Source organism: Synchiropus splendidus, chromosome 10 (genome assembly GCF_027744825.2).
Source record: "Synchiropus splendidus isolate RoL2022-P1 chromosome 10, RoL_Sspl_1.0, whole genome shotgun sequence".
Taxonomy (NCBI): Eukaryota; Metazoa; Chordata; class Actinopteri; order Syngnathiformes; family Callionymidae; genus Synchiropus; species Synchiropus splendidus.
In genome coordinates this window covers 1,343,973-1,482,574 of record NC_071343.1, presented here as the reverse complement: position 1 = coordinate 1,482,574, position 138,602 = coordinate 1,343,973, and the positions used below count along the sequence as shown (strand labels likewise).

General features: G+C 53.5%; 7 protein-coding genes across 13 annotated transcripts in view; 4 read left to right on the top strand and 3 right to left on the bottom strand.

The window, feature by feature from the left end:
- glra2 (glycine receptor, alpha 2) overlaps nt 1–1,946 on the top strand; it is an 11,596-nt gene extending 9,650 nt beyond the window's left edge. For all 4 annotated transcript variants that reach the window (XM_053877938.1, XM_053877939.1, XM_053877937.1 and 1 more), the window contains one exon: nt 215–1,946. In XM_053877938.1, coding sequence (XP_053733913.1) covers nt 215–490 — 276 coding nt within the window. In that variant the 3' untranslated portion in view covers nt 491–1,946. The remainder of the gene's footprint in view (nt 1–214) is intronic.
- A 3,367-nt stretch (nt 1,947–5,313) lies between these two features.
- fancb (FA complementation group B) lies at nt 5,314–13,082 on the bottom strand. Of its 2 annotated transcripts, none has more exons than XM_053877928.1 (8): nt 11,686–13,082; nt 11,428–11,583; nt 11,269–11,358; nt 10,398–10,526; nt 8,811–8,977; nt 7,617–8,005; nt 7,316–7,553; nt 5,314–7,204 (listed from the first exon to the last, which is right to left on the bottom strand). In XM_053877928.1, exons 1-8 carry the CDS (start codon nt 12,562–12,564, stop codon nt 6,814–6,816), a joined length of 2,439 nt encoding a protein of 812 aa, XP_053733903.1. In that variant the 5' UTR covers nt 12,565–13,082; the 3' UTR covers nt 5,314–6,813. The 2 variants fall into 2 exon arrangements, with proteins under 2 accessions (XP_053733903.1, XP_053733904.1); XM_053877929.1 differs by having other exon boundaries at nt 11,269–11,355; nt 11,686–13,081.
- On the top strand, nt 12,668–22,874 carry mospd2 (motile sperm domain containing 2). The gene is made up of 15 exons (XM_053877933.1): nt 12,668–12,973; nt 13,044–13,101; nt 13,294–13,449; nt 14,039–14,125; nt 14,488–14,642; nt 15,222–15,282; nt 15,362–15,400; nt 15,483–15,607; nt 16,632–16,805; nt 19,674–19,792; nt 21,244–21,337; nt 21,514–21,610; nt 21,681–21,798; nt 21,865–21,967; nt 22,289–22,874. Exons 1-15 carry the CDS (start codon nt 12,941–12,943, stop codon nt 22,421–22,423), a joined length of 1,554 nt encoding a protein of 517 aa, XP_053733908.1. The 5' UTR covers nt 12,668–12,940; the 3' UTR covers nt 22,424–22,874.
- LOC128766370 (ankyrin repeat and SOCS box protein 9-like) lies at nt 22,539–25,711 on the bottom strand. 2 transcript variants are annotated; one of them, XM_053877943.1, is made up of 7 exons: nt 25,540–25,711; nt 25,404–25,483; nt 25,234–25,341; nt 23,974–24,124; nt 23,779–23,913; nt 23,399–23,590; nt 22,539–23,328 (listed from the first exon to the last, which is right to left on the bottom strand). In XM_053877943.1, the coding sequence occupies exons 1-7, from the start codon at nt 25,697–25,699 to the stop codon at nt 23,204–23,206; spliced, it is 951 nt and encodes a 316-aa protein (XP_053733918.1). In that variant the 5' UTR covers nt 25,700–25,711; the 3' UTR covers nt 22,539–23,203. The 2 variants fall into 2 exon arrangements, with proteins under 2 accessions (XP_053733918.1, XP_053733917.1); XM_053877942.1 differs by having other exon boundaries at nt 23,779–24,124.
- Nucleotides 25,712–28,746: 3,035 nt separating this feature from the next.
- Nucleotides 28,747–32,792, top strand: gpr143 (G protein-coupled receptor 143). The gene is made up of 9 exons (XM_053877941.1): nt 28,747–29,002; nt 29,755–29,864; nt 29,931–30,025; nt 30,097–30,189; nt 30,706–30,815; nt 30,881–30,989; nt 31,051–31,168; nt 32,091–32,343; nt 32,625–32,792. The coding sequence occupies exons 1-9, from the start codon at nt 28,747–28,749 to the stop codon at nt 32,726–32,728; spliced, it is 1,248 nt and encodes a 415-aa protein (XP_053733916.1). The 3' UTR covers nt 32,729–32,792.
- On the bottom strand, nt 32,536–53,857 carry tbl1x (transducin beta like 1 X-linked). 2 transcript variants are annotated; one of them, XM_053877936.1, is made up of 15 exons: nt 53,647–53,857; nt 39,500–39,604; nt 38,780–38,925; nt 38,493–38,712; nt 36,997–37,129; nt 36,768–36,909; nt 36,638–36,701; nt 36,481–36,578; nt 36,352–36,412; nt 36,167–36,288; nt 35,394–35,468; nt 35,187–35,314; nt 34,517–34,682; nt 34,310–34,411; nt 32,536–34,233 (listed from the first exon to the last, which is right to left on the bottom strand). In XM_053877936.1, exons 2-15 carry the CDS (start codon nt 39,555–39,557, stop codon nt 34,207–34,209), a joined length of 1,542 nt encoding a protein of 513 aa, XP_053733911.1. In that variant the 5' UTR covers nt 39,558–39,604; nt 53,647–53,857; the 3' UTR covers nt 32,536–34,206. The 2 variants fall into 2 exon arrangements, with proteins under 2 accessions (XP_053733911.1, XP_053733909.1); XM_053877934.1 differs by lacking the exon at nt 53,647–53,857 and adding an exon at nt 53,402–53,640 and having other exon boundaries at nt 32,538–34,233.
- Nucleotides 53,858–65,121: 11,264 nt separating this feature from the next.
- On the top strand, nt 65,122–111,223 carry LOC128766113 (anosmin-1). Its single transcript, XM_053877505.1, has 14 exons — nt 65,122–65,344; nt 74,282–74,329; nt 90,351–90,413; nt 90,671–90,893; nt 97,335–97,519; nt 97,614–97,743; nt 100,239–100,444; nt 101,728–101,872; nt 102,853–102,999; nt 105,692–105,780; nt 107,158–107,329; nt 108,171–108,391; nt 108,981–109,122; nt 110,537–111,223. Exons 1-14 carry the CDS (start codon nt 65,150–65,152, stop codon nt 110,593–110,595), a joined length of 2,025 nt encoding a protein of 674 aa, XP_053733480.1. The 5' UTR covers nt 65,122–65,149; the 3' UTR covers nt 110,596–111,223.
- Nucleotides 111,224–138,602: the final 27,379 nt, after the last annotated feature.

The window sequence follows — 138,602 nt, the reverse complement described above, 5'->3', positions numbered from 1 at the left end:
GGAAGGTGACCACACTGGAGTCAATGAGAACTGGGACTCTGCAGAGTCAAGCTTCTGAATGAAGATCCTACAGCAGAGAAAGTCCATGAACAGCTTTTTAAAATCCCGCTGAAATAAATAAATGTTTCTGCTGTTCAATGTAGCAGTAAATATTTGCTGAGACCGTGTCTTTGTTCGATCTGTGGTGAGAACGCTGTGTTGCTTCTCCTCACAGGACGAGGACATCAGCGACGGCCGCTTCAACTTCGCGGGCTACAACCTGAGCCTGCCAGCGAAAGACGGTTCCGCCGTTAAAAACGCCACCCCGACCCCCAACGCTCCACTGTCGGCGGTGAAAGATGTCGACACCATGAAGAAGAAGTTCGTGGACCGAGCCAAGAGGATCGACACCATCTCCAGAGCGGCCTTTCCTCTGGCCTTCCTCATCTTCAACGTCTTCTACTGGGTCACCTACAAGATCATCCGACACGAGGACATCCACAAGAAGTGAAACGCAAGACTGCAGAAGAAACTCTTTCAGGGAAATCGTACAACCTTCAGGCACTGTTGTACTGCTGCAATGGTTCTAACTCAAGGCTTGGTAACGTTCTGAAGAAGACGGCCAAATGTGTTTTTAACTCTGCCTCGCTGTCGCTCAAACATTCCATGAATTTGTAACTTAAATGTAGCTGGTTAGCTTTGCAAAAAAGATTTCTTACTGAGGACTTTTATATCGTAGCGTTGTCATGACAATGTTTACACGACAGAGGGACAAACGTGTGTGTAACTCTGGGACTGGATGGCAGCTCAGGTCGGACCAGGTCAGAGTCTGGACTTCTTCTTCTGAAGCCTCAGGTTTGATTGTTTCGGGCGACACCAGATCTGCTGCCCTGAAAATGATCCTCATCCATCCATCTGTAGTGGATCATCTTGGGCTGAGACTCATGATCTCATCATCTTCAAAATAGCAGTTGCTCTGGGCCTGGTCTCTGATGGATGATTCGCCCGTGCTGGTCTGGAGAAAGGGAAGCTCTGGTCACACCTTCATCATGAGCCTCACTGTTGTCCTCCTGTTCCTCATCTCTAACCTCCCTGGCCCAACTCTGTCTCTCCTCTCCACAAACCATCTGTCGTGCCTGACTTTGTCTCCAAACCTGTCCCTCTGATGAAGACAGTTCTGATCTTGTGTTATCTTCCTCTCTGACTCTGACTCCTGAGTTATGATCAGTGACCACTGCTGCCCACTAAAGCTTCACAGTCGTCTCCACCCTGCTGCACTCTCTTCTTCACCTCCACCTCCTCAGTAGTCTCACCACCAATCACCATGTCATCAGCAAACATCATGGTCCATGGAGACTCCTCCCCGACCTCTGAGTCTGACCATCATGATCACAAACAAGTGCAAGTCAATGAGTCTTCCAAGAAGAAAATCTAATGATTCTTGAAGAGAGAGAGTAGCTCAGTCTCAGAAGACCTCATGGCTGCAGACCCTCGCTGATGATCATCGCTTGGTCCTACAACAGACTCAGACTCTGCTGCCTCGGAAGAAAGTTCAGTAAATAATTACGATGCCTCAATGTAGTCCCTAACCTCCAGACTGGATCCAGTCAGTGGAACCCAACAGTCCCCCTGGTGACGGCAGGACCTGACTAGAGCAGGTGCAACGTCCTGAAGGTCCCTGATGCCACCAAACAGCTGCATTTGCTCCATCATGATGAGACTTCATTTGATGAGATCTTTCACTCTTCGGACCAGGACTCTGGTTCCTGGTCCTGTCTTCATCGTCTCCTCTTCAGGACAGTCGGTCCTCACTTGAAACTGTGAACACGTCACTGTTCTCCAAACGAGAAAACGCTTTTGTAGAGTTAGAGGAAATATTTACTGTAGCAGGGACGACCACCTTATGAACTCTTCATGTGGACTTTCACTTTCTATGTTTGGACTGAGACGGATCTAAGTGTCTGTGTGTGGGCAGCAGCCTGCTCATCAATAAAGTGGCTGTTCACCACTCAGCCTGCCGCGTCTTTCTTCATCAGACAGCAGGAACAAAGAGAGCACCGGGATGGGGCGGAGGGTGCTCCGGTCTCCAGTGGCCCGGCTCCACAGCTGCAATCCAGCTGTGTGTTTCCACGCAAGTCCAAAACAAACGGACTCCAGCGCGTGTGAGCGATGACAGGAACAGAGAACTAGTCGAGGACCATCAGAGACACAACCAACGGCAGGTGCGAGGAGGACAGCGAAGAAGAAGACGAGTTCTGGTCCACACTCTCCTGATGCAGATCTACTCTAGAGAGTCCCACCGGGATCACTGAGTCAGAGAAACCCTGTGTCTGGGATCTTGTTCTTGAGTCCTCAAGACTGAGGAGCATCTGTCCAGCTGAGTAGCTGAGTGTGAGAGGCAGTATGGTCCACTGCTATCTGCCCCGTGAAGGTGGGCTTCAGCTGATTTATTGGAGCAACACCTGAGGAACGTAGGAGTGAAGAAGAAAGAGCGAGGTCCTGGCTGTGGCAGAGAAGGTAGGACATGTCACGGGGATCCTAGTTGTAGAGGGTGGCAGGGTGATGTTCCTGCCGCTGCTCCACCGTCCTGAGATGCTGATCCCGGCTGATGACCCTACAGCTACCCCACTGACACCATCAGAGGAGTGTCAGGATTTTGCAACTTGTTGAGAGAAAAATGCTTGGATGATGTTTCCAGTTGTAGCAAACAACTTGTTTCCCTCATGACGTGTTCCAAAGCTCCAAAAATGAGCAACTTTAAACGGCTAAATGTGAAGAGTCTGTAAGGCTTACTTGGGTCTGAGTTTGTTAGTGGGGCCAGTGGAACCCATGTCTTTCCAGTGAACAAAGTCCATCCACGTTAAAGGAGAGGGGAGAAGCAGTAGGGTCGTCTGAACACGCACATGAAGGTGACATGGCAACCGTGCCAGCTCATGTTCGCCCACGTCCCTGAACGGCTGCTACCAACACCCGAGCTGCGCTCACACCCAGCGCCGGTGGCTTCCTCAGACGCCATCTTTCATCACGTCCCTGCTGCAGTAGATGTTTTGAAATCCAATTTTCTGTGGGACGGCTTATGCCGGCAGAATTATGTGCAACTCATTAGACCAAAAAAACAACTTCCCATCAGTCATTAAGGTTTGGGGAGGCCGCTCGGTGAAAAGGTCTGAGAGAAACAAGAAGTCAGAGTTGTCATAGCAACAGAGGCTGAGCGACGATATGGAGCTCAGACCAGTGGCTCATTATTTTAGCCAGTTGAGGACACACGTCTTGTGACGGAACACGAGGTGAGGAAGAAAATGATAAAAAGCAACTCGGGGAGAAACGCCTCAACAGGAATGTTTGAAAACATCTGAATATGGATTATCATCACGAGAATCATTGTTCGACCGGGAGGTTTCTGGAGAGAGGGAAGTCAAAAATATAAAGGAGAAATATAGTCATGATGCTTTCAGAAGGAAATTAATTTATCTTGTTTTGATCAGATGAAAGAAAGGTTCTTCAGGAAGAAGGGATGTGCTCTATTTCACAAATAAATAAGGAAGAAATAATATAAATAAATGTGGAAATCTAAAGATAACTATTTTAAAATGGTAATTGATATTTCCACTTTGATGTTTTCTTAGTTTTCGCTCCTTCATTTCTGAATTACAGAGGTCTTTTCACGGTGTATTTTGAAAAGTTCCTGGGTTCACATCTTTGGAGGGTATTTTCAAATGAGCTCCATCTAATGTCAGCACTGTGATTGATGAAGTTTCTGCGCGCCACTTCACACCGCTGAGATCGATGCCGTCCGCACGGTTTACTTGACCCAGCGAGCAGAAGAAGAAGAAGCAGCAGCAGGAAGTTGACCTGGACGGTCGATAGCAGCGCGCTGGAGCAGACGGTTCAGGTCAGCGACCATCCTCGGGGTCATGACAAGCACACCCACGTAGGCATCTTCATTTCTGTGTCAGGAAAGTTTGTAGGGGAAGTCTGGCCCTCTTTACAGAGAGTGCTGCCCCCACGACCGTTCCATGGCTCAGCAGAAGAAAATGGACGGGTGGTGAAAGGCTTGAAAATGAGCTGCAAACTGGTCATTACTGGTCTTCTAAGGTGTCACCTGTAGGAGGCGTGGTTCTACAAGGACACGTGAGTTCCTCATTAAGAGGAAGCTGCGACAGATGTCTGGGACGGCATCTGTCTGCACAGCGTCCCACTCTGATGAAGAGTGCAGAACCACTGGCGCACCATTGCAGCATCATGGTCCCCACATTACTGAGGAGACAGTGTTGCTGACGCGAGGTCGCACAAACCGTCAGGTAAAATGGCATATTAGCATAATTCCTGGGCTTCCTGCCGCCGAGGAACAGACATGTAGCATGTCATGTTGGGTAAATCCTGCCGGGAGACCTTTAGGTTCACCTTTACGTTCCTCTATTTGAAGCAGCAGTAAAGGACAGTGAGAGGATCTAAATGTCAGTTACCATGGCGACCATGAAACCTTCCTGCTCTAAACACCATTTTAATTGAGATAGAGAAGAAAAGATGCTTCACTTGTCATGATTTAGTAAAAGTTGTCTTACGTGTTTTGAGGTTGGGTCGCTGAGGCACCACCGGAGCGCAGACGTCCGGACTCGACGGGTCAGGCCCTGGGCCTCCTCCCAGTCACCCCACATCAGAGAGGCCTTCAAGATGAAGGGCACGGCGCTACAGAACGAGGACCAGAACGCGACTCATTCTATGGTGCTGATGTCCTGCAGCATTAATCCACGTGGACGTGGTTCTTCAGCGTCCACAGAGGGCGACACTGAGGAGTCGCAGCAGACTTGTCTGGTCTCAGCCTAGTTTCAGATCTTGACAATCTGGGATTTGTTCCGCCACATTCAGACGGAGGAAGCTGTGGGTCACGGTTGTTGAGTGACGGAACCCTTTGTAGAAGAGTCCAGGACGCAGGACAGATCCCTGCAGGACCCCGGTGATGAGCACTGGTCTGACCTCCTGCTGCCAGGCCTCTCTGCACCACCACCTGGGTCAGGGTGCCCTCATGTGTAAGGAGGCCTGTCTTCCTGCTGTTCCACCTGAAGCAGAGACAAACAAGGAGCTAGCAAACCCCTTGTTAGCTTAGCGCACTGAGTCCACTGCAGCATGCTGGAGACAGGAAACTCATTTCTGTAGTGGGAGCCAAAAAGAAAAAGCATTAAAGGTGTGAAGGGAAGTTGGAAACAGCCGCGCTCCCTCAGGAGTCAAAATAAAAAACCCCTTCACACATCGCAGCAGCTTCCAAAGACCTTCTCCGTGGTGCCAAGTTGCTTTTCGGGGAGGGTTTGAAGCGCACTTGAAAGAGGAGCAGCGTCAGAGGAGGAAACCTCCAAACACTTTGAACTCGACAACATTCACGGCAAAACAAACCGAGCGTGAGGAGAGTATCCCGAAAAGCTTTCAGAGGAAGACGCCGGCCAGATGTGTGGCCCAGAGGACTCACCAGCGCATCTGTCAGAGACTGACCTGCACCAGACTGCGCCTCCTGTTGACGGTTCTGATGCCTGGAAACACAGCTGCAGGGAAGCAAGTCACTCTCAGTCATGAGGCTTATGATCAGAAGTGAGCATCATCAGTCAGGAGGTGGAGAAGGAGCTGAGCCAGAAGAAACAGCTCTCCACGGACTGGTGGGTTTCTCCTCTCACCTGGGTCACCAGCTCTGGAGTTTCTCTGTCTAGACTGTCCGAGAGAAAGAAGCTCAGACATCCAGGAGAGACTAGCAGGAGAACCTCAGCTCCTCCACACCCATACACCTTGAGAGCTGAAGTCTGGGGCGCTTCACTCCAGCAGCTGCCCCCTCGACTTACCACTAAATGCAACTTCATTAATGGATTTTTCAAGATGGGTCACACTATATTCTTACAAGTGAAGTGCCTATTCACGTGTGTCACCAGCATATGACCCAGTTATTTTTCATTATCAAGTACTGATCAACATCTAGGCCTGACTGTTTATTACCCTGGAATAGTCAGCAAAGAGCATAATTACTGATTAGTAACCCTAGAAAACCAAGCACTTTTATTTTTTGTGGTTGAGCTCCCCAGTCTAAAGCGACACCCGAAACTGTTACTCAGAACAGAGGAACAACTGGACAAAGGGAGAGACGTGTGCAAAAAGTATCATGAGGAAAACAGATCAAGAGATGTTTTTAAAAAATAAATAAAAAGCTTGAATAAATGTAGCACTTCAAAAAAGCTTCAACAGCATGAGTAGATACCAACATTAGCTCCTAAAAATAACAAAATAAAAGACCAAAAGTTAAGAGGGAACCAATGCAGTTTGTGACTTTGACACCCCACATGTATTTATCTATATTATTTGTGTCAAATATATCCAGAGCGCAACAAGCTCAACCCACCATCAGGAGGCAGTAATGTGGAGGATCTCTGTCCAGACTCACAGCGTTGGATAAATCAGAAAACTTTCAACATGCAACTTCACATTTGACACAACAGACTCGTGAAAGTCCGCTGCATGTTGTGTTGATGAAGCCAGGATTTCCGGCCTGTGCTCGTCTTTTAACGGGAGCTGGTCAGGTGACCGCAAGTGAGAATGAATGAACGGTTCGTAAATCCAAAACACCAACAGATCTGCCCCAAAACCGAATCACGTGTTCCTCATCAGCCTTTTTGGACTTGTGTTGCTCACACACAAGTTAGTGACCTTATCAAAGATGAAAGCCGAGACGCTGCGTAAGAAGCCATGTTTTTAATGAACGAAACACGGACGAGAAACGTGAACAGAAAGTTGACTTTGACTTATTTGTAGCTGCTGTTTTCATGACGGAAGTGCGAACAGATTTCGGAGCCATTTCTAATCCTGCGTCGCCACCAGAGCAGCTAAATCTGTCTCCAGCTGGGCAACGGTCAACCTCTGTGTGAGCGTGTGATACCTCTCCACATCCAACAGGGGGCTCAAGCAGGCCCGACTCCTCAGCGCCTCCTGCTGCCAGGCCTCTCTGCACCTCCGGAGCCCCTCCTCCGACCCAGGGTCAGGGTCCCCCTGGTCTGCAGGAGGCTTGTCTCCCTGCTGTTGAGGTTGCAGCAGAGACAGAAACTCCAGGACTGTCAGCAGCTCGTCCTGCAGCGCAGCGGGAAGTTTGGCAGCAGACTGCTGGACTCTTGATCTGTTGAGGAGCCGCACGGAGCAGGCGTCCGGAAGGAAGGGCAGGAAGGAGTGGAGGAACTGGAGCATCTGCAAGTGGCTGGAAGGAAACAAAGTTATGACAATTCACTTCACAGAGTAGAAGTTCTTGAGTTCAGCAGCATCACTGGACTCCTGCAGCGCAGGCTCGTTGTCATGGTGACGGGTTTACCTGCCGTGGACGGTGAGCTCCCCCGTGAAAGGAGTTGGTTGCTGCCACTGCAGCAGCACGGCAGCTGGAGCTTCTGAAGACTTGATCAGATACTCGGGGTTGACTTCTGATCTCCTACAAGCCAAGCGCTTCTCCATCCAGCCGTCCACATCCCCGAGACTGTGCCCGGGGGAGTCTACACGGAAGATCCAGTGGTCCAGGACGGACAGCAGACTCAGAAGATCCTCTAGAGCACCATCTGGGGTCAGATCACGTCAAACGTAAACATCCACGACCAGCATGGATTTGGGCTCACTCTAACCGGTTCTGTCGTCCGGGAGTCGCATGGTGGAACTTTGCCTGACGTCCAGAAGAATCAGGCCACATGGAAGGACGACTGGCGTCGGGTTGTTCGGGAGGGCGGCAGCCTTGGGTCCCTGGACGTAATGGAGCATGACGCGGCACTTGACGGAGTCAGAGGTGAGCAGAGGTGCGACGCTGGTGACAGCAGTCACAGCCACTCTGTCGCTGCGGAGATCCTCCACTGCGTCCGAGGCCTGCCGCTTGCTTCTCTTGGCCGGCGGCTGGCAGGCGGGGGCTGGTGGCGGGGGGGCGTCGGGGGGGAGCCTGAACACTTGGGTGTGGATGACAGCAGGTGCAAAACTGGCTTCTGTCGCCGTCACGACGGATAAAGTCACCGCAGCCAGCGGCCTGGAAGAAACACGCACCTCAGCTTCCGAGGGTCCAGCAGCAACTTCAGCATGGGAACATCACTCGCTCCACTCATAGGCTGCACCAAGTTAAACCCGGGTGACCGTCGACAGAAGGTCAGCGTAGGAATTTGATGTTAAGTTCAGTGATAAACAGGCTGAAGCGGACTCAGACGCGAATAAAGACACGTGGAGACGTGGCCACCTGGTCGCGGCAGGTAGGCAAATGTTAGTTCTGTTTTCTATGTTGGAGGTTGCGTTTGAAATCTGCCTCGGACGTGTAGTGAGATGTCAAGTCAGGGAGAGAGGAGGGATGAGAAGATGAGGGAGAGGTAGATCAGAAGTGTCAGAGGGGAAGATACTGAGGTTGTCACTGGGGGAAGATCAAAGTGAGGGAGGACAGATGGTTGGTGGAGATGAGAGACAGAGTTGGACCAAGGTGGTTGGAGGTGAACCAGAGAGTGCAGGCACTGGGGAGACGACGGCCTCCTGGTTTCAAGACTTGGGAGTCAGACCAAGAAGAGTCAGAGACTGAGGTTGCTACAGGGAGAAAGGAGCAGCTCAGAAATGAGTCCATCAGAGGGATGTGGAGAAGTTTGGAGACAAAGTGAGGGAGGAGAGATGGTTGGTGGAGAGGAGAGAGAGAGGATGTTGGAGATGAAGGACCACAGTGAGGTTCATGATGAAGGTGCGACTAGAGGGCGATGAGGTGGAGGGAAATCTTCTGTATGAGAGTGATGAGTGTGAGATGCAGCGCCTCCAACTCCAGCAGGCTCACACTCAAACAGCATCAGAAGAGAGCTCACGTGTCAGCAGAGAGTATCACTCCCACCACCAATCGGTCCTGGTGGACCCGATGCCAGAGCTTGTCAACGCGGGGTTTCGCCGCCTCCCCTGGCACGTCTTCCGTCACCTCCAGCGACGACTCATCCATCGACTCATCATCACTGTCCCACAGTGGAACCAGACCTTCCTGGACAGAAGATGGCTGACTGTGATCAGCTGTGACAAGCGTGTGTGTTTGTGTGTGTGTGTGTGTGAGACAGTGGTGACGGCGGCGGCTGCCTGGGAAAGTGAATGGCTGCACACCCAAAAAAGAAGTGGGTGAATGAGGAGAATAAAAACAGTGTTCAGTGACTGGCGTGAAGGTTGTGTAGGGATGGAGGAGAGCAGCCATGGCTCTTCAGGTCAGCGAGACGTGAAGCTGCTGAGTAACCCAGAGTTCTCAACAGAGCTTTCGGGGCCCCATGCTCCAGCTGTTTTGGGCAACACAATGTGTAGTCAGCAGTCTCTCCCTGCCTTTGAAGGTAGACCGTTAAGGTGGACTCCCAAACCTCTGTAGGAGACACCAACGCTGGGGAAAAACCCTGAGAAAGAGGGATGGGTGGTGGAATTCAGTGGACACCTTCTTCACAAGTGAGCTGACTTCTTCTTCTACAGGAAGGTGCCCAGATGAGTGGCTCGGGAATTCCAGTCAGTCCACCTTTGACTCAATCTCCAGAGGTTCTCTGGAGGGACGAGCAGAGGAGGGGAGAGAGAGAGAGAGACTATATTTCCTCCAGCTTGCTGTGCTTCTTCCCGTCCGACAGGAAGTCATCCATCAGCAGAGTGACTCTGTTTCTGTTGAAATTCTAATGAAGATGGATCCTGTTCCCCAGCAAAGCTTCTCACTCTTTTGCAACCAAGTCGACTCATAACTTTCTTCTTCAGTGGAGCTTGTTATAGGCTTCGATTTGAGCCTGGTTTGTTCAGATCCAAGTTCCCTCGCTGTGAACCTGCTGTCGTCCTATTTACGTTGACAACAAGCCTTTGTTCATAGCAACCATGCTCCCACAGAAGGCACAGCAAGCAGACGATGGCAGTCACACATGCCAGCGGGAACATGAGTGAGGTGTCAGGCAGCAGTCAGGAGGAGCACGCACCTCGCCAGACGAGCTCTTGTTACTCCTCTGTCAGGTCTGGTCCACAGTTTAAATGATCAGCTCCTCAGAGCTCAGACAGAACCGAGGTTGATTCCTCTCATCAGTGAGCAACACTAAACACAAGGCTCTTCATTTCCCCGGACGACAAGACGCTCATAAACATTAGAGAAATCCACAAAAGCACGACAGAGTTCAGAACCTTCATCTGAGTTAATTATAGCGACGGCACCCTGAATAAACGGCGAGGATCAGAAGGTTTGTGATGTTTTTCATCTCGTTTTCCGGAAGCCTGTAGCGGCATTTCAAACGCCGCCTGTCACAGCTTCACTGAGCTGCCATTTCAATGTGACAACTTATCAGCCTGAGTGACAATTGCCGGAGCAAATCTCACCAACTCGGGGTGAAGCGGCTGGATTTGTTTGGAACTGCGTTTCTTTGCTGAAGCCATTGAGGAGCAGGGAAGCTGAGTACCTGTTGGTGTGGCGTCAGAGTGGGCTCCCTCTGAGCGGCAGCATCCACCAGGGCTCGCACCGACTGCTGCAGCACACGCTCCTTCACTCTCACATCCCTCTGAAGCTCCTCCAGCCGGGTCACTCCGCTCTGAATGACAGGTCACATTCTGACGGTGAGATCTGGGACCAAGCCAGGGCCACTTCACTCACCTTCCACTGCTGTTTCGTCTTGTCTTTGGATCAGCTCATTTTGATTCCTCGACACTTCTCAACAGCAGGGAAGTGTATCATTTTTATTTCAGATTCAAATACTGGCATTCAATTTCTATATAAATATTTCTCCTCACAGAATTTCCTTCGTAATATTTCGTTTTTTTCTCAGACAGGCATGAATGATGCATTTTCTCTTCCTCATTTTCCACTCACTAAAGATCACCACCTGGAATCGCTCCGTATTTTACATTTACAACCATGAAGATTGTCAAACTCCAAATCATGTTTTTATCCGTCAGAGGCCTCACACATGAGGACAAGTCTGCCATTGATCCATATATCTGTGGTGCGGCCCTTAATCTCAACGCAGCACCGGTTGATAACATCACAACAAGCGGGGAAAAAAACTCACAACAGGGAAGTGCACAATTGTGTTTTTTAAACACATCATAGCAACTAAATGACAAGAACACGTGAAGGATGGATTTAGGGTCGCGCACCGTGGTCCTGAAAAGTGTTATATATATATATATATATATACATATATATATATATAAATCTAGGCCTTTTTAAGATAAAATAAGAAGACGGTGCATCTGAGCGTGGTTCGCCTGAGCCCTGCAAGGCTTCCCTCACACGTGTTTTCACAGCTTTCACTGGCTGTCGACACGACTGACCTGCAGTCTGGACTCCAGAGCTCGAAGTGTGAGACAATAGTTCTCAGCAGTCGGGAGAGGAGGCTTGCCTTCTTCCTGGTCCGGACCCTGCTGATGGAAGACGGCACCTTAGCAGGCGGGAAGGAGCGGACAGCAGGACACGAGTGCAGGTTCACTTACAGAGAAGGAAAGGCCACAGAGGTCAGTGATGAGGAAACTGTCCAGCGAGCTTCCCTCTGAACTGCCATCTTTAAAAAGCAGAAGCAGCTGCTCCGTTCCGCACCTGAGGAAGTCGTCGACGTGAACTGAGGCGACACCCGACCACTGGGCAGCCACCTGAGAAGGAAAACATTTCATCATCTCATGGAAAACTATCCTTGAGGAGGAGAATTTGAGAATTCATTCCACAATTATTATAGATGATGAAGAGCTCTGAACCTGGAAGGTTTCCTTCCACAGGGCGCAAACATTGCCATGATGGAATGACACCACGATGAGGAGGCCGTTTCTTCCCGTGTGCACCTCGGCGAGACCTTCCGGCTGCTCAAAGGGAAGCCTGCACGTGTCTTGGACCACGCCACTTTCCAAATAAACAAGCTGCTGGTTGGAAGTTGCTACGACGGCAGTGGAGCGCAGCACACCACCGTCACCACGGTCCGCTGACAGAACCAGGAGACACGTGGTGAGACTCAGGTACGGCTGAGGCAGGATCTGAGTTCCATCAAAGGTCTGTCCATCCTTCAGAAAAGAGCCGACCAAGGGAGCAGTGGGGAAGTCATCCGGCTGGTCCTGCTGGCCCAGTATAAATATTTGCCCTCTCTGGACGGGCAGTAGTCCGACGGTGATGTTCGATAGGGGCGCAGGTGCCTGGCACACCTCTCCTGCTTGAACATGAAACACACGTCCATCACGAGCCCAGACGACAGTCGGCCCCTGGAGCACACGCACGTTTCTGTCTATCTGATACGGCAGAGTGAAGCCCAAACTAGCTCGCAGGTGGTTTGACGTGTTTGCTAGGAGGAGACAGTAGCGGAAACCGTCTCCTTTCTTTCGCTTACTCTCCAACAAAACACAAGCCGAACTGCACCTGCTCGCCTCGTCGAACGCGCGCTGACACCTGAGGACCTCGCCGCCGGCTGCTTCTCTGACTCCCTCCGCGGCTGGAGACTCCACAAACGCCCTCGAGTCCGCGTCAAACCAAAACGTGCGACACGAAACCTGATGTTTTCTAGCCGCCCGCCGGCAGGTGACGCGAGCGACGCGCCCGTCTATAGCCACGAAGTGAGGCTGAAGCAGCTGGGAAGCCGTGGCGTCCATAACCCGGCGCGAACACGCTGTTTACACGGCCGCTTTTCAAAACTTCCGCTCTGAACCGCCTCAGCGCGCCGGCGTGACGTCAGCGCCGCGCTGCATTGTGGGAGTCGGACATGTCAACAAGCGATTTCAAGCTAAAGTGATTAGCTTCCAAACCTCGCCTGCCCGGCGTTGCCACTCTGAACAGCGCCTCTCACTCCCCCTGAGTCCGTCTCCTCATATTTCCTGTCGTTAGCACTCACAACCGAGAGGCGTGGTCAGGTCGTGAGCCAAAATGGCAGGACGTCAAGTCCGCACACTGCCGTGATTCATCGTAGCTGCGCGTAGCTCAACGAGGAACTGGCAGTTGGAGAAGAAGGAAACCCGGCGACGCTCGAGCATGGCTGAACTCGAGCTGCACAACGGAGAGCTGGTAATGTCAGGCTAGCGCGCGGGCGCCTCGCCGTGTCCTCCTCTTCTCATGTGTGCGACTTTCATGGCAGGACATGGGGAGGAAGATCGAGGAGACGAGGCGGAGGTTCCAGGCTGACTTTCTCCAAGGTAACAGCAGATCTGCTGCGGGGACTTTGGTGATATCGATCTAAAGCAAACTGATCTGATCAAAGCTGGCACTCGGCGCAAGGTTATTACCACAAATCGGAGCGGATTTCACGCGCTATAAACGAGATCGAAATGTAGCGCAGGAGCTCCTGGGGAGCAGTGGGAAGGAATCAAAGTGTCTTTGTTCCCCAGACTCGGCAGACAAGTACGACCCCAGGGACGTGGAGAGACTGGAGCAGGATGACAGTCTGGTGGAGGGCTACCTGACCTGGAGGCTCTATGTTGTCGACGACGCCCTGAAAATGATCGATGAGAGTTTTCAGTGGAGGAAGGAGTTTGCCGTTAACGGTGAGAGTTCATGCTGACGAGGTGAAAAAAGGAAAGTTTCATTTCACTCCGGGAAAGTGGGTCAGCGGTTTGAACCTGAGCGCCTGAGTGGGACACAGCCTCTGACACACTTTGTCAGATGTGGTGAGGAGTGGAACTGCTTTGCCGAGCTCTTTAAGCTGCAGAGGAATAGTTCCGTTCATTGTGCACACACCAGCTTGTAATGAATGGAGAACAGCCCCCACTGTGCCTGTCCTACAGTACGTCTGTGTGCATTTATTCAGTTGGTCTGGCAGTTGCGTTTGGGGTAAACGTCCCGATGATTGGTGGCCCTGGGCTCTCTGTCAGAAGTCAAACAGACTGGCTTGTTTGTTAGTTTTCAACTGAAACAGCCTCAGTGCCTTCACTGTAAATATTGCTGAAACAGTTCTGCTGACAGGAATATGAACTGGTCTGTGCAGATATTATGTCATGGCTGACGGGAAATGTTGTTATCTAGCGCGCCACTCTTTTAAAAGATACAACCCCCCTTGTTCTGCACTTAATCTAAACAAACCTAAACAAAGGAAAGTCTGTTCACTGTTTTTTTCTTCCTTCGTTCTGTTCCTAGATCTCTCCGAGAGCACCGTTCCTAAATGGATGTTTGAGACCGGCGCCGTCTACCTCCATGGCTATGACAAGGAAGGGAACAAGCTTTGTATGTACATGGTTGAACGACGCTTTGGCCTCCCAGAACAGCTTCCAGAGAAGAGTTTTATCAGTCCTCATCTTTAATCCGCCCTGATCAGAGATGGGCCAGTTCTGCTAACGTTTAGATTTAGACACCCGGAGAGGGCTGCTCTCCCACGCTCTCATTAATAGCCTCTCTTTGATGAGTCACCAGTGATCTCAGCACTTTCACGGCGTGTCCTTTCTGTAGCAGTCTTAAACGTGAGCTGAGAGTAATGTAATTTTTTGTGTGATTAGCTCGATTTCTTTTTCACTTTTGTCATGTTTCTGTCATGTTTTGTATAACACCACAGTTTACACGTGTCGCTCACTCTCGTTCGTTGTGTGTAGTCTGGTTCAAAGTGAAGCTGCATGTGAAGGACCCCAAGACCATCATGGACAAGAAGAAGTACGTGGCCTTCTGGCTGGAGCGCTACGCCAAGAAAGAGCCGGGGATGCCGCTGACCGTCGTGTTCGACATGGCCGAGTCTGGCATTGGCAATATCGTGAGTCTTTCATTGAACTGTTTGTTTTGTAAACCACTGAGGAGCCATCCACCTGCCTTGTGGCTCAGGGGTCGCGGTGGCCCTCCTGGGACTTGATTCTATTCCTCTACTTTAGAGATTACTGTCGCCGCCGAGTCCTATTGGTCCGTCCAAGTAGACAGTCTAATCCGCCCACTCGGCCTGTGTGGTGAGGCTGTCTACCTGCAGCGACCAGTCGGTTCAATTCGAACCATATAATTCCTGAAAACAGACAGCCGTGTGACACATATGTGCGAGAAATTGATGGCTACGCTCAAAGCAGGCTTATTGACCGGAGCAGGAAGTCGGCGTGATCTCATTATGGGCTGCTCGTGAGTCTCCTGCATGACAGTCAGGCTTCCAGGGAATTAGCCAGCAAAGATGAATCTCTAGCTCTGAAGGTGATGCTGTTCAGTTCACAAGCGTCTTGGTCACCAGTGAACTCAAATCATGTCCCGGTGAAGCATCTTCTAATGCCACTTGTGTTACCTGAAACTGTTGGTTTTCTGTGCAACTGAGTGTCAAACCTCCTTGCGACTAAATTTTCATTTCATATTGCAGGACATGGATTTTGTGAAGTACATTATCAATTGCTTCAAAGTCTACTATCCAAAGTTTCTTTGTAAGTAGCGTGTTAATATTCCGCTCGTGTCTGAGCTGATGACTGGTTTCTCACATGGACAGTTTCTCCTTTTGTCCAGCCAAAATGATCATCGTGGACATGCCCTGGATCATGAACGGTAACACAAAGCCTCCTCTGTTTGAACATTGTGCGCTAATCTCATTATGACCTTTCAATAAAACGCTCCCGTCCCACTTTAGCGGCGTGGAGAATCGTCAAGTCGTGGTTGGGTCCGGAGGCCATCAGCAAGCTCAAGTTCGCCTCCAGAGCTGAGATCCAGAACTTCATCGGCCTGGAGTACCTGCCGCCGCACATGGGTGGGACGGTGGGTCCTGACATGTTTTTTAACTTCTGAGACGACACGGAGGCTGTGGCTTGCTGGCACATGGGTGACCACTGTTTTCGGTCAGGAGTCTCGGTAGCGATCAGAGACTGGTTCCAGGGGAAAATATGGCTGTTTTTGAAGCACTTGTGCGACTGCGGCGCCCCCTAAACGCCCTCCTGCTGTGTGAAGTGACACACTCGCACGCAAAGATAGCACCTTTGCGGGAGGAGTGTGAAAAGCTCCACCAAAATGCTGCTGATCATGTCACAGAGGAAGCTGTGCGGAGGGTCACAAGACAGTTAGAATATTTGAGGCAAATGGGACGTGGTGAGATGAAACCTTGACGGTTCCTGATGCAACAGTGACTCAGTTGTACGTCACTCGAGAGTTGAAAAATGCAATCGTGTGCAGCATTGTACCTCGCCCCCGTCGGTTTCCTCTCTCCACCTGTCTGTCTGTGTTCAGCGCTCCTCTTTAGCAAACCGCTCGACACCAAATGTGAAGCTCACCGTGACATCCATGTACTTCCCCCTCCAGCCAGTCAAGACGGTTCATATTTATCTCCTGCATTTATTTTGGATGTGTGTCTTAAGAGGCTCTCGTCTGCTGGAGGTTTTCACCCTGAACTGTTTCAAACGTAATGTGGCTGTTGAGCTAAGATAATTTTTCTTTTAAGGCTCTATAATTACTCCATGTATAACACAATTTTGATACTAAATTGAGGTTTCCGTCCTATAATTGATGGTGTTTTTTTACCTGAGAACAAACTGCTTCCCCTCAAGAACAAGTGGCAGGTGCCTGCGACAGGGTGAGAGCTGTTGGTGACATGAATGTGTTCAGCCAGGCCAGGGAAGGGTCAAAGAGGAAGCTCCTCACAGACCCACGATGGAAGTCATGTGACCACAGTTCTCTGTTTATGTGTGTGAGAGGCGCCTGCTGTCAAAAGTCAACTAAAGTGGAACACAGTAGCAGCAGCTCCCTTGTCACATTGCTGCTGTGACAGAGTCTTCTCCCATGATCCCAGGACCCCTTCAAGTACAGCTACCCTCCGCTCCCGGATGACGACTTCCAGACGCCTCTCTGTGAGAACGGGCCCATCGTCAGCGAGGACGACACGGAGAGCAAAGAGGGCGAAATGGAGGGCAGAGACACCCTGGAGTCCAGCTACAGCTCGGAGACCGCCGTGAAGGCCAAAAAGGTACAGTCCGTCTCCCCCCGCCCACTAACACCGCTCCCCCCTTTCCTCCTCTGTTTGTGATCCAACAATCATTTGGCCAGTGTTGACTTCCGTCTGCTTGAGACGCAGAGATGGACCTCAGTGAAAAGATGGGCAGGTGAGAGGATGAGGTCGTGGGTGAGGGTGAGGCCTGCAGGTGATCTCAGACGTGGATACTGGGGGTCGTGAAGTCCTGTATCCTGTCCTGACTGTCAACACGGCACAGGGCTGCTGTGTTGTGTTGAACTCATAACAGCTCACACAAGTGTCCTTTTGTTTATGGAACAACCTCAATAGCGCTAATGGAAACCGCTGTCATTCAAGCCTTTATTCAAGCCTTTATTGACGCTCCAGATAACTGTGACTCCTGCATGGTTTGTTCAAACACCATGTGACAACGTCCAAGTGTCCGTGCTTCTGGTCCCACTGCACTCCTGCGGGAGGCTTCCCAATGACGCGTGCACATGACAACAGAGAACATGTGTCGCTGAGAGAGCGGAGGAGAGCGACGCCCATTGTTTACTGAGTGGGAAAATGAGTCTGAGAGCCACTGCATTTTCATCAGAAGCCAAGTTTCTCATTCACTTTCATTGTTGTTACAGTCAGAAACTCACTGAATATTGAAGGTTTGCTGGAGAAAAGGCACATTTCAGCCAGTGCAATGACAGTCACAGAGAGGTTAAGAAACTTGGTTTTGAGTAGTTGGGGACTGATGTACTTATGGTGATAGAAGCCGTGGCCAAAGTTGATGATCCAAGTGTCTTCGGCTTGAAGACATTAGTGAGGTATTCTGGTTTCGGTCCAGTCATCTCACTTCTTTCAGAAAAGCTCTAAACTCTCGGGTTTTTGGCCGTCAGAGATGAGAGTGAAACCCGCCTCAGGTTGCTGGTGTCTGCCGGGTGAGGCTGCTATTCATGGTCCACTCCCACTGGTCGCACGGCGGAGCTTACATCACCACCGGAGGCCACGTTCAAAGCTGTGCCCCCTCTCACCTTGGCTGTAATCTAGTTAGCGTCGCGTCCAGCGACACCCGCCCGGCGGCTTGCACCAGTGTTCAGAAGACTCTGTCTGTGAACCGGCACCGTGGCAGGTGTTTAGTGCGACAGCGCTCGTGTCATGGATCTGTGACGCGACAGAGCTGCGATCACGTTAGTCTCTGCCGACAGATCTACTCTCAGACCCGCGCTTCAGATCTAACTTGGCTAATCTGCCATGCTGATGTGTGTGAAGGATGAGCTCCAATGATGGGGATCTTCAGGGCTGTCTCCTAGACTCCTAGAGAAAGATGTCCATCCAGATTCAGGCTTTAGAATGAAACTGCTTTGAGGTTTGTTTGGTAAGATGATCGGTCCCTGCATGAGGTGGAACCTCCCCACCGTCAGAGTGTTTGAGGCGCTCATGTTGACTTGGTTCCGTCGCTGGCTGGCTCCGGGGCAGGAGGCTCGCCACACCTGTGGGTCCGGATCTAGTTCACAGCAGCGAGAGGGAGTCGGGTTCTAGTGTCGAGTTAGGTAGTCGGCGTTGACAGAAAAGCTGTCACATGATCAGGCTGCGGCACTTGCCTGACAACTTTCTCTTGGCAAGCTTGAGCTCACGTGCTCTGGTCCTTTACGTGGCTTCACCATCACAATGGTCGTGACAGACTGTGTTGTTGCAGTGGGTGAGGACGGGGTTTAGTGGCGCCCGGCGCCTCCAACGTTGAGAGTGACGGTTGAGCTTCAGCGCTTGTGATCACCTTCCTTGAACATGTTTTGAGAGCAGCTCAGAGGAAGCTGCCTGCTCTCTCCAAAGCTTCCCTAACCAGTCTGTCTGCCCGCCCAGCCCGTCTCTCCGCCCCCTCACCCGCATGGCTTCTTCTGGACTGCCGCTAACGTGATGGCTCGGAGAAGCTAACTGCCTCTCTCTCTGTTTTGAAACAAGGGCTGGCGGTGGTAAGGCAGTGGGGGGCCCCACACACACGGAGGCCCAGGCAGGTGCACTCAGGAGAGTTCACCTCCCTCTCGGTCCGCGGACGCCACCGCGTCCTTCCGCCTGTCCTGGACGCCACGTTTTAATCCCAGTCCTTTAATCGAGTCCTGTGCTGTAACCGCTGCTGCTGTGCAGACGCTAACCTCTTGATACACGACGCGCCAGCCGTTTCAAACTCCACTCAGGTCGCTACTGTTACCGACAGTAAGGTTTTAATGCAACGAATCATTTCAATTCCTCACGCGGAAGTTGATGGACGAGTGCCTCCAACACGCGCTGTAGCCGCGTGACACTCCGGCCCTAACAGCACTCTCCAATGTTGGTGTTTTCTCTTGCTGCATTTCAGGTCTTACACACTGTGTAAACTTCATTTTGATTTTCCATTGAGTGTTTTACACGCATTTTAATGACGAACTCGTGGTCCAAGTCCAGAAGGCTGCGCCTCCAACTACAGTCAAGCTGTAATCTTTATTTCATCTTTTTTAATTTCTGCATGTTTGGATTTTTACTTTGATTGTGCACTTTATCATGAAGAATAAACACTTTGACTGCAGCCCATGTTTCTCTCCATGTCTTCATTGCCTCCACGGCGAGCCGCACACTGGACTCCCCTTCACCTCGCTCCGGTGTTCTGCCTGTCATCTGAGCATCACTTCCCCAATTCGTCCCGCCGCAGTTAGTGCGTACCACTTTTTCCGTCTCTCATCTGCTCTGCGTCTCGGAGGCCTGATCTGAGGCTGAAATCTAGGCCTCCGTTTGTACAAGTCAGCCTTCTAAATCGCCCAAGCATGTAGTTGTTCCCTCTCTGAGTCCTGACTGGACGGCAGGAACCAGGTCCGCTCTTCCTGTCTGTCACTAACCAGGCCGCTTCTGTTGCTGCAGGTGAATTTCATGGAGGAGAGCACGAGGACGGAGGACGCAGAGAAGGCGGAGGTGTGCGTCCGGTTCAGGGGAGCCAGGAAGCCCAACACCACCTTCAAGGGTCAGCTGCTGGAGGTCAGGTAGGAGCTCACCTCCGCCGTGCTGAAGCTGTCAAGTTCAGTCAGGGTGGAATGTGACGTTTCACATCAGCCCAAGTACATTTTTAGATCCACGGGAAAGATTTTACATGTGGCTCCATTCATCGCAGGACTAAATAAGGCATATATTTCTGTATTTTATTACTTAAGTGTGACATTCTCAGTCGGCAAACTCCAGGTGCACCACACGGTACAGTGTGATGTCATCACCACAACATCCCTGGTGAGGCAGCCCAACGTTGCGCTCGCCCCCCAGCGGCAGCGTCACACCGCCGCCCTCTTTCACCACCTTCCCGAGCGCTTCACTGAGGCGAGGCCCGGTCGACAGAGACGCGTGTAGCTGTTGGTGGACACAGTGCTGGACGTGACTTACGGTTGCCAGGGGTCGATTGATCACGGAGTGTGGAGGTGTTAACCGTTAACTGCTAAGGAATCAGTGACAGAGCGCTCAATAATCCACTTCAGTGAGGAGTGAAGGAACATGCTCTGTGAGGAGCTGCACTTCTCCTGACAGCGTTGGAGCCTCTCCAGCAGGTGTTTAATGCAGAGAATGGCTGCGACAGGACTCCAATCCTGGCGTCTTCAATTGCACATGCTGTTGACCCTAAAATAAGCTGCGGCGGCGGTGAGGAAGCATGAAGGCGTCTGTTCTGGGGCAGGCTGCGATGTGGGAGTAGTGACAGCCCCGAGCTGTGACTTCTGCTGATAAACCCGTCTGAATGAGTCCTCCTGACTCCAGGCTGGGGCCCGTCCAAGGAGAGTTGGGGCGGGGAGGGGCTTTGATCATCTGGGAGCTGAAGGTTTGACAAAACAAGGCAGGGTATTTCAGGAGGAACCAGTGTCCCGGTGGACTGAAGAACGTAGCTGCTGCAGCGTTTTAACGGCTCTGGGAAGGTCCTCACATGTGCTGTTGACCCTTGAACCCGAGTCACAACTAATCGTTCCCCGCTCTGATGAGGATCAGCTCCTCGAAGTTCGAGGCAGAAGAGGCTGTGAAATCCCATCCAAGCAGGAGATGAGACCCCACAATGGAGGACTGTGGTGAGGAAAGAGCTGAGCCAGGAGACAAAGCTCTCGGGGGGGGGTTCTCCTCCCGCCTGCAGCTTCTCTGTCATCCAGGAGAGACTCAGAGGAGCACCTCCAGGTGGAGATGTGAGGAGGACCCTCAGGCCAAAGTGCTGTGGGAGGTCTGGGCTCCTTCACCTCAGCTACTGCCCCCTCGACCTGAAACGTGGTTGAAACCAAAGTCTGGGTTGAATCACTCACGCACAACACAACGTCCAGCTGCAACACTCTGATGCTGCTGAAGTGAGTTGTGTTTATTCAGCATGAGAGAAATCCTCCTCAGGCTGAAAGTCACCACAGTGTCATCTGTCCAGCACCACTGTGGAATACACCTCATCCAGTCGTGACTTTGTCTCTGCCTCCTCCAGCCCTGCAGAGGAGCTCAGCTTCGGGCCTGGAGACACCGAGAGGAAAAGCCTCATTATCCTCAGCAACGTTGCCAAAAGTCCCCTGGCATTCAAGGTCAGTGTGAGGCTCATAAGGATGTCGACTCCGTCTCGCATTGTTGCTTCTTTGAGTCTTTCTTTTCCAGCTTTATCACTAAATCACAGTGTTTGCCAGTTTGATCTGAAAGTCGACGCTGGTCGTCCTCCGTGTGTGTGAGGTCATGGAAGGTCATCTGTTGTTCTGGTGTGCAGGTGAGGACCACGGCTCCAGAGAAGTACCGGGTGAAGCCCAGCAGCAGCTGCTGTGAGCCGGGAGCCTTGGTGGAGATCGTGGTGTCCTTACATGGAGGTAGTGCAGCGCCTGGGCCTGATGCTTGAGCTGAGCTCACACTCCGGTGCTCACTGTCTGACGCTGGCAGGCTCTCAGGCGTCTCCTCAGGACCGCTTCCTGGTCATGGCGGCCGAGATGGACAACGTGGGGCAGGAGCTGGCGCAGTTCTGGAAGGAGGTTCCCAGAAACAAGATCATGGAGCACAGGTGGGTTCGCGGCCACGCCGCCCTCTTCCCGGCCGTCTCGGCTCATCGGCTCGTGTCTGTCCGCAGGCTGCGCTGTCACGTTCTGGAGAGCACCAAGCCGCCAGCCGGCCCGCTGGGGGGCGAGCTCGAGGATGCCGGACACGGCAGGCAGCAGGAGTTGCACGCAGCGGTGAGTGAGTCTGAGGGTCGGGGCTCGGATGTTTGAGCCGCGGGAACAGAGAGTGACGTCAGAGCTGCTCAGTGGTTCTGAGGGCCGGAACATGCTGCGGTTCCTGGAGAGGAAGTCTGTTGTGTGGGTGTGCTGGTGACGACGGATACGCTAATGTGGTGCGGCGCCTCCTACAGGGAGGTGTCAGAATGAGTTCCAAAAAGACGCTCCAGAGTGGAGCTGAGTCGCAGAGGGAGCGAAACAAAGCCACCGCTGATCCAGACCGGAGGCTGTTGACTGTTGCTGCTCTGTGGTCTGACTGCTGTCCGTGTCCCTGCTCAGCTCCTGCGCCTGACGGCCAGCGCCGCCAGGGTGGAGCAGAGGCTCGGCACCTGTCTGTGGCTCCAGACTCTGCTGCTGGGGATGGTGGCTCTTCTCGCCGCCTTCAATCTATGGTGCTTCCACAAAATGGCCTGACCTCCGACCCGCCTGCCGCCAGCCTGGACACTGTGGGGGGGAGGGGTGCAGGACCGCCTGCCCGGGGCTCAGGAGACTCCAGCTCTCCAGCACTTAGGAACCAAGAGGACTGTTTGTTTTTTACCACCGAGGCTCGTGATCATTGTATTTTACAGACTGTAATAGAGGAGAATAAATGTGTATTTATTGTAAAGATGGCATGTAGAAAATATCTGATATTTTTGTGATCTCAATTCGATTTTTATATAATTATATAAGCCTGTAAATAATAAACTTTTTTTCCAAAAGTGCAATGGCCTGGACTCATTCACACACGGCGCCAGTCTTCTCCAGGTGAGGCCCACGTGGACAAGGGTGTCCGTCTGCACCTGTCCTGAGGTGCTCCAACGCTTGCTTCACTTCAGAGTCTGCAGGTGCAGGGAGCAGCTTGGGAGAGACACCAGCGGCGGAGCGTGGCTCAGGACGTCCTGACTGTCTGCTGAGCTCTCAGAGGACATGAAGCTCTAGATCCGTAACATGCTCTCCAGCCTGATCTTAGACAAGAGGTCCTGAACCTTTCTGATCTTAGGGCCCCGCTTTTCCAGAACAAATGGCTCCGGGGTCCTTTCAGAGCGCAACATTCCCGCAGTAAGTGACACTCTTTAATCTCCTCTTCACCAACATGAGGATACAACACACTTCAGTCCCATTGGTCCAGTCTCTGACTTCTGGAGCTTTTGTTGTCGTTGGATTTGACAACAGGTTTTATAGAACTGGACATGCAGTTGCGGCTGACGCTCCTCAGGTCTGGAAGAGAAGATAGAGTTGGAGCTCTGTGGGGAGGCGCAGCTCATGGATCACGCCCAGCCTGGTCCTTCCCAGCGTCCTCCTGATGCGCAGCCGGCACAGCTGCATCAGAGTGGGCCCTGCTGGGACGGGGGCCGGACAGAAGAGGCCGTTAGCCGGGGACGTGGCTCCGGCGTCGGGCTCAAGTACCTCCAGCGTGTGTCAGCAGCTGCTCCGCCGCGCTGCCCGCCGGCGCCAGGTCCACGGGCCGCTTGCCCTCCCGGTTCCTGAGGCGGGGGTCGGCCCCGTGGCTCAGCAGGAGAGACAGCATCTCCTGGTGGGACAGACGGGCGGCGATGTGGAGCGGCGAGTCACCTGAGGCCGCCGAGTTCACGCAGGCGCCTGAGGAGGAGTCGGGTCCAGTTAGACCAACAGTGCTAGTCATCTGCTCTCCATACGTCAGGTCACCACACGCTCGGGCCGAAAAGAGAAGTTAAGAGTGAAAAGAAATGAGCTTTGAAACTCTGACGTGAAATAAATCATGAAAAATGAACCGAAATGTCAGTGTGGTTGGCGACGAGGACAGTCACCCAGCTGCAGCAGCTTCTCCGCGGCGCTCAGATGCTGATGGGAGCAGGCCACCTGCAGGGGGCTCCCTGAGGGAGGGACGCGCTGATCCACGTCGGCGCCGTGCCGGACCAGGGCCTCCATGCAGCCGGGCTGACCTGGCAGAGGGTCGGCCACCGGTGAGGTTGGGCTTGCTGGATCAGCGGCTGACCTCTGACCTCTGGCGGCGGCCACGTGCATGGCAGAGCTGGCCGGGCTGGATCCGCCGGGCGCGGCGCCGTGCCGCAGCAGCAGCGCGGCGCAGCTGGCTCGTCCTCCACCGCAGGCGTGTGACAGCGCCGTGTGTCCGTCCACCGAGGTCAGGTTCACCTGAGGAGACACCCGACCAGCCCGGTTTTCACTTCGGTTCCAGATGAGCTCAGTTTTGAGTAGTTTTGGCCATTACATTAGGACCACTGTCCTGATATGGATCCTAACGCTGTCGTGTGTGGAGAGCTGGGTCCTGTGTTCTGCTGTGTGGGCCAAAGGTGCCAGTCTGACTGGCTCCTCGTGCACCTTTCCTGTCTGCATCCCATCCATCTGTCTTGTGTCAGACCACGCCACTGAGCTTCACCGACCTGGCTCTCACCAGACTTGATCATGCTGCTGACTGGACCAGTGAGTCTCAACCACAAGGAACAATGATAAAGGAAGCGATGGCGCCCCCTACAGGAAACACTGTTCACCTGTTGGAGCAGTTTTGAAAATGAATGACGTTCATTTACACTTCACTTGTATCTTCTTTGGAGTTTAAATAAAATATATTGTTTTTGTTTCATGATATTTAAACATGGTTTCATCATATTTATTTTATTCAGAATTGTATTGAGTTTTTTCCAATTTTCTCAACAGTTTGCATCAAGTGTATTTTTTCTTTATTTTTTTCATGAGTAAATGTGATGACCATGACTTGCAGCTGCTTCTGCTGCTGGTTGGACTTTTCCATGACAAATATCTTTGTGATGATCAGAAGGTTTGGTTTGTTTACGTGCGAGTAGATTCAATATGATATAAGAGTTATGAATCAGTTCTATGACTTGACTGGGCCCACGTCCATTAGTTCGGAGTAAGGTGGGCCTCCAGATCAGACAGGTTCAGAGCCCTTAGACTAGAGTTCCTGAAGTCCCCCCCGCCCCACCCCCCGACCTCAAGGCAGGTCCAGGCGCGACACCTTCTCACGCGTGTCGTCTCTTTAAAGTCTCGCTTGACTTCTGGATCCAAACACAAGCGGCTGAGCTCCAGTTTTCAGCCCGTCACCTCCGACTTAGTGACGTACCAACCTGGAGACCCCTCACGCCCCCCGGCCTCACACCCCCCGTCTCACCAGGACCAGTGAGCAACAACAAAGTATGAACGTCAGCACGAGGAGGAAACATCAAAGAGGTTCTTCCCTACATCTCTTGGTTCATGACGGAGAAAAAGAGGAAAGTCTCACTGACGTTTGCGGCGTTTTCCAGCAGGACTTTGACACAGGCGGCGTGTCCCTGCAGGCAGGCGGCGTGGAGGGGGGTGAGCTGCTCCCGGGTGCTGAGGTTGACGCAGGCTCCCTGTCAGGAGGGCAGAGGTCAGCGCCGGTGAGCGGCCGTGCAGCGGCGGAGGCCTGTCCCACCTGGGCCACCAGGCTCCGCAGAGCCAGGACCCGCCCGTTGAAGGCGGCGTCGTGGACGGGGGACCAGTCCGACTCCGGCTCTGGGGCCAAACACAGGGTGAGGCTGAGCGTGAGGTGAGGCGAGGCTGCTACTCACCGCTCATCAGAGCGTTGGAGAAGAAGCGCGGCGCCTGCTCGTCCTCGCACGCAGACATGTCCCGCTCTTCAGCAGCTCTTTCAGGAACTTCTGCCAAACATTTGCTTCTCATTAGTTCCTCCTGAGCGGCCCTGACATCACTTCCTGTCAGACAAAGCATTTGCCCTGCAGGAAGGAGCTGGTGGCTGCTGGTTGGTGCAGAGACACACAGAGAGAGAGAGAGAGAGAGAGAGAGAGAGAGAGGAGCCTGTGGAGCAGGTCGGGCCAGCGCGTGTAACGTGACACTGGGCGGCGCGGGGGCGGGGCCACCTCACAAGCTTTGTCAGATGTGAGGAGCATTTCCTCTGGACTGGCTGCTGTGAGTCACAGCAGAGGAGCCTGAACAAGTTCCATCCATTTTGATGTTGCGCTCTGTTTGTCTTCCAAATAACCTCAGGGTGGAACGCTCAGGAGACATGTGAGGAGAGGGGACACTCAGTTTGGTGCCTTCATCTTGTGTCGAAACCCTCGATGGCTGGAGGAGTGAAAGCTTCTGGCTCAGCTCTTCCTCCACCTGCACAGATCAAGATGGCGCCTGGCCGGACCCAGGTGCCGCACCTCCCTGGCAGGCCTGGTGTTTTCACAGCGTGAGAGAAGGTTCTGGTTAGATGAGGCAGATCCGGGAGAAAGAAGGGTCCAGGTGGAGCACGGCCTCTGACCGAGGGTCGGGAAGGTCAGGCGCCGCCCCGATAACTGGTGCACCTCTGGGGAAATGAGAGAGAAAAGAGAGTGGACCTGCTCCTTCTCAGTCCTCTCCTCACCTTTACAACTGACCTCCTGGTCTGTTTTGGTGACTCTGAGTCAGAGGTCTGACTCTTGTTTTTCATCTGGAGCTGTGAAGGACTTGGCGTCTCTGGGAGGAGGAGCCTGTTCTCTCAGGGATGGCGACAGTGTCCTGGCCAGATTGTGGTGCTGGTCGAGTTTCCTGGCTGCAGCGGGCGACCAGCAGAGGACGGCAGAAGTGAGGCAGCCTGTGGCATGAGGGCAGGTGCCGGCAGGGCAGCAGGCTCATGCCACTGCAGGGCGGCGGCACTGGGCTTAACATTCCACTGTAGGAGCCTCATGAATGGCCACTTGTGTCTCTGAGGGACCGAACCCTTGAGGCTTGGTTTTTCGACCTGAGAAAATCTGATTTGCAGCCCAAAACCTGCCTGTGAAGTGCTGCCAGCAGCAGCTGCCAGGACCTGGACCAGGACTCGCTGGAGGAGGAGCCGCCTCCAGCAAGAAGCTGATTACTGCGCTGCTCTCGGAGGATGGCGCTCGGGGTTCGGCCAAAATGTTCGGTCCGTATCAGTCTGTGGGGCAGGAAGTGAGCCTTCGCTGACGGAAACACAGGAATGGGCTGTCTGGCGCCGGGGTCTGCTCCCCGCGGCTCTGTGGTGCGGCGCCGCGGGTCAGATGGCTTCAGCCGTATATGTATACATACATATATATAGACATATATGTCTATATATATATGTATGTATGTATATATATATATATATATATACATACATATATATATATAAAACCACATAAAGTGGTTTTCGAACCTCAGGGACTTTGAACAAATTGGAGATCGAGATTTTTTTTGCTTCGGATTTTGTACGAAAATCCAGAACTGGAACGCCCCTGAAATAAGGCGGAAAAACCATCATGAGTGCGGACCGATCAGCTGACCCACGACTCGCTCTGTTGTTGTGTATAACGCAGCCTCTGTATGCAGACGTGTCCCGTCAGCTACATTTACTGACTGTTTTTTCTTCATATTGAGGTGTAAAACCTTTCCTGTCTCCGCACTGGACCGTGGTAGAGTGTCACAGGGGAGGTGCTGGAGCGCTCACTCCAGGGTTTGATGTCCTGTTGTGGGCTGGAGCTGGGACAGGGATGAGGCCAGTCTGGGACAGAGCGTGAATGGGTTTATGACTTTGTCACAGCCAAACTGCACAGAAGCGCACATTCAGAGCTGGACACGCACCGGGCACCTCTTCACTTCTGGAGAGACCTCACTCACTCGGCAACCCCTCCCACATGCAGCGGCCACACACATAGAGGAACAGCCACCTGCAGCAGACGCTCCACATTCACTCCTACAAAAGACTAGTTTAAGGCTTGGAACGCATTAGTTCTTTTTCCATTCATTGTCATGGGAAACATTGATTCAGATTTTGAACAAATGTCTTCTTGAACGTCCGTCTGGAGCGGATTGTGGTCGGGAACCCAGGTACCACTGTATGTATATATCTATATATATATCAAATTCAAAAGCGGTGATAAGCCATTCCAGTCATTGTCACCAGAGCCGACAATGACAGATGGCTCCCAGTGGTCCAGGTGACGCTCAGAGCGTTGGAGTGTTTGCTCAGACACGTGAAACATCAGAGGGAACATTGCTTCTGCACCTCAGCTGATTGGAGTCAAAGCCATCTGACCTGATACCAAGCCCAGACCAAGCTGAGTCCATGTGACACCTTTCTCTCTGAGTCACTTTTCTGAATGGATCCAGGACTGAAACGTTGTCAGTGGAACTAACATCTCGTCCATGATTCAGTTTGGCCTCTGAGCCCTCATTGGTCTGAGGTGAGGAGGTCTCCACCTCGACGTGACATGAGCTTCTTCACTCCACTCAGCTTCTCTTCATGAGAGCAACACAACCTCCAACCCGAGCTTGTTGCACCAGTCTTCAGGTGGAACGCGGCGGAGCACGGGGACTCTGGAGACTCACTGATGGACGTGGACCAGCAGCAGCAGCAGGTGACGCTGCCCAGCGAGGACCGGCTCCTGGCTCCAGCTTCTGTGCCGGGTGTGAGAGAAGGATCCACCACGGAGGTTCCTGATGTTTGCTGAGCTCCTCCCTCCCAGCTGAGGGCGGCACTGAGCACCAGCTGGTCACTTTACAACAGTTTTCACGCTAAAAGCGCTTGATGCTTCTGGTCACGGTGGTGACCTTTAAGCACCAAAGGTCACCCACCGTCTCCGTGCAGCGTGGTCTCCTGAGGAGCACGTGTCTGTGACCTACATCGGAGGCTCATGTGACCCGCGGTGGTCCCCGCGCGCGGTTGAAGCGGCGGCTGGAGTGGGCGAGACGGAAGTGATCGCAGCAGCGCGCGCCTCGGCTGCAGGGATTAGACAGAGGCACATGACGCGCGGACCCCGTGATTCCTGCCTGGCTGCTCCGCGCCGGACGCGATGGCTTCCCCGCGCCTGGAGACCTTCTGCTGCCCCAACAGGGACGCGGCCACCGAGCTGGTGGTCTCCTTCCAGCCGCTGCTCTTCGGAGCCCTGAGCGCCTCCTGCGCCGGCCTCAGCCTCATCTTGGCGGTGCTGCAGCTCCTGCCCAAACACCGCGGGTACCGCCGGCTGGGTCAGTACCCGCTGCCCAGACCCGCCTCGTCCTCCCGGATCCTGCTCATCATCAGCGTCTGCGACCTCCTGGGATGCGCAGGTGAGTTGGGTCGTCACGCAGAGAGGAGCTTCTCAGCACGGTGGAGTGATGAGTCAGGGCTCGGAGATGGAGACGGGAGGTCGGGTCCATCATGTGGAGATGGCCAGTGGAGGGATGGAGGTGTGAGGCGGGTGAAGGACTTGGTTCGAGGCGACTTTTGTTGCACAGTTTCTTCTAAGTTGTGTGTTTGAGAAAGCTTCTGCAGGAGCAGGCAGATGGAGATCTTGCTGTGCTTGACTTGTGGTGGCTCTCAGATCAAAGTGTCTGAATGTGGCGTGTCCTCCAGCTGCCACATGATCTGGAGCGACTGAGGTGGACCTGAAGTGGTGAGCTGTGGTCACGTGCAAGAGTCACTCTGACTCTGACGGCTCTTCTGTGCTGTGATGTTGTTGCTGTCATGAGCTGCTTGGACGCCATCACTGGACGTCAAAGACAGGGAGGAGGAGAGAAAAGAGAAGGGGCCGATGCAGAGGAGGAGGATGGAAGTGACTGTGGGAGGAAAAGAGACAGGAAAGGGAGAGAAGCGGTGGGACACTGAAGGGGAGGAGTCAGGGATTCACGTGGTGGCGCTGCAGCGCGTGAGTGGAAGGACTCGTCTGGCCTCGCCGGTCCTTCCCTGCTCCTCGGCCAGGGTCACGTGACCCCCAAACATCATCCTCTGATCTGCGGCTGGCCATCACGAGGCGTGGCCCCAGGACTCGCCTCATGAATCGGACCTTGTCTTGGACTCATCACGGGCCTTGCTCTTGCAGGGATCCTGCTCAGGTCCTCGCTGTGGATCGGCCTCCCGGAGACGGTGGAGAAGATCTCCTCGGCCAACAGGACCGACGTCCTCCCTGAGCTCTTCTGCGTGGGCAGCTCGGTGCGTCGCCCTCTCGCAACATGCTCCCGACGCCTGCCACTAGAGGGCGCTCTGCTTCTGTCCTAGATGTGGATCCAGTTCTTCTACAGCGCCTCCTACTGGTGGACCTTTTGCTACGCCATCGACGTCTTCCTGGTGGTGAGGACCTCGGCGGGGATCAGGTGACCCCTCTGCTGCCGGTCACGTGGCCGGAGCGCGACACCTGACCGCCGTCTGCTGATGTGTTTGGCAGCACCATCGTCCTGTACCACATGATGACCTGGGGCCTGGCCGTGCTGCTGTGTGTGGAGGGCGTGGCCATGCTCTACTACCCCTCCATCTCCACGTAAGAGCCCCGTCCTCGTGCGGTCGGCGGCGAGCGTCATGCGACCCGAGACCGTGTGACTCGGGTCGCCGCGTGATCCGAAGACGTCGATAAAGAATAGTAGCGTTCCATTTCAATTTTCACACTTCGGATCACATGTGTCAACCCGAGACCCGGGGCCCAAGTCCTGCCCACCAAGTCACTGGCTGTGGGCTTCAATGCTCAGCGAGTTAGCAGTGAAAACAATGGCGCCGCTCGGGTGCCGGCGCATGTTGGGCTGGTGTGGACGGCACTGTAGCAGGGGGCTGAGGTCATGGATGCTGCAGGTGGAGTGTCGGGGGTGTTGGCTCCAGATCCCGTGACCCTGCAGAACCAAGTCAGTCGCCCGACTCTCCCCTCATGACACGGCGGATCAGCTGAGTCTCGGGGTCACGTGACTCCAAGACCGCATGCTCCTCGCGGAAGATGACAGTGCTGACTGTTTGGGCGGGGACCTTTCCAGGGTGTCCCTCCTTGACAGCGCGACCGTGTGTGCAGGTGTGAGCAGGGCCTCCAGCACGCCGTCCCTCACTATGTCACCACGTACGCGCCCATGCTGCTGGTCCTGGTGGCCAACCCGGTCCTCTTCAGCCGCACCGTCTCGGCAGGTGAGCTCGCGACGCCGCGGCGCCGGCTCCTCTCTCTCACCGCCGCCGCTCTCCTCCCCGCGCAGTGACCTCGCTGCTGAAGGGCCGGCAGGGCATCTACACGGAGAACGAGCGGCGCCTCGCCAGCGAGATCCAGGTCCGCTTCTTCAAGATCATGCTGGTGTTCTTCATCTGGTGAGGCTCAGCGAGGAGCTCCCCGTCCAGACGCCAGTAACTCACCACTCTCTGCTTCCAGCTGGACGCCCAACATCATCAACGAGGCTCTGCTCTTCTACCTGGAGGAGCAGACGGACATCAGCGACGGCAGCCTGAGGAACGTGAGGAACGCGGCCCTCATCACCTGGTTCATCATGGTGAGTGGTCCCTCATCATGGCCCGCTCCCTCTGGTGGCCGGCTCTGGTAGCGCACCACAGCTGAGGACTCGTAAAACTCTGGAAACGACACAAAAGTTTTCGGGCCAGTGAAGAAGAAATAAGGCAGAATTGTCACTTTAAACCAAATACCTGACTGGTTCTGTCTTCGCCACAAACATATTCCCTCCAGAGCGCGGATCCTGGCGACAGCCTGAGCGTGATGTGCCTCTGCTGCATGCCCTGTATTTCTTTACTGCCCAGTGAGAGGCTGACGCTCAGCTGGGTGAAGTCACGTGTCAGTCGTGGCCTCCGTCACTCACTTTGACTGAATGACTGAAACGATGTGGTGTCTGACAGGACAGTACAGACCTTCTATATTAGTAAGTAACATTGTTCTCGTTGATGGTTGTGAACGTCACTCCATGGTGACATGTGGGCTCCTCACAGCTTCTCAGCAGTCTCACGTCTCCCTCCCACAATTCATAGTTCAGCGTCAGAAAGTCAGAATTCTGAGATTGAAGTCAGAACTTCACTGGCCCAAATCCTCGTCTGTAGGAAACAGATCAAGTCATCTGACGGAAGCGCTAACTAATGGAAGGAGGAATGAAACATGGAAAATGTCCGACTCTCTTTGACACCTTCCAGAATGAATTGAGTTCATGTGTGAACTCTGGGGTCAGGAGGAAACACACAAGCTTTAATCTGCTTCAAATGTAGAGAGAAGATGATGAGATTAAAAGAATGTCAGTGTATGAGTCATGTGACACGTGTTATTAGTTTATGAAAAGTCTGGACTTGTAGGAACTAGCAGGAACTGAAGAAAGGATTGACTTTGTGCTAAAGTCCCCTGTATTCTCGAGGAACTGAAGTGACATTTTAGCAGCCGTGTTCGCCGCCGCTGACCCCGAGCCTCGCCCGCAGGGGATCCTCAACCCCATGCAGGCCTTCCTCAACACCCTGGCCTTCCACGGCTGGACCGGCCTGGACGTGGACCTCAGCCCCCAGCGCCACAGGGACCTGGGCTGGGACTCGGGCTCCACCTCGGCGCCCAGCGGCGGCGGCCACGCCCACCTGACGGCAGCGTCGCTGGTGTACCAGAGCCACGTGCAGGAGAAGAAGAGCCAGAACGGGAAGAGCCAGCAGCACTCGGAGGCCATCAGCGCGCTCTCAGAAGGTAACTGGCCCAGACCCCTGCACCAGGACGGCGGCGGCGGCGACGACGACGCCCCCATTTACCAGGGCTGGTGACGCCGGTGCGACCCCTGGCCTCCTCCACCACTGACTCTTGCACTGGATGTTGACATTAAATCTGAGCCGCTTGTGAACCTCTTGCGTCTCTGATCCTTTCTGCCCGCGGGCACCGGGGGAGCGGGACGCTCGGCGGCCGCTGTGGTCAGCAGGATGGCGTCCAGTCTGCTGCCCCTGTAACCTCCCTCCTCTCTTGTCTTGCCTTAGGTTCAGAATCTAGCACAGTTGAAATCCACATTTCCAGCCGTCTGCGGGACTTTGACGATGTAGACGCGGACGGAGAGTCGCTGGAGAACTCCGGGCGGCGCTAGAGGGTCGCCGCCACGCCCGCCGCCGCACTTTAGATTTATTTTTGATGTGAGAACGATTAAACCATTTCCCAAACGTTTTGTTGGTGATCTTTCCTCCCTCGGATCACGTGGTAGAGTCGCCGGGCCGCCACAAGGGGCGCCGTCTCTCAAATGTAGGAGAAGATTTCAGCAGCGTGAGCCTCTCTCCCGGGGAGCTGGGACAGACTTATCCGGCCCTGGCTTGAAGCTACTGACGGACTCGCTTCAAACGTAGTGAGAGGAGGAGGAGGAGGAGTGGAGAGACGACTGTGACGTCACGGTGCGAGTCAGGTGGTGAAGATACTGAGGCGAAGGTCAGAAGGACACGAGAAGTTTGGAGACAGAGAGAGGAGGGACGGAGTTGGACCCAGGAGGTTGGAGATGAAGAAGACAAGCAGCGAGGTTGAAGCTGCAGGACTTGCTGTGTCGGGTCATTAATCCCACGCGACTTTGTTTCCCACTTGTTCATTTCATGCTGTAAACCCACGGTTCTCTTTCACGGCAGCTCGACCTCCAACCGAGGTCACGACTCGGACTGGACCCAAAGACCTGCTGCTCGCCGACAGAGCGACAGACACGTGTTTTGCGATATCAAAATAGAGTGATTTATTTGAGACACTGGATGACTTGGAGGTTTTTTGTCCTGGAAACGCGACCCGACTCGGGCGCAGCGGTCTCGACCCGCTGCCCACGCACCGACCCCACAGCCCAAATCTCCGTCTGACACAGACAATAATGGCTCCGGAAACAGAACAGCGAAGCGCCCGTCGACATCCAACCGTGACATTAAAAAAACAGAGCTAAGCGTCGGCCCGTCGCTCTCGCGCCAAAGTGCACTTCACGTCCGTCTGACTGACTGAGGAGAACTGAAGAGGCTGAAATCAAAAGCGATGGCGTGTGAGGAGCGTCGTCGGGCTGGCCACAGTCGCTGACCCGGCCAGAGAGGCGGCGGCGGCTCGCTCGGGCCGTCTTTAAGAAACAAAGAAAGAAAGCGTCTAAAAAGGGCCGCGAGCCTCTTGGCGCCCCTCAGGTGTGGATATAAACATATATACACAGTATATAAGTCTGTGCATTAATCTAATTTACATGACTTTACATTCTTCACATTTACATCCAAGAGAGGCAGACGTTCTCCTCCTGCTGGCGTCTCCACAAAATGACATCTTCTAATCTCGACGAGCCGCCGCGTCGCCTGCAGTGAGAGTGAGGGCTGAGATCCCAGCGGGGACTTTCACGAGGTCACCGTGGACCGCGTCCTCGGACCTGGAGCGGCGCCTCCCAGGGCCGGCGCTCCTCGTTCGGAACCCTTGAGAAAGGTCGGCGGGAGCCGGGCCTCCGTCGTGCTCCGGAGCTGCTGCAGTCGCCTGGTTCCGCCCGCTGAAGGTCCGTTTCTCGGCAGCTGACAGCTCCTCAGCGACTTGTTGTCCGTGTCAGAAAAAGGCATTTTGCTCACATCCTCACTATTTTCGCAGATCCAGGACGCAGACCTGCGACACGGAGCAGAGCAGCGGCATGAGACCGGCTCCGCCTTAAAAAAAAAAAAATCATCACGTGACCACTTACGGAGCCGTCGGACGCGCTGGCGCCGACCTTGTCCCCAGTGCTGTTCCAGCAAACCTCGAAGATCCCGCCGGTGCCTCGGTAGCTGTGGACCAGCGCTCCGGTCTGCAGGGGAGAACACAGGCGTCAGGGGAGGCGCCGCTGCTCCGCCTGCCATTCGGCCTGGACTTGACTGGCACTGCCCTCTGAGGCCGAGACGGCCCGACTCACCGTGGTGTTCCAGATGTGCACACACTTGTCGAAGGAGCCGCTGGCCAGGTGCTTCCCGTCGGGGCTGAAGGCCACGCTGTAGACCGGCTCCTGGTGCTTGGTCAGCGTGTGGATGCAGACGCCGCGCTCCACGTCCCAGAGTCGCACCGTCGAGTCGAAGGAGGCGCTGCAGGAGGAGACGGCGGTCACAAGGTGGGTCACCAAGGCGAACCCTACAGACCCGCCGGCCTCAGCTTGGCCAGTGAGACGCAGCTCTTCAACCTACACCTCAGTCTGGAGTCTCGTGTCGACTCAACTCTGCACCATCAACTGGGCCTCGACCACCATCAACTGGTCGGTAACAACTCTGAGTCCCTCCACCACTATCTTCCCTCAAATACTGAATACAGATAGAGTCATGTTTAAATCACGACACACTGGCACGCCCTCTGACACGGGTCACTGCTGTTCTGAACTGACATGTGAGTCATGAGCATGGACGCGGCTCAACCCTGCTGCATTGTTAAATACATGTTTTGGTTGAAACAAAAGTCCATTTTCTATTGTAACATTCTGGAGGAGATCTGAGCCAAAGACCCTCGAAGGTTCACGACCCGCTCTGCTGCGGCTGAGAGGCTGCCGCAGCCGTCAGCTGATGGAGCGGCGGCGTTAGCTGGCAGCCCAGACCCACCTGGCCAGCATGATGTTGGAGTTGGGGTTGCTGGTTCCGGGGCCCGTGGGGCTCCACTTGATGGTGTAGATCTCCTTGCTGTGGGCCTGCAGGTCGTGGACGCAGGACTCCTGCTTCATGCTCCAGATCTGTGGAGCACAGCCGTTAGCCTCAGCACCGACCCCGCCCACCTCTCCCCCCCAGGCCCCCCAGGCCGCCAAGTCCTACTTTGAGAGTCATGTCATCCGAGCACGAGGCCAGCAGCATCCCTGAGGGGTCCCACTTGATGGCGTTCACCTCGTTCTGGAAGAGAGGCACCAGTCAGAGAGATGCACGCCGACCTTTGACCTGCAGCAGCTCAGTCATTCAGTCAGTCAAGGACACGTCGCTGTGATGACCAGCAAGGTGAAGAGGAAAATGATGAAGAGGAGGAGGGGTAAGTTGCAGATGAGGGAGAGGAAGGAGGAAAAAGGAAAAGGGGCTGAATAAATGAAGGAAGAGAAAGAAGAAATGGGATGATGAAGAAGAGGTAAAACAAGATGAAGGAGAGGATAGGAGGAAGTTAAAAAGGAGGCGGTGGGGGAAGAGGACGTTGGAGATGAGAGAGAGGAAGAGTAAGAAGAACAGGAGGAAGAGAGAAAAAGGGGATGAATTGAAGAAAGAAAACAAAGAGCACAGAGAAAAAAGGATGATGAGGAAGAGGTAGAACAAGATGAAGGAGGAGAGGAGTGGAGGGAGGAGAGGAAGTTAGTGATGAGGGAAAGGTAGAGTAAGAAGAGGGAGGAAAAAGGAGAAAGGGCTGAATAGACAAAGAAAACGAAGAAGACATAAGAAAAAGGACGACGAGGAACAATGAGATGAAGCAGAGGATTGGAGGAAGTTAAAAAGGAGGCGGTGGGGAAGAGGACGTTGGAGATGAGAGGGAGGAGGAAGAAGATGGGATGAATGAAGGAGGAGAGGAGTGGAGGAAGCAGCTGAAGAGGAGGCGGGTCGGAGGCTACCGTGTGACCCTGGAAGGTCTTGAGCGGCCGGTCGCTGCCCAGTCGACACACGTGGATGCACATGTCGGTGCTGCAGGAGGCGAAGGTGGTGTTGTTCTGCCAGTCCACGTCCAGAGCCGGAGCTGCGAGGACACGAGAGGCTGGAGACCCGGACAGGAAGTGACCTCGGCTCACGCCACACTCACCTGAGTGGAAGGGAAACTGCTGCTTGGCCTCGCCCGTGTGAGCGTCCCAGATGATTGTCGTCTGGAAGGACAGAAGACTGAGAGTGAGAGTCGGGGTCAGCCAGGCACCGGTCCAGCAGAGGGCGCTACCTTGTCCACGCCGGCGCTGAGGATGGAGTTCCCCTTCTTGTTCCACTTGAGTGCAAATATGGGACCCTTGTGTTGGCCCAGGGTGCTCGCCAGGTTCCCTGCCAATCCCAGCCGTTAGCATCGCAGCCCCAGAGCAGAAACCGCCACCAGGACTCACCGTCTTTGGTCCAGATGCGGGCGAAGCCGTCGTACGAGCCGGTGGCCAGCAGCGTCCCGTCACTCTGCGGGTCAAAGAGCAGCCGTCAGTTGTGCGCGTCAGCGAGGGGGCGCGGCGCCGAGCGACCTACATTCCAGTCCAGGGAGGTGACGTCCTTGTTGCTGGGGACGTCCTGGCCGCCCTCGCGGATGCAGTGGCGCAGCACCAGCTGGGTGGAGTTGGAGTTGCTGTTCTCGTTCAGGTTCCAGATCCTGGCGGTGGAGTCCCCGGAGCTGCAGGAGCGAGGTCGGCACGTGAGCAGCCAGGAAGAGCCGCGGCGGGAGCCGGGCTCGGGAGCCGGGCTCGGGAGCGGGACTCACCCTGAGGCCAGCAGGTCACTGACGGGGTTCCAGGCGCAGATGAAGACCTCAGACTCGTGACCTCGCAGCACCGTGGCTTTGCTGGCCGGGATCTCCACGTCCACGTCCACCTCCATGGCCTCACAGTGGTTGTCTGAGGGCCACAACATACAGGCATCAGCGCACGCTGTGACGCCGGGGCCACAGGTCACGTGATCTAACTCCAGAAGTCAGGATGGGTCGCATTGGTGAGCGTCCCGCTTTAAGACAGTCACGTGAGAAACGCGTCAGACTGTGTGTCGAAGGAAGTGCATCTGTCAACAGGAAGCAGCTGCTGAAATCTCACAGCTCCTTGTGAATGTCTTTGTGGACCGAAGGTGCAGCTCCAAGGGAAAAAGTAGTCATCTGCCGTGTGGGACCATGTGGATCTCCGATCACAGAATAATGGATTTATTTCAATCTTTACCCAGTTCGTCTCAGATTTACTACTTATCTTGTTCCATTCTCATTCAAATATATAATATTCATGTATTCATATCATTCCATAGTGTAATTTAATTTAGGACATTTAAAAACATTGGAAAAACTTTTTTTAAATAATAAAATGTTAAAAAATGAAAAGTCCACAAGCAGCCTCATTCACATCGATTTCACTTAGTTTTTCATATTATGAAACATTACTTTAAGACATGGAATAATACAATATGAACGCGATGTATACGCCAGGTCATCAGGTCAGTGTCAGAAAGCACCAAGGCTGCGGTGAAGAAAGAGCTGAGCCAGGAGACACGGCTCTCACCTGTGGTCACCAGCTCTGGAGCGTCCCACAGAACAGGTTTTTCTGTCTGGACTCTCTGAGACTGAGAAGCTCAGTCATCCAGGAGAGACTCAGTTCAGACAGTGATGGTGGTTCAGATGTCTCCTGAGTGAGTTCATCTGGGTGGAAGCGCCGGGGTCGCCCCAGGACACGCGGAGAGACCAAGAGATTTCTGGCCTGAGACTGACTGGCTGAACAGTTTTCATAAGTGACGTGACGTGGCTAGATCACACCGTCTCACTGAGGACCTGCTTGAACTTCCACAACTTTACAGTTTCACCTGCAGCAACAGAATTGCAGGGTGGAGAGAAGTGAGGAGAAACAGGATGAAGATGAAGCTCCTGCATCAACTTAAAAGCTGATGACCAACGCTCCATCATGGAGTCTCTCCTGAAATGCCGTCAGACATTTACCGGCCAGCAGAGGTCAGTGTTGGACCTCCTGGAGCTCAGTGGCTTTCAGCACTTCAGTTGTGCTCCAGTCCTGATTCACGGAGGTCCGCTACTGAACCAAGAGCTGCTCTAGAATCCACGTGCTCTGCTCAGATCTATGACGAGTCAGTCAAGTCTCGGGACTGGAACCGGATCCAGAAGCCAATGGTGGGAGGCTTTTGTCTGTGCTGCTAACTTGCTCATCACCAGCAGCACCGAGTCAGTGGGACCGTAAAGACGGTCGGAGGAAAACTCAAGGTCCAACTCACTCATGTTGTGCGTGCCGTTCTCGTCGCCGTTGACCGTGGCGTCCCCGTTCTTCGGCGCGCCCGACTGGTTTCCAGAGGCCGACACAGGCAAGGCACTGGCGGCCTGCTGCTGGGCCAGCTTGTCGCGGAAGGCCTGCTGCCGCGTCTGCACCACGTCCGGCATCACCGCGTCGATGAGGGACAGCGACTCGATGGGCCGGCCGTCAAACACCGTACCGTCCTGCGGGACACAGCGGGTCAGGAAGCCGCAGGCGGGACTCGAACCGCCGGCCTCGGCGGGCGCTCACCTCGTTGATGCTGATTTCTGCCTCCACATATTGAAGACCTTTCTGCAGGATGGAGATGAGAGCAGCAGGGGGCACTAGTGTTCCATTGATGTTGGACTGGCTGATGTGGCTTTCGATGCCAAAGGTGAAGGCTGAGTGAGAGAAACCTGAAGACAAGACGCCCGTCAGTCATGAGGGAGGAACCAGGCGTGTACACAATGAGCTTTAATGACAGAGATTATGAGAAGAACGGCGGGCGGCGAGGGGAAAGTCTGCGGCTCATCACACAATTAAAATCAAAAAGAAGGCCAAGTGTGAGTCACGCGTGGAAGTGCGATTGTGCAACAGCAAAGTGTTGAGCAATAAAGAGCCAGGACACACAGAGAAGCCACTCGTCTCGTCTGGGAAACAGAAACATTCATGACCAAGGTGGAGGAAGTAGAAAAAGATTCAATGGAGCGAAACATTTAGCGCTCAAAAATGACTTGAAAATTGTGCTCTTTATTCATTATCTTGAGACTAGGCTACATTTTTTAGAAATAAAAATCAAATTTCTTATTCTTCATTTGTTTTTTTTTCATTTTTTTCTTTGTTTTAAATAAGAGGTGAGCCTAACATGAGGTGAATGTCTGGTCCTAGATGACTATTACGATGAATATTACAGTCGGCGTATTACGTGGCGTCACTGGACCAGACAATGTTCACATCACAGTTTGGTCATCACAAGTTTGCGGCACCCACCTGACTCCTGGAGGTATCTGTAGACCAAGAAGTTGACTTCGTCGCTGGTAATACTCATTTTAGCCCAGGGAGACAGGCGAGATCTGAGGAAGGCTCTGCTCACTCCTGCAGGAGAAACGTCAAGTCAGTCTCAGAGAAAACATCTCCCCTCTGCGTGCCCCCCCACCCCCCGCGGCCAGGACTTGTTGCTCCGGTGGACGATCTCTTCCCGGATCCACATCGCTCACTCTCCATGTCGAGCATTTCCCGACGCTGCGCTCGGGCTACAGACATCAGTTTCCACACAGAAGCGACTGGTGCTTCCCATTAGTGACCCAGCCGAGGCAGACTTGATGGAGCGGCAGCGAGATTCAATTCAGGATACCGTCCATCTGGTAAATGACTTGGGAGAGAGGGGCCATTTGTTTATCGCCCACAGCATCACCTCCCAAAATAACCCGCTGATTGACCAACTCCAGAGCCACGTTCACATCGGTTCGGAGGTGAGGCTGAAGACAAGCGCTGGGAAGAGAGTCTGTCCACAGCACTGTGGGGGAGCCCAGTTCTCAAGTGCGAACCAAGAGCCTGCAGAGAGGAAACCTCACTCCTGTGCCACTACATCAAATGAGTTCCAATTTTCTGATGCTGTCAGGGCTGTAAGGGACACTGAGCACATGCAACAGGTCCACAGCAACAGACTGGTGAGGTCAGTGTGAGTGTCATGGGTTCGCATCCTCGGGAGGAAGCTGGTGCCCTCCCCGAGTCGTGGCAGTTGTAGCACCTCATAGCATAGGGTCCCCTCGACACTGGGATCCCCAACTGAAAAATCCTGAATCAGCGGTGGTGGGGGGGTCACCATGGAGGAACAGCCCCCCAACCATCTTTTCTCTCCGTTTGAACAAGGAAAACACGTTTAATCCAGAAAACAAATTTTAATTGAGGTGTACTATGGTGACTGCTAGCTAACATTTCAAATACCATGTTTCAGAAGGTGTTGGACACGAAGAAAAACAGCGTTGAGGTTCTTCTTCACTTGAAGTTTCTTTCCAGAAACGAGAACCAAGACAAACCCAGTCATGACGTCAGCGCTGACTCTCACTTCCCACAAGAGCGGGACGCAACACTCAACCAGCAGTGCGCTGATGAAAGAGCAAAAAAAAAAAAAAGGTTGGTTGGGTTTGGCCGGCGTTCACTCTGAAACACTCTCAAGTTCCCTCTCGGTAACGTAGCAACAAGAGCGATCGAACAAAATACACAGAATAGCGCTGCCCTAATTACCAGTGGGCCTTCAGCCAGAGGAGCTGAAACTGTTACTCAACATGAATTATTCACTCCTTCACCTTGGTATTCTTTCAAACGTGCTGTGGGCTGGAATTCTAACCTCAGGTGGAGCTCCATCCGACACCAAAATCTGGCCTGAGGAACCTTCAACACCACTTCAAACAGACACAAACTTGATGCCACACAAAACTGAGCAAGATTCTGCCGCTGTTGTAGCGGTTGCCTGGGAGCTGGTGTCACAGCGGGTCAGGACCGCAGCGCTGAATGATCCGGGTTCTGAGCAAGTCACATGACTTCACTAGGTTAGACTGTAATAAACCAGCACACATCAGCCTGGTGGGCCCTCGCCGCCACGCTTCGAGCAAATTAGCTTACAAGTGGGACTTGAAGAGGCGAGCCACATCAGAGCTGGAGGCCGCTGATCTCCACCACCAAGCAGACAACAGAAAACATAATTGACAAGCAGCCGGGGGGGTTGGAGTCCCAGTAGGGATGGGCAGGAACTCCGTTATGCAACCAGGTGGCCTGAAAAACCAGAGATAAGAACCCCTCTCTGAGCTAATCGAGCACGTGACCGTCAGTGATGGCCCTCATCAAGATCACATGATCCTGATACAGAGCAGAGACCATGTGACCATCTGGTTGGGGCCATAAATGTCTGAGATAGTTTGAGGTGAACTATGAACAATCTGCCGACTTAATGCGACAGAGAGCGATGCCAGTGGAAAGTATGATACAACATCCAGAACTTCACTCTTCATGTAGTAAAAGCACAAACCGGTCTGTCAGTAGTGAACCAATGTCTCTGCCACACAGCCTCATCGGCACTCGGCCAAAACCATGAGCCACATACAAGTCATATTTCAGCAGGTGTGAACAAAGCCTGGGAGTCGATCAGTCCTTCCTGTAAATACTGCAGGAGAGGCGAAGCGTGGCATCCACAGGTCTGAGCACATTCCAGGTATTCACCTCAGTTGGCTCAACCATGCCAGACTGGAGGGGCTACATGTGAGACGCGGAGGAAATGGACAAAGAAAGAGCTGGTGTCAGCACTTTTCAAACAAGTCTTCAAAATGTTGACACTTGAAGTCAATCCTCAAGTGTTTGTGAAACAGACGTGTCAAAGGAGGACTAATTGACAGACTGAAAATGGCCAACTTAAATCAGCTTGACGTCAGTATTGGGGTGATATCGGTGCACCGATGATATGTCACTTTTGAGTGAGAATCATCCTCTAGTTTCCCAATCCCGACATTTTACTAAGCAAAAAAAGTGGCCAATATTGATGACATCATCACGTTCGTATCAGCAAGGATCATTCTTACGGGAAACCCGGGTCACCAGTAAACACAACGCAACTTCTGTTTATTCCATTTATATCGCATGATGAGAGACGGTCCTTCATTCTATTTGAATGAGAAAATGGCTGTGATACTCCCCGCCCAGCAGACAACTCCATAAAAAAATGGCTGATGCCAGAGTCATAGAAGGTCCACAGGAGGACCTCAACGTTCAGCTAGATCTGGATCAAACTGGATAGAGGGAAACGTCAGTGCCAAAGACTGAGCCGAGTCTGGCGTCCGCACCTGACCGCTAAAACAATGTAGTACACGTGTCATGCCTGTGTGTGGAGTGGTAATGCTCTGGCAAAATAAGTTGGCAACATTATGTTGACTTGCAAGGTGATACACAAAAGAGGTGGGCTTATGATGCCATCGTCCTCAAAAGAATTTGCTGTTTGGTTGTTGATACAGAGACGCATGTAACCGTTGTCCAGTCTGGTTGCAGCTCTAACAGCTGTAATAACGGCAACCCAACCTCCTACACCTATACACACCAATGTTGAGTCTCAAGCGTGATAACATCATCATGGTGCATGCCCCACCAACGTCTGAGCGAATGGCAAAACAAGGCCCTACTTGTTTCACTGAAATAGCCTCGTAGGATCACAAACGCGGATGTGACGGAGCAACAGATCCAGAACCACAAAGCAGACTTCCATAACTAAACAGTCCGTTTATAACTGACCTGGGAAAGTGCTGCCTGTTCTGAGTATTACGGTACTGAAGACAGAAATCAGACAATGAAAGTGTGGCTAAACTGCAGGCAAAATTGACGTTAACAGTAGGGTTACTACGAAGCAGAGCATCAGTCCTGTATGTGGGTCAGCAAACATGGCGCTATTATCAGGTCTGCACATCTAGACGGTGTTTTTCTCCTCACTCTTATCGACAACCACCACATCCGGACTGCTGAGATGACACACGCTTGTTTTTCCATTTCACTTGTGAAGCTTCCATTTCAAGCGTGTCTTCACCTTTAGCTCCAGTAACTTGTGCGCTCCTGTTGGGGTCAAACACAATGGTGTGACAAGAGGCTCACACGAAGGACTGTCAGAAAGAATGCTGGGGGGAAGCGGCATACCAGCCAGCTCATTTTCTCCTGCACAGTCAGCGCCTGACAGATGTGCAAACAAGACCTGGAAACAGCAGCCATTTTCTCTTGAACTGCTCTGCTGAGTAAAACCCGCCTTTGAAGCTTCTGGTTGGGCTGCAGTCTTGGGAGGGGGAGGGGAGCGGGAGGGGGAGGGAGAGTGGGGGAAGGGAGCCCAGTGGGGGATGGGAGAATAAGAGTGTGTGATAAATAAAGATTCCTCAGCCAGGTAATCACAGCTGCCATTCATGCGTTCACAGCAGACATTTTGACTTATGCAGCGGCGGGAAGAAAAAAGGAAACACTAATGAGCGCTCGGGGAAGTGGAGCCGCCGTCGCGGGGTCATCGAGGTGAAGCCGCCGGATCCATCCCACGACACCCGCGCGGCGTCAACAGACGACACGCATGGCCGTTCACTCAGGCGTGGAGGGAATCAACACCTCTGAAACTGGATCCAGCTCCACTTCTGACGCCTACAGCGGAGCAACAAACCTGCACTTGAACGCACCAGCTAGTCAAACAGCAGCTCACCGGAGCAAACAAAGCAGCGCACAGTACTAGATACTGGCACGTCTGAATACAGGCTCAACGCTACTTCATGTTTTCAGTGGTTGGAGCAGGGGTTCTCTACTGGTTTGAGAACCCCCCACCACCACCCCAAACGGCCAGCTGTAACCCCAAACATGACCTTTCACTGAATCTGAAAGTACACGGGTTTTTAACCACTTTTAAGTGCCAGTTGTGGATCAGCGTCCTAGAACTTCAAAGGATCATGGTCCAGAACTGGATCCGAGAATCTCCTCATCCTGTCTCGCAGCTCAGCCCTCTGACACGTCCAGTTCCTCAGAGAGTAGTTTGTCATCTGCCAACCAACAATGTACATGTCATTTTTCTAAACCGAAGCGAAAGCGATTCATTTGCGGTTATCTAAGCTCCATCATCGTCATCATCATCATCATGAACCTTGTGGTCATCTTCTTCCTCATGTGTCCAAAAGGAAGGCTAAGCTTTCATAAGCCAGAACGTCGGTGAAATGTGAAAACAGTAGCATCAATGTGGAACTGTTGGTGAGATACAAATCTGAGATCATGACATGACTCTGTTTTCCTGCGAAACACTTTTCTCTCAAGTCAACAAAGCGCCGCAGATGCGCCAGCAAACGGAAGGGTTCTCTGTTCTCCGGGGAATAAGTAGGGGGTGGTGACAGACAGACAGGATCACTAAAAGGATTCATCATGAAAGCGTCGCCGCTGCACCCTCACGGCCCACACGCTGAACCTATTAACATCAAATATCAACCAAAACACCCTCTTGCTCATCGTTTGTTGGAAGACCGGTCAAAGATTGTGACACACTTTGGTGGGTGAAAAACCACAGAGCGACTTTCTCACGCTGCCTGATGTTCAGAAGCGGCTCCCAGAACAATAAAGATTGATCACCGACCTACAGCAGCATTTAGCGCCCGCCCAGACTGCTCATTTGAAACATCAATACCTCAGAGGTAACCGCACGCTAGCTGTCTTCACGCGGGATTTATGTCCACGCAGATGTGTGCTGTATTTACTGGTCATCAGCTGACCCCCCCACCCCCCATCACAGAGGTGATTCAGACGCTGGCACCTAAGACGCAGCACTTTAATATAAAGATGACAAATTATCACACACTGAAAGGCAGCGGCGGCGAGCGGCAGTGTTGGTCATAAATCCAACCGCGTGTGTGCCAGCAAACTAAAAATAGCAGGAGCACATCAGACGCTCGCACGACAGCTTCTTCGCGAGTCCAAGTCGGCGGAGCGTGAAAGTTTACATTTTGATAAATGCACAGCCTCTTTGTCGGCAGCTCAGATCCCATTACAGCCGTTACCATGGCGACGCTTGTGAAAGCAACCTGGAAAATGACGAGATGTTGTTGTCCATGTGCTTCTGCAGCGCTGTTGTGTAACCGTTTTACACAATCTTCTGCAAATGTAAAAACACGTCGCTGTCAACAGGAAAGCACAATTGCTCGAGCCTTACCACAACGCTGTTAAAATGTTTGTACACTTACACACTGTCCTCTGCTGTAAACACACAACTGGAAGGACAAAGAGGCTCTCATACGACAGCCGCTTGCCAGAAAGAAGCAGAGTTCTTAAAGGTTCCCGGGCACGGAACCAGACTACACAAGAGCAGATCACACCAATAAAGCTAACACAAAGCATGTGTCACACCGAGAATTCCAGATTACACTTCCTCTGTGAAAAACAGATTCAGAAATGAGACGTCAAACACGACTGCGTTCCACTCGGCTGATACACAGGTCCTCTGTGTAAATGTGAGTTTCGCAAATCGCGAGAGAGAGACGGGAGAAAACAGAGGGAGGATGTTGCTATAGTGGTTCACAAATAACTTTAAGCACATGCCACTTATATTCAGCCACTTTCACTGGTAGGTGGTTGTGATTTTATCTGGAAGAGCTGGTATCTGTTCTCGGGTTCACATCAGTCATATCAAGATTCCGTCTCAGATTCAAAGACGGGTTCCTGCAGTGCTAACAACAACAGCTACAGGAATCATTAACATGACACAGTCGGGACCGCGTTTCTTATTACGAGCAGCTACCGGCCGCAGAAGGATGAGTTGGGAAACATGCTACACTACCAACGTAGCCGCGCGCTTGAACTGGGGCGTCGACAGAAGACACGGGTGAAGATATCTACTTGGTCGAGACACGGTTTGTTAAAGAGAGTGGGCGCACTCGGACACACTCGCCAACAACACTCACATTTCAACCCAAAATAAAACGGACAGAACAGTGACGTAAACAACACTGAGCTGATAATCATTCACTGCTAGTAGGAACATGACAGCGCCCCTTACAGGACTTGCATGTGCACTACATTGTTTTCATCTTCCTTAACATTGTGTCACACTAAACCACACCCCAGCACCAACCTACCCCAACAGCAAGTCTCCACCTTATCCAAAGATTTTCTGCCGAAAAGCCTGGACTCTGAGTCACATCTCTTTATGAAGCAAGGCATCGCCGATTACAACAGGCAGGGTCGACCCACTTCTTAACAACAGCCTAAGGTTCAGACCCACATCTCAAGACGGGCTGGAGAACACGTTGGGTATCATGGGTCAGAGCGGACAAAAGCAGCACAAGGAAGCAGGTTTATGACTCACAACCCATCAACATGCGACGCTTGAATTAATTCCTCACCGAATTAATCATGGTTCAACACAAGATCAGCACACAGTTGACCTGCTTCACCCACTTCCCAACCCAAGAGCCACCATCGCGACACGCACTACAGGATGACAGTGATGTAAAGGTGTCGCTCAAATGACTCACCAGCATCAGCCTCACAACAGCTAGGAAGGCACTAGCTTCTCCTCTCTCCCCCATCCTTTAAGATGTGGCAGAGTTGCACCGTCGACCTTCTCCTGAGGTTTCCTTCAACGGCAGAAGCATTAGAAGACAGAGGACGTCCACGTCAGGCTTGAAACGAACTCATGATTTTACAAACAAAACCACAACACTAGAGCAGCGATTACACAAGATGGAATTCTAAATGCTGAGCTAGGCATCTCAACGATGGACAGTGAACTCTGATGGTCACCCTTCAGCCACGAATAGGAAGCAGACCCTCACAATATAATGGAAAGTCTGTGATAAAATGAATGATACAAACAAACTCATGTCGAGGGATTACAGTTCACCCTCCAGCCGGCGGGCTGCGCTGTGACGCCAAGCAAGTGGAGACCAGCATCGCTGGTCATCAGGATATTGAAACAAAGCGGAATATTACAACAAAGTCAACTATTCATGCACGGAAATGACAGTGAATATCTTCAATCATTAATATGTTGGATTTACAATGGCCAACGCTCTGCAACAATGGCTGCTGGTGAACATGCTCCATTTGTCTGGAATCGTTACATCTGCGATGATTCCGAATGGGCCCTGGACAATTTTAACTCACTTGCAGAGGAACTGTGGCCACAGAAACCTTTAGAGACGACTGGTGAAGGAGAACAGGCGTGATGTATGGCGGTATCTGAAGGTGCACGTGGAGCAGCAGCCTCACCAGCCACCCTGACATGCATGTTATGATATGGATGCAGGCAAACAAAGAGCTCAGACGCTGTAGGGCGTTGCGTGTGTATGTGATGCTATGGGGGTGGGTGGCGAGAATACTGCGTGGATTGTGGGCCACGGATGATTCAGAGCGCAGCGCACATACATTCACTATATAATCGGCTGCTTCTCGCCGGCAAACAAAGCCACAGAACCAGCAGGAGAAATACAGTCTTGATCCAGCGCCAGGCAGCTAATATGCCTCTGTACATTTGCAAATTACAACTCGGATCTTCAGCGTCGATAAACGGTCTGAAATCAAGGTCGGCGTCGGATCACTCCGCTCACCAAGACTTACAGGATCCTATAGAATCACGTTAAAAAACAGGTTTATTTCCAGCAGAGAAAAAAAACTGTCCTTGTCAACATAAAAGCCTCAGCCAAGCAATTTCTCAGCACCATGAGGATTGCACAAATACGCCACGGCAACACACCAGTGTGGGCAGTAATTGTTGCCATGGTGACCAGAAGATCTCAGCTCTCTGTCAACAGCTGCTCATGCCACCCTAAACAGCCCCCACACTCCTCCAGCTCTGCTTCCATCTGACTCAAGGGTCAAACAAACAATTGAGCCCAAATCCTGATACCCATTCTGCAGGAGCCCTTTACTGTTTTAACCCTTGGTGTTTTCTGAAGCGCTCACCTCTGTTTACAAGCCATCTGAGCTCGGCAGAAACGAAGCGGCACAACAACAAAACAGCCGAGGCTTGAATAGTCACTTCCTGTCGAGGAAAATGGAGCACAACTGGAAACCAGTGCAACAGAAGGTCTGAAAGATGGTCCTGGAACCTTCCTTTCACAGTGACGTGTGAGGACCTCTTCAGCAAGAGGGAAACCGTCAGATGGTTCCAGAGAATTCTCTTGTTTTCAATTAAAGAATTCTGAAGAACGATTGTGTCTCTGCAGCAGAAATCAGCCCACTTCTTCTCGTAACTCTCCCTGACTGAAGCCTGAACAGAACCTTACATTTGTTTCCGGAAAAAGAAAAGAACACAGGCCAGTAGTACTGCAGTCCAGAGGTCACAATCTTCAAACCAAACATGCGGAGGGGCAGAAAGAACACTGAAGTTGGTGTGCAAACAAAGAGGAGACACTTATGAAATCATATTAATGGCATCCAGTCCAGGGAAGCTGAATTGGAGTCCAAGAGCAAATCTCAACCAACTGTGTCGCATTTTCACACAGAAGCACGACTTGCTGGCTGATGTTTCAACACACAGCTTCGACATTTGGTTCGACAGGTAAAAAAACAAAAGATTACCCAGTTATCCCAAGAAACTGGGATATTTCCTATAAAATTCTTATGTGGATGTAAATACAAGCTCAGTTTCTGGATGTGTTTTTTTCAGTGACTTCTACTTCCTGCTTATGTTCAGGAGAAGCCATCTTGGATTGTGTGGTCAGGGAGGTGAGGATTCGACCTTTCGGCTTAGAAATCCAACACCAGGTGACGTATCCGGGGCCATAACTTGAAAGTTGCGAGCACAAGTGGAACCCACACATGTTCTTAACAGCAGTAACAGTTATGTCTTGTTAGCTAAGGCTAGCATTAGCCCGATCAGCCTCCCGACAACCACTGTATTCTTGTCGTCCATCAGCAAGTGACTGCTGACCTGCTATATGACTCTGGCGAGTCACATTTGGGACACGCAGTACTTTATTCGCAGTCGTAACGTACGAGTGATAACATGCCAACGATAGGACGTTAGGCACACTCCCAAGAAAAGCAGCAACAGCGCACTACGGCTGGCAGTGAAGTGATAAAGTCATATCAATAGGGTAGGACTGCGGGTCAGGCCTGTTGGGACAGTCCACTAGCCACTGATAGTCAGTGATAGCAAGTCACTACCTTTACGATTAGTCGACATATGACGACATATTGCAGCGTGGTAAATACTACATTGGTATAGTGTTTAATGGTGTATCAAACATTAAAACTTTAATTTGAAAATAATAATTAAAGGGCATTAAATGCTGCGTTTCTCATTGATGGTCCCAAACGTCCCGCAGGACCGGAACCTCAGGCGTAGCTCGCCTTACTGTGCACCGTGCCGCCACTGGCACGTGTGGAGAAGAGAGCGATGACATCGACTCGGGAACCTGTTGCCAACAGATGAGTTGATCAAGTCTTCGTCACCCATATTAGAAGGTTTTGACCAGAAACGCACAACAGGGGGAGCCAACTGGAGCACCCACCCTAATCCTCATCATCAGCCAATCAAAACGACACGCAACAAAAACCTTTTTTTTTTTCAAACAGAAGTTGTGTGTATTTATGAGAGCAATGATCAGCAAGTGGGAACCTCAGAATAACACCAGAGCCCTCAACACAGCTCAACACAGCCGCAATAAACCCCAATCGTTGGAATGAAAGATGACGGCGAATTAACGAAGACGCCAACATGTAGCAGCTTCTCTCATCAGCGCGACAAACGTCCTGCTTGTTTCTGTCCCCTGCTTAACTAGTTCCAAATCCACCCGGCCACAGCGAGGGACGGCGACGCCGCCATGGTGCCTCGGATCAGAAAGCTCCAGCTCCGACTGATCCCTCGTGCTGTGCTCTCTCTTGCAGTGAAAATACCCCCAAAACTGCAGGAGCCTCCATTACTCTGGCTGAGTCTAATGATCTGTCAGATTGGCAGTAAAACGTAATGAATAGAAGAATAAATACAAGTCACAGCATTAATACAACAAGGGCTTGATTATGGAAGACGCATCGCTTCAGTGCGTCTCTGGTCTTCAAATGACAGCAGATTATTAGGTGAATAATGGGGCTGAAAAGCTGCAGAAGGAGAGCAAAGTGATGGGTGTCGTTTCACCTGGAGCTACTGGTGTGATTCATAAGGACCAAACGCTCAAATCACTCACACACACACGCGTTTGTTCTAACTGCTCCGTTTTGGACGGTTGTGGGAGGCAGACGTCAAGAGTCTAAAACACAATCAGATTTAATCCTTCACATCAGACAGCAGGAACATCACTATGACAACTAAGAGGTTGGACTGGCAGTGGAAAACAGGCAGATGGTCAGGTACATGGTTTGGCTTCGTTTTAAGGACGTCAACAGCGAAAATTGAGGCGTGAACAAGTGAAGGTGGAATGAATACGTGAACAGAGAGAAAGGACTTTTTTTGAAAAACGCTGACTAGCAAATGCGTTTCATAGCTAATTACACGAGAGAGAGACGAGTGAAACTGATATCATGGAATCATCATGTTGTTGCCGTCACCGTTCTCACAACACCAACTGCGGCAGTTACATAAGGCTGCCGAGCAGATGAGCATCGGTGAGGGAGAGGAACGAACCCGAGGTCAGCAGGTTCAACCTCTGCCTCGCTAAACAAGCCCGTACAGCCAAGCGGCTTCCTCTTGGTCACACGCGGGCCCAACCGCCGAGCGCCGGCCCTGATAAGCCAGACCACCCTAGAACGCCTCATTCCAAATAAATATGGACAGCCGCGAGCCACCACGTACCCGCGCAGATAACGCTTCAGAGGACCCACTGACCCGCCTCGGCTGGCGGAGCACACCTCCGCTCTGCGCGAGGGGGAGAGCCTACACCTCCCCCACAGCCTATCATAAATAAATAGTGCTATAGAAATGTTTGGACAGCTCACTACAGAGCTTTTCTCCAGGACCTCCGTGCCCTACTTACAAGCAGAAGTATCCTTGTGAACAGAAAGTCCTTGAACACGTAGAGCAGATCTGTTCGTGTTTCTTCTGTGCCCTTGCTTGCAGAGCTCACACGGAGCTTTCAATGGCTTACCAAAAATCAATTACAAGCGAAATGAGAACTGACTGCAAGGCCAGCCGCTGCACGAGTAACGATTTCTCACTACAGCGGGAATGTAAAGGAAGCACATGACGACAGATTTGAGGCCCAGAATACCTCTAATGATGCGGTTCAAGGATTGCTAATGAAATAGCAACAAGCCAAAATGTCCCCGCTGGATTCCAAGTTAGGCGTTTAGAGACCCTACTTACTGCTGCTCATTTTGGAAACCACTTAAGACACACAACATTTTTAGAGATCAATAAACAGCGACGGTAAAGTGGCCTGAAACTGGCTATTAGGACGTAATAACGTCCTATTGTTGCGCTAATAGGTAGCACTAAAGTCATCCATCTAATGATTGTAATTAGAGGTCACAGCAAATGCGTGGTTCTGGTGAATGTCAGCAGCTGGTTACTTCAGGAAAGTAGCTAGCACAGAGAGCGACGCCTTCTCACCTGATAGCCACGTGAAAGGAAGCAAACGTAAACACTAGCGCTGAAGCTAATGATCACTTTGACCCTCAACTTATCACCGACTACCTAAACCTTAAGTAGCCCAGGGTTTCCGCCAGGATTTTTAGAAACCAGCATGTTGGCGAGGGAATCCGAAGAAGTAAATCTCTCTCCAAGTTGCAGCTGTCCTCAGCCGCTCCGTCTCTTCATATTTCGTGCTGGATGTGTGTCTTAGTTCCGTGAGCAACTGGTTAGTTATGATCTTTCTGCATTTTTCCGTAATAAACACGCCGAAAACCACCATAGTCATGGCCACTTCCATGATACGTTGTGCTACCTGCTTGTTTTTGATGTTTCCTTTAAAAAAAAAGAGATCATTATTCTGAAGGCATGGCAGCTCTCATGAAAGTTTATATGTAGCGGAAACCCTACAGGCGGTGCACAGCGTTTAAGGGCTGACCAACACGGCAACATGAGTCACTGTACTGTCGAAAATAGAGTAGAAATAAATGTAATAAAAATGTGTGCATGTACGTATGTAAATGTTGTACACACTTGTAAAGTTGTTGTGAAACTTTAACATTTCAATATTCAATATGAAATGCTCAAAATGAGATGTGAAAGCTTAGCGTCATTAGAGAAACAGTTTGGGTTTTAGACCACAATGGTCCTGCAGCTTCAGCTATTTCACCTGATTTAATAGTCCACTAGAGTCGTTGGAGTGCTAGTAAAATCATCACCATGAAACCAGACTTGGTGTCAAAGCCAACGTTCAATAGGTGAGCTCACATTCAACCAAAAGCAGACCTGGACTGTACGAACACCAGGCCCGGCCGGGCCTCAATCAAACCTTCACAGGAAACCCAAACAAAACCTAGTGTTTTTAAACAATCTCCAACAAGCCACTCGACTTACTGTGGCGGCCATGTTTCACTGCCCATCATCCTCATTTTGGAAGACCTGTACTCTGTAGTTTACCTACAGATTCAGCTGGTTCTGGTCCGACCCAGATCCAAACTATGGAGACCAACAATGGCCTTCATTTCAGCATGATTTGGGTCACTCTTCCGCACGGTAAAAGTCAGAGGGCTCTGTGTTGCTGGTGTCATCAGCTGAAAAACAGCATCATTCCCTCTGGAGTCATTACAGCCACTGTGGTGCTGGGCTACAGTGGGGAACACAAGCAGCCTGAGACCGGACCAGTGACTAAACTGTCTTGGAACACTTGTGTTTGGAGGATCCACGAAGCCACTGGCGGCTCCATACGGACCTGAACCATGTTGGATCTGAAGCCAGTGACAGCAGTGGGAGACTCTGGACTCACAACTTGGATGAAGCCTTCCAGTTTTGAATGACCCAGGCTGAAACAGTGGCTCCATAAAAGCCACAGTGAAGACAGAAAGAAGCAGTTGCCCCAGTACTTAAACAGTGTGAAGCCTGAAGCGGCTCCATTGATTGTAAATAGCTGGACCGGGTGACAATAACACAGTAGAAGGCAGCAGGAATTCAGCGAGGGGAATGTATAGTACAGTGGAAGGCCCTCCCCTCCCCCACTCATGTGCTTCCCAGAGCTGCATGGCTACATAACTGAGCGTTATAATGCACGTTTGTGAGGAAAAGGGACGATAAAGTGCCCACAAGCTGAAGGCTCGTGTTGGTGCCCAGTTTACCGGCCAGTGTTTCGGTGTGATGGCGGGATGTAGAGCCTGTAGAACTAGTTGGACATGGACGAGAACAAGTCCACTCCAACTCCTCGAGACACGGGAGCGCACGAACGGAACCATGAGGAAGAATGAAGGGACACGCGCCCCGGCGGCGGAGTTTCACGCCGCCAGAAGAAACGCTGGAAAGTCTCCTACCTTTGACTGCGAGAGCGAAGTGTGCGCCGCCGCCACCGCTTCCTTGTCCGCCGCCAACTTCAGTGCGTCCACTTCCCGCCCATGTTCCAGCTCGGCTGCTGTGCTGACGGAGCTCCGGGACCCGCGCGAGGCACTCGCTGCTCGGGCTGTTTCACCGCGAACTGAGGCGCGACGGCGGCGGGAGCGAGCTCGAGAGCACGGGCGAGAGAGAGAGAGAGAGCTGGGGGCGGCGGGTGCCGACTGACCTTAAACCTGGAGGTGGAAGACGCTCTTTCATTCATTCAGCGGCGGCGCTCGCCAGGCTGCGCGAGCTCAACAGCTCGTCGGCATGTTGCCACGAAGCGTCAACACACGCGAGAGGCAGCGACGGGGAGGTTTTCGAGCAACAATATGAGCAGTTTGCGTGGAGTTTGAACGGCGACACAGTGGAGCTGAGCGTCTGCGCTCGTCCCCTCCCCCACTGTCGCTCTTTTTCGCCTGCCCGGTCACCCGCGGCTGGCTGCTGAATTCTCCTTGCGCCTTGCTCAGTCATTCACATTTGGAGAGTAAACAAGTTGACATCATTACGGCCGTGACACGGCCCGCGCCTCGCCGTAAGTGCGCCACTACAGGCGCAAGGGTGATTTCCCGCTCCGCCTGACACGGCTGTTACCCGAGACAAAAGAGTGCGCATCCGCAGGAAGACGTCGCGTTCTGGCGCCCTTTCCCCGCTGCTTTGACCAAAGACACACACCAACAGCACATTTGCTTGGAAACAAAAGTCGACCTGAACAAATTCATCAATCAGAATTACCTTATTTACCCGGGGGAAATGGCTTTTCCTTACAAAAACTCAAGTTAAAGGATAATAAAGAGAGTACAACGTGTTACTAAAAACATACTGAATAAAAAAAAAAACAATAAAAACATTATTTGGCAGTGTAAACACATTAAAAAGAAAAAGACATTGCTTCCACTCTATAACACACATTTGTAAGGACGGATTCGCGTCTCATCCACGAACTGTGCGCGTCATTGCAGTATTTGTGAATATCCCTGACTGATTTTCGAAATGTTTACTGCTGTACGAGTGCATCCCATCAATCAAACTCTGATTACTTATTATGTTTTGTTTTCCTGCGGAGCCCTTTCTTCCCCCTCCATCGGCGGACGTCAGCAAACGCCAACAGAAACAACCACTCACACAGTACTGACGCTCGTGCGACAGGCCAGAGAGCAGAGGTTGGGTGTTTGGTTGTACACAGAGAATTAGGAAGCAGGGAGGGTGGACGAAGCGATTCAGGTGGAGATCTGGAGGCCTGCAGCAGGTGGGTGAGGCGAGGTGCTGCGACACTATGGGGACATGGATCTGGGTCGGGATATAACCCTTATTTTGATGTCATTCCCGCAGAAAGGGGGCAGATAAACCGACCGTCGCTAGCTTAGCTTCAACTGGATCCAGTGATGAGGTCCAGTCTGGTCCCGGCGCTTAAGAACACACGGATCCGCCTCTCCAAAGGATCAAAACAGGAAAATATGCGGGAACGCGACTGACGTCCTCTGGCTGGGGAACATCTTGGAATGCTCCATACACAGGAGACACAAGAGGTGTGAGGTGTTAAAACTCCTTTCATGAACTGTCACGGCGTGGAAACCAACACAGTTATGTTTGTGACGGGGGACAAATAAACGATCGAATGGTTCTGTTCAGATATAAAAGAATCATTAAACGACGCGTTACACCGGCAGCTGAAGGCGTGGCCTCTGAAAACACGGCTACTTTTGTGGTGGTGAAATGGTGAAACGGATAAAGAGGCCCGAGGCTCGCAACACTCCTGCTCATCTATTACATGTGGTGCGGTAGCAGCACTTCCTGCCATGGAGAGGGGCCTGACCTCTTAACAAAGAACAGGTTCAATGTGGCTCCCCTCCCCCACACGGGGAAGCTGATGAGGGTCACGTGACCTCTCTAGACAGCAGCCATGGTAATATGTCGGCGTGGGGGAAGGGCGCCTCCGCTCACATGGCGTGGTGCGGATGAGAGGCGAGCGCGGGGAGAGCCGGTGCAGCCCCTCGTTGTGCCGCCGCGGCCGCCGCCTCCGTTCCCCCGAGCCCCGCGGCTTTATTTAAACAGTGCGGAGCGCGCGGGGACGGAGAGACTCCAGTGTTGGTGTGTGAGAGCTAGAGCTTTGTGTCCTCGCCATGCAACACTCCCCCTCCCCCTCGGCAGCCATCTACACTGGCGAGACATGTGGAGCGCTCGGAGGCGGTTATGTCATAGCCTACAGACCCAGTTACCAGACAAAGCCCTGCTCCAACCGCTCTGAGGAAAGCAGTCCGCAGCCTGGGACGCGACGAGCCGCGCTCTCGGAGCGCCTCAGCAGCGTCTGCTGGAAAGAGCTGCTCATGTTCTAGACCCAATGTTCCGATGGTGTCGTCAAGACGACCGCCATCTCCTTCCAGAGGCCACATGTAGCTGCGAAGGTGCGTCATGGCTGCGTCCAGAGGCGCAGCTCATCAGAACAAGACCTTTGTTCTCCGGCCGATACGTTTCCCAGAGATTTTGAAATAAAAGACTTGTTGTAGTGTCTCTGCCAGACCAGTGTGTGGTGCTGCCCATGACTCTCCAGTCCGCCATTGTTGATGTGAAGCTACAACTTGTGGCTACGAGGTGAAAGATTCGGGAGGCATTGTGTACAGCGACTGAAAACATTCACCTGTCCAACACTGGACTAGTGCTGATGTGACAGGTGTGTCCTCAGGAGGACGGACCCAGTGAGGAGCTAAGATGAGGCAAAGTCTTCTCCACACCTCGCAATCCAACACAACTAGGTTTGATCCTGTTGTTGTCGTCTACCAAAAGATAGATACGTAGAGGGATGGCTAGATGGATGGATGAGAGATGGGTAGAGAGATGGATAGATAGATAGATAGATAGATAGATAGATGGATAGACAGACAGATGGATAGATAGATAGATAGATAGATAGATAGATAGATAGATAGATAGATGGATGGATGGATGGATGATAGATAGATAGATAGATAGATGGATAGACAGACAGATGGATGGATAGATAGATAGATAGATAGATAGATAGAGAGAGAGAGAGAGAGAGAGACAGCGAGATAGATGGATGGATGGATAGACAGCAAGATGACTAAGGCCTGAGCCAATGTGGAAGGGGGGCCCGAGGAAGGGGGTGGGCTCACAGTGACTCCCCTCTTCTCTCAGCTGCGCTCTGCTCCAGGGAGCCACATTCCTTCCTCTGCTATAATCAAATTCCTGCGACGGTGGTGGGGGAGGGGAGAAGGCGGGAAAGGCTGACAGATGGGTCGAGGACAGAGGTCAAGGGTCGGCGACCCAGCCATCCAACACCTTCCTCCCCCTGCAGCACAAAGGCCGTCACTAGGACCCTGTTTTCATGGTACAGTGCTCAGTCCCAGAAACACCAGGGCTCTGACGGTGACCGATTCAGAGGGAGCCACCGCGAGCGGGGCTTCTCCACCGCAGCTGTTCCCGCTACTATTTCCCAACCGGCCTCACTCCTCAAATATGGAAGTGAGAGTAACAGACGCAGCGTGTTTGCTCATCATTTCTGGGCACTTCATGACACAAAGGCTGTTTCCATGGTGACCTGAACATAACCAACCGCACTCTCACACACCGCTTTTGGTGAATTACATTCGCTGCTTGTTGGTGCGTTCAGTTCAGGTCTGCTCCCGGCAGAACAGACGCCTTCTGAGATCTGTAGCTCTGAGAGTGTGTGTGAGTGATATGCTCCTCTGATAAATAGGAAAAACAAAGCAAGAAATGCACGTCATTTTTATTTCATCTGAATAATTTGAGCATATTTGTTGTTATATAAAGCATATTCCAAGTACATTCATATTTAAAACAGTCTCTCAGCAGTATTTTAATGACTTGTTTATTTCAATCATTTAAAAAATACAGTATATTATTAGCATATCTGAATGTAAAATCTAAACTATATATAGATATATTTTAATAGGGAACGAACTCAAGCTGTTTATTTTCTCTCTACTGTTACTGCTACGACTAATGACAACAATACATTATTTATTTATCACATCTAACTGTATCACTATATATATATATATATATATATATATTTTTAGCTGTATTTAATTCATTTAATTTCATTTTTATTTTAATCATTTTCCTGTCTATTCACCCCAAAAAAAGGCTCCCTGTAAAACTGGGCTCTTTCTCTTCACATTCTCCTGAGATTCCGTTGAATTCATGTGTTTTCCAAGCGTGTTTCGGCTGACCTACATCAGTAAACAGGCTCTCTGATATACCAGAGCACATTTGGCTGGAGAGTGGTGAGAGAAGACCCACACTGGAGGTGAGAAGCCGTGCTCGCTGGTGGAGCAGGAGAGCCACGAGGAGAAGGTCCTGGGTCTATTTTGACCTTCCTGTAAAAGTGGTTTGTCTGGCCGCGTCTGTTGTGTCATTCTCTGCCGGCCGTCTGTCTTTGAACAGCATTTCTAACTGTATGATTTATGGCCGGGGGGTTGGGCGGCTGGGGGAAGGGCCCGTCTGCAGCCAAGGCCTCGTCTCAGCCTCCTGCTCCGTCATCGCAGCATAATGCTGTGTAACGGGCCCCAGCTCAGCCGCGGTCCACCATCACTCTCTCTGTCCACAGCGGGAAACCCCTCCTCTGCTCTGAAGGGGGGGGGAGGAAGAAGCGACAGACTTCATCCTCTTACATCATCATCATCATCATCACCAGGGAGGCTGAGAGGACTCGCCTCAGCCTGGTGCTGACCCCGGGTCCAGGACAAGGGTCTGACACGCACGTGATCGTGAGAGTCAAATGAAACCAAGAGAAGGCAGATTTGACTCTACTGATCAGTGTGTGAGGAAGTGTGTGTGTGTGTGTGTGTGCGTGTGTGCGTGCGTATGTGTGTCACGAGGAGGAAGAGGGGGTGTTTGAGGACATGCTGCCATCTAGTGGCGGAACTATGCACTGCAGTTTGGTTCGACTCCTCATGAGGATGAAGCCGGGCAGGTCACTGCTGTTCAAGCCGTCACTTCCTTTGTTTTGTTCCAGTGGTTTCATCAGCGGGTTCCTCACGTCCCTGTCCAACCAGGTGAGGTGAGGCGGATGTCTCCAGCAGGGTCGAGTCCCCTCTCTCCTAGGGACCTGCCTCAGCTCCTCTGGGAGGTCTCTCCTCGCTCTGCCCTTTGACCTCCTACCCTTGGAAGACAGTCGTCTCTTAGAGGTTCTCCTCTGAGTGTCTCCTGGATGACTGAGCTGCTCTTTCTTAAGAGTGAGAAAGGGACACTGTGGGTCACTCCAAAGCTGGTGAGCACCGGTGAGAGGGCAAACCCAGCGCTCGGTCTTCTGGCTCAGCTCTTCCTCCGCCTCATGACTGAAGGTGCCTCTCCGACACTGGGACTCCTCCCCTGCAGAACCACGGCCTGAGACTCACCAACACTGATCACCTCTGACAGCTGCCATCGTCGTTTTGCTCCGGCTGTCTGGGCTCGTTGGCTCGAGTCTACCGCCGCTCTCCGTAGAGTTTACTGTCACCCAACTATTCAATAAAAAGCCATTGTTCTGGGAAAATATTTGTAGCTATTTTAGTAGGAATTTCCCTCCAGCCCCATAAAAAAAGACAGATATTTTCACGGGGAAATTCTTGTGAAGGCACCAAGAGCGAGGGAGAAGCTGATCGTAAACACTCGCCGCTTTATTTTACTGCTTGTTGACGAAAATAGCGTGGACTTAAGCGATCAGCGGTGGCAACATGACAGGCCTCTGGAGTCTGTCAGGTTTACGACCGACTTCGGCTGCTGCTCTGAGAGACTGGCGCGATGCGACTGACAACGTGTGTCCTGAGCTCAGCAGAGTTGCACTGAGCGGAAGAGAAAAATACTCCAGTGAAAAGACTCCCTGCAGGGAATAAGGCGATGCCACTCATGAAGCCACAGCAACTCCAGTCTTCTCTGACTTCCTTGGACCACAGTCAAGATTGAATTTGTTTAAATGGACTGTGACTTTTGCAACGTCAACCCCCTTTTTCAGTTGTGTTGGGGGCCCTGTTGTTATGCAACAGCAAGAAGGGTTTGAGGAAAACAACCTCAGGAAGTCCAGTGAGGACCAGCCTCGGCTCACCAGGCAGAATCCTCAGCAGAACCGGGCCCAGTGGGAGAGTGTCTCGTCAGATTAGGAATGGTTTGTCCGACTAGGCTGAGGATCCGTTCATCCAAATCTGAGACCGTGGTTCTTGTTCTCCAGGCGACAGAAATGTACGCAGCATGAGGTGGAAGGGCCGACAGCAAGAGCTGAGCTTTACGGATGGATCTACGTTCTGAAGTGAGGTTGTGAGGAGAACCTGTGCTTGACAAGAGCTGGGCCTCCCTTCTCAGCCTTGGCTCCGAGGAGGACTGGATCAGCTCTGGAGCAGGAATCTTCTCCTCACCGTGAGGCCTCATAAGCAGCTGGAGAGCAGTTTAACTCCTGTGGACAGTGGTCCAGGAGGAGAAGCCATCATGGATCAGGAGACCACCTCAGTATGGAAACTCTTATCTGCAGGCGCCCCTCTAACTTCTCACAGGAAGGAGAACCTGCTCCAGTCACGGCTGAGGGACCGCAGAGCAACATCACCTCCAGGCTTCAGACAGGGTTCCTGGCTGTTTCTCAGACAAAAGCCGCTCCGTCCTCAGCCAGGCTGAAGTCGATCTTATCTCGGCGCTGATGTCATCGTTCTCCCAGAGATAGGCCTCATGTTTTTCATTTAGAGTTGGCGGCGGCGGCTGCGCTCTGGCTTGGAGCAGTTTGGGCTTGATTTATTTTGGAGTGACGGCGGGAGCAGATTTAACAGCGATAATGTCTGGAGAGTGGAAACACTGAAGACGGCTCCTACGCGAGCTGTCGAGGTTCTGTTATTAATGGCTCGTGTCAGCGGATCAAACAGCACCAGCGACCGACCACTGCTTTCTTTTGGGTTATTTAAGATGGCAGGCGCCGAGAGCACCGTCACCCTGGATGCTTGGAGCCGCGCTGCTCTTGTCCAGGTCAGATCTGCTCTTGGAGATTAGCACTTCGCTGAATGGCGTGTTCGCGCTCATGTGCAGCTGCCTGGGTTTCCTTCCACCACTCCAACTTCCTCCCTCGAAACAAGCTGTGCGCCACACGCTGGTGTGTTCGTCGGCTCTTCTCATGCAGGAGCACAAGGCTTGTGCACGTAGTGCTCACCTCTTCCCTTCCTTCAACCTGAGCCACGTCTGCTTCCTGGGCAGAAGATGCAACACTCCACAGAGACAAACAGCAACGGACTGGTGTCCAGGAGACTCTGGAGAGAAGTCCTGCCCACCTTGGTCTCCTGATGGACCCACAGTCTGCATCAGTGCATGATTCCCACATGGACCTAAAGATCTCCGACTCGTGAGGAGCATTGAACATCAGTCACTGCTGAACTAGAGGACTGGCCTGACCAGTGACCTCCAGAAGGTCTCAGACGACTCTGCAGCTGCTGAAGGTGAGAACAGAGAGCTTAGCTGGATCACCTCCAGATAAAGACCAAGGTGGTGGACCTGGGCAGGTCTGGACTCTCTTTTTAAGAGTGCAGACGTTTTGTTGGAAGCCTCCAAACTAAGGACAGAAGCTCAGACCGCAGTCTGGGACCAGCAGGTGTGTTTCAGTGTCGAGTAGTTGACCGTGTTCGGACACAAGAGTCCCACCAACGTGCGGTCAGAGTCAGGAAAACACAAAAACAGGAAGTGAGGGGGACTTCCTGTTTTCATGAGCTCATGTGTGGTGAAGGCCACAAGGTCATCTGCTGCCCTCTACTGGACCGAATGACCTGATGCCAGATCTGTGACTGAGCTCCTCAGGACTGGAGCACAAAGCTGGTCGCGGCTGGTGCTGAAGCCTCTGTGGTGCTTCATAGTTCTCACCGGTGAAACTGCTCTGTTTTCCCTGAACACACACACACACCTCAGCGGCGCCTCATCGAACGTGTGAACTGAAAGAGACGCTGGTGTGTTTGATCATGTGACACGGTTCCTCATGTGAGGCTAAATTTAGCTGGTGTTTGGTCTCCAGACGTGCTCCTTCACTACCGCTGCACAATCAAAACGCCAAACCGCCTGCACCACTTCTCCTCTGAAAATAGACGCTGAGTCGTGCCTGAAGACACTGCCCTCTGCTGGTGGCTGGCTGTCACTGCGTGAGTCAGCGAAGGTTCTGGATCACTCACAATAAACATGAAGGTCAGTTACGAACCAACACGCACAGCCACGTCTCCTGGGCCATGCAGCGAGACGTGGCGGCCAGATGAGGCCCCCGGACCCTGAGTTGGACAAAGAAGGGGGGACACGCTCCATTTATGCAACACAGTGATGAGAGAACGTCTCATCATTGTGTTGCAGTGAAGCAGTGATCCTCTGTCAGTTATGATCCGTTTCAGAAGCAGAGACTTTACGAGGAACTCTGAGCACTGCAGGAGTTTATGTGCTTTCCTGTGTGTCTTTTCCTGATCGGTTCCATGTTTGCTGAGGGTTATCCAGTTAGCCAGAGTTGGTTGGCAGCGGCGCGTCCTCGTCCAGGGAGCTCCAGGCCTCGCGCCCAGCTGGGAGACCCTCAGCTGCAGGACTGCGAGGACCTCTCACTGTTTGTCTTCACCTTCCTTCCGCGTGCTTGGGTCATTCATGGGAGGCGAGTATCTGACATGTGCGTGCGAATGGCAGCTAATGACATTTTTGACATCGCACACTGACACATATTGATGCTGATTCCTGTGATGATTCAACAGTCATTTGCATGTGCGACCTCTCACACGGACACCGTGTCAGACGGTGATGGATGAGTGGAGCACAGGCTCCGAGGGGCGAGGGGCCGTCCAGTGCACTGACCTGCAGACACAGGAGGAAGAGGCGTCCATGCTGCTTGGATTCCGAATGAAAGATTATGAAGTAGGGAAAAAAGCAGCTACAGCGAGACATATTTCATCTTACATACAGCTCAATATAAGTCATAAATATTGGAATATCTTTGGGGAGAGGTGCTATGTGGCAGCAAGCCACTTAATTACAGGGTTATCTTTCAGTGAACTGTTCAGACGGAGAGGAAATATGGCTGAAAAAGCATCGCTGGTTAAAGGAACGTAATGCGTTTTGGTGACAATAAGCAAAGTAAATCTCTCTCCAACCTGCCTCCATTCTCTTCATGTGTGCGGCCAGATTCAGGACCTCACTTCTCCACCCCTCATGCGTCTCACTGGATGCCCGGCTCACCACGGTGGCCCCAACAAACACAACGTTGGATGCGCGGCTTGAGTTCCGTGGGCAGCTGACTTCAGTTATGACGATGTTCTGGATTTTTCCGTTAAAAACAGGGCGAAAACCTGCGTCTTCGTGTCGACTTCCATGATGTGTCCATGGTTTTCAAGCTTGTTTCAATGTTTCCACTTTGTTTGAATTGACTTCTGAGGGCCACGTAGAGCGGCACGAGGCCCCTGTGTTAGAGCATCACCAGCTCCGTCTCTGGCAGGTGAAGCCAGATCGATGATGAGCCCATGGCGGCGCCAGCTCTGCGCAGCGCGCAGAGAACGCACTTCAAATCAATGCAGTTCAATGATTCGGCGTGATAACAAGCTTCATGAGAACCTCTCCCCCAACTGGGCCGACGGGAGGCTAAAAATAAGCGCTAACATCCTCTGCAGGATGGTTTTCTGTCGCTGTTCTTTCTGGAGGAGGCGGCGCAGCGTGGGGGCGCTAACAAGGGCGAGCGGGCCCTCAGCTCCGACCTCTCGGGGACGTCCCGACGGCTGCAGCAGACGTCAGGACCGCACACAGACCCGTCCGCTTCCTTCTCCATAAAAGCCCGCACCACACGCGGCTGTAATAAGCCAACACATTAAGCCATTACGCTGTTTTCAGGTCCACAGACATCCGTGTTTAGGGGCTTTAAGAGTGGCGGGGGAGGGGGGACGGGCGTCTGAGCCCCCTCCTGCTCCGGGCTGGAGATTCAGGTGGGCACCAGAGGGTCGAGGGTCAGACCGCCGAGTGAGTCACGGAGGCTGCAGCCAGGTCTAATGATGGAGCCGCTCCACTCGCTCCCTGAGCAGGATTTAAAAGCAACACCTATAAAAGTTGATGAGGCTGCTGCTGTAATGGGGTTCAGGGAGGTTCTCCAGGAACTGCCAGGCGCGGGATGGTCTTGTAAACACTTGAGGGCACTTTCTAAATAAACACCAGCTTTTCCTATATGTCATCTTCTCTCCATACCTTGGGCGGTGAAGCGCTGCCAGGAGTTCACGCCAGGTTTTTTGTGTGTTTCGATGGTTTTCCACGTAGTTTTTCCAAGCTCCTGAGAAGGTGGGAGAGCGGAGGGCTTCCCTGACGCCGACGGCCTCCTCCACCGATGAGAGCTGGATGGGGTGAAGGTGGCAGAGCAGGTGTGTGTGACGGGTGACCCTTCCTCTCATGTCGCTGCCTTGCTTCTCATTGACACATCAGTGACCCCGAGTGGCACAACTCAAGCTCCGTCGACTCGTTCAGGAGTCCTTCCCAGCTTCCTGGGGCGAGAGCCCGGAGAGGACCCACCGGAATACGACCACCGACGGATCAGTTGGAATCATCAGCTAGCTTCTTTATGTTTTTGGAGAGAGGGAGGAAACCAGAGTGTCAGGGAGGACTTAGGAGCTCCTTCTCATTCTGTGTCAATGTGACCGTGAAGGCAGCAACAGAAGACACTGAGGGTCAGTAGTCTGACTCCACCACCAGCCTGGTCACCTATGAGGAACAAAAACATCAGAGTGGAAGCAGATCACAGAAACCTGAATCCAGGGGCCAGTGACAGAGGGAGCAGAAGTGAAAGGATCTTGTGAAGAGTCATACAAACAGAGAGCGCTTTATGTCCTCCCAACTGCTGGTGGTGTCCAGTTGCGCTTCAACGTGGACGCTCAGAGTCAAGCAGCAGCAAGGGCTGTGGAGCGGGAGCTGCAAGGTTTCCACGAGGTGATGCAAGTCAGACGTCCCACCGAGGGCATGCGCTGAAGAAGAAGGAGAGACACCCAGACTCCTGCTGGCTGTCATCAGCTGCCAGTCAAGAGGATGAGGGCCGCTCGGCTCAGGTGCTGAGGAAGCTCAGCGGGGCCGAACCGGAACACTGACAACGCTGCATCAAGAACAGACCGAGCCAGGTGCTCCACAACACCAGACCCGTCTTAAAGAAGCCGTCTGATAGGGTCACGCCGCTTCTGACGCCATTGCCTCCATGTCACGTGACCACATTTCTCCGTACCTCCGCGGTGACCCCACCTCTGGCACCAGCCGCAGCTGAACCTCTGCTGCTTCATTTTATACCATCGCAGCATCATACTGCTACTACTGCTCATAATAATAACAATGGGATGGATGAGTGTTTGTTTAAATCTCCTCTGGTACGTTGCGAAGGCGTCACGTGACTGGTCAGCTGGTAGATTTGTGTGCATCAATAAGGCTTGTGAATGAAACACTGCAGTGATTCGGTGACCCGAGTGGAGGACGCTTCTTCTCATTTCTCGCCTCTTGAGTGAGTCCGACGAGACGTCGGCAGGTGGTCGGACATCCACCTGCGCACGAGCCTCCCTGCGCCGGCCTACCTGCTGGCCCCGCCTCCGTCCCCGCCTCCTCCAATCACGGCGCGCTCAGCGCCCAGGCCCCGCCCCTCCGTATAATTGCGCGTGTGTGGCGTCTCCGGCGCTCAGAGTCGCCCGCACCGAGCAGGGATTTACACCCACGCGCCACGGACCATGTTCTCCCGGGGGCTGACGCCGCGCGCGGCCGTGTGCTGGTGGATTACGGCGCTGCTGAGCACGGGGAGCGTGAGCGCGCGGAAGCCGGACGACTCCTTCTTCTCCAGCGGCGGCGTGTACCGAGCGAGATGCGCCTCCAGATGCCTCAGCCTGCACATCACGCGCATCTCCGCCTTCTTCAAGCACTCGCAGGTACAACTTCTGCCGCCCAGAGCCTCCGTGTGCGCGCGCGTGTCGGGTCCAACCTGTTCCCGCGGAGCGCTCTCGCGGGGCTCGTGCCTGCAGATCCGCGCTGGCGCCTCGCGCCACCGCCGCTTCTGCGCCTCAGGTCCATCACTGAAGCGTCTGTGGCGCTGCGGAGGCTGCGGGGCGCCGCGGCCAGTCGATCCAACTTCTGCGCCCCTCCGTGCGTGTGCCGGGGTGCGGGGCTGCAGGAGCCGCGCGTGTTTTCCAGCCTCCACCGAACGCGCTCTCCCCTCCGATCCTCCGACTCCCACCCCCCATTTGCATCTCCAAGGCTTCCCTCCCTCCACAGCGACCCTCCACTGAGCGAGGGCTTCACCGACCGAGGGGCTTCTCGGGTTCCTCCTCGGGTAACGCTCCCCGGGAACAGCCAGGCTCCGAGTGTTCAATGACCCCGGTGGAAACAGTGCGTGTTGTTAAAGTGCAGCTGGGCCTCCAGGAGCGTCAGGTCCGCCACTGGCCGACCAACAAGTCCCATCACTCAGCAAGTATCAGCCCTAATGACGCGCTAATAGTCCCTGTAATTACGCGCAGGCCCCTGGAGTCTGGGGCCAGGCCGGTTCCTCGGTGTAGGAGGGAGGGGGGGGCGAGGTGTCTGAGGAGAGGAGCGTTTTTGTGGTCAGAGATAAGCCGCTCTGAAAGCTGCCACGTCTAAGAATAGAAGGCAATTGTTGATAATCGGCAGGTCTGTGGGATGCAGCGCTCATGTGGAACTGGGGGGTCTGGTCAGCTGCAACAACACATGGCTCCTGCCCCTTTGGCCTCGACCCCCCAGGCCAACACCTCCTGGCCATGTGGAGAGAGAGACCTGCTCCTGGGCTGAGCGCCCAGGTCTTCACTTGGACTTCACAGGCTGTCGGTCTATGGGTTCTTGTAGCCAGGAACCTGATTTGCTGGAACCCTGCTCCTCTGCTGGCTTTATGGGGTCAGAGCTGCTGCCTGCACTGGCCCTGACACTGTTGCCCCTGCACCGTCTGACCTTCTCGCCAACCTTGTTCAGGAAACCAGTCCTGGTCTGGGTTTGACCGACTTGACCCCATCACTGCCGCCGCTTCAGAAGAACGATCTGGTCCAAACATGGGGGTGGAGGTGGTTATGGTGGGGAACCTCCTGAGGAAACGCCAGTGAAGAGACGTGAGGTCGGCTGCAGGTTGCAGAGAGATGGAGACTAACTTCCCCCTCTGCTTCCTCCCTTCTCTGCCCAAGTTCTGACTCACCCATCAGTGAAAGCCAGTCCCAACCTCCCAGACCTGGGTGAGTTCTGAGCTGATCCGCACCTTCCTTCGCCCGTGTGACATGGATCTTTGCTACACACGCACCCACCTGCCTGGACCGTGGTCTTCATGAGCTGGAACGGTTGGACGCCAGCTGAAACACATTCCTCCAGAAGCCCGTGAAGGAAGCGCGGCGAGGCTGAGGTCACCTTCCTGCTCAACCCTGGGTTGGTGCTTAATGTGATCAGCTGTAACGTGGCGTCGCCGCGGCAGCAGCGCCGCCTCAGCAGCGCAGCGTCAGCAGCTCCTACAGGTGGATCCGCTTCCTCTGCCAGATCTTATTTCAGCGCCGGCGGTCGGAGCTGCTCTCCGCTGATTGAGAGCGCAGGCCTCTTAATTCAGGGCCGCATCCTTCAGGGGTCACTTAATACCCGACAGCAGCACCGACACTTTCCATCTAATGTGAAATGAAAAACCTGCTGTGTGTGAAGTGGCGACTGCTGCTTCCCTTTCATATTCCAGCTGGGCATCTCTCCGGTCGAGTCTCGCCACGGTGGCGTCCTCCCTCACTGAAGCAGCCCCGGCGTCGACTCCAGCCTGGAGGATTTATCCTGGCAATAGAATTTCCAAATACGCTTTTATTGGCATTTTTCTCTTCACATGGGGAGCGTGTCACCCCGGCAGCGTAGAGCGAGGGGGAACACCCCACCGTAAATATCAGCCCCGGACACTCTAAAGTATTAAGAGCCAGCTGGGAGCCCGCTGCAATAACCCGCTCCCAAAACATGGGCCTCGTAGCGTGTAGGTTATTTATGTGTCGACCCGTGAAGCCAGAAACAAGGTGTGTCCTGGCCGCCGTCTTATTACACGGCGCAGTAAAGACGGCGGGATGTCAAACGTGTCGGCAGTAAAGCCTGCCGCATCTCTCGGGGAGATTTGTGTTTCAGCGGAGAAAAAACACGGATTTATCCTCGCCTCTTCACGTGCTGTTGTGAAGACGGCGGCTGAATAGCGCTCAGCCTCACCTGGCGCTAACGGCTGCGGAAGCATGACAGTTGTGTCTGTAAATCCTGAACAAAGAGCCTCCATTCTGGACGGCTGCGACTCGGCTGCCCTGGTTCCATTAGTCTCCGACACCTTTCGTGGGCGGGAAACTTCCACAGAGGGTGAAACCGAGTCGGTGTTGGAGCCAAGCTGGAAATGATGTTTAAATGGAGAGAAGTGGAGAGAGGCTGCGGCTGGGCCTCCCTCTGAAGGGATAGACTCCTGGTCAGCCAGCGGGGGCAGTAGCTCTGACTCCCCGGAGACGGTTCCAGTCTCTCTCCCATGTGGAGTTTGACTTTGTCACTGTGGCAAATGACTTGGTCAGAAACAGACTGGGTAGATAGGACGAGACCAAAGTTGACTTGGGAAACAAAAAAGAAAAAACAAATGTGACTTGCAGAACTAGGAGTCAGATACAGACTCTGTAAATGGAGAAGCTGGAAGCAGGTTTGGTCAACTTGAATCTCAGTAGTCAGACATTGACTTGACTGGAGAGAAGCTTGATAATGGACTTGGTAAATTAGAGTTGGATCACTTCACAATGGACTCGGTGAAGTGGTTTACAGGAAATACACTTGGTAAAGTGCTGAATAATCAAATAGACTTGGCAGATGAAATGAGACGAGCGCTGACTTGGTGAACAAGGAATCAGCCAAAGACAGTTTGATGAGTCTGAAAAAGACTTTGAATGAAGTAGAAAATAAATTTGCTCGACTTGAGAAATTAGCCAAGTCAAAAAGGGACTTGATTAGTAAGAAACTTGATGAAAGACTTGGTAAATTAGCAAGTCCTCGAGTTGGTTGACCAAGTCCAAAACTAGCTCTCCTAGTTAGAGTGTCAGGCGAGTGACGCCTGAAATTGACCTGTTCAAAGTTCCTAATTGACTTGGTAATCACTGCAAATATGACCTGACAAAAAAAGGATTCAACTGTAGACTTGGTTAATTCGCCCAGGCCAAAGATGACTTGATAAACTAGGAAGTGACTTGAACTTGATTCATCCAAAGTGGAGTTGGTACAGTAGGATGTGGAAATAGACTAGGTATATTCGATAAGTCTGAAACTGACTTGGACAATAGGGAACTTGGTCGAGTAGTTGACCCGAAGCAAAGGTTGGTTTATAAAAGACTTGGCTTAGCCACGTCAGAGTCCAGCAGGTAACGTGGTTCTTACTGATGCTGTCCGAGGCTCACCTGAAGGTGTCAGTAGAGAGCACCATAGAAGAAGAGTCCTCCATAAAAGGAAAGGTTTCTTACTGGTGATTGACTGACAGAAGGAAACACTCCGTCACCGCCCCCGACCCAAGATGGCTTCCCAGTGTGCAAACAGGAAGTGAGGGTGTTTCCTCTTGACCCGGTGGGGTTTCCAGTGGCAGAAGGAAGGACCTCGTTGATCCAGAAGTGACTTGTACGTGGACAAAGCTAGCACGAGAACAACCTGGGCTCGTCGCCATTCTGCTGTCTGACTTAGCTAACGGGGACAAGCGGAGCTCGACTCCCAGGTCACACCAAGCTCTGTTTTCTGAGGTAAATGGAACGCGCCATGAGAACTGTTGTAGTGCCTTATGGGTCTTGTTGTTACAAAGTGTCTACCATATGTTTTAATGTTGTGAGTCGACTCCGGTCCACAAGCCTGGAGCGGGCTTGAACAGAAGTTGCTAATGCTACATAGATGCTAAATAACTTGCTAGGTCAAGTTGGTGTCGGCGAACTATTCTCTGGAGGCGGGGCTTCCAGGCACCACCGCCGCCGACTGGTGACGTCTGATACGTTTCACATTTTCATCTGCTCTGGTGTTTTGTTGGATCATGTTGGTGGGTCCAGTGGGAGATGTGAGTGAGACCAGGTTCCTCTCTGTGTAGCCTGGAGCTCTGATTCATGCAGGCGAAGCTCTGGCTGTGTCTGCAAGTTAAAGGTCACTTTTCTTTTTGTGTCTTGGACCCGGGCTCAGACAGTAAATCACCAGCAGCACTGGTGACCCCTCGCTTCCAGAGCCTTTATTTTAGCTCTGCATATGTGCCCCGGGGGTGCGGTTATTTTGGTGCGGGACAATGGCCTCCACTGAGCTCCTGCTTCCTGTGGGGACCAGGTGAAGACATGACTGTGTCGGAGTGGCTCCTCAGGGAGGGCAGCGGTTGGCTTCATCCGGAGCAGGTGAGGGCGGCGCTGCACAATAGGCCGCCTCACAGAGCACCTGCTCCCCCTCCTCCTCCTCGGCGGCAGGTGAGCCCGCCCCTCCTCGCCTCACCCGGAGGATCTGGTGGCCTTCACAGGCCGAGTCCTTGACAGAGCTCCTCAGCGTTGGGGCAGCAGAGGAATGCCACGGTGAGTCAGAGGGATGAAGCCCTGACCTATAATGGTTGCCCTGCCATGGAGGGGTCAGGCCTGGACAGCTGGGGCAGCGTCCTGCTGAGCGTCTCGGCCTCAGCGATGCTGTCACCAAACCAAATTAGCTCCTCTGTGGAGCTGTCGTCCTTGACGGACGCCGTCAGATCTGTGTAAACCAGCCCAGCGCCGGCGCGGCCGAGGTCAAGGTTTGATTTGTCAGGTGTCGACGGGAGGCCACCTCTGGATTTAATCAGGGAACCGAGCTGTGCGCTCAATAATTCATGCTTTCATCAAAGCAGCTGGAGGTCGGGTGAAGTTTCCGCGTCATGTCGTGTTGAATCTGTGCGACCCAGCGATGCTGAGAGATGAAACTTAGACGGCGGTGGAACAGATGGCGCCGCCGAGCTCGGGCGCAGATGCTCTTCTATGGTGCTGGGAGGAAACCACTTCCATCTAGTCCTGTCCTTCTGCAACAGTGGGGCAGGCCCATCTGGGGGGGGGGGCCTGATGTGACGTGACCTCCGAACATACTTGTTTGCCGTACTACAGCAGTGTAATTGCACAGCCACTCATGATTTTCTCTTCTTCTTTTCTTTTATCGTCGACTGCTCATCGAGGGGGCAGCAGGCCAAGTGAAGAAGTCCAGACTTCTCATTCTGCAGCCACACAGGAAGTAGTTGGACAGAATAAAGGCAGTGACATCAGGTTCTGTTTGTGCTGTTCTGGATCTTCTCTAGTGTGTCGTGCAGCTAGCAATACTAATGCAGCGCTGCAGTGTGCGTCCGTGGTTCCTCGGGGAGAGAACCATGACGCTCAGAGGAACCTTCTCTGGAGCTGGTGAGGATGGAGAGACGCGTCCGTGTCCACAGTGAACACAGAAGTAGCAAATCGCGTCAGTAGGACCGGGGTTTTGGAGCGGCGCTCTTTATGTGCAGCAGCTCAGGTTTGTCTTCTGTGAGAAACGGCGACACCCTTGTTCAGCCGAGGGATGACAGGTGAGCCTGGCGCCCGCTGGAGGAGCGAGCACGTGAGGAGCAGACTCTTCTGCGTGGCGTGTTGTTGACGTCGTTTGTTAGCTTCACACAGCCAGGCAGAGCTGAGATCTGAGCTCCACTCACGTGCTGTGGATGAAGCTCCAGCTTCATCTTCATCATCCTTATCTCCTCGGCTGGAGAGTCTCTCAGAAGGCGTGAGCCAAGGCGCTGGAGCTGCTTTGAAGGCTGTGGGCCATTATCCTTGACAGGAAAAGCGCAGCACTTGCTGGTACTGGAAGCCAAACGAAACCCTTTAATGATAAGTTCCCCACCAAGGTCTCGTGGGAAATTTCTTCTGGATTACATTGTGGGAAACGGCTTTGAACTTGACATTGAACTTAAACAGACGTCTCTGCGCCTGCAGACCCCTCAAGTTTGGCTGCGCAGCCCTCAGAAGATCCAAGGAGCGGAGCTTAGATCCAGGATGTGGAGGATAATGAATTCCATTAATGTAGCTCGCAGGTTTCATGTGAGCGCACAACGCCGAGGTGCAAACACGGGGTGAAGAGACGTTCCCACTGTCTGTCACTGTCCTCATGCTCCAGATCACACAAGGCTTTTTTGAAATTCACCTCTGAAAAAACCTCAGTGACTTTGATGTCGAAGTGCTGCAAGTTTAATCTCTATCGTCTACTGCTCATAGGAGGCAGCAGGCCAAGTCAAAAAGTCCAGGCTTCTCATTCTCCAGCTCTTCTGGAGGAACACTAAGGTGTTCCCATGTCAGAGAGAAGTCCTGGGTCTGCCCTGGGCCTCCTCCCAGTTCAGCCCCACTACAGTCTGGGGCACAGAGCGGAGGTTCTTCTCTGAGTCTCTCCTGGGCGACTGAGCTTCTATCTTTAAAAGAGAAACTCCTGAAATGTGAAGAAATGTGTGATTCACCTGCCATTAATGGTGAGTTAACTCCGCTTCAGTGCAAGTTTTAATCTGCTCTGAACGTTCGTTCAAGTGTCCGCGAAGAGGCGCTATATAAATAACCTCCCAAATGTCCAGGCGATATTGAGGGGTGGGGCGTTGGAAGCGGAGTGCCAGTCAGCAGCAGCAGCTCCTCCAGGATCACTGGACTCAGTGGCTGCACGAGTCATGACTCTTTGGTTGAAACCCACCAGATATAGTGCTGTGTTGAGCAACCATTGCTAACACAGCGCAGCAGTGTTTATGAGGTGAAGCTTGGATTGTGCTCTGTCAGTAGGTGATTGTGCTCCTCTACTTTTGAGTCCGAGCAGATGCTGTGGAGCGGAAGAGAAGGAACGCGAGCCACCACGAGCCCTGGGAAATGGTTAGACCCAAACACCTCGGCTAATTCTATCCACTGGAAGAGCCTCTGCGTCGGCATTTACGAAGGATGGATTCGTGGTGTGCAGCGAGAGCGCTGCTCACCTGACTCGACTCTGCTGAGGTGGTTTACAAGGAAGGAGAACAGAGCTTGGAAAAGCTGTTTTGGATGCGCTGTCGCTCCCGAGCACAGCCAGTCATGCTCCCAGAGGACCACGCCTCTCCCGTACGCGGCTGAGGAAATGAGCACTTGTGCGTCCCCCATGGCCCCGTCCCGGCCAGCGCAACTGCGCGGCACTATTAGGACCAAATGTTTGCCTTGTTGCGGTGCAGGAGGTGGCACTTCCACGCCAATTAGAGGAAATTGGAGGCACAGAAGTGCTGACACCAGCCGCGACCCCGGGGACGTCTGCTGCAAGATCAAACGGGTCCTCAGAAGCGCTGAGGTCACCGCGCTGGCTGGAGCTCCGTCGCCCTCTCCAGACCTGTGGTGCCTGAGACTGGAGCAGAGAAGGCCACGCTTTGATGTGCTGCTTTGTGGAGTCGCACCAGTGAGTCTGTGCAAGACTCTTCATGCTCGCTGGAGCTGGTGCGCTCAGGGTCCGATCTGTGTTCACAATCCATCGCTCTCTTTTGTTCTCTGTCGATGATGAACGCAGACTCGCTGGTTAGCTGTCCAAACCCTGAGAATCCGATATTTGTGGCCAAGAACGGCTGCAGTTCTGCGCCAGAGTCAAATGTACTGTCCAAAACCAGGAGAGGGACGAGCTCCACCTCAGATCAACGTTCCCGTGTGTTCTAACTAGAGCTGTCAGTAGAGTCCCGCGTTTAAGCTCAGTGAATCGCTCTGAAGCTGCGTTAACTCCACACACATTTTCTCTCTCAATGTAGCTTAGAGGAAGCCACCAGGGTGGTGATGACATCTTGCTTTACGTTACAGTTACAACAGATTCATTGATCGTTCAATGAATCCATTCATGGTGAGTTAACTCTTAAGTGAGTGGGATGAAGTGAGATGAAAGGTTTGACTCTGCTCTAAACATTTGCTTGTCAGCCAGTCTGCGCTGTGTTTTGACTTGGCCGCCTCAACTCTGGCCTTATACCCGCTAGCAACACTAGCACAACTTGAGCGACTGTTTGATTGATCACGCACCATTTCTGATGGTTAGTTTGAACCGTATTTTCCTGTTCGTATCCGATCCTCCTCAGAAGAGAGTCGGTGACTTGGACTGACACGCTCAGTTAGCTAGCCACCTCCCTCCGAGGTGTTACTGTTCTATTGTGTGTTTGTTGTTGTTGGGCTCGGCAAGAGGTTTGTTTAGTGATGTAATGACCTCGTGGAGGGGAGGAGTCAGGGTCAGCTGCGGCTCGTGCTGGCGACCAGATATTAGCCTCTGTAGTAGCACACAGGATGCAGGGGTTCCGCCATTAAATATATGCCACTGGAGGACGGAGAGTTTCTGCCACTGTTACGTCTCTCAGAGACACTACGTATCGGGGAGAAACAGCAACGCTGCCCCCCATGGTTTCCGCTGGTACTGCTGCTCCGTGTCTGTGAGCTTTGTGGAAAGATGCACAAACATGGAGGAACTGAAGGCAGAGCACGGACGGAAGGCTCCGTCCGGATCCGAGCGGACTGAATGTGAACGGTTGGAGAGTTCAGTCAGGAAGAGGCTCCTCTGCGGCAGCAGCAACTGGTGAGGCCATGTGACTCAGAGGCAGCCAGTGCTTCAGTTGTGCGTCGCACATGTGAGATGACTTGGTGTGTGTTGTTTCTGCGTGACCTGGCGCCTCAAACCGACACGCCGTTCTCACGAGAGCCTCCCGGCAACAAAGTCGCACCGACGTCGCCATGGCAACAGAACTGTTTTACTTCGTATCATCAAACAGACTTCGGGGCCGATATCAGCAAATTGCCTTCGATCGAGTGGATAATTGTATTTCAAGTGTCTTCATTAAAGCCGGTTGTTGACTGATCCTTTCTTCTCCTTCACAGAACAACGGGTCCTTGGTCTGGTGCCAGAATCACAAGCAGTGCTCCAAGGTAATGTGGTTCCACCTCCGCCGTGAGTGACACGCATGCCGCACATGCATGCCTCATTATCGGAGGATAATGCTGCATAAAGTGCACGAGTCACGACAGGACCAGTTGTGTCATGCCTGCGGCAGAAGCCACAGACTTGTTGACTGGTCTCTCACTGCCGGCTCCGATAGAAAGCGGTAGAGAACGTCAGGACTTGGGACGTGGTTTGCTTCTCCTGTGGACGCTGTTTGGTGCCGTGTTTCCCGTCCCATCCTTGTTATGAAGCCGGCGCTGACAGCTCGCCTGAAGAGACGGCGCTGACACGTCCCGTCAAACCCTGCCGCAGCTGTTGACAAGAGCCTCCGAGCCTGCAGTGGAGAAGGAGGCCGCTGTGGAGTAAAGCCGCGCTGCGACTGGTCAACACTGTCGCAGCGTTACATCCGGCTGAGTTAAGATGTGAGCAGCACCTCGCGCTAATAACGTGGCTGCTGGCAGTGACGAACGCTCCTTGAATCCCGGAGTGGAGTTGCTCCTTATATTGTCCCTGTAAGTTCAGCGAGATGCGAGCTGCATTCATCACCCTCAGCACCAGGAATCTGAGGTCGATGACCTTTGTGTAACACTTTGGCCGACTACACAGGGACACGCACGATAAATGTTTTGCCGAGTCGTTTCCACTGAAGGACCAGTTGCTCTGCTGCTCTTGTTGTCAGTCAGGCGGTGGAGTCAGGACTGCAGACTGGTAAAGCTTCCTCACGCTGGCTGTTGTCAAATATACATACGTCAGGAGCCCAAGTTCTGCAGGGGGTTTCTGTTTAGCCTGAAATGTCTCAACATTTTGGCTGGTGAGGCCCGAGTCGTGACCTGCGAGTGGTGGTGTGTAGTCGCGGCTGAGAGGGTTGTGTGTCTGAGCAGCTGTTCCGAAGGGATTGTGCTTGTGTCAGTCATGTAGCTCCCACTGTATCCACTGGTTAAAAGTCAGCGGAGGTGCTAGGCACTTTACTTTCTCAGAAATGATCCATAAATAAAGCGAAGCGCTCCAGCTAATGGAAATCCAAGGCGGCTCCTGTGTGGTTGCTGCAGCGTGTTGTGGTGTGAGAAACACTGAAGTTTGCGGGAAGGAAAGGCCAGCTCCTGGTTACTGAACAAGTCTGCACCAAAGCTAGCTCATTTGTGCGCGAGCTGGTGCCGCAGGTTTCCCCGCAGCGCGGCACATTACACTTCCTTAGCGGTGTGAGTCTATTACTTTTAATAGGAGGCGTTATTGAGTGAAACACTGGCCCTTTGACAGCAGGCGTCCATTTTCAATCGGCCGTGACCGGCGTTCGTGTTGAATGTAAAGGCTGTGCAGAAGGCAGCGCTCCTGCGCGGCGCTCCGTCCTCTCCTTTCCACTCCGAGGGCCAACCTCGGCTCCTGGCGCTCGCCACAATCCCCCCGGCACTTTTTATGTGTGAAGGCGCTTTCTTGTTGGCTGCCAGTCCAAACACGGCGCGCTGTTTTCATAATCGAGCCACTAAAATCACTGAAGCTCGGTTATTTATTTTCTGTCCTCGCGAACAGGCATGTTAGCACTTCGCTAACACACTTGTAGGCTCATAATAACTTTGGCGCTGTTCGGAATGCTGCTTCAAGTCCAATTAATTCAGGTTTATTTCTTGCCATTCGGAGGAGCTCTGAGGCTCCTTTCAGTGCCTGGAGTCAGAGTTTTGGTGGCTCCTCGCGAGGGCGTGAAGAAGCCGAGCACACGCTGACAGTGTGTCAAAACATGGCGGCCTCGTCCACAACCGCGGCTCGTGCTTTACAGTCAGTAGCTGCTCTCCTCACTTCATGAAGTGGCAGTCTGGGAGACAAAGGCAGCGGCTCCCTGCTGCTGCGGTCGGGGCCTCATAACTCAGACAAGGCTGCCGTGACCCCGTCCATCTGTCCACTGTTTTGGAAGATCAAAGCCTGCTGGGTGCGTTTGTGAGGGGAAAGTCAGCGTGGTCACCTCGCCTGCAGTGTCCGGAGTCGACCCTCTTTGTCATGCTAATGAAGCCGCTCGCCCTCCGCCGCGCAGGGCGCTGGCATTTGTGGCCCCAGAGTCATTATCATGCCGCAACACCGGGCCGGGGACAAACTGCATTCAGCAGCTCAACAACAGGCTTTTGTCTTCGCGCCGCGCCGACTCTTCCGCCGCCCGCTAACACGCCTGTGCTGCGCCGTAAGAGCCAAGAGGCTTTTCACCTTCTTACACAAGCATCGCCCACGGCTGTGATCCCAGCGCTGGCTCCACTCTGCTGCTCAGCAAGGCTTCATTACTCACCGTGCCGTCAGCGCGGAGCTCGCAACATGAGCCGCACGTCACTCGGCCCCGGCGACTCGCTGGAACCTGGCCACCGCTCCAGACTCGCCGTCAAGAAAGGGCGACATTTGCTTGTGTTTGTGGTCCTGCGTGAGTCAGTCGCAGCTCTCACCAGGGTTTCCTCTCTAGAGGGCAACGAGACTGCGATCACGTCGGAGGAAGATCACGCCTTAGTTGTTAGGCCGGGAACAGGAATATCAGAATCACAAAACTTGAGTTAAGTTCTCCGCTCCGTTTCTTTGAAGCAGGAAGTGATGACGTGAGGGCAGGAAGAGATCAGGCCGGCATGTTTGACAAGGTCTGGGCCGGAGCAGTTACGGAGGTGGGTTGTAGGGTCACCAGTGAGGAGGGTGACGCAGCTGCGTGAGATGAAGCTCAGGAGAGATGTTCACGATGAGTTCGGCTGTAGAGTTTTCTCGGAAATTGCCCGGCGGATCTTCCAATCAGATGAAGCCTTTCTTGGTGTTCCTCTCGGGGGCGGAGCCACGTCTAAGTTTCATGTGGAGGTTGTGTCTTCTCGGGCGACTCGTGTTAATGCTAATGCTAATGGTTAGCTGAAGAGTGAGCTTAACGTAAGGAAAAGCTTTTGCGGATCCGGTCGGAGGCGCCGGATTCCGACCTCATCCCATGACAGCTGAGATGCTCCGCGCCTGTCGTGGACCCTCACAGTTCCAGGTGGCTCTTCTGAGCCCCTCTTCCTCAGCTGCACATACCGGGCCCAGCAGAGCAACTGTTTACTCTGAGGTTACATGTGCTTTCACATGTCTGACGCTTCGGAGCGCCGTGCCTGAATAACAATCCCTGGAATGTCACTGTGTCTCATTTAGTCTTTCAAAGTGAGCAACCCCCCCCCCCCTCGTCCCCCCTGAAACCCTCCGTTTTCTCACGGCACATTAAATAGGTTGAAGTGACGGAGAGGGAATGGAAGCATTGTTCGATTAACATAAATCTCAATTAAAAAAAGGGGGTCACTTTCCTCGCAGATGAAAGAGCCAGGCACTTTGTTTGCCAGACTGTTGTGTGGTCAGCGTTTCTTTGGCAGCCTGTCCCGCTGAAAGGACCTGATGAAGGCAGCTCACACACACACACACACTTCAAAGCTCCCTTTGGTGGAGTCCAGACGCCAGTCTCACCTCCCGGTGTTGACCACATCACCGGCCCTGACACCTGGAAGACACGTCCAGAGAGACCGTTGAGCTGCTCTGCGTCAAGACCCAGAGTCTGTCTGTGTGTGTGTGAGTGTGTGTGTGTGTGTGTGTGTGAGTGGGTGGGTGGGTGGCGGATGAGTGTGAAGCAGGGCCGGTCAGTCCCAGCAGGAAGGACCTGATCTGGACACGGCTGTTAAGTTTCATTGGCTGCTATCTGTGGAGCTCATTATTCTCTTGGTGGGTGGCGCGGATGAAAACCCCCCACAGCAGAGACACCAGAGGAGGGAGGCGAGGTGGAGGGCTCGCAACCTTTCAGCCCGTCCTGGAGATGATCCACCTCTGACAGATTTCTAATGTTCGCCGGGGATTTGCTTGTGTGGAGGGATTATTGCAGTGGAAGCGGCCGCACCCTCCTCACTGAGACCAGCTTGTTTACGCCTCTCGCCAGCGGCCGCCGCGCTGGTGTCGGCCAGATTAGACTGCGATTCAGTCTCTAAGCTGCGGCGCTTCAGAGATGCGGGCTTATCGATTCACCCCAAAGCTGCTGCGCCCTGCTGAGAGTGTGTGTCAGGCGACGCTGTGACACGTCTCTCCTGTCCAGGGTGTCCCCTGCCTTGGATCCCAAGTGACTCCTTTCCTTCTCTTATACCCCAGCACTTGCTGTGTTCAAGGACTGTAGGAGAGCAGAAGAGTCTCCTCCAGAAGGTTGTCAACTGGATGAACCAGAGCAGGAGGGACATGAGAGGCTGGAGGTGGACGCTGGCGGTAAACACTGAAGAAAAACTCAGGCAAACAGAGCCGCCGGCGCCAGGTCTGGGTGTATTTTGGCGATGCGTTCAGGGACGCTGGCGTGATCGCACTGATATGACCTCCAGCCTCTGCAAAACCCAGACAGGAAGTAGGCAACAAAGTAAAAGCACAAGCACGTCACTTTACCTACCGTGGAAACTTTGATCTTCATTTCATTCGTTCCTTTTTTAAACTTTTTAAAAAATATTAGATGACGTTGTGTCATGTGTTACTTGACTTCCAGAGTGTCTTTTTTATTCATAATAAATGGCAATGGAAATGCCTGTTTTCATCCAGACCAGAGAGCTCCCTTTCTCTTCTCCATGGGCCCTACAGTGTTTTCATGTTCTCTGACACTGCGCTGGCGAGGACGAGGTCTACATGAAGAAAGCGACCTTCAGAAAAGCTTCTGTGGTCGGGACAGAAATCACCCCCCATCCCTCCAGGAGCAGCAGTGTTGTGGACGGTGCGGCGCGCTGGTGGTGGTCTGGGATTAGGAGGACTCTCCCTGCAACAACATGCTCTCCATGTTCTTATCCCACATTCATACCCCAGAGATGAGCCGGGATTTTGACGGCTCGAGTGGTCACTGTCAGCCGGGGGGGGGGGCGGTAATCCTATATCTTGTTTACAATCGGCTCGATCTGTGGTGACTGATGTTGCCATGACAACAGCTTCCATGTGGAATGTTCATCCTCAGCGCAGGCTGTGCTGTGAGGACATGGGTTTCGGTCTCGGGAGGACTCGCTGCGTGGGCACAGACGTGTTCCGGGGGTGGGACTCTCGCCGGCCTCTGTATCTGACCCCTCGTGATGGACCCGTCCTGTTGAGTCTTGAAATGTAAACTGAGAGGCAGGCGGGTGATAAGCGGGCCTCCGGTTACAGCGCCGTCCGCCCCACACCAGCGTCCTGGGGGGGTCTATAACCCGAGAGCCGTGAGGTGAACTTCTCTCACTCCTCACCGTTGCTGCTCATAAATAAGGCAGGTTGGGGGCTGGATGTATAATTCATGCGCTGCCCCCCCGCCCGCCTCTTTCCTTCTCACTTTCTCCTCGGCTCTTTGTTGTCTGCGCCCTGGACTCTGTCTACATTAAAAATGGAAAGACGCTGCCAGGAAGAGGATGACACCACCTGCCCGCGCCGCGCCTGCCGGCTGCTTTTACACCACACTGAAGGTCTTAAAACCGTGGCCCCAGCAGAGCTGGCGCGGCGCGGCTCCGCTGCTCCGACGCTGACAGGGTTGGGGCGGGGGAGGTGGAAGACCGAGCAATTAGGAAAATATGTCACTACTTGTAAAAGAAGAATTCAGATCCGGGTGAGACTGCTGGGAGCACGTTCACCGAGATGCCGAACACCAGAGGCACTTTCCACTTCTCCTCATCTGGAGTCGCGGCTGAGCCTCGTGTCGTGAGGCTGATTATGGTGGAGATGAAGAGTCAGTGCTGCAGCTGGTGTGACTCTGTTCAGCCTCAAAGTTTCGACGTGCACTTTTGTTCTCCTCGCTCAGAAACCAGTTTGTCTCCACACCTTTTTGACTGAGGACGACAAGCAAAGTAGCTGATGTGTTGATGTGTCGAGAAATGTCTGACCCAGTTTCATCAGTCGTTTCAAAGAGAGCCTCAACTTCTCAAGTCATATCCTCTACTGCGGTTGCTTGCAGAGTAGCACGACTGAGGCAACGGCTCGATTACACCGCCGAGTCTGATGAAGCACCATGTTCTCCAGGTTTACATGCAGTAGTTCCCCTCCGTGGCTGTGAGCTCTTCAGTCTTCAGTGTAGAGGAAGAGCAGTGGCAGCTAGCTAGCAGGTAGAGAGGAGCCGCGTCACACTGTTCTACTGAGCTGTGGAGACAGTGATGGCGCTGACTGATGCACCAGTTTCACTGCAGAGCTCCAGGATCAGTCCAGCTACTGGCTGCATGCTAGCTGAGTCCTGCTACTGGCTCCATGCTCGCTGAGTCCTGCTACTGGCTCCATGCTAGCTGAGTCCAGCTACTGGCTACATGCTAGCTGAGTCCAGCTACTGGCTCCATGCTAGCTGAGTCCAGCTCCTGGCTACATGCTAGCTGAGTCCAGCTCCTGGCTACATGCTAGCTGAGTCCAGCTACTGGCTACATGCTAGCTGAGTCCAGCTCCTGGCTCCATGCTAGCTGAGTCCAGCTACTGGCTACATGCTAGCTGAGTCCAGCTCCTGGCTACATGCTAGCTGAGTCCAGCTACTGGCTCCATGCTAGCTGAGTCCAGCTACTGGCTACATGCTAGCTGAGTCCAGCTCCTGGCTCCATGCTAGCTGAGTCCAGCTACTGGCTCCATGCTAGCTGAGTCCAGCTACTGGCTCCATGCTAGCTGAGTCCAGCTACTGGCTACATGCTAGCTGAGTCCAGCTACTGGCTCCATGCTAGCTGAGTCCAGCTACTGGCTCCATGCTAGCTGAGTCCAGCTACTGCCTACATGCTAGCTGAGTCCAGCTACTGCCTACATGCTAGCTGAGTCCAGCTACTGGCTCCATGCTAGCTGAGTCCAGCTACTGGCTACATGCTAGCTGAGTCCAGCTACTGGCTCCATGCTAGTTGAGTCCAGCTCCTGGCTACATGCTAGCTGAGTCCAGCTCCTGGCTACATGCTAGCTTAGCCCAGCTACTGGCTACATGTTAGCTGAGTCCAGCTCCTGGCTACATGCTAGCTCAGTCCAACTGTTCCAACTGTGTGAGTCCAACTGCATTATCCAGGTCGTGGAGGCCGACTCAGAGACATTCCAGTTTCTCTCCAGGAGTCGGACAAAGCTGTTTACAGGCGTTTAAAAGCCCAAACGTAGTCGTACTGATGTCGGTTGCCTGGGCGCCATGCGACCGCCTCCGCAGATCTCCTCTGAGTCATGTAGCTCTTGTTTGTGTTTTTCACTGAAGCCTGGACTGAAACCTTCATGAACAGCAGCAAGCTTCCACTCCTGCCTCCAGGTCTCCAGGGAACGTTATGAAGCATCTCACATGTTTTCACTCATATCCAAGCAAATCAGAATGAAAAACATCTGACAGCTTTCATGTCGATTTGGGTCTCTTTTGCTCCGAGACGAAAACGTCTGACAGAGGGGTCCAGACGTCATGGCATCAAACCCAACGTTGTTGGCATGGACATGCTCCACTGCTGGGACCGAAGAGTCCAGCCTGTGTGCCAGGCTTCTCCTCCATATTCCTCTTCTCACCCTCACTCGGGGGCAGGAGCAGCACGTCAGGGTCTCCCCTTCATGTGTGGTGAGGAGGCTTCACGTGAGAGCTTTGAGTGGCACCTGTGAGGCGGAGGTGAAGCGGGCGGCTGAGGGGCCAGCCTGGAAACCCAGCAGGTCTGAGACTTGGGAAAGCACTGGCTTTGTTCTGGAAGTGGCAGCTCTAGTGACGCTCGGGCCAAAAGCAGGTCAGCCCAAGGTCATCGTGTTTGGCTGAACACGTTTGTTTATGAGGAGCTCTTTTCCAAACCGTGACAAATCCATGTCCAATGCTTTCGGAAGAAGAAGCATTTTTACCCAAACACTCGGTGAATATTCCATTTACTCCGCCGGAGTCGTTGGTTGGCTCAGCCAGCGCAGTGCATTTTCAAGGTCAGATCTGGTGAATTCAGCCGACAAAGTTTGCTTTTCCTCTTTTCAGACGCAGTAGAAAGTGCTTTTCCACCGTGGTTTTCGTGGAAGGGGTCAGATGAGCAAGTAAACAAGTGAATTCCGGAGGTGAATATCAAAGTGGAGAGGCGGTGTTTCGCCGTGAAAAGCAAACTTTATTTGTTGAAGCGACGTCCTGACGCTCAGACACATCATGATGGAAAAGCAAAACCTGTAAAGAATGTTGAGCGGCGAGAGCGAAACAGCGGTCTGCTTCTCGGCTCCCACACCAACGTCGGACTTCGTCTGGTGGAGTTGGCGACGTGAGCCATTCTCGGTCTAATGTTCGTCCATCGACCTGAGTGTATGGAAGTCATCTGACTGGAGGAGCCGTGTTTTCCCTCCGTCAGAGTCGCAGACCGTTAATCTCCCCCCCGATCCACCTGATCCGCCCCTCCGTCTGCTGATTTACGGCGCTGCTGAAACTGAATATGCGATATCTCGGGGACTTCAGGTCGCGTAAGGCCGAGGAAGTGGTGCGTCTAGACGGCCGCGCGGCTGGGAACAGGCAGATCGCTCCCTGATTTACAGGCTGTTTTCTTACAGTCCTGGGAGGCGCTTCACGCTCGGCGGGATCATAGTGGAATACGCTGCTGAGGTATGCTGCAGGCGGGTTCATGAGTCAGGTCTCCAAGGGCATCAGCCACGGAGACTTGATTTATCCAATCATTTCTTGGCTTCAAAAGAAGATGGAGATCAGGGTGAGAGACGGCGGCGCTGCCAGGACTCAGGTCGGGGGAGGAAGATCAGGCAGGTTCCCCACCAATCAGGACTCAGGTGTTTACTCCTCAGCGCCGACGTTCCCGGTCAGACTGAGTCATCGACGTTTGAGTCACCCCTCCGTCCTCGCGGGGTTCGTGAATGTGTCTGTCGTGACCTCATTTCAGCTGTGACTCGGTGGTGAGGTTGGAATCTTCAGTGGGAAAATCCTAGTTTCGTCACTTATTGTCCTCTTCTTCCCAGTGAAGAAAAGGTTCCTGGGAGACCAGACTCTGGGTTGGGGTGCTCACATGACACCATGGACAGATGGACTGAATTTCCCTCCATCCAGCCAAGAGCAGCCTTCTGCTGCCCGACCTGATGATTTTAGGTGGCGAATGTTAGCTTAGCACATTGTTGCGCTCATGGCTACAGCCGAAGTTGGACGTTCTAACAGCGATGGTACCTTCCGTCTTGCTTTGGTGCCATGAGGGCCTGACGTTTTGGAGCCAGTTGCAGGCGAGTCCAGAGAGGTACCGTGGTCCGGACTCATGCTTTAGCTGAAAGCAGCAGGAAGAGTGGCAGCGTCTTTCTTCATCAACATCCACGCTGCGCACCGTTGTCTTGTCTCCTGCAGCAGATGGATCCTTGGTAGTTATGGTCGTCTGGTTTCCTGTCTCTGTCAGCAGATGGTCTTCGGATCTGAAGCGTTTGATTCCCACATGTATTTGTGTCACGACTTTCTCCCAAGTCTCTGAGTCAAGACTTGAAAGTGGTGGATGTTTTTGGTGCCACGGCAGGTGGAGGGAAAGTTTCACTCCATCGACCTGGTCAAGGTCAGACAGCAAGGACGCCGTGCTCCGTAACCACATGCATGCATGCGGCATAAGGAGCTTGTGTCTGAACTGTGGTGCAGAGGCCTGGAGCTGCTGCCCCCACAACCCGTGAGACGACGGAGAGCAAGACAGGCCCTTCGATGGAGCACTTTCTATCGTAGGTTCAGGCTGATGGAGTTGGCGAACAGCCAGCTAGCATGTGATGATGTCCAGGTGGTGTTTTTTAGGACAGTCACTCGAGGATGGTCTCACAGCTGGACTTCACTCTCTGTGAGGGAATATTTCGGCAGGTAGTTTGGGGCTGCTCTCTGCTCTCCTCCAGTGAATCAGGATCTGCTGAGCAGACAGACAACAGAGGCTCTGCCAGTGCTGTGACAGATATATCACCTCATGAAGAAGCTCGTCCTGCCCACGGTGCAACGCAAGCCCTGCCGCGTCGAATGAATCTGCCGCTGAAGAAACGTCAATATGTGAGTGTGACGGTGGCGGATGGAAGGAGCAGTCGGAGACGAATTTCCAATGAATCTGAGAGTGTGAAGAACAATGAAGGGGGGGGGAAGCTGAGGGCAGACGACGGGAAGATCCAGGGGAGATGAGTCGAGGGAGTGTCGCGCAGAGATACGTATATGTATATAAATTATGGTGTCCGCAGCGGGAAGTCGCTGGAGTGAGTTTAGAGACGATATCAGCGGCGGCAGGGTGAGTCCAAACCCGCTGACGTCATCGGAGAAGGACGGCCTGACGTCATCACGACTTACAGTAATCTCCAGGAACTAATATTCTCTGGCTTCACGGGGTTCTGGTCCGCTGCCGACCCGGCCGCTCCCACCCGGAGCCACATTTGTCAGGAAGACTTTCAAGTATTTCACAATGGCAACTCCTTTTTTTCATTAGGGAGTCGGTGAGTGGGACTCGCTTGCTCGCTCGCTCGCACGCTCCTCATCCTCGCTGTTGTTCCCGTGACATGACTCGGTTCTGCTGAAAGAAGCGTGTTTCAACACAGCTGCTTGTGTTTTGATGCTCGGACCGTGCTTCAAGCGTCGCTTAGGTCTGGTGGAACAACAGTCTCTGTCTGGACTCTCTTACAGGGAGAAGCTCGGTCATCCAGGAGAGACTCGGAGGAGAGCGTCTGCATCCATGTCATGACTATTGTCTGAGCATCTTTCAGCTTCTGAAAGTGGTGTGGAGATCCGGATGTGGCTGGGTGGTGTCTCAGTGGCAGCAGAAGGAAAACGCATGGTCACAGGTCTGGAGGAACATGTGTTCCGCGTCTCCTCCAGCAGAGGTGGAGACGGCTCTCTGGGGGTCCTGAAGTGGCCCAGCATTTCTACAACGTCCTTGGGGTGAAGTCCTAACTCTAAAGCGGCCAGTGAAGCGCTGCGGTGACGTGCTGTGGTCCATCACAACCTTCCCAGCATGTCTCCTGGACGGCTCTGGTGGGGTCATGATGACCTGGAAACATCTCTGAAGGAGACTTGTCTTGACCTGCTCTGCGACCCTCAGGCCACTTGCCTGCTTCCTGTCATGATGACAGGCTGCAGTTCAACTTTTTCATGCTCAGCGTGACGCGGAGAGGCCCGAGTCTGTTGCAGCGCAGGAAGCGGTGGCGCTAACAGGATATTTATCTCAGGAACGTCTCGTCCTGGGAAAGTGTCATGTGCATCATCAGTGTGAGCTACAGTCACTCGCTGCATCGCAGACTTTCACGCCTCATTTCTCCAAACACTCGCGCCAGCGTTTCGTCCTCATGTCCCGCGTCGCAGCCGGTCAACATTTACTTTAGGCTCCTCCATCGAAGAATAGCGGCGACCCAATCCCCCCGCTGCCCCTCCCCCCGCTGCCTGCTTCCAGCCCTGACAAAGTGAAGATGGGCCGGGGCGTTGGCTGCCATTCAGCCCGGCTCTCATCGGCCCCACAGAAGGCCTTTGAGGGTCCCCCGGAGTAACGGCCGCTGCGTTTTATTACAGCGTGAAATGGGGAGTGAAAGGCCGCTGTGGATGTTCCTGCTTAACCATGCACGATGTGTCACAGTTGCGTGGGAGATAAGGGGACAAAGGGGAAATCAGATGCTCGGAAAGTGCTTTTGTCAGGGGGGAAAAACTCGGCGTCCGTGGAAAGTTCTCATTCAGCTCCCAAATCAAAACAATTTGTGTCTTTGGAGTTGGAATTTGTTCAGAAATATGTTAACATCAGCGGGGATAATCAGATGCATTCCTCGGGCCATTCCAACAGACGCTTGTCCCGTTGCCAGACTCCCTCTTGCTCAAAGGGAATCCAGAGTTTGGCGCCCAGTTTCTGTGTTTTTACACTTCTGCTGAGAAGGCTCACACTTCTGTGGCACTCATGTGACTCCTCAAAAAGTGTCGGCAAGGAAGCCGCCGTCACACAAGTCCGAGTGCGAATGCGTGTAAACAGCTTCTGGAACTTTTTAACGCTGTGACGGCTTGTTTTCTTTGGCTGAGCAGGATGAATAGATGTGGAGCTACACGCCGCTCGAGCTGCTGCTGCCATCCGTCACGTTGGATTCTGGGCCAGCACCATCACTTCCCTCTGTCCTGGTGAACTGGGACACATCATCTCAGCAGGGTTTGCTCTCAGAGCTTCCCAAGAGTCTGGCTCTGGTTGTGGGGGTGACTCCAAAGCTGGTGACCACATGTGAGAGGAGAACTGCTTTGTTCTCTGGCTCTGCTCTTTTCTCCAGCACCCAAGTGAAGCTCATCATCACACTTCCACTCCCCACTTGGGGTTGGGAACCATGGTCTTTGGATGAGCCTCACCGTGGACCGTCCCAATGCCAGTCTCAGCCGGGTGACTCCAACGTCTTCAGATCTTGAGGTCCACAAAATGAAACCCAGAAAGTCTGATGATTTCCGACGCCTCAAACACGTCAGAAGAAAGTGGGACCACTCACCCTGCTCTAGTCAGTAGAACCGTCCAGACGACCCGCCGACTTGTGCAGTGTTCTGACGCGTGTCAGACGGTGGTGTCGGTCAGACACGTGTCCTGTGCATCCATCATGTCCCTGTAACGTCCCGCGCGTTGCTGTGGCGACCGAACACACAGCGTGACGGCAGCCAGAGCTTTGGGTTTCAGACTGTCAAGCTAGCGTTTGTACCAAGATGAGAAGTGTCATGACTCCACACTGCTGTGATGTCATCACCTCACGCTCACGCTTTCATGTCAGGAATTGTGCTGTTGCGCCAGGACAGACTCACAAGTGCTGTCCACTTTGATTTTGTCACCAAAGAACAGGAAAAACACCACCACAAAGCAGCCACAGTGTCTGAGTCTGAAAACTTTCCCTCCATGTCTTTGGAGTTGGGAGTCGCCACTGTGGACGGGTCGGTGCAGCATCTTCAGTCAGGAGGTGAAGAGAGAGCTGAGCCAGAAGACAAAGCTCTCCTCTGATCGCTGGGTCTCTCCTCTCACCCGAAGAACCTCAGGAGTCCCTTCCCAGGTCTGGTGGTTGGAGGCCCACCTATTCTGTGCCAGAAGCTCTTGAGGAGGCTTCCAGAGAGCAGGAGGCTGGGCAGCCCTGGTAAGAGCTGCACCAGGATGGAGCACACGAGTCCTCTCAGATCTCATGACCTCAGCCGTCGGGTGAAGTGGGGGACCCCTCGACCGGATTTACAAGGCTCACCGCCACAGAAGGAGAGAGGTGTTTCCAGTGACATGACTCCAGCATGAGCAGCTGCTCCTGACTGGACCAGGAGCTTCAGAATGATTTTTCGAGAGGAGGAGAACACAGGTTGTCGAGCTGCTGTTCTGTGTGAATAAGAATCAGCTTGTTGATGGATGGGTGCACCTTTGCAGTTCTACGCAGCTGTTGTGTTTGCTTTGGCAAGGCATCTGTCGCCACTCGCCCTGAATGCGCAGTGATGGGTGTGTCTGCTGACAGCTCGCCGGCCTGCAGCACACCTGCGGGGGGAGCCGCCTCTGGTTTTCACGCTGATCTGTCCAAAGGTTCGGGTCTGTGCCGCGGAGAGCAGGAGTCTGGACACGGTGGCTGCGACTCGTGTCCGGCGCTGAACCGTAACAGATTCATCCTCAAAAAAGCCGCTGGAATGCACGGGATCTTTCTATGACTCAAACTGATCCCGAGGCTTAGGAGTCTGTGTTCAGTGATTTGTAGGAGGGATTTGGAGGCTCTAGCGCGTGCGTCTGGCTCCTTTAGACGAGGTTGCTGCTCCAGAGCAGATCAGCGTTCCAGGGTCCTGCCGCGCAGGGGGCGCTGGGAGTAACGGCGTGAGGTCACCGCACCATGCAGAGCTCAATAGGCTCCAATAAAAGACCAACAGTGGCCTCTCAAGTTGAAATGTGTTTCCAGTGGAGAAACCGCCGTTTCTCTTGGAGCGCTCGCCTTTCTGGGCTAGCGTTCTCCTGCGAGCGGCTCTGGCCCGCTCCTTCTTCCGTGTAAGGGAAACCCTAACTGCCTGCTCCAGCACGGCAGTGTGGACGAAGCGGCGGCGGCGGCGGCGGCGGCGGCGTCCACAGACGTGCGGCGGCTGAGCAGCGTGACACCAGAGTCCAGCGTGTTAGCGGGCTGGCAGCCGCGCGCCTGGCCCCGGGTGCAGCCTCCAGAAGCAGGTTTATGTTTCATCACGCAGCCGTCCACCGCACTCCATAAAAAGCAAATAAAACTTCTGGCTGGCGATGGCACAATAATGACGGCGCTGCCTAATGAGCTAATTAAAGAGTCGTAAATTCAACCCTGGCCCCGAATGAGGCTTGAGATCCGTGACGTCAGCGGTTTTTCGAGGATGTTCAGCCGTGATTCTTGTTATTCTTCCCAGCGCTGCCTGACTGATGCCTCTCTGGAGACTCCTCCCACTTCCATGGCTGATGTTCGTCATGTTAGGGTGGACCTGTTTACGCGCTTTGAAGCTCGCAGACCACTGAAAAAGATGAGCTCATGCGTGGGGCTACGGTTTCACTCAAGTTCACGCTGCTCTGCTTCTGACTCCGCTGCCATTTGGTGTGGCTGTTCTCCTGCTGCTGGAGGAGAAGCAGCTCCTCTAGAAGGTCAGGTTGGAGATGAGGTCCTTCATGTGTCGTGAGGTCTTGGTCACGGGTGAGGGAAGGACGGGGGACCGCTGAAGGTTTGGTCTTCGGTCATGAGAACGAAAGAGCTGAGCCAGAAGACAAAGCTCTCAGGCGGACTTCTCCTCTCACCTGAGCTCACCAGCTTTGGAGCGACCCAGGAAACTCTCTCTCTGAGAGAGATGCCAGCTGAAGTGTCTGGTGGATCTAGTGAGTGCACTGCAGCAGTTGACGCTCTTTTCACCCCTGGCTTGTGAAACGTTGGGGAACCAAAGTGTCCAGCAGCTTCTGGCCTTGCACCCTGTCCCACCAGGAGTGTGTCACAGTGGATTGGCACGTGGCATGGTTGTTGGTGCACTGTGGGCGTCTAAAAGGAGCGATAAAGGTTGTTTGCTTGGTGTGACTCCAGTCTCAGGCGCTCGCTGTTCCTTGGTCTTCGCTGCCCGTGTCTGAGGTGGCGTGGTGCTGGTGTTGTGATGCGAGCAACACTTGGATCATCGACTGACCGAGGCTCCCAAAAGTGTCGAGGGGAAGTGTTGCGTCCTCCGCTCCTGAGGCTCCAGGTGGGAGCACTCCAGTCCAGTTGGCGCCGTCAGATGGGTCTGAGAGCCAAAGGATTCAGTCTCATTTGTATTCCTGATTCAATAAATCTGCCTTGATTGACAGCTGGCTGGGAGGAGAGCTGGATCTTTGACCCCAGCTGACTCTTGTCGTGATGGTAATCGTGAGCCTTGTGATTGTAGAAGGCTCCTCTCAACACGTTGCTGGCTGCGCCGCGTCCCTGCTGCTGCTCTGTTGATGGAAGCGCCGCAGATCCGGCCTCATATTTCCAACATGTCGGCCTGTCAGAGCCCAGGAATGTCTGCGGACGTGTTGAGAATGCAGCGCTGCTCCTGCTCCTGCAGCTGTAGGTGGCGTTACGGCCCGGGCCCGCGCTGGCAGGGGCTGCGGCCGCCGTGGTCTGGGCCGGGCCCAAGCCTCGCACAGAAGCAGCCTGGCAGCGCTCGGAGCGGATCTTCTGCTTCACACCAGCTGATGCACCGGAGCGCCGGCTTGTGCCGACCCGCGTGGCTCTGCTAGTCCCGCCGTGTTTAGCTTGGGCAACCTTTAACTGAGGGTTTCACTTCTACCCGCGGCGGACGCCAAACCCTTCCTAAATGTGTTGCACGTGTTCAAACAACGGGACTCCCAAGAACATCAAACCATGAGTGTCTTCATTAGCCTCCCCTATCAATGAGGGGGGAAAGAATGGCTGCTGTCAGGCCCGGGCTTGCAGCGAGGCGTCGCCGCAGCCGTCCAACAAAGGCGCGCGGAGGAAGAGTGTCCCATCAGGTGCAGATCCCTGGGAGAGGGGCGGCTCCGTCTGCCTGCCGCTGCTTTGAAGGCATGCGCAGCCGAACACGGCGGCTCTGCTTATTGTGATGGTGAAGGGAAGTGGCTGAGTGAGGGACCTGAGCGGGAGCCAGCGCGGCAGCATCTCCGCAGCGTTTGATGTGGTGGCGCTTTGAAGCACTGACACCCTTCTCTGTTTCCACAGTGCCTGGAGCCCTGCAAGGAATCCTGGAACCTGAAGGAAAACCAGTGCCAGGATTTATGCGAGGTATGTCACCGCCACAAACGCCGCGGCGGCCGCTCAGACTGTTTGTGCTTTGCATTCTTGGTGGTAAAATTCAATCAGAGGAAAGTTTGCTTTTTTTTTTTTCTTCGGGGGGAGAGCGAAATAACTGGCGCAGTAACGACACTCTGTTGTTTGGAGCGCCGTGACTCAGGCCCAGAATGTAAACAGAGCGCTCCTTGTTAGCCAGCCGCGCGCTGCCAGCCGCGCTGGATGTGAGGACGTGTGTTTTCCCTCCTCAGCCCCTCTTCCCCAAGAAGCACTACGAGTGTCTGACCAGCTGCGAGTTCCTCAAGTCGGTGGAGGGAGTGAAGCAAGGCGACTGCCCCGCTCCGGAGAAGGCCAGCGGCTTCGCCGCCGCCTGCGTGGAGAGCTGCGAGGAGGACGGCGAGTGCTCCACCGTCAAGAAGTGCTGCTCCAACGGCTGCGGCCACACCTGCCAGCTGCCCAAGAACCTCTACAAAGGTACACCTGCGCCTTCATGTCAGGAATGCTGCCGCCCCTGGCTCCTCCTGAAAACATCTGCGCCACTCATTCCGTCTTCCACTGCGCTCGCTCATGATACCATCAATTTGTCACCTTTAAAGCTGGTGGCCGTCGCACGGAGCCAGCTGCTTCCACCGAAGGAAAGTTGGGGGGAATATCTGGTGGTGTAGCGTTTCAACCTCCCGCGGGCCAAAAACAAAGTCTCAGCTCACACCAAACCTTAACCCTGTCGTTCGCTCGCAGCTCCTCAGCACTTTGTCTGCCAGTTGACAAGTCCGTGTCCTGTTTTTTTCAGCTGTTGAACCTCAACTGAAGAGACTCGCACACAGGGAGAAAGCCTTCCGGCTGCAGACTCGCTTTCTCGCGCTGCGATCGCAGATAGTGCGGTTTGAGCCGTTCATTCATGTTGAGCTGCCATCATGTGCCGCCAACTGTTGCGCCACATTATGGGAGGTGGGGGCAACATCTGTGTGTTATAAACGTGTGCAGAGAGGGGAAATGCCCCAATAAGAAGAAGTGAAATGGAAGAGAAGCTGATGGTTGCTAACATTCACCACGCACAGAGCTCAGAGCTCCTCCGAAGAACCTGATGGGTCCGGGAACCCTGGATCCATCACTAGATGAAGGGCTCCAGTCCTGCAGCCCTTCCTCTCTGGTCCACCATGTTCACGCCACGCTCACTTTAGCCCCGCCCCCTGCAGACTGACCTACTTTGACTTGACTCTGACTTGAGAGTCAGGGAGGAGACTTTAACCATCAGGTCTCATCCCGTTGTCTTTGTTAAACGTTTATTGTAGTCACATGTGCAGTGGTGTACGGTCCCAGTTCTCTTGACTTTTCTCGGTCGCATCAACCTTCGAGGAGCTTCGCTCATTGGAAGTGTGGAGCCCTGTTGGCGGCGAGCGGGTGGTGAATTACCAGTGGTGAAAACTGAAGGTTTGATGTGCTGCGTTGAAGAGGAGCTCCAGAAAACTGTGACGTTGACGCTCGCTGATTCGCCGTTTAATGAGATCGCAGATGAAAGACGCCTCGCTGAGCGCAGCTCTGGGCTCTGGATCAGAACCGACTGGGTGGAAACGCTCTTTATGTCCGTCGCCGGCAGATGTGGCGGGTCGTCACGCCTCCGATATCATCCGCCGTTTTAGTAGCGTTGCCTCGTCATCAGCCTGTTTTCGTGTGGAGGCGGAACGGCTCGCGAGGAATGTGCTGTTGCTCTGCGGCGCCGCACCACAGCTAATTCATGTTTGTCCTCCAAATCGGAACATTTTGCCGGAATGAAATCAAATCCCGTCGTCAGATGAAGACAGTGTGAGGTCTGTGGTGGACGTGGAGGTTCCTGCTGTGCTCAGCGTTCTGCCCTCTAGCTCAGCTCTCGTAACCCTCTGGACTCTCTCGTCAAGGAACGAGACCCTGAACAGAACCACTGCGTCTTCAGAGCCGGGTCTCTTCCTAATGGAAACCAGAGACTCTCTGAAGTCCATATCAAGGACAGACGAACCCCTCATGCACTCGGGCTTCCACTCTAATTGCAGCTGGTCCGGGACTTGGCAGCTTTCCAAGTCAGCTAGCCAAGTCTGATTTGTTCCACACAAGTTCCGGTGAGCTTCCATCCACTCGTTGTAGACCTTTTTGGGTTCCCTAGCAAGTGTTTTTGAGAGTTCCAGCTCCTTTGTTAGGACTCACTGAAGACTGGGTCTGTCTGGACTTCAGACTTTGCACTTTTCTCTGCATGCCAAGTCATTTTCTGACTCAGCAGTTTAGCTTTCCATCAGTCACCAAGTTTAGCTGGAGCTTTGTCTTTGACCAGTGTGTTTCGCACATTGTTGCTCACCTAGTTCAATTTGGACTTGGCACCTAAGCTGCTCTGTTTTGAAGTGACCAGTAGAAGACCACTTTTGACTTCCTACTTCTCTCCAAGTTCTTCGTTTAGCTGGACTGTGGACCTGGTCCCAAGCCATGTTGGACCTCATAGGAAGGAAGTCTAGGTCGAACTACTACTGACTTCTTACTTTAGCCCGTCTATTCCAGACCGATTTCCCAGATTCCTTCCTCCTCGTTCCCAGATTGCTGCTGTGCTGCTGTGCTGCTGCACAGAACTTCTCCTGCCTGCGGCTCTTCCAATAGAAGCAGGTTTTGGGTCTCTCCTGGGCCCCATGCCGACGTCAGCATTAGCCTCATCTGAGTGTCAGGGAGAGCCGCGAACAACAACAGCAGCCGCGATACAAGCTCCACAGAGAGGTGATGACGAGGAGGGGCGAGATCTTCATCTGACGGCAGAAGCTCGGTCTCTGCTGCAGCAGTCGCTGCTCATGTTCTGTGCTGCTGGAGCTGCATGATCAGCTGCGAGCCGCTGCAGCCCGCGGCCAAAACAAAGTTAGCGGCAGAGGAAAGGGTGGAGGGAGGGGCTAAATCAACTGGCAGCCGCAGCTGTGTCGGCTTCATGGCGCGAGTCACGCTCCAGAGTGGAGGCCTCCCGAGCAAAATGAAAGCCACTTCTTCAGACCAGCGCCCGGGACCCGGGCCACCACACTCACCCCCGACTGACCGGAGCGCTCTGTGACTCCAGCGGTGCAGAGCAGATCTGGTGTCGGCACCGAAGCTGTACTGAAGGTGCCCCACCTGCTGTGGTGATGACGTCATAACCTGCAGGTGTTTCACTGAGCCAGAGGGAATTGAAGGACTTGACGGCACTTTCTTCCACATGCGTCACATTTATATCCACAAAATACGATGTTTGTCATCGGGTCACTGGCAATACGTTTTGTGTTGGTCATTGTCTTCAGTTGAAATTGTATCAAAACCAGACTCGACTCCTCGGCACACAGTTATACACCTGGACTGAAGGTGTTTTGATTCACTTGCCAGGGGAGAATGTGGCTCCATGAAGGACTTTGAACCTTGACCGAATCTGTCCTGCCACCGCAGGGTTTTCCGAACCCTGCGTCGTGATTGGCTGACATCTACGGAGCAGTGTTTTCCCAGGTCTCGTGTGCGTCTGACCCTCTCTGTCACTTCCTGCTTTCTCCAGTCCAGAACCTTCACTGTACCGATCCTTTACCGAATTGGTCCTGCCACTTCCAGCGTCCTGACACGTACGGAGCATTGTTTTCCCTGGCAAATGAATAGAAGTATCTTCCAATGAGTCCACCCTGAGTTTGGCGGGATATCAACCAAAAACAAAGCTCTGTACATACCAGCCAATCACGACTCATTGCTCCACAGAGAAGAGCGGCCATTTGCTTTGCAAACGGCCCGATGACAAACATCCTATTTTGCGGATATAAATGTGACGCATGTGGTAGACAGTGCCATCAAGTCCTTCATTTCAATTCCCTCTGGCTCAGTGAAACATTGGGGAAAGGAACCGTATCTGCCGGGTGTGACATCATCATCCCGCGGCAGGTGGGACACGTTTGGTGAGGGACGGATCTGGTACCTGCACTGTCCTCTGTGGAATGAGTCACTCTGGTGTGTGTGTGTGTGTGTGTTGCTGGAAGCCATTAGCAACACAAGCAAAGTGAAATAGAGCGTTTCCGCCCTCAGAGATCACTCTCAGATGTGTGTGTGTGTGTGTGTGTGGCTCCTCAGCATAAACGCGGCTGACAGGGAGAAATGTTTGTGTAGAGCAGTTGGGTTGTCAGAACAGAGACCCCGGACTCCCGCCGCCATGTTGACAAGCGGCGCTGCTTTCATCCTGCTCACATCAAACGCCCGCCTTCATTTCCAGCCGCGTGCAGGCGGCCGCAGACGGCACAGGTGTGTGTGTCGACTCGTCCGCGCTCAAACTCTGGCTCCAGACGAGTCGCATCTGGAGCTGCACCTGCCACATGATCAGCGGCGAGCGTGGAGCGCCCACTCTGCGCGGCGTGTCGTCGGGAACAGGGCGGCAGTGTGTGCGCTGCGGGAATTAATTAGCCAAAGACATTAGCTGTGACAGCAGCATTGCGTCGGCGGCGACTCTTGGTTGGTCATGACAGAGCCGTCAGACTTGAGTCGCGAGTCGTGACAGACACGTGAGGGCCAGGGGTCAGTTCCAACATCCTCCCAGTTAGCAGCGGTGTGGCTGACCCTCTCTGTCACTTCCTGGTTTCTCCAGTCCAGAACCTTCACTGTGCTGGATCTAAGTCCCGCTCACCAAGTCTCCAAGTTCAAGCCTAGTTCGGAGCTTGTATAACACGGGCTCACCAAGACGACCTCCAGGTTTAATAAGTCACTCTTCAGGTTACCTCATCCCCCCAGGTTTACCAAGTCAATGTCGAGCTCCAATTCGGACTCCTTTTTTACCGAGTCTGTTTCAGACCTCGTTGTTTAACCTAAGACTTGATGAAGATCATTTTGGACCCTCCTGTCCATCAAGAACTTGGCTCTTAACAAGACCTGTTGGGACCTGAACTCACAGAGACTGTGTTTCACTTTGAGTTCGTGCAGGGCTTCTGAGTGTCACCTTACTGCGGACTTGTTCGCTACTGATTTACCAAGTCTCTTTCAGTAAACTGCTTCTGACTTGGTCCACTCTGGGGACTCGAGTGTGAATTCTAACTGCGTCTCTTCTGGAGTCTGACTCAGTGGGTTGCGTTTCTATTCCGCAGGACAGAGTCTATTTCAGAGCCTGTAGTTTCCAAGTCTGGCAGCGTTTTGGAGCCGGTGCCTGCTTGTTGTTTTCTGTTCTTGGCGCACACTCGAGGGACATTGTCTTCCTCCCACACTCCAGAAGACTCGGGCAGGTTTGTGACTGTGTGATGGTGGAGCCGGTGATGATAAATCACTGCTGATAACAGCCCCCGCAGCTGCCGGGCCTCGGCGCCGTCACCTCAGTGCGGGCAGGGCTTCCCGCGCCAGCGTCTCTTGGGAGGAGAGCGGCACGTGAGATGAGAGCCACGGCGGCCCAGCAGCCGTGGCTCGGCCGCTGGAGTGTTACTGGTGCCTCAGCGCCCGGCGTGTTGGGAAGACGACGTGCAGCAGAAGACTGTGTGCGTTCAGTGCGAGCGGTTAGTGTGACTCTGTGGGAAGATGAGCTCAGAGAGCGGAGGAATGCTGTGGTTACCGTGGCAGCGCTATCGGCCAGGAAATGTGACACGTTTGTTCACTGGCAGCGACTGAAGAGTGGAGCTGTGAAACCACATCACAATGACCCCCAGCTGTTCGCTAGAAAGCTGCCTGTGCTCGGACTCGCGCCGCTCAGACGAGTCGATCAAGCTGAGGAGGAAGGAGCCACTCCTGCGCTGACAAGGCCTCGGCCCTGCCGCTGTAGAAACGCGGCGCGGCGGCCACAGAGGTCTCGCCTAATGCTCTGAAGTGCGTTTGATTTATCGCCTGCCGTTGGACGTGTTCAACCTCCTCTTGTCGTCCAAACTTGCTTTTCCAATCTCCATCTCATTATCAGCGCAGCGGCGCTCCATCAAGTGCCCGCCGCCATAAATCTGCCGCCGACCTGCCACTTAGCAGATCTGTAGTTAATGCACACATAGTTGACGCATCCACTTTGTCTGAGAGGCCTGATGCTAATGTGTGGTGTGGGTGTGAGTCGGAGGCGGGCCAGTGGAGTGCAGCGCTCCTCAGGGCTGTGGCCCGGGAACGTCACGCGGTGTTGCCGGCGACAGATGGTGCTGCCGTTCCTTCAATCTCTGCCGCTGAGCTGGAGGTCATCCAGAGGTCATCCGTCTTCTGGAGGACCCGCAGAGGGACAATGACGCTCTCCAGTGCAACCTTCCGTCTCTCAGACCCGGATTCTCTCTGGTTCTTCATCGAGCGCTGTCCCGTGTGACCTCTTTACTAGGGATGCTCCGCTCGATCGGTCACTGATCAGTGTGATCGGTGTCACTGCCGATCTCAACAACCGATCATGTGACAGCCGGCGCTCTGATGAATTGATGAAATTACTCAGTGATAATCACAGCCAGATGACAAACTTGAACTGTGTATTGTGTCACTCCTGGACAGTTTCTCTGCCAGTTGACGTGGCTTCTAGCTGCTGTGGTAGGACTGAAACTCTTCCTGAGCTGGACTGAAGCTCATGTGGGACTCACACATCCTCGTGTTTTGGCTCAAATAGAGTCACTTTCTGACTGGGTAAACGCTGGACGACTCACTCCAAGCTAGTTCTCCAACACACTTTTGTCTCCTCCCTCTTGCTGACATTATCGTGCGAGGCAGGTTTTGACCGTCATCACTTGTGCGCGTGTCAGACATCACTAGAAAGCTCTAGTTTTCTGCTGTCAGCAGCAGTTGGATGATTTCAAACTGAGTTGATCCTTCAGGAGTTCTCATGCTGAGACACCATGTGCGGGTGAGTCAGGGTCCTGGCTCCTGCCCTGGTGAGAGTCACACCAGCGCAAAGCCCTGCTTCTCGTCTGTGGCTCAGTGGGAGCTCCGCCCCCCCCTCGTGGCTCTGCTCCGCTGACCTGCGTGTGTCCTCCCCAGGCGTCCCTCTGAAGCCCAGGAAGGAGCTGGTCTTCCTGGAGCAGCCCTCCGGGCAGCTGGAGATCCGCTGGTCCTCCAAGTTCAACATCTCGGTGGAGCCGGTCCTGTATGTGGTGCAGCGTCGCTGGAACTATGGAATCCACCCCAGCGAGGATGACGCCACCGACTGGGAGACCGTGGCTCAGGTGGGAGTCGGACCTGTGTGTGTGAGGGCCACAGCTGGATGCCTCGCCTGACCCCTGACCCCTGTGCTGTGCTCTCCCTCCGTCTGTCCGTCAGACTGCAGAGGAACGGATCCACCTGCTCGACATCAGAGCCAGCAGATGGTACCAGTTCAGGGTGGCTGCCGTCAACGTGCACGGGACACGCGGCTTCACGGCCCCCAGCAAGCACTTCCGCTCCTCCAGAGGTCAGTGTGTGTGTGTGTGTGTGTGTGTGTGTGTGTGTGTGTGTGTGTGTGTGTGTGTGTGTGTGTGTGTGTGTGTGTGTGTGTGTGTGTGTGTGTGTGTGTGTGTGTGTGTGTGTGTGTGTGTGTGTGTGTGTGTGTGTGTGTGTGTGTGTGTGTGTGTGTGTGTGTGTGTGTGTGCGCGCGCGCGTGTGCGTGTGCGCGCGTGTGTGCGTGCGGCCCTCTGATGTGTCAGATCCTGTCTGACACCTCCATGTGTCACTGGAGCAGGTGAAGCTCATGGAAGCTGGAGAGTTTTCTCTCCTCGTGACTTCACCTTAAACTCAAGACACGACGACAACATTCAACTAGAAAGTCCAACCTGCCGTGGTGGGTTTAACGTTCATCAACTCATCAAAGTTTCATGACATCATTTGATTTAGCTTTCAACCGACTCCGTTCACATTTCATTTATCCGATGATTATTTTGACCCGGTTCTGAGGGCGAGCAGCGAGTGGGTCTCTCCCGGCAGGTGAGGTGTCCGGGTCCCGGGGCAGAGCCAGAGCAGGCGGGAGATGTGATGAAAATGCTGAATAGAAGATTAAAAGCTTGATAACTTCAGATATCAGCCAATATTTTTGTGTGTTTGTGGTGCAGTGTATTCCAATGTACTCAGCTAACAGCAGTTTGAACACAGGAACAGGCCGCTTCGCCAGAACAAAGCTGAAAAGATGAGTCAGGCTTTTGCTGCTCACATGAATCACTGTTTCACGCTCCGTAAATGAGTTCTTCAGCCTGAAACGCTGATCCAAATCTAAAGCAAACGTGGGCTCAGCGTGGTGTCGGTTCCGCTAATGAGAGCGGAGCGCGCTCTCATAACATCACTCCTCTGTGTCGCAACCAGAGATTAGGTTGCACCTTCAAAGCCGGGGCTTCCCGCCGCCGCCGCCGCCGCGGTGCTGTGTCCAAGTGAAGCAGAGCGCCGCGGCTCTGCCGTGAATGCTAGTTTTGTCTGGCCTGCAGAGAGAGTGATGTCACCAGACACATCTCAGATCGCCGTGACAGATAAGCTAGCCTGCGCCGCGCCGCGACACTGTCGACTGCAAACTGCATTCAGGACTTATTTATGTCAAGCTCAGTGTCTAGTGCTGCTACACACCTGAGGCACTTGCTCGTCGCTACAGCCCGTGATAGTTGGGGAACATTAGCAAGATGGATCATCGTAGCAAACGCTTTTCGATGGGTCCAGAAATATTTCACTTTTAGAGCACAGTAGCAGCATTTTTATGGGCATCCAACGTACCGGACACCCGTGAGCACAGAGCTAAGCTAAATGCTAATGACAAAGCAAGTTAGCAGTTCTGTTGCGAAATGTCTTCTCGTTTTCAGGTCCTTTAAAATAAGTTGGAGAACGCCTCCAGCTACGTTAGCGCCTTAGCTATAAAGAAACAACTTAGCACGCTGAGGTTTTTTTGAACTGCTTCGGCAGTATATAAGCTAACGTGTGTAAAAATGTGTGACACACAATTCTACTGAGCCACAGCACAGTTATATTAGCATTTAGCATTTTGGCGTGAAGAGAATGCTAAGATACGTGTGAAGAATAATCTGGTTCAGCATGTAGCATGTTGAGAAACTGGTGTCTTTTTAAGATCATTTTCTGCACTGTTGTTAGCCACGCCACCTGTGTAGCTTTGGAGACGACTGCTGTGTTGAATAGTGACAAGAGTCTACGATTTTTCTGAAGAAACGTGTCATCGTTTTAGTTATTGAAATGTGAATTGATCTGCTACGCTTGTGTTGAACTCGGGTTTAACGTGTTCCGTTCCAGAGGAAAGAGTGGAGAGTGTAAGCAGCTTCTCTGGTGAAACTGTCGGTCGCTGGCCTCCCCAGAGCCCCCCTCATGCCCCCCCGCACCAGCAGCAGGCACCAGGTGGAGCGGGATCCTGCTGCAGGGAGGGAAGCGATCCCCGCTCCGGCCAATGAGCGCAGGCTGCTGAGAGACTGACGGGAGCTGTCACGGCTCTGCTGTTGACACAGTCCTCTTCTGTCGTCTGACTGCAATTTCAGCCGACGGCGGCGTGTAGCAGCAATTTGTCAGAAGCAGCTGCTTATTTATCCAAGCGGGTCCGATTGCTGGTGGGTTTCAGGTGCGAGCGGCTCGGCTCGCGGAGCCAACTGGGCTTTCTCATTACGGGTCTATTCCCTGCGGTGGGGGCCCTGGCGTGGGGCCCGGACGGGGCCGACACCAGAAGCCGAGTGGGTCGCGGCTCGGCAAATGGAAGCCAGCGCTCACATGAGCGCGGTACCTGAGCGAGTTGCGTGTGTTGGCTGTCCTCTGACCCCAGCGCACGGGTCCGGCCCGGCGCTGTCATGGAAGTGACATGACACCTGTCATAACATCTGGTGGCAGACTGTGGGGCCCGGACTCATGGCCTTGCACGGTGTCACCCCGGGTCCTGGCTCTGGTTCAGGGCCGGCATCCACTGCGAACTCAGTGTGGATTTCTGCCCCTCAGATCCAGCCGCACCTCCGCGCCCGGTCGGCCTGCGAGTCACCAACGTGACCTTGGGAGAGGAGGCGCTGGTGTCGGCCCGACTCAACTGGACCCTGCCGGAGGAGCCGGACATCCCCATCCACCACTACAAGGTCTTCTGGAGCTGGAGCGTGCCCGGCAAGTCCCTGGTGCCGTCCAAGAAGAAGAGGAGGAAGACCACCAACGGGGTAATCCACGCTCCCTTTCTCCGCTGGGGTCCATCTGGACCTGGTTCTGAACACATCAGATGTGAACGCTCGCACATGTCAGTCAAAGTTTTAATAAAGCAGCATCTCATGATGCAGACCGCAGTGTGATTCAGCAGTGAGTCACTGAACACAGAAACCTTCAAATGCTTTTGCAGACCACGACTTCACTCCTCCTCCCCCTGCCTTCACCCACCCTCTCCATGTCAGAACACACTCCAACCCCCCTCTGAAGCACAGTTAAGTCCCGCTGCACTGCACCACCAGCAGGGTTCCGTTTGTGGCGTCTGAAAACTCTGGTTTCACTGCACTTGTTGTGTGTCTGAGGTTTGGGCTTTTCTTCTCCTGCCATCTCTGCCAGAGTAAAGCTGAGCCCCCACAGACGCCCCAGAAGGTAATCCTCCGCAGCGCGTCCCGGGACAGCACCGTCAGGAGCCAGCCCCAGAACTAGACCCTGAACTGCCAGCCGAGAAGCTGGAGTGTCAGAGTGGGGGCCAGGAACTACAGGTTATTCTGCCCCAGAACCAGGACCTCCGTCTCCCGCCACAGAACAAAATCATCAACCTGCCACTAGTTAGTTGATGCCACCCCGAAACCATATTGCACGGGAGTTGCCGAGCAACTTGAGTGCGAGTGTCCAGCCCCACAACCAGAGCAAAAACCACCACAACGGCAGCCTCTGTAGCCAACCACAGCACAGGTTTGGACCTTCTGGAGTCAGCCCCAGGACAAGGTCATGCAGAGGTCAGGCCAGGAACAGACCACAGCCCCAGAACTAGTTTGACACGCTTAGATGAGGTTGAGAGCGTGACACAGCAGAGCGGCTTCAGCGGTGAAACCAGAGATGTGAAGTGTATCTCCCTGACTCCTCACCCGACTGTGAGTGGCTGGCAGGAGAGAAGATGGTTTGAAGTCGCTGGGTAATAACCGACCTGCGGCGGGTTTATTTACCGACGGTCTCCAGTGAGCGTGTGCGTGGGGAGATCAGATGAGAGACGGGCGTCTAGACGCTCCTCACACACCTCGGCTGCTGGATTAGTTTCAGAGCCGCGGAGCAGATGTGACTCGGCGACACCTAGAGACACAAGTCGGACACCTCGGGGGCTCGCAGCGCCCCCCGCTGCTGAAAGAATGTCCAAACACAGACTGTGGCTCAGGAGTCACGCCGGGAGGTTCCCATCACAGCTCCTCAGAAGATCCACGTGTTCTTGATCAAGCGGCCCGACCCGGTCCAGAGAGACGGTAACCCTGTTTGTGCTCCGTAGGCTCACAGCTGGGTGGAGCTGGAGGGTCTGCAGGCCAACAGCAGCTACAGTGTGGAGGTGCAGGCCGTGACCTACTGGGGGCAGGTGCGGCTGAAGAGCGCCAAGGCCTCGCTCCACTTCTCCACGGGCCAAGACCACGGAGCAGGTGAGTCTGAGGAGCAGCATGGAGTGAGACCGCCCAACAGGACCGTCTCATGGTACGGAGCTTCTCCAGTGAAGGGCATGGGATGCTACAGGGCTGAAGAAGGTCTGGAGAAACCTTCCGCTCACCTTGAGAGACCATGATGATTGATGTTAAGATGCTAGCATTGGACTTCCCTGCCCTGATGCCGGTGGGGATGGAGGTCCACCACGCTCACCTCCACAACTGAGTAGGCAGCTGTCCACATGAAAGCCTCTGATGGAGCCTCCTGAGATGGAGCGTCATCAGAGCCCTGAGGAACCTCAGTGTTCCTCAACCTCCGGGAGAGACTGGAGGAAAGGTCAGACTGAGTTGACCTTCAGTAGCCAACGTCACCCCGCTGTGACCTTCTGAGTCAGACATCTGAGGTGTGTGTCCTCTCAGCCTTATTGTCTTCAATACTTACAAGGTAAAAACTGAACTTCATATTTCACCTCATGGAATTTCAAGTCGACAGACGTATGTTAAGTGAGACTCACTCAAGTTTGACTCACACGTCTGGAGAATCTTCACAGGTGATAGTGAGTCTAGTTTCACTCAGCCACATTAGATTAGAATTATTTAGGTCAACGACAGCTGAAGAGCCAAGTCGTCCACAAGATACTTGGAGTAGAGCAGTATAGGAACGGTTCATCTGAGTTTCTCTGGGTTTTTGGGAGGTCAGGGACTCACCGGAGACTCTGGTCCTGGCACACATGCTCCTGAAGCGTCTGGCTGAGGAATGTTCGGAGCAGAGCAGCAGAGCGTGTATGTTTTCAGTCCCTCCTGAGGGAATTGAACCTGGAACCTCGGCTGTGCTGTGTACCGACTGCAGCTGCCCACGAAGGAGGCGCTGTGGCGGCCGCGGCTCGACAAAGAGCCGAGTGTTCGGCTCCCTGGCAACACAGCCGGCGTTGTGTCGCAGCCGCACTCATCTAACAAACATCTCTTCTTCTCTCCCCCAGCTAAAGCGGGGCTCAAGCCCAGGAAGGAGGAGGCGCCCCCCGGTGGCTCCACGCTCAGCAAGCGCCCCGCTGGCCCCCTGGAGGTGGGCACGCCCTTCTACCAGGACGGCCAGCTCCAGGTCCGGGTCTACTGGAAGAAGCGAGGAGGTGAGTGCACCCCGGCGTGGAGGAGCTGCGCTGGAACTGAGTTAGCACCCCATTATGTCCATCCATCAGAGTGAGTCATGCGCTCCGTGATGAACTGTTAGGGCTGGAGCTGGCTTCACCAAACAATGGGAGACTTGCTTTATGAGCCGAGCGCTGTGTAAACCTGCGCGCAGGCTGGCGAGCTCCAGCCACTGTTGAGTGAGGAACAATAAACACAGCGCTGGACCGGGCCTTTTATTGACAGCTGGCTTCAATAGATCCTGGCCTCCGAGGTGATGTGGAGCAGGAGAGCAGCAGCAGCAGCAGGAGGTGAAGAGCCGCGCTCTCCTTCTGCTGCGCTGGAGAAGCAAACAAGACCCGGGTGGGAGCCGCACTGGGCCCGAGTCGTCCTTGGCTCCGGTCCAGAGTTGTGGAGCGGCGGCGCGATCAAGCGCAGCGGGGATTAGCGTTAGCCTTGTTTCCGCGACACAAGTGCGCTACACTTCACCGTAGTAACACCAGACAGGAGCTGCAGTGGCCGAGTGGAGCTGTTTGAGTGACAGGTCGCCTTCTACACCTGCTGTCGGAGCAAAGATCCGATGAACCGTAAAGATGAGTGCTGTCAAACCGCAGCATGGACAGCTGGTGGCGTCTTCCTCTGCTGAAGTGTTCACCACAAGATCGCCCGGCTCCATTCCACTTAATACGCAGTGGGATCTACAGTCTGGAGCAGGGGTGTAAGAAAATATCGGTGCACTCAAATACTGCAAATGTCGTATCGATATCGCAATACTTGCAAGTTGCAAATAAAAGCTTGAAAACTTCTGCTAAGGTGCCACAGTGCTGCAGTAGTTTCAGGGTTCTCCACAGTGCTTTAGCAGCAAAGGGCCTCCTGAGATCACCTCCCTCCGCTGAGAAGGTTTTCCACTGTTTTTCTCGATATGTAGTGGAGTGTGACTCAGAGTGAGTGAACTCTGACTCCTCTGCTTAAGCATCACCCCTCGTCGTCCAAGCGCCAGCCCATGTCCCTCGTGTGGACTCTGTGGGAGAACCTGTCTCTGCAGCTGGTTCTAGGATGGATGTGTTGTTCAGAACCTCAGGGGAGAAGGAGAAAGTCTTCGGAGCCTGACTCCTCAGAAACTCCAACGGGTCGTTCTCCACTGCAGACAGGTTAAAACTCTGCCATGGATCAGTCCAGTTTAAAGTCCAGCGCCCTCCGTCTGAGCAGGTGAGCGGTCAAACCACTCCATGTCCACTGTCCGAGTGATCCGGAGCTGCCTGGCCTCTGGGTTCTCTCCAGGAGAACGGAACCTCGCTGCAGCGCTCCACAGATAATCTGTCTCCGTCCAGCTGCGCCGGAGACAGTAGCCAGCCGCGGCACCGCTGAGCCGACTCGGCATGTGTCCAGCCCGCCGCTCCTCTCTGCTCTGGTCCGGTTTGTTTTGGGTCCACCGCGCTTCAAAGGCCCTTTCATCTCCACGCGTCGGCCTCGCTCGCTCGCTCGGAGGATTGAAGATCTCACGATGAGGAGCGAGTGTTCGGAGAGATGCTGCGAGGACCAGAGGAGAAACATCTGATCCCATCTGAAGCCGCTGGAACTCTGGCTGGCATGACGCCTCCATCAGTCCTCAGGAATATAAATGATATGATATAAATGTTTCTAAATGAATTTTGCTGTGGCTGGAGAGATTCTACACAGTTCAATAGATGAATTAAGAAAGTGAAAAGGGCAGTTTTGTGGATCGTTTGTGATCTACCATCCAATGGATTTGAGTGTGACCTGTGTGAAGCGTCGCTTGTTTTTGGAGCTGCTTATTGCGCTGGACGTCCTCAGCATGGAAGCAGTTTTCCAGAGTGATGAAAGCCATTCCGAGTTGGGAACATCAGCATAGAAATGAAGAGGATTGGAAGGGAGGGAGCCAGGAGAAGTGAAGCCGATCATGAAGCTGATGGACTCCATGCGCGTGGCCGGGCTCCCTGGGGGCCCCTCCCCCTCCTGATGCGGAGCACCGCTGGGTTTGAGGGCTTCTTCTGTAGAGCCGTCACATTAACTGGAGAGAAGAGGCACCGTGGAGACGCAGCCAGCAGCTGAATGAGAAGCACAACTTGTTTTTCTTGGGCAGGAAGCCTGAAGGACAAGGCGGCCCGGACACTGCAGCCAGATTTATGCTCGGTTTGGGCTCTTTGACTCACTTCTAGACTCGCTGCGTGATGGCTCTGTACGAGAGGAGGTGTTGGAGTCAGCGGCGTCTCTGTTGACTTCCCTGTCATGCATCCTGAGCTTGGTCAAAGTCTGTAGCACCAGAGGAAGCAGCTGGAGCTGTGGAGGTCAGAGATGGAGAAGAACAGCAGCAGGGCGACAGGTGGGCGACAGGCAGGGTGCCGGGCGGTTCGGACCTGACGACTGGAGGAGGAATTTGGTGTATCCTGGGAGGTCAAAGGTGAAGAGCGAACCGGGCCATCAGTTCATGTTCCACTCTTCTCACCAGCTGTGACCACCGAAGTGGGAGCAGAACCCAGAACTTGAGCGCCAGTTTAAGTCAGTGGAAGCCGAGCGGTGCTCGTGCAGGGCTGAGGGTGCGATGACCTCAGTCGGTGACGTGACCCCATCCATTTGGGTTTTGTCCTGTGAGGCTGAATTCACAGAGCTTTATCGGATGATTGCAGAGGGAAGTGTGTAAGTGTGGTGTGACCCTCGTCTCCTCTCGTCCAGACCCCGGAGCGACCCGCTACCATGTCCAGTGGATGCCAGAGTACTGCAGCCACAACGAGACCCGAGGGCCCGACAAGTCCGTCACTCAGGTGGGTGTCCAGCAGCGCTTTCACGGCCGATCCGATCCGATCCGAAAGAAAACAAGTCTGAGTGAACCTGAGGTCCTGTTGGTCCTGCTGGATCTGCACTGGCCAGATCGCTGGCACCGTCATGACTCCCAGGCTTTTGTTTCCCGGGACGCAGACCTGCAGCCCTCTGTGTTTCTGAGCCACTTCCCTGTGACACCCCGGGTTCTGTATCGGTGCCCGGGTGAGGGGGCGCGGGGGTGAACTATTTGGGCACAGGCTGCCACGGGGGCCGGGGGCCTGGCTCATTCCTGGGGCCACACCACCTCAGTTGCTGGGAAATATACCTCTCCTTTCTATAGATGAGCAGAGCAGAATCCAATCTTTCATGCTGGCGCCCCATTCACTTTCAGTCACTTGCATCCCTATCCTTGTGGGGACCGCTCCTGGCCATCACCCTTTCCCCAGCCTCTCCACCTGAGCCAAGACTCTGAGTTTTAACCCTCAAATCAAGGTCTGACCTAGTGGGGTCCTGCCACATGTCCCCACAAAGCCATGCGGTCCTCACAAGGAGAGTGTTTTTGGTCCCCAGAAAGTCAGCTAAACAAGCCCACACACACTGCTCATTAACTGGGAGCCTCTTCCTGGAGACCTGATTCCCCGAGTCAGCACTTGTTTGGTGGGAAGCGGATGAGAACGAGGCGCTTGCTGTGCGACTGATGTTGAGCTTGTTACACGACCCAGACTGGTTTCCTGGCCTGAGCATCGCCGCTGGTCTCGCTCCTCGAGGCGTCGCCCAGCTACAGCTACAGCTGCAGCAGCAGCAGCCTCTCGCAGAGCTCACAGCCGAGACGTTTGCTGAGAGATTCTGTTGATGAACGTTAGCTTGAAAAGGTGGACCACGACAGCAGAGATGAGTCTCATTTCATGTGATTTACTGGTTTCATTTTCAGCATCCATGGTTGGTGTTGCAACTGCAGGAAGAAACGTAAAGAGACAATTGTGCTTGTACTTTGACTTATGGTCTGTATGTTCAGAAGAAAAATGACTTCATTGATGAATCATTGGAGTGAGAACATGTTGTGGCTCTGTGGCTCCATGTCTGAACCTCCGTCATGTGACCTGGACACCAGAGTGGAGAGTCAGCTTCAGCTGCAGGAGTAAAAAACATATACTCCTGCAGCTGAAGCTGAAGTGGTGGTGTGTGTATTTGGAAGAGCGGTGCCCGAGAGCGCAGCTCACCTGATGCTCCTCCCACTGGTCCAGAGGCTCGGCGCGATCCACAGGCCCTGAGGCTGCGGTGGATTTCATTATCTCTGACGCTCAGCGGGATCTGACCCGCCGACGTGTCCCGGCCATCAGGACTGAATCTTCTGCCTGGTGTTTTCTTCGTTGTCGCAGGAGAACTACATCAACCTCCCGGGCCTGCTGTTCTCATGCAAGTACAAGGTCACGGTCCACATGCTCAAGTCCAAGAGGCGGAGCAAAGACGAGAGCGTCACCTTCCTCACCCCGTCCTGCGCCACCGTCCGCAGCAAGACGCACAAACACGTGCCCTGCCCCGGAGAAGCAGGTGAGGGCCATTCACTCACCACAACCTGGTCGTCAAGCACCTTTCCAATCGGCTACTGAATAAAAAAATATATATATATAGATATGAAATATAATAGAATAATAAATATATTTCAAAGCACACTGAAAAATGAATGAATAATAGTAAACATGATATTATTTTTACAGCTGAGAATATACTGTCTTCATGAATTAAAGAAAATCTTTTTACATGTCTGCAAATGTATGTGATGTGAAGATGCTCTTCATCCTGATGAGTATCATATTCACACACATATTAACACAATAAACACTGCTTGGACTTGTGCTTAGACTTCAATGTTAATTCTCGCTGTCACTCTCTTATTAATATCCATGTTAAACTGATGCTAAGAAGCTGCGGAGGTCTGGGATCATGAGCAGGCTCCGCCCCCTCGCGGCTATCAGTAATAAAGTGACCTCAGACTGGGGCCGGGGTCGGAGGGAAACAAGCGCGCGGCTGGATAACTGCGCGTTGATATTGGTGCTGTCGAGTGAATCCCTGCTCCAGAGCAGCGCGGGAAAGGCCACGTGCTGGGCTCCTCGCCGCCTTCCCGCTCTCGCTGTTTGTCGTCTGGGCAGCGGCGCTGCTGCCCGGGGCCAAGAAGCCTTCTGGCACGTCATGAGAACATCCACAATGGCTCTTTGTGCTCCTCTGTGAGGATGACTCAGCCGAGATGTGTGAACTGGCCTGCGTTGCAAGTTCTGGACGCCTGATTGGGCCGCGTCTGAAGTGGACTCGACACGTCGTCGACACCCGAGCACAGGAAGCGGGTCTCCGCTGCTTCCCTCCTGACTCGGCGCTCCTCTCTCTCTCTTCCCAGCCGCGGCCCTTCCCAAGGTCCTGGCCAAACCCGAGAACCTGACCGCAGCCTTCTCCATCAGCGAGGGAAACATCACCGGCAGCTTCCTGTGGCACGTGTCCAGAGTGGCGCCGCACCAGCGCATCACTGGCTTCCAGGTCACGTGGGCTGAACTCACCACCGAGAGCCGGCAGAACAGTTTACCCAACAGCATCATCTCGCAGTCGCAGATCCTGCCGCCGGTGAGTTCTTCTGCTCCGTCATGAATCCCGCTGCCAACCTCCTGACTGAACTTCTCCCTCTGATGGACTCACCTCGGATCTCCTCCCAATCACACCCTCAGTGTCTTCCTCTCTGACTCCCCTGACTCTGACTCTCAAAACATCATGGCAGTCCGGTTGAGCTGGGAAGTCACGGTGGTCTCCATGTCTCTGTTATGTTACTGATACAACATGAATTGCTCCGTCTTCACCTCCTCATCTTCAAATCTCTCCACTACCTCTGCGACTCATCGTCATGTTCTGCCTCTCCTGGTTGGTGCGTGGAGCTGGGCCCCAGCTGCTATCAGATGTTACATCATCTCAGCATCTGTGATGAGGCAGACAGCCGTGCGGGTCTTATCTCCCACGCTGGGCCGATCTGCTCCATCAACAGCACCTTCTTCTGGAGCTGCTCTAGAAACAACAGTGCGCGCCGGGAGACGCTCTGACCTGTGGCCGCTCTGACCTGTCGCCGCTCTGACCTGTCGCGGCTCTGACCTGTGGCCGCTCTGACCTGTCGCCGCTCTGACCTGTCGCCGCTCTGACCTGTCGCCGCTCTCCTCTGCTGCAGGACCATCCCTCGCTGGTGGTGTCCAACCTGCGGCCGTCCACCTACTACAGGCTGGAGGTCCAAGTCATCACGACCGGAGGGGAGGGGCCCGCCACCGTCAAGAGCTTCCAGACCCCCAGCGCGCTACCGGCCGTCCAGCACCGTAAGTGTCCCAGTCGCTATGAGGCCCCTCCACCTTCCCAGGGGTGTTATCTCTTCTGACATGGGTGACACCCCAGAACCAAAGCCGGGCGGGGCCACATGCGGTCCTGAGACTAGCAGCAGGGGCTGTCGAGCAGAAACACTGAAGGAAATCCTCTTAAATCAAACTCTAGTTTTGTGGCATCAATATTATAAAATAGGGAAAAGTGTCAACTTGATATACTGTATTAAGTATATATTACTATCATTGACATTTTCTCAGTGTGAACAAAAATACTGGAAGATTTTAAACTGCTTTTTTATTATTTTGAGGAACAAACACGGTTATAATGAGCATTACTCAATAACATAATAACTTCTACCAAAATAATCGGAATTCAAATCCTGGTTTTCCTCTGACCTCCTGAGGGCCGCAGGAACAGAGGCTAAGGGCCATGTGTGGCCCCCGGGCCGCGCTCTGCCAACCCCTGAGAACACAGTTGGACACTTGAACCAGCAACACGGATGATCAGAGAATGAAACATGGCTGCAGCGGCAACACGTCTGGGACCAAAACATTCATCCACCTGAAGTTCTCCCACGCTCACTCAACTGTGGTGCCAAGATGCACTTTCTCTCTGAGGCCGTAAGGATCGCGGTGTGTTTTAAAACCGTGTGAATGTCAGGGGAAACAAAAGGAGAGGACCGCTGGTTGGACTCGCGGCTTGGAAACAAACAATAATTTTCAAACAAGATGGCCGTGTTGGAGACCAGGCGCTGTATTCACCTCGCAGCGCAGTGCACAGTGGTTGGTGCTGCGGCCTCGGAGTTCGCTGGTTCAAATCCAGGTCATCCCTTGTGCAGTTAGCATGGACCTTCCTTCCACAGAGAGTCCGAGCCCTGCCTCTCGCCCTGGGTAGCTGGGACCCCCCCTCCCTTCAGCCTTTCTTACCCATCCTGGATATTTCAAATGTCTGTGACTCCTCTCAGGTTCACCTGACCTAGAAAGTGAAGCACCAGCAGAGAATCAGGGCTTCAGGTCCATCCAAGTCACGTGACGGTGCCCCTCAGTACTTCTGCAGTAGGTCCACCCAGACTCATGTCTAACTCCTGAACTGTCGGTGTGATGAAAGGAAAGAAACCTCGGCTCTGGAGTGGCCGTAGACGTCCTCACACATCTGCACACCTGGAGCCAGCTGCTCAGCGTTTGTTGAGTCAGAGACGAGTCGTGAGAGAACGTTCCAGCAGCGGAAAACACCTGGACTCGTCGCCTGAAAGCTTGTTCCTGTAGACGTGTGAAGCTCGGCCCCAGATACAGTCATTACCGTGTCATTACCAGTGAAGAGCTCAGAGCGTCCTCCTGCGTGAGGAGGACCATGACTGAGGGATGGAGGCTGAAGCCGTGTGACCTAACCCACAGCTTGTGTTGTGTCCAGGGCCCAGACTCCGGCAGCACCAGCCTCATCACCAGAAGCCGTCGGTGGAGCGACACTGATGCCGGCGACTCCGGCCCTCACCAGCTGACCTCGCCGCCCCACTCCCCTGTACAGACGGATTTTTACGGCTCCCTTTGCATCGTAGGCGCACGGTTCTCCCCCATCAGCCCGAGCCAGAGAGTGGACGCCACACCACGCTGCAGAATCTATTTATTAAAGCGGCGGCGTGGCTCCGGTCGTGACCTCTGACCCCCAGTCTTCACCTAGTACGCTGCATGCCGTCCTTTTTTAAACATGAATCAAGTGCTCGAGACTGAAAGCCTGTAATGGTTTTGCATGATGGCGTCCCGTTGGCATGAACTCCACCTCCTTAACTGACTAACACAGAACTGGGAGTCCCATATGTAACAGTGTATTAATGACACCATAACGCGTGAAACCTGTACATGCTCTTGGCTGTAGAAATGTTTGTGGTGCCGCAGTCAGTGAATGTCTATATTTATTTATGTGTGTATTACCGTTGGAGTGTGCGTGGATGTGTGTCACTGGTGTTTCTCCTCCTCTCCGGCGATTCTTGTAAAGACGTTTTGTAAAAATGGAATTGTAAATACAGTCTTATGTTACATGTTATTTTTCCATGCTAGAAAGTGTACAAACTGCTAAAGTAATAAAAGGACCTGAACCAGACTGTCGCTGTTTGTCTGGCGGGAGAGTGTGTGAGCTGCGATGCTTGGCAGCCGCGTCTGCTTGTCTTGGCTCCCCGCGCCGCGGCCTCGCTGACGGGGCCCGGGCTCCAGAGTCCACATAAACAGGTCAAGTCGCTCAGCCAATTTAGCGGGTCCAAACATGACGCTCCTCGCTGCAGCGCTCGGCGTCCTGAAAGGAAACTGATGGTGAGGCCTGGCCAAACTGAGGCGGGAGACGGACCAGACGTCGGCTCTTGACTTCACTCCTGTCCCAGAAGATCAGACTCTAGATCCGGCCGTTCTGTCCTGGTGTGAGGGGGCAGCAGCTGCTGTGAAGAGGCCCAGAGAGCCCTCTCTCCACGGAGTCTTCTGCAGCAACACCTTCACTCCAGTGGAACATCTCACCAGACGTCTGCGCGAGAGAGAGCGGAGGTTCTCCTCTGAGTCTCTCCTGGATGAGAGAGTCTCTGGGTCGCTCCAAAGCTGGTGACCACGAGTGAGAGGAGGATCCCAGCGCTCAGTGGAGAGCTCTGTCTTCTGGCTCAGCTCTTTCCTCGCCAACAGACTCAGACAGTGGTACATTAAAGTGCGTCAGCGCCACCTGCTGAGGCTCAACATCTCACCAGAGATGAGGTCCTGATCAAGAGACCGGACCAGTGATTCCTAACCGCAGGGCAGAGGCCCATGTTTGGCTCATGAGACGCTCAGGTTTACCACACTTGCCACATATAGTGGCAGCAGTGAGTCATTGAATTGACTTGAGAACGGCACATTTGCATGAAACTATGGAGAGGTTCTTGAAAAGAAAACATGATGAGGAGAGTGACAACAGCCCCACAACAGTAAAAGCTGTTCCTGTTGAAGCAGTTTTTGAAATTAAATATTCATTCATTTCATTTACACTTTACTCATATTTCCATAGTTTATTTACTAAAAAAAGGTTTTTATTTTATGATATTTAGACATTGTTTTATTATGTTCAGTTTTTTCTCTCCATTTTTCTCACCAGTTTTATATCAAGTGTCATTTTTTTTTCTTTAGTTTGTTGGATGTCTGTGACTTGCACCTGCTTCTGCTGTTCCATGACATGTTGTGAATTCTATTTCTTTGACTGTCAGTGGAGGCTCATATCACTGAGAGTCACTGAGAGGTCAGCATCATATTTAAAGCTCATGGAAGCTGCTTCTTCTTTCCAGAGATTGAATCTGAATTTAGTGACTTGGAGGATTAACAGATGCAAAAGCAACTCCTTGGAGGAGTGAAATGTATCTTGCTAAATGAACGCGGTAACTGGAAACACCAATTCTGATTTCGGTCGCCTGGTGAGGAAGTCCGAGGTGGACGAGGCATGTGATGAAGCAAGGACTTGGTGGAAGATGAACTGTGAGACTTGGTAAACTAGGAAGCCAGAAAAAGCCTCAGTCGGAGACTTGCAAGTCAGGAAGCCCTTGATAAACTGGGGGTTCTGATGGTCCCCTGGTGAGGCAGATCCAGGCGTGGGTGAACGTGTGAAATGGACTCAGGTCCAGAATAAATCTGGAACTTGTGACAATAGACCTGGTTAAAACCAGGACGTAGACAGCTGTGGGGGCCGGACCAGGTGGACGAGCAGGAGGAAGACTCGGTGGACTAGGAGGCCCAAAGAGCCCTGGAGAACTCATGAGCGGATCACGGATGAAGACAACGCAAATGGACTCACGAATCACCACGTCGTGTCCACTCGTGTCTCTGATGAAGCTCGGCGCTGCACCTTTAACCTGCAGCTGCTCCACCATCTGGACTGGAGGTCTCAGCAGACCATGGAACACCTCCAGGACCTTTCCCTGGATGGACTGCTGGAGTGGTTCCTGGTCGTTCGGGAGCAAAGCTCAGCTGTTTGGGGTTTGGCCAGTCCGAGTGTGTGGGGGGGGAGAGGGGAGAATCCTTTGGGGGGGGCTGAGCTCGGCCGCGTCCTTCTCACCGTCTCCTTCATGGACAGTTCTATTATATCAGCTCCTCTCCGGCTTCACCGCCATCATCCCCCCTCCCTCCGTGTCCACGTCCTGTCACAGCCCACGGATTCTTCAGCTCTGGAGTGTGAGGGCTCCAAACAAAGGCATCTCCAGCCTCCCGCTGAGCCACGCTGCCGCTCGTCCAAGTCTCCACAGACGAGAGGGACGGGGACGCGCAGCAGCCAGTCAAGTCTCCCACAAAAACTCGGTCCAGTCCTCACCACTCCCGGGGCCTGTTTCACGCCCCTGCTGGAGGCTGGCGCTCCTGAAGTCTCTGTGTAAAGACTCCAGTTCATAAACCTTCAGTCACCCACAGCACGACGAGGCCTCCAGGGACGTCCTGCTCCAGGGGCTGGTGTTCCTCAGGGCTCAGTGTTTGGTCAAATGTAATGCTCCGTTTTGGAGCCATTCCCTTCAGGATCGGTCGGCTGATGCCCTCTACACTGCTGTGTCTCGTGACCCCTTTTCAGCTGTTTGGGATCAACCTATTAAAAGTGGAAAACCTGGGACATATTTCTCAGTTCTCAGTGTAATGTCATTCACAGACTGACTTTATGAAGGTGGCTGCTGTTTCCTCTTCTGTCTTCTGTGTAGACAAGTGTCCCGCTCCTCCATCCAGGAGGTCCTCAGAGAAGGTCCACCCGTCTCATCTGCTCTGGTTTCTTGTCTCACTTTCAACTGATCTCTGAAGCTCTGAACTCCACTAGCTCTCAGATCTGAGGGTGACTGAGAGAAGGTCGATCACTTTGACAGACTGTTGAGTCCACGTTGCTTCCTCCTTATGGATCTTCAGTGTCATGGATTCATTTACCCACAGACTGAATATGTGTTTAGCTTGAGTGGGCGTGGCAGTCAGGCGAGTGACAGACATGATGATCATCTCAGACCCGAGTCCCAGGTCCAGGTGGCAGTGCAGAACCTTCTGATGGATTCCAGATTTTCTGAAACATTCATCAGAACCAGTTTGGGTCACCGTGGTGTCCAACGCGGCTCATCCAGAACAGGAGCAGTGAAACTCCTCAGGAGCGGTGAAGTGTTCATGAAGTGTTGTCATGTCTGTTTCCCTTCATTTCGGGCCGGAGCTACCATGTGTGGAACCGAACCAGCTGCTCCTTTCTCTGGCTCTGGCTCACCAACGGCCATCTTTGCAGCCACAAAGAGAAATGTCCTGAAGTGGTGTGAGAAGAGCTTCCCTTCGATCCCGACCGGACCTGACACGGAGGGCCCAGCGGGTCCGGTTCCCCGCCGCCTCCTGGGCCCAGCATGTTGCCAGGCATCCTGCATTCCAGCGACCTTGGTTCCCTCTATTGTCTGGACGGCTCTTTTGTAGTGGGCCAGAATACTTGACATTCACGTCGTCATGGAGACGGCTGCATCAGCGGCAGCGCAGACGCGTCTCCTCGTGTGAAGGTATTTGGTTCTGTGCGGATCAGAGGTCCAACGGGCCGTGAACCAGCCACTTTCACGGGTCGTCCCGAAGAGCCGGCTGTGGAATTCCTGCTGATTGGCCTCCATCAGGGCTGCACTTTGAAGTGGCGTGGACGGAGCCTGGGTCCCCCTGGTCCCCCTGGTCCCCCTCTTCCTGCGGGACGACGTGGCTCGCAACCCCAACAATTTGATGTGAGTTTCAGGTCAGCAGAGCCAGGCGCCCGCCCCAGATTGCTACCACATGCTCCACCTCGGCTCGGACCGTGTGGAGCGATGGAGCGCGTTGTCTTGATGAAAAACAAGCAGTGGTCACCCCTGCGCCCCCGTCCTCCATTAGCAGGAGGGATGGAGCCGTCATGCAGCGGGAGGCGGGGAAGCCTGACCCTGCCCTGGGCACCGGCGTGTTTCTGCTTAGACTCACATGAAAGACCCGCTCAGGCCGCAGAGATGCTCCTAATGGAGACCAGAACTCAGAGTCCCGGGCTGGAGCTGGACAATGCCTCCGCTTCAGAAGAAGAGGAGAGGAAACAGCACGGCTCAGAGGACGGAGGACGGCTTCACGCTGACAACACTCGATGAACACTCAGAGAGTGCGGACCTCCGACCTCTGGCCACTAACACTGCCGATCCTTCAGACCGTGGTCTTCCTCTGCTTCATCAGCAACGCTCCCTTCTGCCGTGTTTGTGGGCCGGGAGCACGTGCGGCGCTTCTGTCTGGGGCTGATAACCTGCTTATCATGTCTGGCTCTGCTGACGCTGGGAACTGCAGTGAGAGGTTTGATCAGGCTTCCTGCCCACCTGCACCTCGTCACGTCTGCCGCAGGAAGTGAGGAGGAGGAGGAGGACTGGCAGGCCTTTGATCCGGGTCAGGTGGTCAGAGGACAAACGTCGTTTGAGAGAAAGTTGAGGAAGGTTGAACTTAAAATGACAATTATCCTGATGTTTACACTGGTCATGGAAGAGAAGAGGAGCAGCCTGGTGGTGTCTCCAGCTGGAACACAAAGATGGCGAGATTATATAGATGATATGAAAGAGTTCGGTGAGCCAAGTGGACAGCTGAAGATAGCAGACCAGGGCCGTGGAGAGTGTGAGGAAGAGGTGAAGAACCTCCTAGCTCCTGGACTTGATGGAAGCATTTGGAAACAAACTACTTGTGACCTTTTGTCTATACACGACAAAACAGAGCAGATCAGGAACCCCGTGGTTCTAGATCTGCTCTGTTTTCCCCTCGGCCGTCAGACTGGTGAATCTGTGAACGGCCCTTGTTGTTTGTGGTTTATTTATCTATTAGTTCTTTAGAGTCTTGCCTCATGAGAGATGCTAAAACTACTCTTCCTTTTGTAACTTATTCCCTGCTAAAGCAGAGTCCGTTATTGACTGTTGAATAAACAGGTGTTTCATCAGGCGCTGGGCTCCGACCCTGCTCCCCTGAGTTCTTCCCCTGCTAGGAAACAATGGAGCTCGGAAGACGCCGTGAGGTCACATGATTTGCAGCGATAAAGGAGGAATAAACGGCCTGATTTTGGCCGAAGAGAAAAAGCAACACTGACAGGGAAGCACAGAGTGAGCTCAGGACCAGTGGAACCAAAGGAGCAGGTTGCCGGATCAGGTCTCGGATCTGGGGTGCGATAAGGGTCCCTAAACCATGGAGGGATGTCGGGGATGAAGCATAAATCCCTGTTAATCCAGATGTTTTGTTGGATGAATGACCGATGGCCTCAGTCGCATGGAGCCCTGGCCACAACAACAGGACCGAAGTGAGTCGAGCGTCATTCCACATATGCTCCCGGAAGGAGAGGGGCCGCGCTCTGGTCAGTCCCTGGCCGAGGTCAGAGGTCAGCCCCGGGTCCAGGGTGTTTGTGTTTACAGAGAAAACCTCAGCAGAAGAGGAGCGATTATCCAGATCACTCTCCAAGCAAACAAGCCTCTCAGCCATCAGACAGCTGGGGAACAGCATCTCTTAATCCCCGCAGATTACCTTTAATCCCCCTAATGCACCTTCCTGGGCGAAATCAAAGTGGTGACCCCAGTGACCCCAGAGCGGAGCGAGGAAGTTTCTGCTGCCCCGGGGCTTTAGCGTGAGCCGTCCAGCAGCCCGAGGGTGAAAGTCACAAGCTGTGGCTGGTGTCGGCTTCAAACGGTGGCGACACCCGCGGGCGTGACTCGCCGTCAGCGTTCAGAGGTCGGCGTGCAGGTCAGAGGCGGAACCTACTGCAGGGCTGTGGAAACAGACACCCGATCCCCCAGTCAGCGCAAATACAGACTTCAAATGAAGATCCGACACAGCTCTGAATCAGAGGTGACAATAGAATACTGACACCTGCCGCCACGCCGTGTCTCACGCAGCAGCGTTTGCAGCTGAGGGAAAACCTGCCCACCTGATGTACACACCTGCACTCCTCAGTGAGTCAGGCTCAGTTTGTTTGAGGCTCATGACGGTCCAACGATGGAACCCTGAAGTGAAGGACCTGAGCTGAGAGCAATATATGTATGTATAAACGGATGGATGACGCTCTGACTAGCGTCTACTCTCTGTGGACTGTGGTCTGAAACCTGCGCTGCAACCATTCTCTCTCCTCTGCGTGACTCCGCCCCCCAACATTTGGACCAAGCACTAGCCACTTGAAGAGAAACCAGCTCCTCAACATCAGCCAGCTCCGGTAGTTCACTTCAGATGGCAGCTCTTCTAGTTGCTCTTCCTTCCATGGTGTGGATGTAGCGCTGTGTGCACGCTGGTCTGAAGCGGCGCTGCACCGGAGGAAAGGAAGGAAACACGCGGTGGAACAGCGCAGTGAGCGCTTCATCTCATTGCTCTGATGTCACCAGGCTTCATGTCTGGACGGCAATGACATGTCCGGGAATGACATGAATGTATATTCAATTCAGGATGGATTTTTGTTGCGCAGCGTAGATAGGTTTGTGCTGAGGTGGTATCAGCCGGACGCAGCTTAGAGGGATCATTGGCTGAGAGGGCGACTCCTCTGTCTGTCAGTCGGTGAAGGCGCCGCTCCAGTCTGCGACAGTTTTGCCCGGGCAGTAAACCAGTCCATGAAGCAGATCCGGCCGTCATTGTGCTCTGACACATCCTGACTGCATCTGAACCAGGGTGAGACCTCGCCTGGGCGCGCAGACCTTTAACCGGGAGGAGGAGAGTCACGAGAGCGTGTGACTCCAGGCGTCGTAAGACAGGCTCGGGCTGAAACTGCAGAGAGCTTGAGAGAAAAGAAAGAAGGACAAGCGATGGACACGTGTCCAAGTGTTGTTCCCTTTAGAAGCCCTGAGGGCGCCACGGCTGAGCTTGAGAAGCCCAGAGGTGAGGACAGCGGACTGATGGGTGAAGACCTGGGACCTTTGGAGCTTCAAAGCCAGATGAAGGTCCTCAGAGAGGAGATGCTCTGATCTCCACACCAAGGTCTGGTGTTGATCCAGGAGAACCTTGGTGTGGAGATCAGAGGAGCACTCGCTGAGTGATGGTGCATGAAATGGATTTGGCTGTTGAAGCTCATATTTACGAGCTGCTGTCAGACCCTGAAGGCAACACGCTCCAATAGCACGTCCGTGATCAGGTCGGCGTCGACTTACCGACGCGCCTCCTGAGTGTGTGTGTGTCCCGTGTGTGTCCCGTGTGTGAGGCTAAGAGCTCATTTCCAGCCCTGCTGATCACAGGCTCCAGTGATTGTGATGCTGAGGAGCAGGCCGGCTCTGCCCGTGGCACAGCAGAGGGTCTGGACTTGTTTAAGCCTCCAACTTTCATGTTTTCTTCGCTGGTATGGAGCTGATGCAGCTGGCTCTTGTTAAACTAACATGATGTCAAACAGAGGGCCAGCGCGGTGGAAGAGGGGGGCGGCTGCTCCCCCCCCCACCAGCGCCGGGAATCAGGAGGGCAGAAGTCAAAACCCAGTGGAAGCAAATGGATTCTCTTCTCATTTTTAATGTTGAAGTGGTCGAGACGTGAACGTCGTGATCTGATCTGATGGTGACTGTTAGATTGGTCTCTGATGTCAGGGACTGGGGAAGGCAGCCATGTTCAGCTTGCTCTTCAAGGAGAGCAGCAGAACGTTAGGAGTCCAGCTCCCAGATGGTCCAATGAAGAGCGGAAGTTCAGAGATGTATGAGGAGAAGGAGTGGCGAGACAAGAGGTGGACCAGCTGTGCCTGAGATGAAGGAGGGGAGGACGACCAACGGGGTCCATGATGAAGGTGTGACAAGAAGACAGGCGACGGTGGAGGACCTGCTGAGGAGAACTAAAGAGCTTTGAATCTGGTGCCACTAACTGCCACACCACCCCTCCACAGGCTCTTCAGGTCGGGGAGTGAAGCAGCAACGTGTGATTCGACCCAAAGTCCATTTGTCTGCGCTAAGCTTCGCATTAAGTTGTAGGAGTCTGAGGTGACAGTGGGACAGAATAACTCCACGGTTGTTGAGTGACGGCTCCAGAAACACTGGGGGAAGTGACTCACCGATCCGAGCTGTTGCTGTCGGCGACCACTGAGACCCTGCGGCCCGGAACATGTGGAGGACCCTCGAGAGATGTGTGTCCAACACGTCAAGATGGCAGCAGAACATTGGAGCCGTCGTCTCTGTCGCGGGTCACTGCCGTCCATCTGTGAGACCAAGCCACGTAGGTCCTGCTCCCAGGCCTGGGCCGAGTCGCGGCCTGACGCGTCAGGGTGGTGCGGCCAGGCCGGCTGTTTCCCATCAGCTGGGAAACAAGTGCGTCTCTTGAGTTCCTGGCAGCCGCGCAGGAGAGCCGTGCCTCAGTTTAACTCATGAGCCTGTCTGTGCTGCCAGCTTCAGCTCATCTCTGGGCCTGTGGGGTCCTCACATCCAGGGTGGGGCCACGCTCCAGAGACAGTGAAGGATTGTGCGGATCAGATGGAAAACAGCCCTCCTGACGTGAGACTAGCAAGCTTGTGTCACTGGCTGTTCGGAGCCGAGGAATCGGACTCAAATGGATGTTACCGTGGGGCCAGTGGGAAAGGAGTGTTTTGGACTCCTCCCGACGCGTCTGTCACGGCAGGCTTGTCTTCTGCTGCTGCCAGCCGGGCTCCAACATCTCACAGGCTCAAGTGCACATCTCAGGAACCTCAGCTGAAGCTGCCTCGGTTGCTCCGCTCAGGAGTGTGTCCTGGTCAAGATGCATTCCTGTCACATTCCCACTGGAAACAATGGGAGCGGCAGGGAACCAGGGCCAGCGCAGCGGCTCCCGTCTCACTTCAGACCCGGAGTGACAGGACGTTTTTGTTCTGGTTCCTGTGGTCTGTTACCATGGGCAGCATTGGTGTGGGCGGGGCTTCTGACCGCACCCTTCATACCCAGAATGTACTTGGGTATCTAAGTGAAAGAGTCATGGGTGAGTGTGGAACTGTGACTCAGGCTGACTGCACTGGAGCAAGCTACCTCAGCTCACACGTGGTCAGAAGCGTCAGGCCCATACCACCGGGCCCGGGAGCAGTGGCCCTGCAGAAGCTCACTCTGGTGGCTGGTGAATGGATCCCACACCCAGGGCACCAGTCTCCTCAACTCCAGTCCTCAGACCTCAGCTGTTTCTGAACTAGCGTCCTCGCTACGGCCGTGTTTTTGGTCCATAACAGCGGGGCCAGTCCTCCATAGTTTCTGAAGCAGTTGAATCCAAACCGACACGGAGCCCAAGGAGCTGAAGACTCCCAACGCTGGGGTCTCCATCTGCACCTGAGGGACTTGGTTCTTCAGGCCATTTCACGACAGAGAAACAGCACATGTGAAGGTCTGGATCGATCATCTTGATGGATCTTTTCTGTCGTCCTTGGAGGAATGGAGACCTGTGAGGAGAACTGGGACAAACTGCAGGTCGCTGGATGCAGGCAGGATCGCTTTGTCGGTACAAAGTGTAAGAAAATGCCTATATGTTCCACACAACCAAGAGAAGAAACTCAGCAGCTCAGTTGGTAACTGCTCTCCACACCATGGCTCCATGGACGTGGAGGCAGGAGCGTCTCCAGGACGAGGAGGTTCCTCAGTCGGCCCAAACCATGAGGAAACTGATGGGATGCTGGAGCCCGTCCCAGCTCACTCCCTCACAACGAACTCATGAACTTCTTGTAACGTGTCGACGCTGGCGATGCCAAGTCGCCCGGTGCCTCTCCCAGCACGTCAGGATCATGGACGCTCCTCCATCAGCTGCCGAGACGCTGCAGCTGGACCCTCTCCCCGGCGGGGAAAATTCTTGCCCCTGTGAAGCGGGACTTTCTGATTGGAAACAGCAAGTCACTCTTCAAAAATGACAGCTTGACAAGTTACTCTGAGGGAGTAATGACACCCAGCCCTTCCAAGTCTAATAGGCCTAAACTCAACCAGACCTGCGCCAACCTTTCACCCCCCCCTCCACGTGGACCAGGGATGTGTGTGTGTGTGGTATCTGGACTCATGGGCTCGCCCCAGATGTGGTCCACGCTTGTGAAAGCCGTGATGTCGGTGCCGAGGGCGTCGGCTACTCTGTGATGAAACCAAGCGTCTGAGATTCGGCTGTAATGTGTGACGCATTGGCTCCTGAGACTGTCACCACCATCACGACATCCATCCATCCTTCGTCCATCCACCCGTCAACGTCCTCCAGACTCTCCACAAACCTCCACTTCTTCAGGAGGACAACCTGGAGATATCATTTCTTTAGTGTGTCCTGGGTCGGCCCCAGGGCCTCCACCTAGTTGACTGGCAGGTGCTTTCCCTGAGCTTGACCTTCACCCACTTTCGAATAGCTTCACCTATTTCCTTGTTTGCCCTGATAGTAAGGGCGTGGGCCGGAGCGATCCACTCCAGTTACAGGCTTCATGTTGTTTGTACAATGGGCCTCATCCGGTACCGATCCGTTTGTCAGATTCAAAATGGCTGTGGGCCAGATCTGTCTCGGAAAGACCAGGTTAATGTGCGGCCCGTGCTGATCCATGCCACGTCCCACCCAGGTCCGACCCACGTCACATCCACCACTTGCATTAACTTGACACAGTAGTGATGGGAATAAAAGCCCTTGTCTCTCACAGAGAGTCAGCGCCAGTCTGGACCTGGTTAGAGGCAGATGCTGCTGTCACAGCTCGGGATGTTGTGCTGTGGCTGGTGAGTCACTGGCTGTCAGGCTTGGTGAAGGACTCACCTGATCCTCCGCCAGGTCCGGTTCTGGAGCGGGTGCCGTCCTCCTGTGGCCCGCCACCCGCTCCCCTCTTCGTTCCTTCCTCGCTGAGCTCAAGCCTCCGCGTGCTGCGTCACTGAACAAAGAGCCGCGGCCCGCCAGCCAGCGCACGCCTGTCTTCAATCCTCTCATTGTCCACATGGTTGGAATATGGCCCGGCGGCGCCGCGGGCGGAAGAGAAGCTGCTGAGCGCCACTTCTCAGATCTGAGGGCCGTAATTGAATAGATAGGTTTGTGATTGATGTTTGGAGGAAGCGCTCTGCCGATTTAAATATTCATGCTCCTCCAGCCTGCGGGGCGAGACTGGAATCCAACGCTGCGCACTCCGGCTCGGGCCGCGTCTCGTCTGCTTCTCATTACGCCGCCTGGAGCAGCACATGAAAGCGCCTCCACCTGAGCAGTGTCCAAACATCCAGTCGTCACTTCAAACGGTGTGAAGAAGGCCCGGGGGCCAGAGCCGGCCTGCCAAGTCCCTCCATGAGGCCCAGATACCTGGAGTTGGCTCCAATTCAAGAGCCACCAACACTAGCATGCTAGCTGGGACTGTTGCACCGAGAGGGCAGGACTGTCAACAGCTCGTCTGGAAACTTCTGTCAGAAGCGATGTGATGAAAACCAAGTGTCTGAGACGAGTCGCCTGAAATGTGTTGTGACGCAGTGGGTCCTCAGACTGTCACCACCAGAACCTGTCCGTCTGTCCGTCCGTCCGTCCGTCTGTCCGTCTGTCCGTCTGTCCGTCCATCCATCCACTCATCCATCCATCCATCCATCCATCCATCCATCCATCATCCACTCATCCATCCATCCATCCATCCGTCCATCCATCCATCATCCACTCATCCATCCATCCATCCATCCATCCATCCATCCACTCATCCATCCATCCATCCATCAATCCATCCATCCATCCATCCATCCATCCATCCATCATCCACTCATCCATCCATCCATCCATCCATCCATCCATCCACTCATCCATCATCCACTCATCCATCCATCCAGAGCAGGGAAAGCTAGCCTGCTAGCTAGGAGTGTTCCATCAAGAGGGGAGAAGTGTGAACAACTGGCCTGGAAACTTCCAGACACAGATGGGAATTCAGTGGGAGATTTTGGGAAGTGAATGTTGTGTAATGACACTGAGACACCGAAGCGAGCCGCGGATGATGGAAAGGAAAACTCTGATTTCTTCTCTTGGACCGTTCAAGTTTTCCTCGCCGCGACTGAGTTCGACTCCCCACTGGAAGCGTATTGTTCCCGAGGCTTTGGTGTTGAGGAGAGCCGTGAACGTCAGGACCTGGCAACTCGGATTTCAGGTGTTGCCTTTGGCGCCCTGTTTCCACTCCAGTGCGCTTGTGTGCGCTCAAATCCTCGACAATCCCACTTGAAAGGCATCAATCACGGCAGACGGGGAACACAACACCTCGCGCACGTCAGCCTCCTGCGCAGCGGCAATTCTTCCTCCACGGCCCAAACTGGGATTTACAAAAGCAGATTAGCGCCATTGTCGACTAAAGAAAAGACTGAGAGGCAGGGTTGTGTTACGAGGCGCATCCAGGGGCTTTGATCTGAAGTGCTGACTCAGGGAAAACCCGTGAAGTTCACTATAGCTCACCCTGATCTGTGGGCCTAAAGCGGAGCTCTAGTCTGAGTGAGGCGGCTGCCGTTCTGCCGGGTCTGTGAAGGGCCCCCTGCAGGGACCCGCTCGCTGAAGGGCTCCGGCTCTGGAGGGTGAGCACGGCGAGGTGCCACGCGGCTCGCTCTGGCGCCACGTGGCGCTCGGACACACCGCCCAGCTTCAACTGGACGGCAGGTGGGGCAAAACAGCTCGCCAATTTTATCGTCCGATTCCCACCGTACGTTTGCGACGTCCTTTACAACCGAGGTGAGAAAGAGGAAACCACACGTCGCACATTTGTTTCGACCTTTAGTCTTCAGTTTTTAAGCAGATGAGAATTTTGAGTGAGTGAGAGTCAACGTCAAGACAGGACCACTCAGTGGCACAACAAAGGCCAGAGTGTGAAGGGCCCAGGGCGTCCCATCGTGCAACTGACCCACGCTGTGAAGGCTGCTTTACTCAGGTGCGCCCCCTGCAGCAGCTGAGTGGAGGGTTTGTTTCCCGTCACAGCGAAGTGACCTTCAGCTCTCACCGACCAAGAGAGTCTGAGGCTGCTGCTCGGAACCAGGTGAGCTGCTGTGACTCTGAGTCAGGCTGCAGACTGACTCATCACTCCTAGACTTTGGAGTCCAGTTCTCATCTCTGGAGCAGCCACAGATGACCACAGAAGTCTTAATGTGAAGGTGAAGAGTTGAGCTGTCGACACCACTGTTTGACTGGCATGACATGACTCATCCAGCGAGGGCATGACTCCTCTGAGCTGTGGGGCGCAGCGGCTGCAGACCCTCAGCCCTTCACAACATGTTAGAGGATGAAGAACGTCCTTCCAGCCACAGGAGCCTGAGTGGAAGCACACGCCGGACCAGGAGACTCACAGAGCAGCAGACAATGGTGTTTCCCAGGATGCATCAGTGGATCTGTCGAGTTGAGCAGCTGGAGTCTGCACATCCTCCCACAACTTTCCTGTCCTGTTTCACTGGTGTCAGGACGAGGAGTGTTGAGAAGCTTGGCTGAACAGCTCCTGGTCTGGAGTCATCTTGGAACACGACCAGCTCGCTCTCAGGCGACTCACTGTGACAGTGGATGTGCTTCTTTTGGCCTCCTGGTCTTTCGAGTCTCAACCCACCAGCTGGGATGTCTGTGTCCTGGACCGAAGGTCAGTCACGTGACTGGCTGACGTGTTCAGGGGGGCTGGAGGAGAGCGTCGGAGGGCGAACGAGGAAGAACCTCTACTTGGAGGTCGGAGCTCGGATGGGAAGATCAGCCCTGGAGTTGGGCTCCAGTGGAACATTCCCTGAGCTGGACGAAGCCTCGGCGGCAAACTTGTTAGGTATTTGTGACTCTGTCAACCTGTCTTCGTTTCTTGAATCCTGTTCATTCTCTTTGATGCATCTCAGCTGAGTTTATTGGAGGTGGTGGTGTCAGACTGCAGACTCTCCAGTTCCAGAGCAGGTTCAGACGGTGAGTCCCTGGAGCTCGGTGTCCTGGACTGGAGCTGTGAACGTCCCAGATCCAGTGGTGGGTCGGTCAGGCGCCGTCACACCTCACAGGAAGGTCGGCGTGACGGAGCTCCTGAGACGGGACGGGCTCCTCAACCCTGCGTGTCAGCAGTTAGAAGCTCAGCTCCTCACGTGCTGCGAGCCGTGTTTTCCCTCCAGAGAGGAGACTGGAATATGGATGAGCTGTTTAACATTTCTGCTGTTTTAAGACCTTTTGAATTCTTCCCGAAAGAGCCTGCAGAATCCAGATGAGCAGGAGCCACGGCGTCTGCAGCGCAGCACAGAGGCGTCCTGCCGCTCCAAGGCTGGATCCAGGTGGACGCGCGGTGTCAGGTGACCAGGTGGAGGGAAGGGAAGAGGAAGCTGAGCGCTGATCGGAGGTCAGAACAGTCTGCACTTCACTCCGGTCCGCAGCCAGAGAGGGACCTAGCGACGACCTCTGACCCTTGTGTCCTGCATGCTGGACGCTGTCTCCCTCTCTGGCGTCAACACGGCGCAGGAATGCGCTGGCTGGATCCCAGCGTGCAGACGAATGGCCCGCGAGAGTCGGAGCGGGAGCGGCGTGCTTTTGGGGTGAGTCAGCGTATCTGCAGGACGTGCTTTATTGAATCCTTCACTGGAGATATGTGGGGCGCAGGAGGAGCTCTGCAGCAGGCCTCTGTCACTGCACCGCCCCTGTGGTTGTCGCCTGCTGAGCAGAGACGTCTGCTTCCAGCGCCGCCGCGGCGTTGGTGCCGCCCGAGGCCACATTTGCAAGTCAAATGGTCGGAGCCCGAGTCTGACGCTGCGCTAAAGAGACGTCAGGAGGCGAGTCCTGGCAGCTCTCCTCGCCTCGGATCATTCACGGCTGCGTTTGACTGTGCGTGTGCTGAATCATCAAGATGAGCCCCACACGCTGGGATCACAGCCTCCTGACTGGAGCATGAAGGTGTGGAACCCTCCGGTCCAGCTGGGAAACAAGGATGTGACAGCTGTGAAGATGAATACATCCAGCCATGAAAACAAAAAATCATCCACAGAAGAAAGACAACTTTCTAAACACGAAAACGGAAAAAAAAAAGTATCTAATGACCAGAAAAGCCAAAATTGTGGAACAAAAACTGAAATAAAGTGGATCTACTTATTTCCATCGAAATATGTTTGCGTTTATTCATTGGGATATTTGAAAATCCTGATATTGCATATTCTTTCAGACACTTAAGGGTTAACAACAAATTGAATTAAGTAATTTATTTATAAATAAAATCAATTTATTTTAGCAGATCTTAATTTTGTTGGTTGTGGAATTTAAGTTTTTTGTTGTTGTTTTTTTTACTGCTATTATTATTTCTTATTTCTTATTTATTCTATTCTCCTGGTATTCCATAGAAAATCATGTTAAAGGAAAAGTTCCATGACAAAAAGACTATAGAAACTCAAATGTATGAGCTGAGAAAACCTAAAAAAGCTTTACATATAAATAAAAAACAGTATATATATATGTGTGTGTGTGTGCGCTGAGTGTGTCCCAGCTACTCAGGGTGTGAGGAGCTCAAAGTTGCTTTCAACAGCCGCTGGCTCCAGTCTCTTCATGACACCTTGGACCGAGCAGCTGCTCTCATCAGCTCCATGGTTCCCATCAGACGAACGCAGGCTGTGATGAAGCTGGTGCTTCTGGTTTGTGGTGTCGGGGCTCCCTGCGGGTCAGAGGGTCCCAGGCCCGGGGGCGCGCCTCTCCCCTGAGCTTCATCCAACAGAGGAGCCAGTGAGCGTGCGCTCAGCCCGGCTGCTGCTCGCTGCAGGGTCGGGTCTGAAAACTAAACATTTGCCAGAGCTGATCCCGTGTGACGGATCCTATCGGGCTGTGGGAGCAGCGCCAGGCGCATCTCCACCATGTCGTGGAGAAGATAGAGGTAATCAGAGAGCAGGAGGGATGAGCTCATTATTTAGACTCCGGTGAGGGCGAGCCAAGCTCTGATTGGAGAGCTGCTGAGGGACGAGGGCCCCAGCACCGGGGTCATGCGCTGGCCACCTTGCTCAGTCTGCAGGGAGGGAGGGTGACGTGTCAGGTGACCTCCGAGGTTGAGGACCACCCGCCTGGATGATGGTGCGAGCAGGCTCAAGTGTTGGATGAGCAGATGTGTTTGGACTGGAGGCTCATCCTGAGAGGCTCACGCTCTTCCTCACGCCACAGGTTCAGCTAGCTTCCTCAGACGCTCTCAGCCCGGGGGTCACCCAGGAGCAGGTCAAACCCAGGTCCCGGACCTGCCCGCCATCCGTCCAGCCGCTGAGAGGAGCCTCTCACAGCAGGGACTCTGGATATGACTCACTTTCATATTTAGGACGAACTCAAAACACTCTCTGGTTGGAGCCAGACCTTGCTTTGGACCTGGATCTTCTGGTTTGACGCTCTGCACTCATTATGAATTTTCTTTTTCATTGTTCAGTATTTATTTATTTATTTTGAATCTACATCCACAAAATGAGAGTGAATCGATCAACAGCTCATGTTAGGGCTGGTTCTGGGAGTCCGATCCAGCCCAATGATCTTTTGCAACAGTGTGTCATGGCCCTGGTTTGCTGTGTTTTAGTTTGCTTGAGTATTTCATATTTATTTCATATTTGTTTCCTCTTTATCAACAGAGGTGGTGGTGTCCCCACCCGAACATCGTACTCCCCTCCAAGGTACCAGCAAACGTTGGCTCCTGATCTTGATCCGAATCTTGAGTCCCGCCCCCCTGTCTTGTGCTTCGTGTTAGACTTGGACTTTGCTCGGTTCTGTCAAGTGCAGTGTATTCTGGCTTTACCTTGCCTTGGTGGGTTGTTGCTGATCAAGGTCTCAGTCTGGAGGTGATCTGGCCTCCACCTCTGGCTCCTCCACACACGTCACAGCACGTCTCTGCAGTGGCCTTCAACACGCCGCGAAACACCAGTGACCCCCCCAGTCACGTATTTTGCACCGTTGTTTGTCATTCATTGTTTGACATCATTTCAGTTTCCTTATTCGGGCCCTGACCAAAGCACGTTTCCCTCTTATGTATGAAGACTTCATGCTGCTGGATCTTCTGGTTGGACGGTGAGGAGCTTCTGAGGGGCCACGCGCCCGCGTTCCTTATCAAGGGTCGCTTGGTACGAACGCGGAACAAAAGCCTTGTGAGATGGAGGAGGCTGTCAGGCCAAACACTTGTGAGGAGGCCTGAAGTGGCCGCTCCTCCGCAGCTCGGGAAATAATCGTTCCCTGCTGGTGTGTTTACGAGGGCCACGACGGACGACGCAGCGAGGGGGACGCGGACGATCTGAGCCTTGGCCCGTGCCCGGAGTGACATGCCGCTGTCGTCATTTCCAGAAAAGGCTCTCTCTGAATTCACTCGCGCTGAAGACAAAATGAATTCAATAAAGCGGGAGAGGGGCCGACGGAGCCGTGCAGCTGTAGGTGTCCTCCACATGTGCTTCACATCAACTCATAAAAGCTTTGTGAAAAATTAATTTAGCCCAGCGTGATGTATGGAGTCCAGCCTGCTTCCACTGTCCCGCAGCCCAGATGTGGGCGGGGCCTCCGAGGAGCCCACACATGTTTCTGGTGAGAGGACGCACGACAGCATCGCCACGTACAGACAACAAGAACCATCCCAGCCTGTTTACAAGTTTGGGCGGAGGATCATGTGGAGCTTCCCGTAATTCCATGGCAAATCCCGGGATATGTCCAGCCGTTTCACTCTCCTTCATGGCCGCGACCCACTTCTAGCGGATCTGGATTTCCAAACAACAGCAAAGATCCAAGCCTTTATCTCCATGGTGGCTGCAACATTTATGAGTCACGTTACGGCGTGGAAATGAGCCGAGGAACGAGGAGAACAAAAGGAATCTGAAGGACACTTGATCCCGGGGAAAATGAGCTGGCGTCGGCTGAGCGGCTCTGAATTCCTCCGAGAAATACTTGAAGCTACTGCGCACGTTATGAAGAGCGTGTCCGCCTGGTGTTTGAGTCGCCGCAGCCGCCAGGATCTCAGGGCAGACGGAGGAGCTGGTGGACGCTCCTTCAGCCCAGAGTTTCCCAGAGATCAATGCGCTCATGACTGCCAAGCTTTTTCATTACAGTCTGTAAACTGCAAACCTGTCCGTGTTTCACCAGCTGTTCCACATGTTGTGCTGGGAGCCTTGTCGTCCCCATCTGGGACAATCCCCGGCGCAGTCTTTGGAAAAGTTCTGGGGGTGCCAAGAGGAAGCGCTCCTCATGAGTCAGGACCAACCAGTTCCACCCTCACCCTCAGACCTGGTCAGGCCCAGGAACCGCAGCCAGTTCTCTCACTCGTGAACAAGAACCCCAGATGGGAAGGCGTTCTGCTCCACATTCCTGGACCTTCCCAGCAGGAGCTGAAGACGAGATCCTGGCGCCACTGAGAAGAGCCGCGTGTTCCGTCAAGAGGGGTCTGTATCCTAGTGAGGAAAGAGCTGAGCCAGAAGACAAAGATCTCTTTTTCTGCTGGCTCTTCGTTCCTACTCTCATCGTGGTCTGATCCTTAAACCGAAAAATGAAGAAGATTAAAAGAGGAGATCAGAACTCTTAGAAATTGTTGGAAAATTAAATTTAAAAAATCACAGCTAAGACAAATATGTCAAAATAGAAATGTCATTCCGATGCAATCCTGAGGGAACGTTCAAGGTCAAATGGTGCTGGAAACAATAATGTTTTGAATGAATTCAAACTCATTCTGACTTTATTTTCGGTCGCTGCTTTGCAGTGAGAGCATCAGTGAGTTGGTGGTTTAAACCCTCCTGCACCAACATCATCTTGTTGGAGCCGTTCACGTCGCAGGTTGGAAAGCCTCCGCTCAGTTCAGCGAGTTAGTTTGAGCCAGTGGTGTTTTGGTTCACCTGGATCCAGACCGCCACACTTGTATTCACATGAGCCCGGTCTGGAAAAGCAATAAGGGCGGTGCTCTCCTGAGAGAGGAGCTTCCCGAGTCGGGAACGGAAAGCGGGTTATGACCCGGTTCAGTTTCGTATCACCGTGGTTGGGAACTGTTCCTGCTCTGACAGTTATGAGGCCCGTGATGAATGTGGACCGCTGCGCTGTCACTCAGTCCGCCACCCACCACAGACTCACATCTGGACTCCCCCAGACTCACCTCGGTGGCACAACTCTTTCACTTCCGGTTTGCCATGAGAGCGTGCCCCAAGGGGTGATTCCAAGCAGAGCGGGAGGCGGAGGCGCGTTGCGTAACAGACGCGTTGAAGCCACGGACACAGGACGTAGGTCCCTGACTCCCACTGTCCTCTCCATCCCCTCCTCAGACTGGGATTTCACCTCGGGGTCCCAGGCAGCGCCGAACATGTGCGAGTCATTTGTGAGGAATAACAGGATGATGGTGGCTGCAGCTGCTCTGGGATCAGTTGCTGGCGGAGAAGACGCAGCGGGTTGGAGACCACAAACTCACTCTCATTACAAAACTGTTCAAGGTGCAAACACGTCCCATCAGCCGCATGTTTCGCCGCGGCACTCGCTCCATTCTTCTCAAAGTCAGTCAGCTTTTCCTCGCCACTTTAGGGGGGCGACAGACAAGCGTGTTCGTCCAAGCTGAGGGTGTCAACGGCCCTCAGAGGGGGGCCAAAATTGAGACGCTACAGGGAGAGGAGGAGATGAACATGATGAAGGTGGGAGAGGGCGGCTGGCTGGGACAACCCCCTGAAGAGGCCAGGAAAATACCTTTTACCAGGAGAAGAAAGTGGCGAGAACTGTCTTTGCCTTTGAGCAAGCTTTACGGGCCGGCGATGAGAGCTGGAGCACAGACTGCTTCAGTCCACCTCAAGGTTTGGCAGCTGCTCGGGATGAAGCCCAAGACACTTTTGATGGAGCCTCAAACCCTGTGAGCGCCTGGACTCTTTGCCATCTAAAGTAGCATCACGCAGGTGCAAAACCAAGCTCATCTCCTTACACTCTGAAGGCCGAGGTGGTGGGTCAAAAGGGGGCGCTGGGCTCCCCACCTCCCAGGCCCTGCAGAAAGCCATAAGGCGCATTTCTCCGTTTTTCAAAGGACATTTCATTGATCAGTTTTTGTTCCCTTCTCCAAGAGGGACGCTGGGAAACAGCCGCTCAGTCTCAAGGTCTCAGGACCCCCTAGAACCTGTGCCTGAGGAGCAGGTTCTGCAGCGCCCGTGACGGAAACACCACACAAATCCAGTAACTGCTCTTCTCCTGCTTGGATCACCGTGTTCCACCCTCACCCTTAGACCTGCTCAGGTCCAGGAACTGCTGCCAGTTCTCTCACTTGAACTTGAACAAGAAGCCCAGATCGTACTCTCATCATGGTCTGAACCCTAAACCGAAACTATGAAAAGAGGATCTCATTAGCCTCCACTGCCTTGGCAAAGCTCGTCCTGACTTCAGTCTCACAACGTCCCTCAAAGGTGCCGTGTGAGCGGCAGCTCTCCAGCTCTCTGCAGTTCTCTTGAGCAAGTCCTTCCATCAGGTTTAGAGCTTTTTCTTGACTCAACACAACGCTGTCAGATCAGACTGACGATTGTTGGGTTTGATTCTTTGAGCTCATGGGACAGTTTCCGCTAGCATGGAAGCCTCCTTCGTACACGTGGATCAGGATCCGGGTCGCTCTCCACACCTCCCTAACCGCTCGACCTCTGAAGCCCGAGCCTCCACTCGCTGCTCTCTCAGGTGAAGACAGACAAACTGTGAGGCGGCTTCGTCGTAATTTGCTCCGCTACACGTCAAGTTGGCGAGAGGAAGCCGGGGTCCGTCTGCAGATAGTTTATGAGGCAACTGCAGCCTCTCTGAAGCGTGTGGTATTTGAAGAATGGAATCACTGGCTCATGGAGAGTCCTTTTATTGTTACCAGACTGGGAGCAGGAGGATTCTCTGCTGCGGCTTCTGAACTCACAGCGTGTCCCGCGATGGCCCGAGACCCGCCTCCTCTCACCCTGGCTAGCTAGGGAAACCATCAAAGACAGAGGTGAAAGGTGTTTGTGCCGCTCTGGTTCCATGAACCTGGTCCGCCGTGCAAACACCCGTGGGAGCTCGGGAAGTCTCAGGTCCTCAGAGGTCCAGCTTTAAAATCAATCTCATCCTTCCAGTGGTTCGTGCTCAACACCGCAGGCATCAAGTCGTGCGTTTGTTACGACGCCGTACAGAGCCACGCCCCTCAACACTTCACACAGAGCCTTGGACCGACTCCGCCCTCAGGTGGACAGGTGACGCACAAGGCGGCTTCAAGTCATCACAACATGAAGTGTCCTGACCTGAGCCGCCCTCCAAACCACGAGTTCTACTGTCCACATGAGAGTAGGTCTGCAGACATAGCTGCAGTGAGCTGACTTGGCCAGCAGGTGGCAGCAGTCTTGCAGGGCTCCTACAGCTCGAGCGAGGAAGAGCACATCCAGCACGTCCAGATGAAACCATCGGACCAAAATCCAACCAATCCTGAGGGTTTCATCTGAACAGGTCCGTTGGTCTTTGACTTATTTCCTAGACAAGTGAACGTCACCTGACCCCACCACATCCTGATTCGCGGAGCTGTTGATGGCCTGTTAGAAACCCAGGTCTCGTCTAGGAAACGGCTGGAAGCGAATGTCCCGAGCCTTCGTCCCCTTCCTCGTCATCAACCAAAGACAGCATTTCTGCTGGTGAGCAGAGAATCCCAAGTATGTCTGGATGACTTCCTGCTGAGAACATGACATGAGCGGAGCGTCTAAACTGGCGGCTCCAACAGCACGATGACAAGGGCGCCACTGAATAGTGTCGCCGACGCGGCGCGGCTTTGATGACGAAACTACGCGCGCACGCACGTGGTCACTCCAGTCCGCAGGGTCCGGGGCGTGAGAGCGTGCGGGGGGAGGGGCATCAGTGAGGGAGGAGCAGACTCCAACCAGGGTCAGAACACACACTTCTTCAGTTTCACACACTCACATGAGACCAGCAGGGAAATATTCGGGAAATGTCTAACAGCGTGTGGTTGACGGGTCATAAACTTTTGAGGTCATTACAGAGCGTATTTTTCCTGAAGATTCATTGGAGCGGAGATTTCAGAGCAATGAAAGCAGAATGATGTCTTCAAAGTCTAATTACGACGGTTTTTATTCAACAGTTACAGAGGAGGGATGGAGGCGTGTGCACCGACACGCAGCGGAGTCGCTCTGACGCTCGCATCCTGGGCTCTGCACTCGCCATGTGTCAAACGCCGGGCCCGGGGGCCGAATCTGGCCTCTGAAGTTGCTCTACACGGCATCACATCCAGGCTAACGTTCCTCAGACCTCTGACACATCTATCACCGCAACATAGGCTCCGCCCATTTCTCCTCCGTTGGTTCACCAAACCAAGTGAGGTGATCAGCGCCGATGCAAGAGGTTGCAGAAACCTTGGAGCTGTCATTTCCAAAACGTCGTCTCCAATACTGGACATGCAGGAAACAAAACACAGCACGGCAGCCAATGACACGCCGTCTTTACACGTGACGTCATGGAGTGTTGTCCAAATTCTGAGGGACGTCAGTCACTTCACTTGGACATCGGAGGGAGCTTCATAGTGGAGAGCGCTCAGAACCAGGTGCTAGTGTTCGGCGGAGACACGGGACACAGCCAATGTTTAATATTTGGAATATGGCCGTCCACGCGGATCAGTGGCGGCGACTTCAGAAGCCTGTCCTGAAGAACCTGTCGGAACCGTGGGAGAACCATATGACAGAAGCACATGGACTGCTGCAGGTAAAGAGAGCCATCAGCGTCTTGGATCCTTGCTCCTGGTGTGATGAAGCACAGACATGCTCCAAGCTGAAACTGGCCTGTGAGAATGAGGAGATCAGATTCTGTTCACTCCTGTTTGGCCCCATGATGGAGCGTCTCAGTTCCTTCATTTCCTCCTGTAGAGCCGATGTGTGTAGAGGGCTGGGAGTGCAGGTGTCGTCCTCACAGGTGGGAGGAAGATTTAAGGTGCCGCGGTTTCCCCACAAGCCTGAGTCTCCTCGGGTTCCACCAGTGGATCTGTGAGGCATCAGCGCTGTAGAAATGGAGGAGGTGCGGGGGATGGATGTCAGGGTGTTTATGGTTGATATAACAGTTGATATAGATGCTGTTTTCACCGGGACTTTACTCTGGCTCCGCCGTCACCAGCCACGCCGCATATCTGCGAGATGGATGGGAGCAGAAGACGGACTCCGACATCTGCTGGGCCCGGCTCATCTCAGACGGTTGGAGCTGGCGCTGGACCGCAGACCCAAATAAAGCCGTGAACTGTTTCTAACACTGCGCAGTGACTTGTGCTGGACCGTCGTCCAAGAATACCACATAAAACCAAATCGCTCATGTGAAGCTCAGCCGTCCCCGCGGCTCTGCGCCGGGGCTTCAGGGCTCTTAAAGGGGATTGGGAGCCCCCTTAAGAGGCTCGGCGGCCCCGGGGTTAAGGTAACAGCTAATTGCTGATATCGGCGGTGACTCACCGATCAGGCATGTGCGCAGATTTATGGCTGGACAGTGGCCTGCAAAGGTGCTGGACTCGGTGAAATACGGGGGAGAACATCTGGAGAGTCCATCAGCTCCAAATCACAGCGCGCTGCGGTGAGATAGCGAGGGCTGATGCAACTGTGGAGCCGACGGCGAGGACACACGCCCGAACCCCGATCAATCCTGGCAGCGGCAGGTGAGCTAACAAGGCCTCAAATGAGCCTCTTCCGCGTCGTCTAATGCCTCCCAGATGCGCGGCGCTGCGCGTCCTTGGGCCGGAGTTTTGGAACAAGCGGAAAGACCTCGCTGGAATAAGACGTCCGCTCCGAATCTGCGTGACACGGCCAGTGTTGCCCGAGTCATTCCAGTCAGGGATGATTGGCTAAGGAGCATGGCCTGAACACGCTGCCCCTGCCTCCACTCATCTCTGGCCCACAATAGGAGCGGCGGGATGAAACACAACACCCTCACTCCTCCATGCAACAATGGCTAGTGCAAAGTCTGCTTTTCATTTCAGTCGCTCGCTGTGTGTCCGCCTCCTCCCGCGGAGATGTCTCATTAACACGGCGCCCTGCGGCTTGGGCTCTGAGCGTCGCCCTCAGCCCGAGTCTTTCACCGGGTCGAGGACTGGAGGGAGGAAGCCGTGCGCTCTCCTTCAAGTGTACTGTCCTCTTGAGACAGTTTTGACTCTCCGACGCCTGGGACCTGTAGCTCTGCTGTGAGGCCACTGAAAGACGCCACGTGTTCAGTCATGGCGTCACTGGGTGGCGCTCATGTCATTTGCGTTTCAGTGGAGCTCTAGTCCAGTGATTCTCAACCACCGGGTCGGGGCCCAAGGTTGGGCCGCGAGCGCCTCCTAGAGGGCTTTTGTTTCACAACTGAATTGACCTGACAGCTGCAGATCTATGACAGTGACCAACTATGGAGACGTTCTTGGAAAGAAAGAATGATGGAGAAAGTGATGCCGCCCCCTACAGTACAGACTGTTCATGAGAGCACCTGTTGGTGCGGTTTTGAAATGGTGATACTTTCATTTACACTTCACTTATATCTTCTTTGGCGTCTGAATACAAAAATAATATTTTTATTTTATGACACTTAGACATTGTTTTATTATATTTATTTTATTCAGAATATTAACAGTTTACATCAAGTGTTTTTTTTTTTTTCTATAGTAAATGTGATGAACATTTGCACCTGCTTCTGCTGCTGGTTGGACTTTTCCATGACAAATAACGTTTTTCAAGGTTTTGCTTTGTTTACGTGTGAGTAGATTAAACATGGTTATTGATCACAAATGACATCAAGAGTCATGAGTCAGTTCTACTGACTGGGCCCCGGGTCCATTTGTTGTGGGAAAGGTGGGCCACAGATCAGACAGGTTCAGAACCTCTGCTCTGGGAGACGTCCCTGATCTTTCATCAAACCTGGAGTTTCCATCAGGCAGGGGGGTGGGTGGGTGGTGGGGGGTCGTGTCAGGAGCTGTCAGAGGACACAACCCAGAGCCCAGGCCCGGTGAGGCCCGGCCCGCCAGCTGTCACCTCGCTGACACCGCCTGAGAACATCCATCTGGCTGAGAGGGGCCCGGCGTGTGTGTCTGTGTTTACACAAACAGCCGCATGAGAAGGTCCACGCACTGGTGACCCTCCTGCTCTGGGGCTGTGATCTGGGTCCGTTCAGAGGAAGAGACAGCGCCAAGAGGGACCCGTGAGACGGCAGGCTCGCGGCTCAGGGATCGTCTGCAGCTCAGACGGGTGGAGCCGCACCAGCGTCCTGGACCTCACTCAACTGAACATGACTGTGAACTGCAGACTCAAGTCTGAGCTGAGGAGAAGCGCAGTGTTCCGCCATGTGGAGACCATTTCAAGACGTCCCGCTTCCAAGTGGACTGCTTCAGAGCCAGACAGTGCTGCCTCTTGTTTTGGGTATAACGTTTCATTTTCACAAAATACAAAGTCGCCACAATTGTCCTCGGACGCTGGAAGCGCCGCCACATTGTCCTGGCTTATTTATGTTCTATCTTGTTTCCACTTGATGCTGCAGCCGCAGTTTATGATGTGAAGGACACGACTCCAGGAAAACCTGCTTCACTTTCTGGCTGGTGAATGTGTGTAAGGCCTGGTTTTCAAAGAAACTCTGAGAACGTCGGAGCAGGAATTTAAAAAATGTTATTCCACCAGTCGTTGGAAGCCAGAGCGACAAAATAATCTTATGTCAGAGAGGAGACGCCTTCCACCGTCCCAGGAAACTGGTATCAGATGTGCTGAGTCCTGACGGACCTCCATGTTCACCAGCTGCTGGAGAGGCTGGAGGAGCAGCTTGGATCCGAGCGACTGAGGTTGGATGCGTGGAAGAAGGGACAGCAAGGCGTTCAGGGTCCGGGTCACCTGAGTGGCCTGTGGTGGAAGACTGGCGGGTGACACATGGAGAGCAAGCATGTGGCCACGTCCTCCCTCCGCGGTGGTCTCACACGTGGACTTGACTTGAGGAGAGTCAGCTCTGTTTGGGTTGGATTCATCAGTTCTGAGGGCAGGGTCAGGAGGGGTCACTGAGAGGCAGCTTGTTCAGACCTCACCTGACCCTCGAACCCGAGCACAGATCAGGAACCAGTCCCTCCAGGAGGTGGCGATGTTCTTGTTTTAAGACTAGAATTTTCCTCTTTTCACTGGCCATTTTTGTGAGTTTTTCCTCAAAATACATTGAAGGAATATTGAAAATATACTTGGACATGAATTGCCTTTTTATCTTGAGCGTCTAGTCCTGTTGATCTATATTCACATATAATGCATATGAAATAGGTTCAATAGGTTTCATGGCATATTTACACTTCTTCATATCCTGACTTTCATTTTGTCTTCTCAGGTTCATTTTGTCCTTGTCACTTCAGTATATATTTGGGAGATTTTTGGACGGCTGTGGAGTGTTGACAAGTTTCAGATGATACACACAATGTACGAGACAAACACTCGCACGCAAGCAAGTGAGATCGCACACAAAATATTCCAGCACATGATACATGCAAACACAAGTGCTCAAGGTGTAGCTGTACTGCAGAGGGGACACTGCACATGCACACACGCGCACGCACAGCTTGAGTCAGGTGAGGGGAACCCGCCCTCTGGTGGCAGTGAGTGGAACATGAGTGGTGTGTTCAGAGGTGTTTCCAGGCTGCTGGCCACTGCTGAGAGTGTAGAAATAATAATTCTGCTTTGGGTTGTTAAATTTCACATTAGGTCCTGTCCTGCGCAGAAATATGGGCGCTCACACACACACACACAGACGCTGGCCCGGAACCAATGAGCAGCTATAAACATCCACATCCAGGAGGGAAACGCCGTTAAACGCAGAGCAGCAATAACAATGACAAACAATGCTCTGCCTCTGGCTCTTTGTGCAGTTAAAACCGCCTCCGAAGACAAATCATCTTTTTATCGGGTCTTTCTCAGGGGGAGGAGGGAGGGAAGGGAGGGGGGGTGAAGCGGCGGCAAAGGTCTGGGACCACAGCTAAACCCTCATGAATTGATTTGTCGGGACCTGCTCAGCGACGGAGCGGGGCCAGGACCTGGTCCCGGCTCGGTATTCAAATAAAGGAGAAGCTGCGGGGGACGGGGCCCGAGTCAGAGCATATTGCTGCATCTCACTGTGGCCCCGCGGGAGGCGGCTCAGACGGCAGCTAATGAAAGGACCTTTCACTCTGAGTCGCGGCGCTGAAGGCGCTCGGTCGACTCGGGAGTCAGAGAGTGACTCAAGCAGACCGGAACGTTCCGTGAAACAAGCATCTCCCAACTGCCAGTGTGAGGGGAGCTTGGAGACCTGGAGGAGACTCGGTGAACTGCCAGGCTCCTGGTCACATGACACACATCAGAAGCTCTCCTGGAGCCTCAGCACTCGTGAAAAAGACACGAGACTCTGCAGCAGTCTTCACTCACGCTGAGGTCGGCTGCTCTCCACCATGATGATGCAGAAACAAACTTCTGGTCTCACGGTGTTTGTCACTGCCCCGACACAGGGCTTCACTTCACTCTCTCTCTCCTACTTGTGTCGGTGACCCTCACCATGAAGAGATGTTCCTCTGTAAATCCTGATCCTTGCCTCTTGTCTCAGTCGACCAAAACAAGCTGAATGGGAAGTTGAGCCTCACAGAAGACACAGTGTTTGGTGGGTTATGGTTGGACTAGACCGCCTTGATTCTTCCCACCGTGGGGGAGGTGTGCCGGCGGCGGTGGAGCATAAACACACAAGATCGTCCATCGTTT

Coding starts and splice junctions, on each gene's coding strand:
- LOC128766370 (XM_053877942.1), bottom strand. CDS start 25,699: ATGCTTTGTCTGACAGGAAGTGATGTCAGGGCCGCTCAGGAGGAACTA. Junction 25,484..25,539: donor CTCCAACGCTCTGATGAGCG/GTGAGTAGCAGC, acceptor GTTTGGCCCCAG/AGCCGGAGTCGGACTGGTCC. Junction 24,125..25,233: donor TGCTGGAAAACGCCGCAAAC/GTCAGTGAGACT, acceptor GTGTCTCCTCAG/GTGAACCTGACCTCGGTGGA.
- fancb (XM_053877928.1), bottom strand. CDS start 12,564: ATGGACGCCACGGCTTCCCAGCTGCTTCAGCCTCACTTCGTGGCTATA. Junction 11,584..11,685: donor TGTGGAAGGAAACCTTCCAG/GTTCAGAGCTCT, acceptor TTTCCTTCTCAG/GTGGCTGCCCAGTGGTCGGG. Junction 8,978..10,397: donor CTCTGACGCCACACCAACAG/GTACTCAGCTTC, acceptor TCTTCTGTCCAG/GAAGGTCTGGTTCCACTGTG.
- tbl1x (XM_053877936.1), bottom strand. CDS start 39,557: ATGAGTATTACCAGCGACGAAGTCAACTTCTTGGTCTACAGATACCTC. Junction 36,579..36,637: donor CCGCATCTGGACCAAAGACG/GTGAGTCCTGGT, acceptor TGGGATTGGCAG/GGAACCTGGCGAGCACCCTG. Junction 34,683..35,186: donor TCCAACATCATGCTGGCCAG/GTGGGTCTGGGC, acceptor CTCCTCCTGCAG/CGCCTCCTTCGACTCGACGG.
- LOC128766113 (XM_053877505.1), top strand. CDS start 65,150: ATGTTCTCCCGGGGGCTGACGCCGCGCGCGGCCGTGTGCTGGTGGATT. Junction 90,894..97,334: donor GCCCAAGAACCTCTACAAAG/GTACACCTGCGC, acceptor TGTCCTCCCCAG/GCGTCCCTCTGAAGCCCAGG. Junction 108,392..108,980: donor AGTCGCAGATCCTGCCGCCG/GTGAGTTCTTCT, acceptor CCTCTGCTGCAG/GACCATCCCTCGCTGGTGGT.
- gpr143 (XM_053877941.1), top strand. CDS start 28,747: ATGGCTTCCCCGCGCCTGGAGACCTTCTGCTGCCCCAACAGGGACGCG. Junction 30,190..30,705: donor TACTACCCCTCCATCTCCAC/GTAAGAGCCCCG, acceptor CCGTGTGTGCAG/GTGTGAGCAGGGCCTCCAGC. Junction 31,169..32,090: donor TCATCACCTGGTTCATCATG/GTGAGTGGTCCC, acceptor CCTCGCCCGCAG/GGGATCCTCAACCCCATGCA.
- mospd2 (XM_053877933.1), top strand. CDS start 12,941: ATGGCTGAACTCGAGCTGCACAACGGAGAGCTG. Junction 13,450..14,038: donor GAAGGAGTTTGCCGTTAACG/GTGAGAGTTCAT, acceptor TTCTGTTCCTAG/ATCTCTCCGAGAGCACCGTT. Junction 15,608..16,631: donor CGCCGCACATGGGTGGGACG/GTGGGTCCTGAC, acceptor CCATGATCCCAG/GACCCCTTCAAGTACAGCTA.